The sequence below is a fragment of the Perissodus microlepis genome, chromosome 20 (genome assembly GCF_051167445.1).
Source record: "Perissodus microlepis isolate ML-2025 ecotype Zambia chromosome 20, ASM5116744v1, whole genome shotgun sequence".
Classification (NCBI taxonomy): domain Eukaryota; kingdom Metazoa; phylum Chordata; class Actinopteri; order Cichliformes; family Cichlidae; genus Perissodus; species Perissodus microlepis.
This window is the reverse complement of record NC_140480.1, coordinates 6,941,400-7,047,597: the sequence shown is the minus strand read 5'-3', so window position 1 is coordinate 7,047,597 and position 106,198 is coordinate 6,941,400. Positions and strand designations below refer to the sequence as shown.

Genomic DNA, 106,198 nt, shown 5'->3' with positions numbered 1-106,198 from the left:
TATATATATATATATATATTCTAAATCATCAAAAATACTGAGATATATTTCTCAAAATTCTCTTGAAATTATAGATGATGCTGACTGTCTTTAAAAAAATCTGTGTTATTTAAGCAGTGGCGATATGAACAAAATAGCCTTCATCCCCGGATAAAGATGATGATGGTGATGCCCGGTTCTGCTTGCGTCACTACCATGCGACGCGAACATCGAGGTGAAAGTGCAAGCTGCCATTTTTTGAAAGAAGTCTTTTTGATGAGTTAGGCGACCAAAGCCAAAGTGTGAGTTTCGCCGTTAGCGCTTCGTCGTTGGGTTTTTTTATGCTGGTGGGTTGACACGTATTAATCCGGCGTGTTACAGAAGCTCTGTGTATCCAGAGTCTGTTTGGAGAGCAGGCTAGCACAGGGCTGCACTGCTCTGCAGATGGCTGCTTAGCTCGGTTGGCTAACGTTAGCTGGTGCTGTAAACAAACACTGGAGTGAGTGAAGAAGCAGCTGCTGATAAAGGAGCTCATCTTCATCGCAGGCTTGCTTTAGCGGATTTGGTCGATAATTCAGGAAGCTGGGAGCTAAGGTAACGTTTGGGAGGAGCGGGAAACAGTTTGATGCTACCTGTCAGTAAGTTAGCAGCACAACTTAAGTTTTGATGACAGTGCGAGTCTCTCCAAAATAGCTCGGGGCTCAGTCGCGTTAAAGCTGGTCGGAGTCGGTCCGGTCACAAGGGAAGCGCCCACTTACTCACCGGCATGTCGTCCTTCTCTGAGTCCGCCCTGGAGAAGAAGCTGTCGGAGCTGAGCAGCTCGCAGCAGAGCGTCCAGACTCTGTCTCTGTGGATCATCCACCACCGCAAACACTCGGGCCTCATCGTCAAAGTGTGGCACAGAGAGCTGAAAAAAGGTGAGACCTGACTGAAAAAACCCCCACACATTTGTGTGTATGTTGCAGCCAAAGAGAGAGCCGGTAACTAACAAGTAAAGGACACTGTACACAGACTGTAAACTCATTTTACTCTGTGAGCCACGTACAGCACACTGCAAAGCCCCTTTCTGTCAGTGCAAAGAAGTTTAACTGTGCATTTAATCCATGACATTATCTTAGTTTCAGGAAATAAATGTGTAGGATGACTTCTGGTATCTTACAGCCCAGTCTGTCCTGTACTGTTTTTTTTTGTTTGTTTGTTTTGTTTTGTTAATAGGAAATAGCCTTTCTTAAAACTGTGGACCTATTGTAAAAAAAACAAACAAACCCAAAAACATAAACTGTTATACTGCATTGTAGGGGGGAAAAAACTATTTTTCTCTCAGTTAATTGTTTATCTGTTGCTTAATTACTTTGGTGCAGTATGAACAGTCAAGGGGGAGGTCTTTCTCAGTAGGAAAAGCTGTAATCCAAAATTTATGCACCTTTCTACATTTTCCAAAGCTGTTTAGTGGGCTGAATTGGAATCTGTGCTAGGCTGATTCTGGTCCTTGGGCCTTATGTTTGACACCCCTGCCCTAAGACCTTATAGATGGTCACCTTACATGGGTGTGAAAGAATAGAAATACTAGTAAATCCAGTTTTATTGCGACTAACAGTGTATTTTTCCTCATTCTTATGCAGTAAGTAAAGGAGATGGGCATGATGAAGGGAAAATATGCCAATTAAAACTCAAACTGCAACTCAAACTCAAAATAATTTGAATGTGAGAAACTGATAATCACTCTGTGAATTTTCCTTGTTAATTTTGTTAAAGCTAACGTTTTAAATGAGATATTTTTCATGTATCTTGCAGCTAAAAGCAGCAGGAAGCTGACATTCCTGTATCTGGCTAATGATGTCATCCAGAACAGCAAGAAGAAAGGCCCCGAGTTCACCAAAGACTTTGAGTCTGTGCTCGTCGATGCCTGCTCCCATGTTGCCAGGTATATTTTAATGGTGACCACCGTGTTCTCTAAGTCGGCTCCAAATTACACTCTCCTGAATGTAGTAAATGTGTGTGAGTCTGTGTGGGGAAGTAGATGCATGGGAAATAATTTGTTTGAATTTTGGGGTTTTTTTTGCTTATCTATTAAGCACAGCAGATCCTATCTGGACGTCTGCAGCCCCTGTTATCTTTTGTTTTTTAGAAAATATGTCATAAAAACTCTGGATGTGCTTTGATCTTTTTATAGCCTTCCTGTGCGTCTTTAAATTTAAAATTTTTATGTAACTCGTTACTCCCTTATTGTCTGCTGAAATCTGTTGCTCCCCTCGTCGCCCTGCAGTGATGCAGACGAGAACTGTAAAAAGCACATGGAAAGACTGCTGAACATCTGGAAGGAGAGGAACCTCTACAGAAGCGACTTCATCCAGCAGCTCAGACTCGCCATAGAAGACTCAAACAGCCCCAGGCCTTCAGGTTAGATGACTATTACATAATATGTTGTCACAGGTGTATGTAAATGTATACGATGCGTTTGACATCACAGCATTTCACTTTAAAACCATGGCCGGGATCACCAATGCTGAAAGAAGTCACATTTTGTGGACGTTTGTTAGAGAGCTGTCATGATTTATGAGGTGACTGTATCAGTGGGCTGCGTCTGAGTAAATACACTGATTACGACTGAATAATTCTCCAAACAGGAAGCCTTTCTTTTCACTCTTTCACTGTTAACAACATGTGTGTCGACACACCTGCATTTGCAGGTAAATGGCAGGTTCTTACTGAGTTTGTATCACAGAACAACAGAAAGAGCAGCATTCAAGTACCCAAAATGTTATCTAACAATGAATACATTTTCGTGTTTATCCTGTCGACATCAGTATGCCATCATAGGTGTTAAAGGAAACACATTAGTGACCTCATGATGTGTTTTTTTCTGTTCTGTTATCTCCAAACTTCACTCTGCAGAAGAAAAAAAGCCAGTGAAAAGAAGCTATCAAAAGATCCAGGAAGATGAGGACGATGATGACAACGACTATAGAAGCCACACTTCTCCTCGCAACGCAGATTCCTCGGCAACTCAGCTGGTGAAGATGCCAACATTTAATCCAGATAATGTTAAAATGCTGGTATTTTTGACTGGCCTCCTTACTGATCTCTTATTACTGTTTCCCCCACTTCCTTTTTTTCCTTGTCTCCTGTCTTTAAACACACTCTGGCACACGTGCAGACAGAGGAGCTGGTAAAAGCCCTGCAGGACTTAGAGAACGCTGCATCAGGTGACGCAGCTGTTCGTCAGAAGATTGCCTCGCTGCCGCAGGAAGTCCAGGATGTTTCCCTGCTGGAGAAGATCACAGGTAAGGCTTGGACAGCTCAGCTCGGTTTTGGACAAAATTGTTGGTAACCTTCTGTCAAAGAAAGAACAACTTACAGTGGTCACTAAAATAATAACTTGAAACTGAGAAAAGTAATAACACTAAAACAAAAAAACTTCAAGAAAATCAGACATTGCTTTTAAATTGTTGTTCAGCAGAAGCATTTTTTTAAACAACTAATGAAATTGGCCTGGCTATAAATGATGGTACCCCTAGAAAAGACTGATTCCACTAATGCCTACTGAGCTCAATTCGACTCGGCTTTTATGGTTTTTGATAGTAGGACCTGGTACCAAGCGAGCTGAATCGATCCAAAAATGTCATGCTAACAGACTGCATGCTGCCAATTGGCAAGTCAGTGGTGTCACTCGGTGAGTCATGAGAGTGACTCCTTCACAAAATTCAAAACAGACTTTCTTTAAACCCAGCAGTTTCAGCCAAATTGCTGTAATGATCCCATCCACATTAGATGGTAGTTGATTATAATGAAAAATGAGACAAAACGAGTAGAGTACAGTTGAGTTGAGCCGAGTAGGTACTGGTACTAGTGGAAAAGAGCCAAGGTAAACTAGATTGTTCCCTGTAATTAGCATCACAGGTGTCTTCTATGGTGTGTACCACACTGACCACAGAAAGCTAAGGAGAGAGCAGCCTCAGGAGATCTTTTTGTAGAGCTTGAGCTTAGATTGTTTTATCTCTGCTTTCAGTGTGATAGAATTATTCCTTCCAAAAAGACTCGCACTCAATCAATAAATGTTAGGACAGAACATATATACAGCAATCAAGCACTGCTTGCAGAGGAGCGTGTTTATCTGGAGTAACCTCAGTTTAAATTAAGGCTCTGAGATTAACAACACACTTTGGCTCAACTCTAGACAAAGAAGCCGCAGACAAGCTCTCAAAAACTGTGGATGAAGCCTGCTTGCTGCTGGCAGAATATAACGGGCGCCTGGCCGCAGAGCTGGAGGACCGGCGGCAGTTAGCACGTATGCTCACTGAATACATCAGCAGCCAGAAGGAGGCACTCATGGAGAGAGAGAAGAAACTGGAGGTAAGGCACTTGACAGACGCAACAGTCATTAGAAAAGGATGTTTGAATGCTTGTGTTTGTCTCATTAATAAAGGGAGCTGTAATACCTGTAATACACTTGTGTAGAGTTAAGTACAGATGTCTGAACTCATTATAGCAGTTACCATACAACATGCCATATTATTTCACAGATAACTGCAGGAAAAATACCTAAAGGTAACAACACCCCGATCTTTTTGAGGGTCATGTTCAGTGACTCAGATTAGCTGAGGAGATAAAAGCAGCTGCAGACATGTTTATCTCTGCCGTTTAGAACTTTAGAAGCAGTTTACAGCTAATGCTTCAGCCCTGAAAGCACTCATTGGCTAAAAACATGCCCACATAGCTGGGAGCATGTTTGACATGGCAAGAAATAAAAGAGGTCAGAAGGTCAGCACACTGTAAAAAGCAGATCTGGTTATCACAGTTGGCAGACGTTTATTCTTGGATGTTTAAATACAATTCTGACGTTTATTACTGACATTTTGGTGCATCCAGCTTTAGAGGTCATCTCCCTTCTTTACTGCCTGGCTCTTCTGTTTCCTGCCTCACATATTTTCATATTAAAAAAGATATAATTTGCTTATACCTGTGCGTGTCGTCATTTTTTCGGTAGGAGTATAAGCAGAAACTGGCGAGGGTGACTCAGGTGAGGAAGGAGCTCAAGTCGCACATCCAGAGTCTCCCTGACCTTTCGCTGCTGCCCAACGTAACTGGGGGTCTGGCCCCGCTCCCCTCAGCAGGCGACCTCTTCTCCACCGATTGAGAACCCTTTGCCTCGACGAAGTCTGCCGTATGCTCCTCCCCAGCCAATCTCAGCTCCACGTTGGATTTACAGAAATACTCCCAGCTGTGTCTCCAGCCAGAGGACACGTGTGGTCAATCCTCTTAACAGTCGCCAGCCCACCTGCTAACTCAAACCTGCAGGACGAGGACGAGGAAGGCTTTTGGTAAAATGAGAATGCTCTGCAGAGGAGAATAAAGACTCTGTCAGCCTGTTAATTTTGTTAGTTTTTTTCCCCCGTACCCTCTCGATCGTCAAGGATTCCACTTCACCAGCTTGGAACAAGTTTCCTGTTGCTTTTATTTTGTTTTAAATGCTGGAAGTTTCAGTGATTTAGGAGGAGGAGCTTAGACGTAAACTTGGTTGTCAGGACATGTCAGTCGAAGCATCTGGCTGTAAGTTATAGTTCGGATTCAGTGAGCAAAGGCTGTCTGTCCGCTCTCTTAATTCCTAAAGGCTGTGGCTACACTGTGAAGAGGATGTACCATTCATTAGGTTTACTTTTTGACTTTTATTTGCTTGGTTTTTATCGACAAATTAGAGAGATTGTTGATTTACGGTGTGTAAGTGTGTGTTTGTATAGTTAGAAAAAATATCAGGCCACTTCAGTATGTGTTGCTTTTTTGGTTGTTTCACTGGACGCCACACACAGCGCTTTCATTAAAGTAACACTTGGTAGAGTCTGAAAAACGGGATTTGTGGGATACAATCATTCAGGCAGGAATTTTAAAGACAAGGGACTTTTTATTTTCCTGTATGTAAGGATTTTCCTTATTTTGATACAAAGGCGCACAAGGTTCAAAGAACTGTTGTCATGCTTTCATTTGAAATATGATGAAGCTCATTATGTTCGTTAGTGGAAAAGAGGCACAGTTTGAGTTTTGCTAATGAAATCCTGCACGTTTGAAAAAAGATCATCTAAATGCTAAAACTAAAAATACTATTGCTGTATCTTTTGAAAAGGTAATTGATAAGAAGGCAAAAATAAAAATAAATGAAGACATCAGGATTGAGCCGTTATTAAAAGATGTGTCAAGATAAACGAGTCAGAAAACGACATTTGCTGATATACTGATCACAACATGTTTGGAAAAGTTAAATAAAGGGTAGCGTAGTTGCATTAATTAGATTATATGTTATTGTGAAATGAACTGACCATTCTCTACTTTAGCAACATTGATAGACACATTGGACTGATCAAAAATAATTATTAAATGTTCCACAGTTCTACCTGCCTGTATCGATTTAAGTATTTAACAGGTTCACGCCTGCATCCCCTTCATATTTGTTTTTGTTTTCTCTTTTCATGGGTGATCCATCCTGTAACAAATGTGTTTATTTAGATATTCAGGTCAGGAAAAGTTGTAATTACCAAAGTCATTATTTTGGTACGAGCCTTTTAGGAGCAGTTCTGCGAGAAGGCCATCTGTCATTTTGCTTAACTGATATTTAATTTTCAGTTGTCTGATACACAAAAAAAAAATACATTTATTGAAAAAGTTTATGATAAAAAGGTCAGAGACGTTTAACAAACTGCTCATTTCATTAGCATCTTCAGAAACACGTGGCGACTCCTGCTGCTACAGCTGAGGTGATTTTTTTTCCTTATATAAAAGAAAGATTGTAGAAGCTGTAGCTTATCTGCTGATTCCAAACGCTCAGCTGAGACGTGCTGTTCATGTAAAACCTTTGCAGTAAAAAGATTGGCCTCTCCTGGAAGCCTGGAACCACGAAATCTTTCAAAGAGCAGGTGAAAATTAGCAGTTTTCTGCAGCGTTTGTTCAACCAAAGGTGTGGATGCATTCGTCAGAGTCATTACTGGGGTCATAAAACAGATGTTTGGGCTTTAACATGATCCCTAATATCAAAGTAAACCTTTGGACTTTGGATGTCGAACATTATTTCATTATTTCATTAATTCATGTTCATCTGATAAAAACCAAAACCAGGAAAGATTTCAGTAACATTTTAACCCAGATATGCTTGACTGTAGATAACACTTAGATATTTTCTTACTGACTTGGTGTGTGGTATGTGTTTCTCTATAGAATCAGTCTGTACTACCAGGACTCTGCCACTAGGGGTAATGTTTTTTCTGTAATGAAAGTGATTCAGTGGATGCCAATAAACTGGAACCATTTGAACAAATTCTGTGTGTATTTTACATAATTTCAGTATAATGCAAATATACTTACTTAAATTAAAAATGGGTTTTAATTATAATACATAATAACATAATAATAATAATAATAATAATAATAATAAAGTCATATGTGCAAATCAGAGTTTTCCAGCCTTTCATTTAATGCAGTGAGGAAACTCGGGCCTTTTCACAGTTTAGAGACCATGGATTACATTTCTGTCATAATTTTAAGTTATTTAAGTAGTGGACCTTATCCTTCTAGGATCTTTTCATTGGGTTTGGTGTATCCTCTATCTAAGAAATTCCCTACTTTAAATATTATATTACAGATATGATGGTGGATGTCAGTAAAAAATCACAGGAAGATGAAAGGGGAACAGACCCTTTCTCATGCTCCTTAGAAGCTGTAAGGGTGGAGGAAGAGTCCTGACTTCAGAAAACTGCATGTGACTCGAAGTAGAGTTCAACAAATACTCAATTTAAGGGGCAAATTAAAATTTTTATTTATTTATTTATTTCCATTAATCATGAATACTTATGTATTACATATATAGATATAGCTGCGTTATAAAAACTTCACTTTTATGCACCGGTTTACGAATTGTTTACGTTTGTAAATCAGTGCATAAAAGTTTCAAGTGTTTACACCAGTTGAATCTGAAGTGTCAATTCTGACTTTCTGTGTATTGCTGCATGGTTGGAGAGACTGAAGTCTAACAAGAACAAGGAAGCTCTGAAAATGATACACAGATATTTCAAGATTTACAAGAGGAATGAAAAACTTGAAAACATTATATTTTCATGAATATTTCTATGTCTACACAATGTACGATGAAGTTTCACATTTTCTGTTCCTACCCTCTTATTTCAAATTCCATTGTTTACAAATCAATATTCCAAATTCGACATTAAACGATCCATACATTTTTAACTGTATACAAGTCTACACTCATATACAATACACACATGAAACAATTTAAGCTCATAAACCAAAACAACAACAAACTACATTTTTACCTAAGCTAAACACCCTATGATGTTTGTAATTTGCTTCATATGGAATTATGCCTATGTGACAAACACCTTAATGAATACTTTAAGTTTGGGTTACGCTTTGCTTAATCAATAAAAATCAGGACAAAGCTTTATTATAACACAATAGGACATCTCAGTCACTAAGAGGAACATTTCCTATATTCATACAATTTATTGTTTTTAAACAATTGTGTACATTTTTGTATAGATGTACCTTTCTTAACTTCATCTGTACAGGTGTTCCACACACTAATGGCTGTGGCTGTAATGCATGATATTTAACATGAATCCTTAGTACTGGCTTACTCTACACAAGGACTTCTCTCAGGTCATGAGTATTTGGTCTTATTTGGAACAAGTTCTGAATGTTGTGGGGCAAATATTTATTTGAATTGAATTATTGAATTATGAATTGAATTGTTTAAAGACTTTTAAAGTCATACAAGAACTCCATGTGCGTGGCCCAGGTGAGAAGATGGGAGGCCTGCCCTGAGATCCACACAGGCCACACCCAGCTGCTCACACGGACAGCTGTGTCATCCTCCTGCTGGATGACACCGAGGATGACACCCGGTGTCAGCAGGATAGAGGGCGAATTAGATACTGTATTTTTTGTTGATCGTCACCTTTTTTGTGAGTTTTGGATTGTTTTTGTGCACTTTGCATTAAGTTTGCTTCCTTTTCTTATTTAATTGAAATTAGTTTTTCTTTTTCTGTAAATCATTATTTTTTTGGAGAACACATCACACAGGTATGCAGCTCCAGCTTTTGTTCTTCAAGTGTCTATGCTGACTGATGAATAATTTTTGTGAGTAAGTTAACTGGGAATAAAAATACATTTGTTTTTCCTTAAATAATTTTAGTTGAAAGCTGCTTGTAAGATGCAACACAAAATAATAACCAGTAAATCCTGATTACACAGACATCTTTCACATATCAGCGATCACAATTCATTACACTGTAATTATGAAAAGACTCATTGCTGAAGTATACTTTTAATGTGGCTGAAGCAGACCTGAAAAACTTGCAGTGGCAGCGTCACAAAGCCAAGGCAGCCAAGCAGCCATGCACTGAGAAATTCAAAGATATCACCAGCAGAGACGAGTAAGTTGTTTTTTTTGTTTTTTTACAGTATCAGTCAAAGGTTTGGACACACTCAGTCAAAATGGAGTACTTCTTGGATGCCGGTTTAGCTCAGCTGGATGAGCAGGTGACAATATGCCGCATGGCTGAAAGTGGCGGGCCTGGGTACTAGTCCAACCTGTGGCCCTTTGCCGCATGCCTTTCCTGTCGATCTTCACTGTTTCTGTCAAATAAAGCTGTTAAAAGGATAACAAATATATTTTTAAGAAGGAGTATTTCTTTATTTTTCATTATTTCCCATATTTTATAATGAAACACTCAACAAAAGAACATCAACCGAATTGATGCCGTAAGCTTCCTGCACTGACTTCATGTTCATTGTGTAAACAGTCAAAGAGTTTCGTGTTGGTTTTTATTATGACTTGTCTCGGATAATGAGAAACTTCCCTGCCCTCGGGTGTGTGCATATATTTGACTGGGGCTGTACCTGTTTGCCTGCTCTAGAGACATTTTACAGAGGCTGGATGATATTTTGACCCCTTACATTAAAATTCTAAATATGATAGAAACAGATTTCACATATTGAGTTAAAAACCTCGAGACCTGGCTCTGGATACGGAGAAGAAGATGGATGGATGATGGATGATGGGTGGATGGATGGATGGATGGATGGATGGATGGGTGGATGGATGATGGATGGATGGATGATGGATGGATGATGGATGGATGGATGGATGGATGATGGATGGATGGATAGAGTTAAAAACCTGTCAGTTACAGAGACTTTTGTTTTTTCATTTTTTTTTTTTTTAATAATTTTTTTCTCAAATTTAAATGTTGGCATCTTTTGTGAATCCTTTGCAGCTTTTCTCCCTTCAGTCATAAACGGTTGATAGGGTATTGTTGTCACCCCACCAGGTGGGTGGTGGATGGCCACACGTTCGGCATGGACATCCAACTTTGTGATGACTCAAGAATGAGAAGATGTAGGATTTTCAAAAATCTAAGTACAATTTGCTGACCTTGATCTCAAGGTTTAAAATCAGAGATCAAGTTTTCTTCCAGTGAATCACGCAAGAAGGAAGCCACTAAGGATTTTTAAATTCATCTACTAAGAGGCTGAACTAGCACTAGCAGTGGTCATTACTTTGTCCATTATATTTTTCTTTTAAATGCACATTTGAGTCCACCTTTCTTAATAAAATTGTCCCTCATTGTTGATTTGGTTTTCAGATCCTTGAATAGGAGAGAAGTTAGTGGAATTGAGGACTATCAGGGCAACCACAACTGACAAATCTGATAAATTTGATAACAGGAAATTTCTAAAAACATACTGAAGACAAGTGTTTCAGGGTTAGTGTTGCACAGAGAATCCACTTCACTGTCAGTTTCACTGTGATTTTGCCAACTTCTAAAGTAATAGATATCTGTTGTGCTTGGTATTAGGTCCCCTTGATGTTGGAATCCTTTTAAAAACAAACGCTAAGATGTTTTTTAACTTAAGGCTTGCCAGTGCTTAAATAGCCTGATAACCAAGAATGGTGAGTTGAAGGGGGAGCTGTATGCACTACCGATGGAGAAGAAACAGTTTCTACATGTGAAATCTTTGCTGGAAAATATGAGTTCAGTTTTCCAGCAGAGTTATTAAAGGGTCCAACACTGCCTGCCTCCCTTCAATATACTCAGGGTGTCTCTCTGTTATCTGGATTCACTTACCCTAACATCTGCAACAAAAAAAAGTGATCACAAAGCTAGTTAACAACTTGTTGAGTAAATCCAGGGTTTCCCCTGCACGTTTCCATGTAAGGAGTGGCATTGGTAGCATCTGACCAATCACAAACATGAAAGAGTGTAGTGGCAGCAGAGCAGTTGATTTTTCAAAGGAAGATAAAACTATACTACCGGAAAAATATTAAGAGATTAAACTCACAATACAGGCGGAAAACAATAAAGCTGCTGCAGACAAAGTAGTGACATGAGCGTGTGTGTGAAAGGAAAAGGGCTCTACAGTAGTTTAGTAACAAAAGAGGTGTGTGAATTTCTGAATGTGTTTAAGGACTTTGGTCAGTGAGACTGGAAATATATGGATAGCCAGGAAAGCAAGGTGGCAAAAATGCTGTTTAAGTTAGCAGACTTAATATCACTGCTCTGTGTTTAAGGCACAGGGCAATTAGAAGGATTATTATCAGGTATTTCATTAAATCAATCTTTAAGAGACAGTTTTATCTGTTGAGCTGTGTAATGATCTGAAAACAAAATTGCTTGCAGGAGGTCAGAGGGATCTTCCAGGAATGGTGACACTATTTTCCAAAGAACTGAATGGTCAGTGGGCGGTGATTTTATACCTGCTGATCTCTAATTTCAGTATCAAATTTGGAACAACATTCAGTGCTTGGAGTGCTTCACACTATGGCTCCATCTAGTGTGAAGAATCAGGAAAAACAGAGGATGTTGCTGAACCAGAATGCTAACGATGTGGATCAGCACTTCAAAGAGAAGCTCGATCTGAAACAAAACAATCTCCCATTACTGCAATATTCAGGCTTTCCATACACAAAGGATACTGCACACATCAACGAGAGTATTGTCCACAGAAAAGGTAATGGTAATAAAGTTAATCTCATGACTTCAGCAGTTGGACATTTTCAGTGCTACTTGTCTGACTGTACAAAGTTGTATTATTCTGCTATCCCCGCAAATGGTGGAACTTCTGTACATAACTAGCTGCTATAGCAAAGCTACTTGGCTAAATTTATTGACTTTTCCTGTTTGATTTTATACCCTTTTCCACTTTGTTATATGTGTTTCACTATTAATGTTACATTATGGTATTTTTCAAATGTTATGGTTCTGAATCACATGTTAATATATATATATCCTACCACAGGAATTGAGTTCACTGATTTTCAGTCCAATTTTTGTGTTTGGCATACCTCAGCTTTTACTCACCGTTTCCCTTCCTTAAAATTGACTCCTCGAACTTTGAAACAAAGGACATTTATGATAAGGATTTTAGCTAAAATAGACAGGCCTTTGCTGGATTTTTTTAAGGCTACGCTCTACACCATCCCCTCTGCGAATAGCTACCTTATAGTAGTGGAGGGGTTTCTGTGTCCCAGGGATCCCAGGGGCTGTGTTGTTCGGGGTGCTTTGGTACCCCGGCAGGGTCTCCCATGGCCAATTTGTCCTGGGTGAGGAACCAGACAAAGGTTCAGAAGACCTCTATGAATACAATATCAAGGGAACCGTTCACCCTGCCCAGGATAGTGTTACCGGGGCTCTGCCCTGGAGCCAGGCCCAGGGAGGGTGGCCGAGGGCGAGTGTCTGGTGCCCGGGCCTTAGTCCTTGGGACCCGGCCGGGCACAGCCTGAAAAAGGGACATGGGCCTATCCTCCTGCAGGAGGTGCCATAGGGGTCAGGTGCAATGTGTACCGGGCGGCGGCATTCTCTACTTTGTACATTTGTCAATGAATGACACCATTGTGAGAGCGAGAGAAAAATGAACTAGCAATACAACAAAACTCATCAATAAACCAGCGCAGATAATGGTTTGAGCATGAGCTTTCTTTCATTAGTGGCAGTTTGCAGATTGATAAAGAAGTGAAACCATATTCTCAAAATCCAAACAATGAATTAGTTTAATGCAAACAATGTTAAGGCTTTACTGAATCTTTTAGCAAATTTTTATTAACCTTAAAAAACATAAAATAAATGAAAACATAAAACAAAACATTAAAAGACAGATAGGCGCGACCCTTTGGAAACATCCCATCAAATCAATAAAAATCTAAAACTGGTCCATTAGATTAGTTGGTTTTTATTTTGTTTGTTTTATGTCATAACATGAAAAGTCAAAAATTTATTGTAAATGAAGGATTATAACAGAATTGACAGAACATCTAAATCTAAACTTATCACTACTGTATCTTAAAGACTAAAAGCTTTTTTAAAAGTTAACAAAAAGAGATGGTGAGATATTCTGAACGTACTATTAGTACATTTCGAATAACTTATCATTACTACTCTATATCTTAAACTTAGCAGTAACTATGTAGGTAGGAAGGAAAAGAAATGTGTAAAGAAATGTGTGGCCGATGGATTTGCCACTTAAAGACTCTCTAATGGAGACTGCCCTTGAGTGAGTGAGAAATACTCCATCTGTGGTGTAAATGAAGACCTGTTCCACCACCCCGACACCATACCCAGTACATACAATATTAACATTAACAATTTTTGGTAGAAAACAATAAGGGAAGCGCACGGTGGAGCGGGACCCATCGGTGTCAGTCTGGACTCTGTAGTACCCGCTCCGGAATCTTTGGCGTTCCTGCTGCAGTAACGAAAAGGAACAAACAGGTTAAAAATGCTCCAGTCATTAGAGATCAGAGGACAAACATTTAAAGCTGAAGTGAATACAGTGAATACATGACAGTTTTTTTTTTCTTGAAATATCCACCACTGATGCTTACAGCATTGTGATTACTCACCTCTTCCTGGTCAGCCTCCTCTCTTCCAGGGTTGTAAAAAGAGGTAGAAGACTGCATCTTCGTTTATCTGAAAATGCCAGTTTTAGAAACAAGTGTGTTTTTTATCACTCACATCTTGTATTTGTAGAATTTAGAAAATGTTAAAACATGTACTTCTCTGTGAGCATACAATATACGTTCTATTCACCTCCTGATGAGCACCCACCTGTCGTCCATGCTGGAAGCCAGAGCTGGAGGGCTGAGGGCTGGATCTCCTCACTCGCCGACCAGGGGGTAGCTGTGAGATATCACTTGATGTTAAGCACCGAAAATGCTAACTATTATTCTTACGTTAGCAGTTTCTTTTATTTTTTTCAAAAATACTACAGATAACTTCAACAGAAGTCAGTTCTGTATGCACACTGGGGATGGTAATTAGTTTGTGAATATTGAAATAGTCATCAAAATGCAAAAAAATATATCTTTATGTGACCAACATGAGTTCAAATATACTGTGCTGCTACATGCTGTCAGGACCAGAAGGTGGCAGTAATGTGCATATAGAGACTGTATAAGGCACTAATGACTGCGGGTATGATGTGTGTGCAGCACAGTGAGATCAGACAACAAACATTTAAAGCTAAAGTGAATACAGTGAATACATAACAGTATTTTTTTCTTGAAATATTCACCACTGATGCTTACAGCATTGTGATTACTCACCTCTTCCTGATCAGCCTCCTCTCTCCCACGCTTGAAACCAGAGGTGGAGGGCTGAGGGTTGCACCACATCACTGGCTGGGCGGTGTTTACCTGTTAGAAGAACTTGTGGTTAGACTGGCTTCGCTTGTCTAAAAATGCCAGTTTTAGAAATAAGTCTTCTTTTATCACTCACATCTTGTATTTGTAGAATTTAGAAAATGTTAGAACGTACTTCTCTGTGAGCATACAATATACTTTCTATTCACCTCCTGATGAGCACCCACCTGTCGTCCACACAGGAAGCCAGAGCTGGAGGGCTGAGGGCTGGATCTCCTCACTGGCTGGGCAGTGTTTACCTGTTAGAGATGGAGTAATGTGTGTCAAAACTCTTGGCTTGTCTACAATGCCAGTTTGTATTTTTTCACCACTCAGTTCTTGTTTTTGTAGGATTTAGAAGATGTCAAAACATTTACATTGTCTATGAGCTTATGAATATGCTTTCTACTCACCTCTTGATTGGCATCCTTCGGTCGTCTATGCTGGAAGCCAGAGCTGGAGGGCTGAGGGCTGGATCTCCTCACTCGTCGACCAGGGGGTAGCTGTGAGATATCACTTGATGTTAAGCACCTAAGATACTGACTATTATTCTTACATTAGCAGTTTCTTTTATTTTTTCAAAAAGATAACTTCAACAGAAGTCAGTTCTGTATGCACAGTGGGGGTGGTAATTGGTTTGTGAATACTGAAATAGTTAGCAAACTGCAACAAAATGTACCTTTATGTAACCAACATGAGTTCAAATATAGTGTGCTGCTACATGCTGCTAGTGCCAGAAGGTGGCAGTAATGTGCATAGAAGGGGTCAGAAATAGAGACTGTATAAGCCACTAATGACTGCGGGTATGGTGTGTGTGCAGCACAGTGAGATCAGACAACAAACATTTAAAGCTGAAGTGAATACAGTGAATACATAACAGTATTTTTTTTTCTTGAAATATTCACCACTGATGCTTACAGGATTGTGATTACTCACCTCTTCCTGGTCAGCCTCCTCTCTCCCACGCTTGAAGGCAGAGGTGGAGGGCTGAGGGCTGGATCTCCTTGCTCTCCAGTCACGGTTCAAGTGTAAACCAGAGGTGGAGGGCTGGGGGCTTGACCCCCTCACTGGCTGGGCAGTGTTTACCTGTTAGAGATGGAGTAATGTGTGTCAAAACTCTTGGCTTGTCTACAATGCCAGTTTGTATTTTTTCACCACTCAGTTCTTGTTTTTGTAGGATTTAGAAGATGTCAAAACATTTACATTGTCTATGAGCTTATGAATATGCTTTCTACTCACCTCTTGATTGGCATCCTTTGGTCGTCTATGCTGGAAGCCAGAGGTGGAGGGCTGAGGGCTGGAGCTTCTCGCCAGCAGAGCACCAAATGTGGGCCAATATGTTTTTTCGGGAAGGTGTTGGAGGGATTCAGGGCTGCTGTCCTGTAGCCACTTTGTCTTCATCTTTGCCTGTCAGGGACATTCAACAACCAGGTAAACATAAAGGGCAAACATACTCAAATATATGAAGTCATGGTACAAGTTTTGTTGTGATCTGCTTTGTTTTATTCTTGCTATTATTTACAGTTAAACCATTTCAGTGTTGATGTACTAATACCCATCAAAACACTGGTGCTGAATAAATGACAGTGACTGACACTGAGGTCATAATTCTGATTGCCAAAGCTGCCAGACAGGATTCAAGGTGTAAAAAAAAAAAGATTTAGTTGTATTTATTTCACTGTAAGACATTTTCTTAAAGAACTAAAAGAAGTTTTGTGGATTAAAACAATAATGAAATGAAAAATATATTCTAGAAACCACTGTTCTGTTATTAAAATGTTAACTGTAGTGAAAAATATATTGTAGGTTTATGTTTTCTGTTTCAATACACATTTCAAGTAATTTTTATTATGATATGACACCACATTTAAAGGAAAAAGCAGAGCATTAGAAATATTTCATTTTTACATAGATATAAACAAAATGAAAACAGTTCATTTTATCTGAAGATTTAAGTTTTGTAATGTGTTTTTTTGTTATCATTATTAATATTATTTTTCTTTTGTTTTGCTTTTTTAAATTTGGTCAGTGGTTATTATTTTGTTTACCTTTAAAATTTTAAATGAGTCAAATTCAGTAACTGTGTGTGTAAAGGCTACAGCTGTGTGGAAGGAAGGAGATAGGTGCCAAATGCAGGACTTGCAGGACACAGAGGGATGAACTAAACGAGCTTGCGCTCTAGAGAGCTGAAATAGGGGTAACAAGAAAATAAAGCATAATAACTAGAAGCTAAAAAAAGTAAGGTCTCAGGAAACTGGAAAACAAGAAATTTGTGTCCCACAGTAAAGGCACAGAGAGACAAGACAGTGAACAGAGGGAAGGCACATTAACAAAACGTAAAGACTGGAAATAAGGAGATGCTAAAGAGCTTACAGAACTAGAAATACAGAAACAAAAACCAAGAGACTAGCAATGAAAAATCATAACAAATTTAAGTTCAATTCATAACAATAATAATACAAAACACAAAACACTGGGTCACCGACCGAGGGCCGTGACAGAGTGTCTGTTATATTTACCACAAACTGCTTTAAAGGTTCAAAATAAATACAATAACTAAAAGATGCTTTTTACTCTTGTTACAACAAAACAGTGATTCAAAAGGTTTCATTTCACAGGACTGCACAGAAAAAATGCAGGAATGTAAAAAAAATTGTAAAATCTTTAGATTTGCAAATATGAATTTCAAGTTTAAACACCTGATTCAAAAACAAATGACTTGAAGAACTTATTCATTCATTTATTCATGCACTTACTTTTCCCATGCTGTCAGTCGATGGTCAGTGGTTTTGCAATCCAACAAATTTCTGCTTGCTAGTAAATCCTTGCTTTGCAACCGCTGTGATATTCAATTTCTCTCCAAGCTCTGGATTGAAATGGTGAAGACCTTTCCTTGTTGTGTTTCATATATCTTATGTTACTTTAAACGGTAACGATAGCAACAATGGAATCACAACATAATTTTGTTACATAGAAACCTGCTGCCATGTGCCACTTTAAAATGTCTTTTTGTTTTAATTTTATAGTATAGAAATACTTTTTTATCATACAGCCTCCATTTAAAAAATTATTTTTAATTAAAAAAATATCACTTTTTACTGCACTTGGTGTTCTGCATCCCCAAAAGTTGATTCTGTTCATCTGGATGTAGCGTTTTCATTGGAAGAAACATTTCATCAGTCATCCAAGTGACTTCTTTAGTGTCTTGGTGTTGTGTAAATAAGCTTTCTTGTTACATAAAGATCTGACAGAGTCCTGTGCTTGTGCCCGTTCATTCACCCAATATTTCCCTACCCATTTGCCTCAATGAGCAGTTGTAAAGTGGTGTGATAAGTTGTGAAATTCATGTTTTGATTAATAACTGAGGTCTCATGTACTCCATTAGTCCTAATGTCAAAATGTAATAAATTATTGGGACCAAAAAAAAAAAAGATTACAGGTTTCAGAGCATCACACTGACATATATATGTCAGTGTGTGTATATAAATCTAGTAATTGACAAATGAGAAAGTGTAATAGTTTTGTTCAATAACTAACAATATAGGTATTACTACACTGATTTATTAAGAAGCTATAACAAAATATGCTAAAAAAATGTTGTAGGTATTTTTTTTTAGCTCTGTTTAATGTCCCCACAGTGCAGCACTCTGCTCTCTAGTCGTGAGCGCTCAGCTTCAAACACCAGCAAATGACTCTGCAGTGTCTCCACGGGACCAGACCGTATCAGTGATGGATCATTGTTCTGCATGCATATAAAGATATATGAAAACAAAAATTAGCCATCACAGAGCAGATACACATAGATACGACACATGCATCCTTTAAGTCCTGCATCACAGGTACAAGAAAAGCAAATACAGACAATCTCAAGTGGAAGTAGAACTCAGCAACAACAAATTTTATCTAAAATTAGATATTTAAAAAAATAAAAAAAGAGTAATGAGCACTCACTGCCACAGCAGAAATGAAGGCATGCATAAGGCAGTAGTCTGCTCCACCGTGTCCACTCATACCGAACTGCCTGGTAGTGTTATAGTCTGCTGTGTGCTTTCTGGATTTCTGGGTCAGGAAGTTGAACACATGGATCTCGTGGCCATTGCATGAGAGCTCGCCCTGAGAAGATCCAGTTCATTATGTAGGAAAGAGCTGAATTTTAGTAACAAACTTAACTCTATGTTTATCAAATCCAAATACTAAAGATTCAAGGAGATATCATTTCATCAGCCGCACATCAGTAGTATGAATGATAGCTCATCGAACTGGTTTTATCAAAAAAGTTTTTGTCTGAATATTGAAACTTTGGACACCCTCAAAAACAGGACAAAGCAAAATTGAAAGTATTGTAAAACAACTGAATCAGTTTTATCAAATAAGGAATTGCTAAAATATAATAGTTTTTAAATCAAATGGTCATAAAAAAAACATGAAAATACACAGATTTCTGTGAAAGTATGACGAGGCAGGAAATCCCTAATTATAATAACATATCATTGTTAAACCATATTTCAACATATTATGGAATGGGTGATTTTGGTCTGCGGTTCTGCTTTATGATGCAGAAGAGTGCCTTTGTCCTATGAAGTAAATAACATGCTTCTAACAGTTTGAACTGTTACAGGGTCTATAAGGATTAACAGTGCTGAGATATATAATGTTTCTTACCTTCTGTATCTGTAAGCATTCACACTTTTACTTTTATATAATTCATTTGCTAATTAATGTGTTTCTATGTGATTTTCTTCAGTCTCTCATTCTCATCTTTCCCAGAGACATTAATTACAGTCCTACCTTGCTGCCGTAAATGGTTGTTTTTCGCTTACAAATCTCCTCAGTGAATGCCACCATGGAAAAGGCTGCCGTCACACCCCCTTCAAACTCCATGTTGACAACCTGCTCAGGAGATCAGAAAAGTTAAAAGAGATAAAAGGAAAGAATCACAGATCAAATAAATAAATAAATAAACAAAGTGCAGTCTGGGAATTCGTATGTCAGTCAGCTGATTTAAGCTATGGGGACAATGTCCAATATTTTGGGCAAATGCACATAACTACAAAACAAAAACTCATCTCAGCAACAACTAATGGTTCTGTAATTACAGTCCTCCAAATTCAACCTGTCTTTTAGTCTCACACACACCATCTTCCTGCTTGCAACAAAGCCTGCTTAAATATGAGAGGTACAGTATAGAACTGCAAAACGGCGGAAACCAGAAAGCTTCTTGTGCTAAAAAATAAATAAATAAATAATACATTTCACTGTGTTTAAGTTATTTTAACTCATATGCAGATAACTGTTTGTTGAGATTAAAGAAAAAAGAAAGTACACATAATGAAAGTGGTGCAGGTAGAAGTAGAATATATTCTGTATATTCTAAATGCATCTTTGATGCCTGATAGGAACCTAATACTGCATAACTGAGTCAGAAAGGGTCAGTGCTGCAGATTTCACAGTGTTTTCTAACCTGGTTACTGCAGACGTCATTGTCACACTCATAGACACAGCGGCCATACGGTCCAGTCTTCAATGCCTCTGTTACTGACTCAATGTCTGGGAGTGAATTGGGGCATATGACTGATACTGGCCAGCCAGTGTGACCCTAGCACACAAACATACCAAACACAAAAATTATTTATAAGAAGTATATAAAAAAGTACATAAATGATGAAAGTAAATTGGTGAAATATTTACCTTCTTCACACTGTCCAAGTAGATTTTGCATGCTGAGTACGGGCAGTCTTTTTCTACTGAACAGTTAAGGCAGCGATCTGCAGCCCCTGCTGGCTGACACAAAACTAGTAACGTCACATTTTATATTCATGCTTAGTACAGAGATTTCTACCCATCATGGCTACTGATTATCTTGATTATACTGATTATCATTTGATCACTGAACAGACAACATACCTTGTTGTCTTTATTGAAGTGGCTGACGGATCCAAATGACGACACTTTCACACACCTGCCAAGAACAAACTGCCAGAGTAAATAATCAAACTACACAAAAAAAACATCCCCATTTACCTCTAGCCCAACAAAATTGGGGTAAACGTAGTTTTCTAGCTGTTTTAGGCCAAAATAAAAGAGAAAGAAACTCTTACTTTTGAACATTGAGCCTTGAGTTTAATCACTGACTACTGTCTAATGATATACCTGCGCCCTCCAGCCCAGTGATGTATGAGGTCAATGTCATGGCAAGATTTAGTGAGAAGAGCAAAAGAGCTCTCTGCTTCGTTTCTCCAGTTCCCTCTAACAAACGAGTGAGCAAAGTGATAAAACCCAACCTGGAAGAAAGAGATCGATTCTGTTTTTAACCATGCTGCAGAAATGTTAACATTGAATAACACTTAATAAAACCCTGAAAAAACCCAAAACATAACAAAAACATACAATGCTACAAAAATTTGTCCACAGGCCACAACTATGTGCAAATGTCTCCAAATTATGATTTTCTTAATGAATATGTTAATTATGAAATTATGTCTTATATTGCAATATAATATTAACAACAAAAGAAAAATCAACATGTGTCTGTTAAATTCAATTTAACAATGGTAATAATAATAATAATTATTATTATTTTTCTATCATATCTGCCTGCTCACCGGTTCCAGGTGCTGAATATGGATCACTTCACCTATGACTCCAGCGTCTATGAGCTCCTGTAAAAGACCATTTATTTTTATAAATAAAAAAACAGCAAAACCCTCATACAGATTTTGTAAATTTTCTTTACCACTTTCCCAAGTATGAGAAAATTGTAGTTTTGACTTAATCAAGTCAAAACAGCCTCAGCACTCTTGATTAAAATGCTGTTTTTGATGGGTTTTTTTTGCACTTTCACAAACACAAAAGAGTGCTCTGTTTGCTTATTTTTCCTCAATCCTGCTGATTCTGTAAATGTGTGGCTGTTTTGAATGAGAAAGAGTTCCTATAGATTTTAGGCAGATGAAGTTTAAGTGTTTGAACCCACAATAGATTCCACTACCTGCTGAAGAAAACTGTCACAGCTGGATAAAGTGCACTAGAAAATGCTCACCTTTATCTTGTGGATGACTGGATCGTACCGGAGAACGTGACCCACGGACAGCATCACGCCGCTCTGAATGCAAGCCTCCACGATCGCCGTGCAGTCTTCTGCAGTTGTCTGAAGTCATGTGGGGACATTAAAAGAGGGACGCTGTGCTTCAGTTTGATGTAAAATACTGAGGGTGTGTGGTTTTGTTAAAGCTTTTGCTCAGAATAGTGAATCGTGAAAGCAACTAAAACAAACAACTGTTGGGTCACTCTAGCTCAAATCAGCAGATTTTAAAGCTTTAAAGTTTGGACACGTAGAACAATTGCTGTAAAAATTTAGCTTCATGTATCAAATACTTTTCCAGATGTCCTTTCTTTGAAAAAATAATCTGTTGACCCACTTTCAGAAGTTTTTTTTTTTTTTTTTTTTGTACATTAAAGACCTGTTTGAAGATATTTAATATTTTAAACACTATTCAAGATAAGCCTGAAATTTTCACTGGTCTTTCTTGCCATCTGTAATTTTGAACAGATACATAAAAAATGTCTAAGTATTAGCCAGTTTATGGTGTCCTGTAAAGTCCCATATTTGAGCACACACTAATAATAAAGTTCACATTAAAGAAAATTAAAAGAAAACACAGACAACTTTTAACATTATATTTTAAACTGTCTTCTCTAAATACAAATTTCAAGATAGAAGAAAATATCTTTGCTTGATGTTGATACTGTTGTTCAAACACTGCCTCAGATTTTAGAATGCTAAAATAAATGGTCTGAGAGAGGTTCAATGGGCCATTTTTCTAAACAATACAAGTTAAAAAGTATTTTTTAAAAAGAAGCTAAAATCAAACTGTGTGTCCAAACTTCAGACAATAAAACTTTTGGTGCAAATCAGGGATTAATTATTACTGTAAAATCAGTTCATCAATAACATCCACAAACACTCACTGCCATTGGTTTCTCCAGAAGAACATGGTATCCCTTCTTTGCAAAGGCCACAGCAGGTTCCTAGGAAGCATAAATGTGATCACCATAATAATTAATTTAAGAACATCTCAAAGTAATTTAAACCAATAAATATTTGCTGCAGACAATGTTTACCTTATGGAGGCGATCTGGGGTGCAAATTAACACAGCGTCTGCAAACTTGTCTCTTTCAACTACAGCCTGCCAGTCTGGATAAAAGAGGACTCAGTAAGGACAAGGCAGATAATTATAAGGATTTGATACTTTTTCTCTCTTCCTCTCACCTTCAAATACGTTTTCCTCCACGATTTTGTGTTGTTTTTGAAGTTTGGTCCTTGCAAATTTCCGTGGATCAGCCACTGCAACAACCTGAGGAGGTCAAAGTGAATAAATCAAGGTACGCCCCGTTAAATATTACAACTTACTACGTGACATTGGTAGGAACAGCTTGCATCAATGACTTGAGCAAAGAAGGGTTATAATTAGGAGACTAATTTCAGATTTCAGGTATTTCCTTTCGACAGACGAAGACATGCTGACGTTTTGACAAATGTTTCCCTCAGAAACACAAGCCTCTCCTAACCTTCATTCGTTCGGGATGAATAGACGCATACTGAGAGTAGATTTCACCCCGACATCCTCCTCCTACCACGATGGCACGGACAGGAGCAGTCATTTTGCCAGCCTGTGAACTTTGATACAAATTAAAGCTTGTAGGTACACCGCCACAAAACCGAAGAAAATACAAAATCGTGAGATTACAGGTTGAGCAGTCCTCTACAGATGCACTATACTTCCCTTAATACGGCGATATGTAAACACGTTAAACCTACAGAGATAGGCACAAAATTGCCAATCATTTAAAAGTGGACTAAACTGAGTGATTATTGAACAGGGGACGAGAGGAAGTTTGTGAAAGTCGTTAATCGGCGTTTGTGGAGAATTTAACTTGCACGTTTATAAAGGCTGTCAGTACCTGTTTTGTCCCATACAACTGTCACAAACGTCCGTCTCCCGCGTTGGTCAGACGAATACAGGACTACAATTTGTCCAGAGCCCAGCATACAGTCCACTCCAGTGAAAGACTGACTACAAAAACGGAGACTCACTCCTTCGAACAAGAATATCAACCGAGAAAATGTCCGACACTCCCTTAACGCCCCCTGCAGTGTGCACGAGATCGCTCTGCTGTATTCAGTGCACCTCGTAAACTACCACTTCGCACCGCCAGTAGAGGTGAATCTCTGTTTAAAGGTATAGTGTGTAAAATCTCACCGCTAGATGTCAAAAGATTGCAGACTGCAATCAATTGAATGCTGATTTCTTACAGGAATTTTCTGACAATGCAACATGATTGCTTATTCAAGCCAGAGCCTGATCCTATGTCTTCATAATGGATTCATTTTAAGTTTATGAGAATGCATCAATTTATTGGAAGACATAATTACACACTAATCATTGTATATTTGTGAGTACAATATAATTTTGAACAAATCTGAATTAAATTCTTTAAATATCATGAAGAAAGTGTATTAATTTATAACCTTCAGTCTCCGCTACGGCAGGGGGCGTAGGAGGCGGTGTGCAGTCAGCAATAAAACACATAGAAGAAGAGGATGACTATAGGTCACGTGAAGCGATCTACTTTACAGTAGTGGCTCAGCGTTTTACTGCAAAGGTCTTAGGAACACTTCTGCTACGAGTTATAGTTTTTTTTTAGTTTTGGTAATTCATTTCGTTGAATTAAAGGGTAGAGTTATACTAAAACAGAATTTTGTAAAATATTTGTCTTACAGCTATAAATCGCGGATTTGTGGTGTTTTGCATATTTCGGTGCTAGTTAACCACGGTTAGCTCGTTAGCTAACGCCAACATGAACATGGACAACTTAAATCAGTCCGTAACAACAGGAGTGCCTTCTACCACATCGTCAACGGCAAGTAATTGCATTGCCAATGATAATACGACAACCAACGTGAGCAGCATCCCGTCGGTCACAAGTAATGGTAACGTAACGTGGCTTTGTTATTGTCTTTGTTATTATTCTGAGAGCATTTGATGATTTCATCTCGCTCTGGAAGTCGGAATTTTCCACGATGTACATTGACTATTGTCAACATTACCAAGCCTGACTGAGAGAAACGCGTACTATCCTGGCTGCCGTCTTACACTGAAGTGATTTAAACATATTTATTACAAACCCTACCAACTACCATGTTTCAGGTTAAGTCCGTATCACTAACTTAACCACTGTAGCAATTTTTAGATTGTTAGTACAGTACTTTGCAAAAGTCTCAAGCCATCCATGATTTCTTTATATTTTGCCAGGGAAGATTGGAAATGGGTACAGTGTATTGAAAAAATGTTAGTATATAAGGTAAAAACAGAGTTTGTGCAATTCTCACAAGCTTGAAAATAAAGTGAATATTTGATATGATCACCTTTTATTATTTAAAAGAGCTTGAATTCTCTCAGGCAAGCTTTCTTGTAGGTTCTTTAAGTCGTCACAGAAAGTTGATTCTATTTATCTGACTGTTGAGATATGTTTTATCACTCATTCAAGTGACGTCTTCAGTTTCAGCTGACTGTGGGGTCCCCAACCTTGTGAACATTACATTTGCATAAAGACTGAAACTAACACAACTGACTAACTGTTAGGTCAGTTTCCTGATTACTAATATAGAAATTGTCATGATCATTAATTAATGGCCATGGGTACCGTTCAGTGAGAGTTGGGGAATTGGTGCAGTCACAGCATTGTGAGATGGTGAAAGACCCTTAGGCCCCATCCTTAAGATAGATTTAATTTTTATGTAAAAATGGGAAACTACTTCTCCAAGTAGTCTTTAGCAATAGTTTTCCAGGCTTCTTGAAGGACATCTAAAGCTTCTTTGGATGTTGGCTGCCTTTTGCTATGTTGTCTGCCAAGGTGGTCCAACTATTCTTCAGTAAAGTTTAAGTTTGTTCTTTGGGATCCCGATCCATGAGTGATAGTGCTTAATTGTATATTTTTCTTTCCAGGTATTTTTTAATGCATTAGCAGTATGTTTGGCGTCATTGTCATGCTGAAAGATGAAACTGTGTCCAGATAGTATTTTGTGGTGGATATCAAAATCTGACCCTATTCATGTGTGTTTATAATTTAATCAAGTTTACCTAAATCCCCAACACCAGTGGCCAAATAACCAAGCGGCAAAAGGTGCAACTTATCCTTTAGGTGCAGATGCACAGCTACACTCTTTTGATGATACAAATGTTCACATTTTGGACTGACAAAACAGATGGTTTGAAAGAGGAGTAAAATAGGCCATCTTTGCCCAGTGTCAACAAACATCACTGAACACAGGCCGCCACCTTCAATGCTATCTTGAGATCCCTTTCCAGACACTTCAACCCTTGCCTCAGGTAACCTCAATATGTCATGATAGGGAGGGGCAAGGTCTCACTGTAATTTCACTTGAAACCTCTGGTTTAATGACTCATTCCCTTTTTTAACTCCTTGGCTCATGTCATGTCGCACATGATTAATAGTAGGTCAACGATTATCTCCAAAGGTGACATTCTGCACTAGGGTTTAAATATCTGGGACTCTCCACCTTCGTTATTTGAACTGAAGAAGCTTTTTGATAAGACGTGAAACGTCTTCACAAACTTAAAGAAGTTCAATTGTCCTCTTTTTGCCTAATTTTCCAGAGGGGTAAAGCCACCCTTTTTCCAAGCATTTAATAGACCCTTCTTGATGTCTCTTTTTATAGCTTCGTCCTCATCGGCTGTGGTGACACCGTCTGCAGACACATCTGTCTCCAATGGAGTGTATGTTCCTGGTGGCATCACCAATGGAGATGTGAAGCCTGTTGTTTCCACCACGCCACTGGCTGATTTCCTCATGCAGCTGGAAGAGTACACTCCCACGGTAAGTCAGTTAGCCCTGCTACATCATATCTTTACATGTTTTTGACAGTAATGTTTCTTAATCAGTGCTTGATTGGCATATACATAAGTAGTTATTCACCCCCCATCAGATTCCTGATGCAGTCACAGGTTACTACCTCAACCGGGCTGGCTTTGAGGCTTCTGATCCAAGGATGTGAGTACACTCAATTCTGGTCTAATGTCATGGACTTGTCAGTTTAGACATTAAATACAGCAAAAAGGCTCCACCTGTGCATGTGTCCTTTAAGTAGACTGGGAAATTGTATACTAGGAACAGCTTTGTGTCTGTCAGTGTGCACGCATGGAGGAGTACATAATCCTGATATGAGTGTGACTAATAAAACAAACAGCACAAATCATAAGGCTGCTCAGTTGGTACATTCAGAGGTTTGATTGATAGCCACCAATTTACTTAACAAACCTATGACTTAAAAGCCTTTATATAATATGAGTTCACCATTAAAAACCCGAGTTCAAGGCACTGAATGAGTCGGAAATTAATGTAATCTGGCATTGGGAACATGTTGAAGTCACAAATAGATGACTGTATTGTCAAATATTTCTATGCTCCTGCTTAATTTAAAGAATTTCCCAATGGTCTACAGCATTTCTTATCTTAATACTGTGTTAGTCAGGTAGCACTGTGCTTTCTGATATTAAAGGGAGTGTTGGCTGATTAGATTTGCTTAAAACAAACTGGCTTTAACCTTTTAACCAAAATGCAACATCTCTAACCTTGTAAGACTCTTTAATGTCAGCTTTGTGATCACTCCGAACAAGATCAGAGAAAATCTGAGGTTTATGTGTGTGGTGTTTTTCAAAGTAAGGATACAGATGGGCTGTAAACCATTAAGGGAAGAAGTCATTAATTATTTTCTTTTTTCCATGCATAGAATTCGTCTGATCTCCCTCGCATCTCAGAAGTTTATCTCAGACATTGCCAATGATGCGCTGCAGTACTGCAAAATGAAAGGCACTGCCTCAGGAAGCTCAAGAAGTAAGACAAAGGTAAGCTTGTCTAATTTTAACAGGCACTTTAAATATGATGTACAATATTTAGAGAGCGCTGTGTGAGTGTTGCTAGAAGAGGAAGGTTTCATCTGCTTTCAGTTATTTTTGCTCCTAATAATTTTCTTCCTCCTCCCGTGTATAGGATAAGAAGTACACATTGACTATGGAGGACCTGACTCCTGCCCTCGCAGAATATGGTGTGAATGTGAAGAAACCTTATTACTTTACATAAAACAATTTCTTTAGAGCTTTTTGCTATTGCTAGTACTTATCTGCCTGCTTGCACAGCAGAGTTTGTGACAACCTGTATTGCTATTTTTTTTTTTCTTCTCACCTTGAGTTAGAACAACTTTGAGAAATCTTTGCAGTCAATTTGCATTTGGTCATTTGTTTTGTGGCGCAGTCTTTGCAATTTGTTAATTTGTAAAAATGTTGTTTTATTGTGAAAATAAAACCTTTAACAGAAACATTTTCCCACAAAGGTGTCAAAATTAGTAAAGCTAATCTTTTCTGTATGACTTTTGTTCCTCCGCCTTACAGTTCAAATTTCTTCAAATGTGTTTTGCTGGATTCAGATCAGGGACATACTTTGTCATAACTTTCTCCTTTTTCTTCTTTAAAACAACTTTGGTAATTGTCGGTCTGTCTGGGATCATTTTCGTTTTGGAAACTTCCCCACTTCCAAAGCTTCTTCAGACTGGGAGCCTCGCTTAAGTATATAAGGTTTCATTTATAATGCTGGCTTAAAATGTCTGAACTACAGTCATGCAGCTACATCTCTATACATCCTGGCCGACACAGTTCCTCTTAGCCCTTGCTAGAGCCACATGAAACCTACTGCACCCATCAGACAAGGCTTTGTTTTTTGGTGAAGGTCAGATTATCAGTTTTCCTGGACTTTTGTGAACAGTGATTTTTTTTTTTTTTTTTTTTTTCCCTTTATGGATGCGGCCCATGACAGCTTTATGTGATGTTCTTCACAAATGTCAGATACCAGAGCAGGACTGACACTCTGGAATTCAAGTGATTTACACCCCCAACATTTTCATTTTGTATTGTATAATTAGTCTAAATTGGAAATTTCACGTGTGAAAGATTTTTGCTGCTGTATTTATAAGCATAGATTTGAGATTATAGATGGTATAGATTTTAATAAAAGAAAAAAACTAAGTTCCAGACCTTTATCCTTACCAGTTGATACACACTTAATGAATTTGATATGGAAAGGACTACTAAATAGTACTAAATGCAGTAATTTCGTTGACAGTTTTTTAGGTAGAAGTAAAGACAAATTCAGCCTTTTTTAAAAATTTTTTTTTAAACTGTTCATTTGTTACGCTGCTATCAGTAGGCATGTCGCCATGATCATTTATTTCCGTACAATCGCGCTTTTGGTGACGAAAGTCTTTTGTCCGCAGAAGGGATCTGTAGCACGTCTCTCGCGAGACGCCGTAGTTCCGACAGCGCAGATCGTGGTTCAAATTATTGCTGTGTAAATAGCCAAACGTTGCATTTTGTTGTCTCAGAAAGCGGGTAAATCACGACAATGTCGATTCAAGCCTCAAACCCCAACAACCCGGTTGTGTTCTTCGACATTACCATTGGAGGGCAGGTGAGTAGCATCATAAAGACACTTTGAAGCTAACCGGGCAACGTTACCGCGTCACATCAGTGGCAACAATAAAGTTCATAGTCTGGTTAAACCCTGTTAAACGACCTTGTTGTAAAACATACACACCTGATGTACATTATATACAATAAGGCTGGCAAAACCTTTATAATCCTTTTCATTAAATACGGGTGAGTTTGTTGAACTAATGTTGACGCGGACAGAGAAAGCACGTTGACTTTAAATCGAAGATATCCCGATGTTGTTCAAAAGAATAACCCTCGCAACTAAATGCATATCAGTATGGTACGATAAATTTGTTATGTGACTGTTATTCATCTATTGACACCGTGGAAAAAGCTGCATTTGGAAAAATGACTTTTTGAAAACTTTAGATATGTCTCTGACACGCACACTTATATAGACTTGGTGTGTATATAAACTTGGGGATTATCCTGTAACAATGCTTCTTGGCCTATTTATTTTCACTTAAATGGTACCACATTTGTGATTTGAGAAAGAGAATTTTGTATGTGGGTTGTGCCCATTAAAATCTTTTCCAATGCCAAATATCTTATTTGCGTTTCACTTTTATTTAGTGTCATTTATCAGATTGGATGATTAAAATCTGAAGAATCAATACATCCTGGCAATTTAACAATTTATTCATTGAACAAACAGCAGCCTCAGTAGCATGTGGAAGACCCATACACAGCCACACCAACCTGGCACCTCCACCTCATGGTGGTCACATACTGTTATGCTATGGTGACAGGTAAGGAAACGGTCTTCGTGTGGTCTTGTTGCCCTCAGATGCACACTTCGCCACCGTCTCTGTCATCCCCCATTATACGGATCTTGGCCTTCAACTTGGAGATGGTAGGGGGCTAGGGCTCACTCCAAGTATTGCTTGTTTTGCAGAACGCCATCTTGAAGTTGCCATATCTAGAGCAGTCAAACACAGCATGCTTGGAAAAGACAACATCTGATCACTGTTCTTGCTTATGGGTGCTTCTAATCATTTGCCCATGGCACCTGAGTGCCAGCACCTCCTTTACCTGAGAATCAAAACTAGAATCAATAGCAGAATAAGCTGTTTGGCATTGAAAAAGAAGACATACTCTACCTGCTGCTCAACCCACAAAAGCATTTTCCTTATAGATGTGGCACCATTTAAGGGCAAATAAACAGGATTTCTGACAGTTTAAGATTTAGTGCCAAAAAAATCATTACAACAAAGAAGTAATTGACCAATCACAAATATTGTTTGTGCAAAGTTTATATATGTATGCGAGTGTGTGTATTGAAATACAAGTATTTATAAATTAATATGTATTTTACTTCTTTCTGCATCAAGTGTTATTGGCATTGCCATTCAAGATTACATTATGTATTAATATATTTTTAGACAGATTTATTTAATATATTTTTAGAGTTTTAAAAAGAAGTAAATAGTCCTGAAAGTCAATATTATTTTTAGCTTTTTTCTGTGGTGCTTTATGAGCCTGCCCCTTAATAACTAATAGGTGGAAATTTGATCCCATGAGCTCCTTTAAAGACACCGCCCCCAGTTGCATAATGAAGCAGGAACAATGTAAAAAGAAATTAGAGAAAAGATAAAAAGACAAAAGCTATTTAAAACAGAGAGACCAAGAATTATTTTCTATGTTTATCTTTAATTTTTCATTTTGGTTAATGATGGTTCATTGTCTCAGACTCTCTCATTGATTAGTCATATTTTTTTTCTTTTTTTAATGAAAGTGACAGAAGTTCCCTTTAACATTAAAAATGAACACCTATTATCATAACTTGCCTTTGAAAGCATTAAAATAATATACAGACTCTAAGTACCATATTATGTTAACATGTTAAGTCCTCTTTTTTTAATTCATTTTCCTGAATTTTCTAGTTGAAGATTGTTCCATATTTAGGTTTGCTTAAGACTTTGAGAAAAAAAATATGTTAGCCTAAGAAAGGAGAATGTCAGTAGTGCTAGTAGTGACTGTTTTTACATAGAATGGTGGTGGTATGAAGTTTGAACTACGTGTACCAGCATATTGTAGTTTTCAGGACACATCTGTCATCTAAAATAATTACAACAAAAGAAAAAAGTCTTCATGAGACCCCTTTACTCATAATAAACAGCCTTATTATTATGATATGGTTAAGTAAAGAAAAGATGTATTTTAGTTACAGCCAATTACAAAATGCCAATGTGAGGTCAGTGTTGGTGCTGCAGTGCGTTCAGTTGTGTTATCTCAGCTTCGTCAGCAGATGGCGTCAGTGTCGGATTAAAAGCTTAGTTTTAAGTCAAGTTTATTCTCCAACTTGGAAATAACATATGATGGAAAAAAAGATTACATCCATTGTAGCTTCTGATCATATTTAATGATGTTCATGAATATCCAGAAGAAACTTTGTACCTTTTTGATTTGTACAAAACAGTCAAGCAGTAGGAGTGGTAAGAGGAAAAAGAAGGTATTGTAAAATAAAATTTTATGATGCTACCTGATTCTAACAGAAGAAGGAATAAATTTGAATCAATCATTCAGTCATAGCATCAGGTGTGTAACTTAGAGTAGAGTAGACATTTACTGCAGCATTGACACAGGTGAAACTTTCTTAGTGGCTCATCACATCACGTTTCTTGTAGTGTAGACCAGGGGTGAATTGCCATTCATACTACACCAATTTACTAATAGATAAAGAAGAAAAAAAATTACAATTACAACAACTATTACGAAGGGGCCATGGTTACATAAAATAAAAAAGAAACAAAAAAATCCAAATACAAAAACCAAAAAAACACCAATAAACCAAGAAGCACTCAGCGTGGAAACCGTCACCAAGGCAGCTCACACTCTGAGCAGTATTTACTTTTATTAGAATAGTATTGTATTTTGTGTATTATATTATTATTTATTTTTTTATTCTTTTTTTTTTTTAATTCTTAAAGTACTTGCTTCAAAACATAGTATAGTAAATATAATATAAACTTCTGGTAACCTATATCGCTTATGCTGGCAGTGCAAACAGTGGCTGTAAGATATTTTAAAACGGCCTTTAGCACTTTGACCTTCAGATGAATCTATTTACCTTAAAGATGATGTCAGAGGTCAAATGTGAGTTAGTTTTAACCTTTTTTGTTGTTTGTATATGTTTGCAATACACATCACGACTTTAACAGTCATAGTTTCTAAGTTATAAGTCTGTTTGGCAATTTTTGACCAATAAAACATTAAGCTGACCTTGAATAGCTTGGTGGATATAAGTCAGATTTGAATAGATTGTTAATAGGACCTCGTTCTAGACCCCTACAAAGTTTGTTATTCAAAGCTTTTTTCAGCCAGTGTGTTTAAAGACAGAATGATGCTTACACATACAAACATTATCAAAAACCTAGACGGGGGTAAAAATGACATTTTCTTTGAATTAACATAAACTCTGTTTATAATTACAGGACAGTCTGACCAATGAGCTGCCAAAACCTTTTCTGTAATGTTATACATTTCTTACACTTTAAGTCCAGCTGTGTTGACAGATTTCTTTTATTTACTACAGCAATATTTCTTTATCATATAGAAAAACTTGTCCCATGCATAGGAATTCGATGCACTTAGCATCAAAGTCTGCTGTATGTGGCCCACATTGTACAATGAGTTTGACTTTCCATCTAGGCTTGTGATGTCTGTTACTTTCAGGTTTTTTCTTACACATTGTAAGTATTTCTCTTCTCTTTTGATGGGTTGAGCTCAGGAACCATCAGCTCGGGTTGCATTTCTGTGCTTATATGCCAGTAAATGTGCCATGAGCACAGATTTTCTGGTAAATTGGTGTGTGGCCCTAGAGTCTTGCTCTTTACCCAGAATAGCACACCCAGCAGTAAACTGTTGGTGCATTCCAGCCACAACAGGTTAACAGAGATGTATGCAGGTACTCCAAGGCCAAAAACCAAACAGGCCAGAGACACAGCAAGAAAAGGCATCCAGAATGTGGCAAAGCCCAGTATTAGACTGATCCAGAGAGGCGGTCGATGGTGGATTGTATGTGTCAGGTAACGCTTTTCATCACCTTTTGTCTCTGGGCAGAGGGTTGAAGTGAGTAGCAAGTTGTTCCCCACCTTCTCTTGTTCTTCCTCTGCTTCACAGAACTTGTCAGCATCTCGTACCCACTGGGGAATATGTGAGCAAAATGGTAGCAGTGCTAAAAGGATTGCAGTGAAAATCCCAGCAATGAAGTTGATCACCAGTTTTGACTCCTCCACTTCACACACCAGAGCTTTCTTCAACCTTTTGCCGCAACTCATATCCATCAGTTTAGCATCAGCATGGCTAAAAGAGTACATAAAAGCTAGCAGCCACATGAGAAGTGTCAGGAGTATATTTACGAGGGTTTTTAAGAAGGCTCTGCCGTTGCTAAGAGCTTTGTCTCTTAAAAGGTAGTCCATTAAACTCAGGCATATCATGGGCAGTGGTAATGCTGCATATGTTGCTGAGGCATTAGTCAAAATGAGGCAGGGTGTAAATGAGTGGACAGGACCCAGTAACCACACAGCTGCCATTAAAATGGTCATCACCCAGTCAGCCAGTATGATGGACAGGCTGCACACACTCATAAAGATGGTGTACCGTTTTTGACACCATAAATAAAAGATCACTGTTTCCAGGCCTGCTTTGGAAAGTAAAAGTGAAACATACTTTCCAGTGTTGTCTGTGTGACTGGCAGACATGCCCTCCCATTCATGTATAATGGCCATCATTCTGAAAGTGTGGCTTGTGTCAAACAAAGATGGCAACTCTGGCAGCATTTGACTTGGACTGCAGTGTTCAGATGTTCCAGGAAATTCTGTGAAAGACAGCAGAAATTGTATAGACATGATGAAAGCTTATACGGGAGAAAAAACCACAAAAGAGCTTTTAGCTGTGAGTGCAAGGTGAGAAACCACCTATTTTCTGACTCTTCTAGGGCTTTTGTTCTAGGGCTACAGCTATTGATTATTGTAGTTATTGAGTATTCTATCAATTAATCAAGTCATCTGATAAGAAGTACTTTTGCCTTTATTAATGAACAATAGTAAATATTCACAAGAGAAAAAAACACTACTTTGATTTGATTTAACAGAAACGGGGAGAAAATATAATAAAAGATAAATATAAAAATAAAATAACATGATAGTTAACAAAAAAGGAAAAACATTTTTTTTTTCATGCCATTGTATTTTTACTTATTTATCACAACCTAAACCACACACTTGGTATTTGGCAGGGGGGGGCTGTGATGTCTGCCTTTTACTAACCAGCAAAGTTACTGTCTTAAGCCCATGTTGCCCCTAGATAGCACAACAGCAGAAATGATGACAATGCTGTCATAGTTTAACGCAAAGAGTTGCGGTCGTTAGCGAGACGGTGAGCTCACGTGGAATGAAAGAAAACATTTTTCTGCCTTGCAAAACAGCAGCGCTTGTTCCTGTAATCACCATTACACCTTTACTAGGAAAAAGCTGGTGGGACTCTTTTCTGAAACCACCCGATAAACAAGTTTCAACATGAATAAAAGCGAACTTCGCCACTCCCATTTGCTGCTTTCTTCAGTTAAAATCTACAGTAGAGCTACAGAACATAAAATAAAATACGGAGATGAACTGTAAAGTTAGTTTAATATAATCTTTAAACCAAAAAGCTTGCTGAAGGCTTTTGGCAGCTGTTCTACTTTATATGGCAGCAATACCTGCAACAACCAGTGTGAGTCTAAAGGGCGTGGAGTTGGACCATATTTATTTCACGGTTTTAGTAGGATTATTTTTCTGGATTATACTAATATAAATATGTAACACACTGAGCCACTGACCCAGTGCTGCTAGGTTGGACACTGAAATATTATTGTTAATTATTAACATCTATAGCATCAAAACTTCAGTTTTGTACAGGAGGAAGAGTTGCATTGAAGCACAGGGCACGCCTCAGTTCTGAGAATGTCGATAAACTTGTTTATCTTCATTGCAGTCATGCATATTCATTAGATCGCTGAAACATAGGTTAATGTGCACACATGCACAAAAACCCAGACACACACCAAGTTTACCAAGTTTGAAAAGATGAATAAAAATACTTGAGAAAAAAATCCTGATTTAGGTTGTCATAATTCATGCATGACAGGGTTAAATAACGATAATTACAATGAAACATGCCATGCATCTATAGTAATATTAAACAACCTGTGGGTGGCAAGGTATGGAGTGACACATCAGTGTCCAATGTAGTGGTTTATGTGCAAGTATACCATCAACACTGACACAAACACAATAAAACAGCCTTTGAGTAGCTGTCCACTGTAGTGACCACTATGCATGAAAGGGTTAATTGAAGGAATAATAGATAGAATAATCAGTAGCTGCAATCTTTCCTGCTACAGATGATCTCCTGGTGTAGATGTTAATAATTAATTGTAAAACATATTAAAAAATATTGCCTTCAGGATATTTTATAATTGAGTTACTGAGTAAATTGTTGCAGATCTATTTTATTGAATACCTTTGCTCCTGCCCCTATTCAGATTATCGTTGTATTTCTAAACTTTGATCATTATATGAAGAGGGTATTTTAGAGGTCTGCTTTAAGACTCCACCAAAGGAAATACATATACATTGTATGAATCTTAAGTTCATTCAACTATAAAGATATGCAAGTTATAAAATGTCTTTTCTTGTTTACATTTAATTTCATTTTAGAAAACGTTCTCCTGATAATTACAGTATGCACCGCACTTGTAAAGTCTGAACAGTTAAGGGGTCACAGTGGACTGGCAAAATGCATTCATGTAGTACTATAGATATGTATCATTATCAAATTTGGTGTAGTCGTAGCCTAAAAGCTGTGTTACCCTGCTTACAGGTCGCTAAGACTGAGATGATTACAAACCATACACCCTGAAAATAAATTGGGGTGTATCCGTTTGATGCACTGGTAAATTATTAATATTAAAATATTAGATTAAAAGAGGAAATGAGATACCAAGCAGTGTTAAAAATGAACAAATGCAAAAATTCTCAGTTTCTCTCACAGTGCTTGATGTGCATCCCAGAAAAAATTGTAAGGGCCTCATTGATTAACATGACCAGTCTGCTTATCTTGTATGTACCTACACACCTAAGAAAGTGGGAAATTGCTAATGAAAATAAGCATCAGTTGTTATTTTGGTATGGTAAACTCCTTTTATTGTAATTTTAAGACATGCTAAAGTGTTGTATTCAAACTGACCAATCAGTTTGCCACCGCAGAATCACTTCTGCACAATACAGCACACACATAAACTTTATGTTCCTTTAGATTTAAATCATGTTCTGCCATTGAACAATCCTGTGTTTGTCATGAGAACGAAATAATAAATGGCTCTGAATTTACCTTTCTATGCTGTGTTGTATTAGTCCCGTAAGCTTCAGCAGAGGTGGATAACTCTTGTTCAGTAATGTAAGTCCTGCTTCTGACCTGACTGTTATGAGCAGGTAGGCAACTCTTCATGATCCTGCTTCCCCATTGTTGATGCACACACCTGATGAGGCACACCTTCTATTTTTTTTTTCCAAGAACTCGGCTTGTTTTCCCTCCCACATGTATCATGGAAGTGACGACTTCCTGGTGCATCAATTTGCATGTCCTGCAGCCACGACAACCAGTGAATGCTCACAATGTGTGTTTGAAACTGCTCCGTTTAAATTATTTTGTTTGCCTACACCTCATGTATATCAAGTTACACTCGTTTCTTGGGAATCAAGATCCAGTGAATGGCCGGTTCACAGAAATGTCAACTCATCTGTCTTTGACCACAATAGACTGGTGATTATTCCTGTTGCAAAGTTGATATGTGGACTATGTCAACACTGTAGCCTTGGGTTTGGCTTGATTAGTTTGCTGTGTGGTTTTGTTCTCAGTTTTTGTATTGTTGTTATTATTTTTCTTTTACTCCTCCTGATCAGTTAATATAGGTGTGGTGAATTTGCTCGCTGTGGATTGGAAAATTTCAACATTGTTTGTTAGTTAAAGCCTTGGCCTTATGTCTAAGTCGGTGCACTTGAGACCCTGTTTTTCCAAGTAGCATAAATCCCTTGAAATGGAAATAATCTTGGAAAGTTGATACCCTAGTAATAGGATGACAACAAAAGTAGTCCACTGTTAAGAAAGAAAGTTAAAAGCTGTCTTACCTATTGTTGGGTACAAAACGTCAGGGGAAACCAGACTCCAACAAGGGAAAACCCTTACCAGATAAAATGTGCTGTGCTTGTTTGTTCTTTATCAACACAATTTCTGATTTCATTTCTTTGTCTGGAAACCTTAAGCATACTGTTTTATCTCTTTTATCTGGCAAGCACAGGACATCCAGAGGCCACTGTGGTTTGTCCACATGGAGTGGAGGACGAGTTGTGCAGTGATGTCATGAGGACAAACCGCTCCTTGTACTCCAAATGTTAGACTGTTCTCTCACACAGACTTGCACACATTGTTGTAACAGTGGGCCACTTACATGAATTCAACAGTATCAGAGAGCTGGGCGGAGAGATGGCCACACTCATTTACATGTATATATGTAAATACAAGGCTAAGATGATTTATAGTCCAGTGACATTTTGCATCAAGATTGTAGCATCTCATTATTTCTATTGTCACACCTGCATGACATCAAAACTGAGACACAGCAGAGCTTGTGTTGTTTAAACAACAGTAGCTATGTTCAACTTCGCCGAATATGTAAAGTGTTCAGCGAAGTCGACACAAATTAAAAGCCAGAAGTAGAAGGTAGAAAGTGTAACTGCAGCTCCCTCTGAAAGGGTGTTAGTGAGTGTAACTGGCTAGTCCAGGTTACATTATCATTTAGACAAGAATAACCTGTTTCTGTGTTCTGGTGCCAAATCTCCGCGAGGTATATTCTTTTGTGTGGTTACCCTTTGGTTGGTTAACCTGTAGTTTTCTTTACTGCAGTGTTGATTTTGACATGAAATTTAGATGTAGTTTTGTATATTCTTTTGACTAAAACATTATTTAGTTTAAGTCATTAAATTAAACATCTAAATTCTTTGTTTTTGTCTGGTTTTTGTTGCCTAAATGTCATAAGATTTTAGTAGACTAATTATAAACTCAAATTCAGTTGACTAAAATATACAGTATAAAAGTTGAAATTTGTCCATGTGTCTGCTCTTCTCTTCCTCCCAAGCACTGACATTTTGTTGTGTTTTCATGACAATTGGGACCACCCCATCAAACTTATTGTCTTGTTTTTGTTTTTAAAAAAAAAGTTTGCGAGAACTTTGATAATTCTGTTGGTCAATTATTGTTAACTTTTCTTTACTGTTTGACAGGATGTTGGACGGATGAAGTTTGAGCTCTTTGCTGATGTGGTTCCAAAGACAGCTGAGAACTTCCGGTAGAGAACAAGTCACACAATCACAGACTGCTCACAGCCTTATATGATATAATCTTCTTTGTTGTTGTTTGATATACAGTATGTGTTAACAGAAATCAAACTTTAACAGTTTCATAATCTCTTACAGGCAGTTCTGTACTGGAGAGTTCAGGTAAGGCAATGTGTGGTGGATGCATATTTGCAAATACCACATCACCAATCTGTACAGTTATTGACATAACATTTGCATGCTCTTCTTGAAAGCACTTGTTAGCAGGGCTGCAGTTATTGATTATTTTAGTGATCAAGTACTCCATCAATTATCGAGTAATCACATAAGAAATACTTTTGTCTTAATAATGAGCATAATATTCTTAAGAGAAAAGCAAAGGTTTTGCGAACTGAACCACTCATTCGTTTGCCTTGATGCATGCTCAATCATCCGTTTAAGTAAATCCCAAAAAGCTGATTCTGTTCATCTAGACGTAACTTTTTCAGTGGGAGAACTGTTTCGTCACTCATTCAAGTGACTTCTTCAGTCTAAGCTGACTGCAGGTTTCCCCAACCATATAAACAGTACCTTTGCACAATGACTGAAACTAGCCCACTGAATGAACAATGGGCTGTGAGGTCAGTTTCTTGATCATTAATATGCAAATTGAGAAACGCTTCTCCCACTGACATTGCTACGTCAAGATGAACAGAATTAACTTTTTGGGGTGCTCATTGGTTTGCATTTTACAAATTCCACTGTATTTTCGGGCTGAAATGTGTGCCTGCATGGTAAGTGTACTAGAGAAGGAGTAAGTATCTGGTGACTGAAGGAAGAAAAAAGCGTATATCAACATTATCAGAACTGAGGTGTGTCCTGTGCTTTGATGCAGTGTTTCCTGCTGCAGAAAACTTTGGGTTACTTGCATAACCCCAGTTCCCAGAATAGCATGGGTGAGATGTCTCACAATGAGATGAGCATTTATCTCATTCCACTAATCTTGATTGGCTGGTGATTGTAACTAGGGGTGGGCGATATAAACGATATACGATAGAAACGATATAAATTTGGCCAATGATAGAGATTTTGACTGTACCGCTCTACCGCGATAGCGCATGTTGATGATGTCATCAAGCTGCGCCTGTTTTGGTCGAAAGCATCGCAGCGGCTACAACCATTGTCGTCTGCAAATTATGCTGGGCGACAGTCATAGCAAAGAGATGAAGCACTTTTTAAATATGGGGAAAGCCAAAAACTGCGCTTCCTCCACTTCCGTAACATTGATTCCTTAATGTTGAATTCTCTCGCAGCTGCTCTATTCCCATGTTGTTGCGGTATATTAATAACTAACCTTGTATTGTGGATGAAAAATCTCAGTTGTTCTCCTGACTGAAGTTTATAGCATCCTGCTATGCGATTGCATTTGTCCCTAACCACCAGAATCCTTCACGTTAACTTTTATCGAGTGGAAAAAACGTTTGGCGTTCATCCTCCAGCTTCACTGTGCTAATGTTATGCTAACATAGCTGTGTCGCTAGCAATCACGTAGCACAACATTATATACCAGGTAGTTCAACTTCAGTAACCCTGCAAACGCCACTGCTGTTTAGTTTTCTGTCTTCATTTATGTTGGAAGTGGTAGCAGAGCTGTACGTTTTAATTAGTTTCAGAAATTTCTGTCAGAACATGGTATGAAATGTTTAGGTGGAAACTAGCGAGATAACTTCCTGTTAACTTCTAACTCCGTTAAATTTAATAAATTCTGTTTTCATGGATGCCTGGATGTTAAACTTAATTGTTACACCTGATAAAGCAGCAACGCTGATGATTTTATTAAAGATGAAAGAATTTAGACCGTTTTTAACTCTGTGTTCGTTTGACTTTGGGACCTGAACCGATGGCGTTTTGGACCCAGATTACTACGCGAAGCTCCTCACTACGGCAGCCGTAATGCTCTGACAATCCATTAAGCAGTGCGGCTTACCAAAGTTGTACTAAAACATTTTTTAACAGATTTCTGCACGCCCAAATCGGTTCGAGGTCAGTAAGCACAACCAGAATTCCTACATAAGGCACTCTCTCGATTTTTGAGAAAATTAAAGGATTTTAAGTGTGCCTTATAGTGTTGAAAATACGTTATACAGAAGAAAATAATATATCGCGATATATATAGTTACCGCACGTGCTTCAAATTATACGTGATATGGATTTTAGGCCATATCACCCAGCCCTAATTGTAACACCCACGTTGGGCAGAACCACCTATCCTTTAGTAACTTATGCTTACGTAGCTGTTATTCAGGATAAGCACCTCTTCTTGCCTTTCCTTAGCAAGAAGGGCTTGTCTATTGAGACATCTTACTCATGTTACTTTGAGAACTGGGGTTACACAAGTAGCCTAAAGTTCTCATTCCTAGCATTTGTTTTGATGTCCCATTATGGAAAACGGAGATTCCAGATTCCACATAGGCCAGATTGGGCTTCGGTTACACCCTGGTCTGCCCTAGAGCAAACTGAGTGCACGAGGCCAGAAGACAGGCAGTAACTTGGAGTACTCTTTGATAAAATGGCAGGTGAATATCAGGCCACACTCTTCTTTTTCCTGAGCTGCTGACTTACCTGCTACGCGGGTTGTCCCGGTGGAACTGCTGTCTGAGTTGTGGCTTACCAGCCCTTGTTTTGGGATCTTGAACTGAGTGGGAAGCTGGGTGACTGCCTGAGCAAAGGTCTGTCATGGGGTCGGAGGTGGTGTCGGCTCAGTTTTCTGGGAAGATGGAGATTGAGACCTCATCCTCCTGCTTCCCCGACTCACATCTATGCCTTATGGAACCCAGAACAGTCCTGAAATGTGGCTTGGATTGTGCAGCGTTGTATGCAAAGACAAATGTCTGTGATCACAGTGATCTCTTCCCACACATTAGAGTCAGTCCTAGTCGCATTGGCCTCACATAGACCTCTGCTTGGTAAGCAGCTAATATGGAGGTAATTTTCAGTGCTCTTACCGCTAAAGCCGCCACTTTGTAGGCCCTTTCATTCACAATGAAAATGTGGAACTCCTGGAGGAGCCCGTAGCCAGCCGTGGATGGAGGTGGGCTGCGACTTATCATAGGAAGTGAAAGTAAGCCATGCTTCTCTGTGCCCTCAAAATCCAGGGAAGAAGCCCCATGTTACATGAGTAACTGCTTTGCCGCCCTGGTGGCCTGGGGCAATTTCTTCCCTTCATAATGTGATCTGGTGGTCTGAGACCTGGTGTGTGTGTCCGTAATTGAAAATTTGTTGCCACAAACGAAGAGTAGAGCCCCAGTTTCTCTGCTTCCTCTGGTGTGAGGGGAAAAAAAGTGTATATCTTTGATTGCTGGGATGTTTACAACAAAGGCAATCAGTTAGCTGGTGTGCTAAACTGTACAAAAAAAACCCCCGCCTTACTGAAAAGTAAGTGGTATGATGCTCGATCAGTGATGAAGTCTCGGGTTCAGGATAGACAACCATAAGGTAGCTAGCGGCCGGTGAGGAAAAGTTAGGAAATCACTCCTGTCTATGGACAGTTAAGATAGCTAGCCTAATGAGGGGTTGAGATATGTTAGCTTTGTACTTTGGGTTGCTGTTCTGTTGAAACAGGTTATCATTAAGGATGACTCTGTACAATGCTGCATTCGTCTTTCCTTCAACCTGATTAGTCTCCCGGTTTGCCATAACAGTTTTGGAGTGTTATGACAAAGGCTGCGAATACTTTTGTTTTGTTTGTTTTTTTTAAATGAATTTCCAAGAATAATATTTGAAATAGGGCTGTATCATAAGAAAATGTGGAACAAGAGAAAGTGCTGTGAATACTTTCCAGATGTACTATATTTCATGCTGGCCCATTTACTGTAAAAATCTGAATCACAAACATAGACAAATCTACTTTGTTTCAAGGAGACAGTTGACACAGTTTGTACATTAAAGTATTTTACTGCTTACTTCATTTTCTTTTCTCACTGACTCCTGTCTTTTTAGGAAAGATGGCGTTCCTATTGGCTACAAAGGTTGCACATTCCACAGGTACTCACATGGCAGCTTGACTTCTGTAGCTTACATTAAACTCTGGTGTTTGACTTATGAAGTGTGTACACTACAGCAGCAAAGCTGAGATGATATTCTGCGCTATAGTTACAGAAGAAATGTACCGTGTTAACGAAGGGTCTACGATGACAAGACTAGCACATCTGTTACGTGATTCACAGTGTCATTTAGAAAACTTTTGCAATGCTACACTGCCTCTTCACATTTTGCAATGACATGCAACTTAAGTAATTTTACTGTGGCGATTGTGTACACTGACTAACAGAAAATGGAAAAGAGCATACATTTGTAATCTGCTGTCTATTACAGTTAGACTGTAATACTTTTCATATATTTGTTAACTTTTGTGAGGTTTTCTTTAGCAGAATTGATATTTTCTTTTTCCATTGGTCATTGGCAGGGTGATCAAAGACTTCATGATACAGGGAGGAGACTTTGTAAATGTAAGTACATGGAACACTGGATTGACAACACAAATATCCATAGTTTAATGGTTGTCTTTTGACTGTGTCTGGAAGATTTGCACAAACGCTTTGTGAATTTGAGAATTTGTTGTTTAAATCTTGCCATGGTAACTATTGACTTGAACTGAGAAGATTTATACCACATTGGTGTTTCCCCCTCTGGTGGTTATGCAGCGTATTACAACACATTTAAAGTTTCCTAATCTATTGCTTTCTTTATGAGCCCCTACTTACTACTGTATGTACTATTAATCTTTTGTGCAGGGTGATGGAACAGGTATCTGCAGCATCTATAGAGGTCCATTTGCAGATGAAAACTTCAGAATAAAGCATTCTGCTGCCGGTCTTCTTTCAATGGTACGTGTTTTGATAAATCTACTTACATTTTATCTTGCAGTATAGTGATTGAAAATGTTACCAGTTGATTGGGTTAAACTCCTACTGGATGGCTTAATCTCCACGGATACACTTCAGGTAAATCACCCTAACCAAAATGTGTCTGTTTTAATATCGTATCATATTACAGGCAAACAGTGGTCCAGGAACAAATGGATGTCAGTTTTTCATTACCTGCACTAAATGTGACTGGCTAGATGGGAAACATGTTGTGTTTGGTGAGTAAATCAACAGTATTGCATTTTTTTACTGTATTGTCTGTGTCAGAGTTGAATTGTCTTACTTGTAATTATTACAGGAAAACTGGTTGATGGCTTGCTGGTCATGAGAAAAATTGAGGTAAGAACTTATCTTCCCTATAAATCTACCATATTTGTTTAAACGGACAGATTTGTATTTGTGGTTCTTTTGGTAGGAGTAAATTGACAGAGACATTGTACACTAAGCTAAAAAATTTCAAAGGGGGAGAATAGCCATGAAAAAAAATTAAGCTAAAATGTAGCATTACCATTTAAATTTAAGAAATTCTCACAAGGCCCCATCTCTTCTTCCGCTCTCTTTCTGCCCGTTCCTGTCTGCTTTTTGTTGTGCTATCTAATAGAGCCAGAATGCTCAAATAATAATAGTAAAATGAATAAATTCTTACATAAAATTAATTTTGAAATGCCTTTTTTGGGAAATAAACGAACACAACCCAATAAAATGTTGACTTTTGTAAACACTCATCACTTTACATCTGTGATGTTTAAGGCTTCAAGACCTTTTTTAAAGCAGGTATCCAGCCTAATACTAACATCTACAGTTTAATCTTTTATAACGTAATGTTTATGTAACAAATAATTAAACCTGTAACTCGTACAAGTCCATATAAATCACCGTAGTTGGATGTAGTGCTTAGATTACAGCTTTAGAGTGGCATTTTTGTTCTAAACGTGTGTCACTTTCTTCCTACAGAATGTCCCAACAGGGCCCAACAACAAGCCTAAACTGCCCATCGTCATTGCACAGTGTGGAGAGATGTGAGCCGACACGTGCTAAACACCATGCCAACATTACACAGCCTCTGTATACTTTTAATGTCTTAATTGTGACTTGTTACTCTTCAGAAGACATTAACACACTGATTCCTACAATGACCAGTAGTGGACATTGATGTATTTATTTGGTTTCAGACTGCATTTGTTTTAAATTCATTGCTTCATTGCTGTTGTTCTGTCAAGTCCAAATTAAGACTGTTTGTGTACCTTTTTTCTTTTTTTTAATTGAACAAAGAATTGGATGGTGGTCATACTTTGTATTATTTCCAATCAATAAATTTCTGTACATTTTTATAAATGCTGCAGATTTTTTTTTATATCAAATTATTCAAAAGGATTTCATTAAGTGTCAAAGGGTGTCAAATGTTGCAATACTGACCATTGGATATAGTCTAGAAAGTAGTGAAAGCCAACTATAAATAGTCCCTCTAATAATAATTCAATAATTCACATCTGTAATAATCAGATTTACCTGATGATTAAACTTTATCAACTTAATGTGTGTTTGAGAAACTGTAGCCGTGTCCAAACTTTGAAAGAACATTGTGTACCCAGAGTAATCTGAGCTGCTTTGGTAAGTGTTACTAGCTCTGTTTCCTTATAGTGCCTTTGATTAAAAATTGATCTTAACCTCAAAGTTATGGAGGAAATGAGAGGACCACTTTACAGTGAAACACATCTTCCATGGCAAGCACTCCAGTGCCAAGCACTCGTCTGCTGAACTTATGGCTACCTCTTCTATCTCAGCCATCTATACAGATCTAAGCCTCCACAGACCCCCTCCCCCATCCATGCTCTCCCTCCTCGGCCTTGGACATCGTTCCCTTGGCATAAAAGAAGCTTTTCAGATGGAGACGCTGTTCTTATGGAGGCAGGAAGGAGGCTTTTTTCCCCCATTTTTTTTGAAAGGGGGATCTCTGTTGGGAAGCTTTCTGGGGTCATTGCTAAAGCCCATCTTTGTGTATGGGACAACGGTGCTCAGACATTAACAGCAAGCTCTTCACACATCGGCCAGTGCTCGTAAACAGTGCCAGTGGAGCATTAACATGACAATGGAAAGGGGGGAGGCTGTGGTGGGGTTGTCCTACACTCAGTCTGGGCCCGGCTGCTCTGGAAGTGGGGTTTCTAAATTCACACAGGATGATGACTGGCTTTAACCAGTTAAAATAGAAAATTACCTGACTTACTTTGTCAGTATTTCTGCTAAAATTTGGTTTAAGGTTAATAATTAAATGATTTACAGAAACAGCTTATTTAAACTGTGATGTAATTTTTGACAGTCATAAGATAATTATGGTGTGACTAAGGTAATTAAGATTTCCAGAAATGTTATGATTATTATTTTTTTAAATGCTTAGGTGTAATAAGTAACATGGATTACTTCATCAGTTACCCCTCTTTATATATATATATATATATATATATGCACCTTTTTATTTTTAATTTAACTAGCGTGCACAATGAAACTGAAAATAGTTTAAACATTCAGACATCGTTTTTCTTCTTAATGGACCCGTGATTCTAGATCTCTTAAGCAGAATATTCAGCTGTTGACTTTCCTTTGCCCCGTGTGCGATTAACACACGATAATCCTACTATTTTGGCCAAGTCTTTTGAAATATTTCCATGCAGTTTTATGTATTGCATAATGATAACTACAATTATATTTTAAACTATATGTATATTAGCTCCAGGTCCGTCAGCAGAACATGATTTTACCAAGTAGACACTGTTCCAAAACTGTCACGGTTATGTGGTCTGATTCGTCTGGCTCTGACATCATGAAGGGGTGGTGAGAATGGACAGGTACGGTTTCCTTTACCCAATCATTTTACCCAACGCGTTTCTGAAGCGAAATTGACAGTTGCTCAGGCTAATTGGAAAGCGAGTGTTTCCTGTTACACTTTCCAACCAATTAGAATGGCAGTTGGGCGGACCTCCGAGTAGGAACGTTCTCCGGCACCTCATCTCATTCTGCCCAGTTCGATCGGCAACGGGAGCGGAAAGAGGAAAGCAGAGAGCCCGAAGGCAGTAGCCCCCACCACCGCCGGCCCAGGTTACCATCTAGCACCGGGAACTATAGCAAAGAGCCGCCGCCGGCTGAAGCCATTACCAACAAGTAACAATGAGCAGCGAGGCCGAGACACAGCAACAACCGCCGCAGCCTGCTGCCGATGCGGAGAGCCCATCCAGCCCGGCAGCCGCAGCTTCCGCGGGGGATAAGAAGGTCATCGGTAAGACTGCTGGAGCTAGTTAAGCTAACTAGATAGCTAACGTGTTTTATGGCACAGGGGCAATGCGCAAAAGTGGTGGCTGGTAAGGTTGTCAACTCGATCCACAGCTCAGTATACTGTAAACTAAAAAACGTTCGTTAGACACGGCCGTTGAGCCGCACAACGTTAGCACATGTTAAATTACACTGTTACATTAGCATTAGAGAAATTTTTATTTTGGCCAACGGGACCCAGTATATTTTTTGGTCCCTTTGGCTAAAATTATTTAATTATTTCATGGGCTGTGTTCTATTCAGTGTATTGGCTTTTACTAACGAGAAGCATTCTTAAAAAAGTTAAATTAATTTTCTTTTGGTTCCTAAAAAACGCTAAACGTTTACGTGCTGGCGATACAGAATTAAAGTATCGGTTGGAAGCTAGACAGCGCAAGCTTTTTATAGTTTTTATAGACCGCTGCTTATTCATTCTTTAATAGCTAACACTTTGGCCTTCATATTAAAATAATTTTAGAAGACATGTGAGTATTTTTTTTTTAAATTAGGTATTTTAGACTTTTAATCCCTTATGTTCATCGGCCTCCTCGCGTCTAACGTACGCCATAGAATGCTCTGGTACCGGTCGGCCGTCACGTAAACGAAGAGGTTTCTGCCCGTTATCAGATTCTGTGTGTATATGCCAACGTCGGTGCTCCTTTTAAGCAGGCAGAAATGGGAAATGATGTATTAAAGTGAACTTTAATGCCATATTTGTGGAACACCGAGATATCAAATGGCTTAACCGGTTACAAATTATATCGAAATCAAGCTAGCGTTAGCGACTTGCCATCCTTTGTTCGCACGAGTCTTGCTCCCCGGTGAAATATTAAAAAAAATCATCTAAAACAGTCGAAACTATATTCAAACTTTTCACTGTTACAATTAGCAGCGATTTATATTTGGATTTGATCAGAAAAGCACCATAGCACAACTGTCAATGGTCGACTATTTTCGGTGGAATTGATGAGGTCTCATTGGGGCCTAGTGATCGACCGACGGTTGCTCGCTTGCTTGCGAAGCTATATTAGCCTAGCCAGCTAGCTTGAGCTATTTACATGGCTAAAGAGGCCATCCAAAATGTCCGCCGTGTATTCCGCTGATTTCTTTCGCCATTTCCTTGGTTGTTAATTGAAACCAGTATAACCGTGGCATTTTTTATTTTTATTTTTTTTTTAACGTCCTAAGCATTTGGTCACAATAGAAGCTGTCCGATGTGTTATGTTCATTTCCGCCTGCTGGCAGTAATCCAAGCACATGGTTCAGACCATCTCAGCTACATAGCTATGCTAACAAGCCAGCTGGGCTCGCTAACATATCCGGGCGCGACTCTACCACGTGTGAACGCTCAGTAGTGCGTCTAAAATGGGGCAGTAGGTCTGCTGTAGTTAAAAGTCAATGTGTTTAGCTACAGCGGCCTGCTATGATGATATTGAAATCTTTGATTTGGGTGGCATTACAGTAGACGGGGACATTAAAAATAGGGGCAGTCTTGAAATTTACCCGAGAAGTAATCTAGTCGGTACTCGTTCGTGGTGCTCGTTCATGGTGCTTACCTCACACCAAATGCAGCTGGCACAAGACACTCCTAAGCGCCAGGATCTATAATAAGAATGACAGTTGGGAGTTATATTTAACTTCCACATTAAATGTGTCACTTTCTCATGGTCTGTTCTTATTTTACACTTTGTCATTGTTAGAAGTCTTATTAAATACCAAGATGCATCTAAAATGATCAGTAATATATCATTGTTTTCTTTACAGCAACAAAAGTCTTGGGTACAGTCAAATGGTTCAACGTCAGGAATGGATATGGGTTTATCAACAGGTAAGTTGACTCCACCCATCCCTTCTTTCCATAGACCCTGATAACAACAGTGTGTATGTGTGTGTGTGAAACAACATTCCCAATCCTATTATGGCTATGATTTGCTTACAAAGCTGCCCAGATGAATTATCTACACGTCTCCAAACTCTGGTTGCATGCATCTGTTAATCCTTACACTCATTCGCTTTGTTGTAGTCTGCAGAGGCATCACTGCTTTTTGTGGCTCAGTAGGATACTTCTAATGGTGTTCTGCTTTTTTTTTTTTTTTTTTTTTTTTTTTTTTTTAATTCATAGGAATGATACAAAAGAGGACGTTTTTGTACACCAGGTAAGCTTTGCAATGTTTTTTTTTCTTTTCACAATTTAAAACAAAATCAGATGATTATGATGATTAGAAACATTTCAAATGTGAACCATTATGATTTCAGACAGCCATCAAAAAGAACAACCCGAGAAAATATCTTCGCAGTGTTGGAGATGGAGAAACTGTGGAGTTTGATGTAGTCGAGGGAGAGAAGGTAAGCTGTTCTTTGGTTAGTAATTTGGTTTTGTACTCTGGCAGCTTCTAAAGAAAACATCCCATGAATGTTCTCTAGTTTAAAAAAATGTAAAAAAACATCTTACTGCGGACACAGGGAGCAGAGGCTGCAAATGTCACCGGCCCAGGAGGTGTTGCAGTCCAGGGAAGCAAGTATGCTGCTGACAGGAACCGCTATAGGCGGTACCCCCGAAGGAGGGGCCCTCCCCGTGGAGGAGACTATCCAGAGAACTACCAGAGTGATGGAGAGGGTGAGCAAGGCAGCGGAGGACGTGACAAAAGCAGAGAGGGTGGAGAGAATGCCCCTGAAGGAGACTCGCAGCAACAGCAGCGCAGACCCACGTACCCTGGCAGACGGCGCTACCCACCATACTTTGTACGTAGACGATACGGCCGCCGGCCCCCGTACACCAACGCACCACGCGGAGAGATGACTGAGGTATGCTGTCACAGGCTACTATCCTGAAACAGACACCCAGTTGTCCCTAAAGTCGGGACCGTAATATGATTGTCATACTCGGCTCTTAACCCTCTCCTAACCCTCACGTGGTTGTGACCAATAAATCTTGGTGTATCGGGGGCCTTGCCAGTATTTTACAAACTGACTCTAATAGGGCCCCATGATTGTTACGGTGAACTACCTGGTAATGCTCATTCATCATTTCAATATTAACTCTTTAAGCTTGCTAGTTTCATTAGAGTGGTGCATGTCACTACTGAACTATGGTTCAGAAGGCGTTTGACCAGTTTGATCCATTTGCTTTCAGGGAGGTGAGGGTGACGAGAGCCAGGGAGGTCAAGACCAGGGCAACAAACCAGCGAGGCAGAACTACTACAGAGGCTTCCGACCAAGGTTCAGACCAAGGTTTGCATGTTGGCTTCACTGATGTAGGGCTGCAACAATAGGCGAATAAACATTTGGGCTGTTTCCATCCTGGTCTTGTGTCCAGCAACTAAGATTTCTCTATTTGATTCTTTTACTAGTAGTAATCTCCACATGTTTGGATAGAGAAGCTCTCCTTTTGTTGCAGCCTATCCACAAATTGCAGCTTTTCAGCAGCAATTTGTTAGTCACTTGAATCCTGCATCTTGTTTTAGTAGATGTATTTTTCTGCATGGTATTTCTGCCTTGTAGTTGGTGCCCTTATTGTTTGCTTATAGCTTCTTCCTTTTTGTTTGTTAACTTTAGGGGTCCACCCCGTCCCAGACCGGTGCGGGACGTTGAGGAGGACAAGGAGAATCAGGGCGGTGAAGGTGGTCAGAATCAGCAGCCCCGCCAGCGCCGCTACCGCCGCAACTTCAATTACCGCCGCAGACGCCAACAGACTGGTGGCAAACCTGGCCAGGAAAACAAGGAGGCCAAGACAGGAGGTGACACATCGGCAGAGAAAACGTCCGCTCCCGAGGCCCAGCAGGGTGGGGCTGAGTAGGAAATAACCTGCCCACCGGCACCTACCATCTTTTACCATCGTCCGGGTGAGTCTGCTTTGACCATATTCATAATGTCGGATTTCACATGTGTTCATTAGATTCAGCATCTGGGACTGAAAGAAAATAACTAGGCAGCATTACAGCAGTGTAAAGCTGAATAGCTTGTCCTATACACTTTTTGGCTCTGTAGTGGACAGTCTGAAAGCCTGAGGTAATCTAGTGGATTTGATTAAGCAAACAGTCTGGCACCACTGAGCTCTATCACTTTTGTCTGAACAGCATCTCTGAATAGTGTCTCTGGTGATGCACATTTTTAGGCATTTCATTATACACCATGCAAAATGTCGAAATCCAAAAGGCTGGGAATGTTTAATAAAAACTTACAGTGGACTAATTGCTAATTTTCTTCTTTTACAGTTTTTTTGTCAACAAGAAGAAACATCAAATAAGATCTGAGCAATAAAGATTTGACTTGACGATCGTCACAAGCTTGCACCATGCATTTGACCAGATTACCACCGATGGCCTGCAGAATCTATGCAGACTTGTTTTTTTTCCATTATTTTTATGTGACAGCTACAAAAAGTTTTGGGGAAACAGCAAATGTTTTTCTAAATCTGTCCTAAGTTTTTACACCAAATGGTTTTTAAAGATAAAATGGAATTTGATATCTGGTCAGTTTGACATTTTTAAATAACTTTTTATGTATTCAAACATTTTAACAAAATGCAAGCTCAAATAAAAGTCCAGAACCCAGGAAAAATGTTTGGAGTGGTGGCTGTTTTTTTTATTTCAAGTATACAGGATATGGAAAAAGACACAATCTAATCTTTCATTTACAGAGGACACAGTTTAAGGTTTTGTTTTTATTCCCCATTTCATATAAAGATGAGGGACTTAAGCAATGGTGTGGTTATCATCAACTATATTTACAGTGGTAAATGTTTAATCAGAACTTTGGTCACTTTTTCACAGCACAGTAATAAAACCCTTTAAAACATTTTAGACATTGACAGTGTAGTACCAGTATTTATCCACAAATGTGTTCTACATCTAAAGATCATTTTACTGCAGCAAGTAAATTAAAATGCAGCTTAAAAACCAGCTAAACAGAAAATGGCTGGAGTGAGCTGTACAAGGGGACTAAAATGTACACTTGGCCAGTAAGTCTTTATGCTGCACATTCGTACAGGTGGACAAAAATCCTTACTGTTCAATTGTTCCTGAAAGAGATCGACACAGTTTCAAATGTGTTTTGATAGCCTGATGGTAGAGAGAAATGGAAGGCACAAGGTAGAAATAGGAACCTGAATCATCGCATCTGAGACCAGAGAATAGCATTAATGATTGGTTGTGGTTTTCTCTGTGCCCAGTCAATGTTTTTCAGTCTGTTGGTAATGGACTGCTGGACCACATCTACTATAATTGATAGTTTGTTTTGTACGATTCATCAGCAGTGCAATGTCTCAGACGTTGGTCTCTTTGCGCAAACGCTTCATACGCTGTACGTTGCTCTCCATGGCGTCAGGGTTGGTGATCTCTGTGGCACAGCTATCAGGAAACCAGCCCCTCACTCCATCTCGCATTCTCTCCCCATAGCACCATCCTAGGAGAAGATTGCTGTTAAGGTCAACTTTAAAGCACCTTACATTTTATTTTGCGCTTTTAACCAAAAGAACAGCGACACTCTTGTGTTTGATGGTGTGAAATTTGCATTGTATTACAGATTGGAAAGAAGTTAAGGTCTCACCCTCTTGTTTTTGTAGGACAATGACAAGCTCGGCCTCTTTCAGGCCCAGTTCATCTGGCTCCTTTGGCATGTAGGATTTGGTGGCCTCATACTGTGGCAGACCTGAAAAGCACAAGGCAGTGAAGTTCATAAAACTGTATGTTGAACATCTTACTGTCCTACAAAGGAGTAGGAAGCTAACTTATATCCAACAGGGTGTAAAATTACACCAAAGTACATACCATAACTTCTTTAGAGTGGCACACCCTTTGATAACAAAACCAAATGTCAACAGCTATGCTTGCTATTAAACTACACAAGCTGTAACCCCACCTCTAATAGTTTTGCTGTCGGTATGGTAAACGGACTGGTTCTTCTGGAACTTTTCATTTTTAAAATACCATTTTAATGTCTGTATCTATTCTGATCTTATAGCAACAAAGACATTGGTCACGCCAGGCCAGGTAATCTTTGAATGATTCAGCTACATCTGTGTCGACAGAAAAACCAAAATACTTTTACTATTTAATGCTTTTGAGTCTAAATGGTAGGAAGTTTGAATTATTGGGAGCTTTTCTTACAAGTTCTTTATGGATCAAAGGAAATCTAACAAGCTCAACCGAAGAAGAAAGAAACACTGCAGCTGTGTAAACAAATAAGACGGCAAAACTGAATGCAAATCATCTGTTTTCTGTGCTGCACTGTGCTGAGGGAGTTCATAACAAATGAATAACGTCTCAGGAAAACAAACACTGTGATTAAACTTATTATTCTTTATAATAATACAAGCTTACCATCAGTATTATTGGAGCCAGCTGTCTCCTTGTGTTCTGTAAGAGCAACTATCCATCGTTCCCGGTCCACCCTTGGTGATAGAAAATAAAAAATAAAGCACAATTTAAAAAAAAAAAAAAAGAAAAAGACTACAAACCAGTGTTTTCTACAGTGAAATTCATAACATGGGAGGATCTTAGGCTGCCATTAAGATTCATGGCAGTAGAGAGCGCCACACACAAACTATTAGATGTGGTCTTCGAGGTGGTAAATGTAAATGTGATTTTGAATAAAGAACTACTATCGGTATTGAAAGAAAGCAATATTTTAGAATCACATTGTGATATAAAGCATTAGAAGTTGTTAGACCTCTGGGTAAGTAAACTCTTCTTTGAGAGATATATAGCTGAGCTTAAGAGGAGTCTGAAAGTCACAGTACCTGGACTCAGCCAGTAGGGAGATTTGCTCTGCTCTCCCTTCACTGTTCTTGCTCATCAGTAGTCTAAAAGAAAGGTAGCTGGAGTTGTTCTTGGGAGACGTAGGTGCCCTTTTCTCTCCATCCTCACCCATCTCCACCTCAATATTCTCTAAAGTAGCGTAATCCAACACCACAAAACTCTCCTCACTGGACAGACAATTGTGAGAAAACAAACAAACAAAAAAAACAAAAAAGAAAGTCCATCACATGGCAGTTTTAAGCTTATTGTGTTGTCTTGCCAAACTTGCTGTGAAACCTAGTTTATGCATGTGTCAATGTACCTAGATCCCAAGCAGCTAAAACTCAATCACTTGATTGATAATGGTCTCTCCTAGATACTATCACTTGACTTAAAAATGTGTCTAAATGACTCCAGTGTTGTTCCTCTGAGCGGACATTGTTTGCTTTCTCCCTAACTCAAAACAGAAAGCTGTAGTCAGTCGAGCTGACACGCTGAATGCAGGATCGAAGAATCTCAAGTATGCAAGCACCACATCCATACTCTCTCCTTGCTCTGTCCCTTTCCCTCCTCTCTTCTGTTTCTCATATTCTGTCAGCAGCTGGATCTACTTAGTATCCACTACAGTCACAAGGAAATAGCAAGCAAGTGAATTAAACTGTTTGTGGGTTTAAGTGTTCTCTTCTCTTGCCCGCTTTAGCAGATGTCCAGGCAGGTTCTACTGTACTCTACCATTAATCTTTTAGGTATCCACTACTTATGGTCCACCAGGAATCATCTTAAGATACATCAATTGAATATTTGTCATCAAAATCAATGAAAAAACTCAATCATTACACTGGGAAAGCCTTAAACTAACTCTGACAGTCATCTTCATACTCAGCTTCAAAATTTCCCACTGTATCCAGATAATAGTATTTTAGGGGAATACGATTGTTGGCACTATTCCCACTCACCTCTTCTTCTTGGTGACAATCAGTACATCGCTGAAGACAAACAGGTAGTAGCTTCTGGTGCTGAAAGCCTTCCATATGCTGAACTCTTCAAGTGAGAGGCGCAGCTCACCGCGCTTCTTCAGCCACCGCGATGATGACACCAGTGGGAATGCCTGTCAGCATCAACAGATTTATCATTCCAGGTTAGCAAAGTGGACTCAGAGGTTTTATATGAATTTTTAAATGACATTGTTATTTATTACTACAATCATTTATGATATTTTACTAATCAATGTAACCATATGTATGTATCAGTGTATTCTTTCTTGACTGTGTGGAAGCACACCTTGATTTTACCAAAATCCATTTGTTTCTCGATGGTATACATCTGCTCAGTTCGCTCCATCCGTCTAGCTCCATCATTGCAGCTAGTGACCAGCTGTTGGCATAATAATTTTAACAATAGCAGCATAAATGTCCCAGTCTGCTCTCAGATGATAACTGTGAAGCTGCAGAGTGCTTTACATGCATCCTAGCTGAGGTGTGCTCAGTACCTTATTGATGTAGTGCAATGCCCAGATAGCAGCAAAGTACTGCGCTGTTCCTTGTGTAGTTTTCTGGCTGATTGTCTGAGGAGCAAACAAATACCAGTTACTCTCTTGTGTATTAGTTAACACTTAGTACATAAGAGCCCGACTGATATACTGGCAGGGCTGATATACTAGTATCAGCATTTATAATTCAATAATAATATAGTCAATAATTTAAATTAAAAAAATGTTAAAGAAAATGGATGGATAGACACAAAGACTTTGTAGAAACACCCTTCAAAAACGTTTGTCCACCAGAGGGCACTCTGCGACTATCTTGCAACACTACAAAAACAATCAGCTGATCTGAGCAGAGAAGGGCAGAGCATAAACAAGTAATCCACAACTTGTTGAAATAGTAAACCAGGATTATTTTTAAACTGCATTGTCAGGCTTCTGTTTATGTTTCATGTGTCTGAAAGAAAAAAATATCGGCTGATGTATTGGATTTCTACCAAATCCTGTGTCGGTCGGGCTCTAATGAATGTATGATTCTGATTCACTAAAAGAGAAAATACACACAGAACCTGCTGACCATGAACCCATATTTTTTTAAATGTCCCTTTTAAGTTGCTTTGTATGTTCCACTCTAAAACAAAAAAAAAGAAAAAGAACTTTTACTCATATAGTAAAGCAAAGCTTAAACTGACATCCAGCAGTAGTGGCAGTCTGGTTACTCGCTGCATGGGAAGGATGAGAAAGGAGAGCATGGGGAGACCTCTGCATTCACTGTTCATTTCGATTTTCTTCAGGGTCTCCTTGAACGCACTGTTACTTGACCTAAGAGATGCAGAAAGACACATGTTCAGCTCATTTAGCCATGTTACTGGAGAAACTCAGTAGCTTGCTTGTTCTTCTACTCACAATAACTTCTGCAGGGTCCTCTGCTGAAAGGTCTCGTTGGAGCAGTAGCTAATGTACGGCTCAAAGTGTTTAGCAGCGTGGGTCTGAACAATGTCGCTAATGTCGATCACTGGGTTGTCAGAGTGACGTTGTTCAAGGTCCTCAAAAAACCTGAGGGAGAGTTCAGTAACAATTTAAAAGATATGTTATTTCTCCCACCTCTGTAGGACATATACAGAGGGTGTTCAGGCTGACTGTGACCACTGAACAGTTTACATTTCTGATGTGTAATACAAATCAATCAATGCACAGATGAAATTACTCTTCTGATTTTACAGTACTGTGCCAAAATCTTGAGTCAACCCCCACTTTCATATTTCTCTGACTCCAATGAGCCAAACTTCTTTGAATTTTTTTTAAGTGGCCTTGAGAAGTAGTTAAATAGTTAATGCACCCCCCCCTCAACACTGACCAATGATTTATTCAAGCACAAAAAAACCACCGAATTCAAGGGTAGTACCAGTGTTTTATCCATACATAACAGACTACTTAGCAAAGAACCCATTTTAAACTGATTGGGCACTTTGTTACTAGGAGCCCGTTGCAAAAACACAAACTAAAACCCAGTTGTTACCATTTCTTTAGTTGAAGCAATGAAAAATACTGTGATGACACTGTTTGACAGAGATAAAAAAAAATTCCCCAACAGTGCAATTAGGGAAAAATTAGATTAGCTGTGATTGTCAAGCTATTAGCCTGATGGAATTATGAACACAAAAGAATGCCATCAGATTTTGATCCACCATGCAATACTATTTGGAAAGCATCTGATCAGCAACAACTTCATTTTTCAGCATGACAATGATCTCAAACACACTGCCAGTGGAGTAAAAGCACATCTAGACAGACAAACCCACAATGAAACACGGTCTTGGATTGGACAGATGGAGTGTGGGGTCATTTTGACAGAGAACGGAGCAAAAGGCAGCCAACATACAATTAATAGCTTTAAACATCCTTCACGAAGCCTGGCGAAATATTCCTGAACACTACTTAAAGAAATGAGAAGAAGAGAGTTCAGGTTATGTTGAAAAACTAAGGTGGCCATACTCAAGCTTTCCTTTCTAGCACATTAGAGTACAAACGGTTTTTGCAGTGTATAATGTATTTCCATGTATGCACATGTTTCAGGAAAGAACTGCACAAACGTCTAACTTTTCTAACAAAATAAGAAAGAAGTGGCTCAAGACTTTTGCACAGACCTGTATATTAGTAAAAAAAAAAAAAAAAAAATCTATGACTTTGACACAACAATCTAAAATCAAAAATGACCTTTAAGTTACATCAAAGTATTTGGGATATAGCTTCTATCACATCACAGAAATAGTTTGTGGCAATGTTAAGCAACTTTAGTAACAGGAAGAAACATCTTTTGACCTTTGCCTCACCGGTTTCGAACAGATAAATAACAAACATCAACATGAAAAATGACTTTTAGCCCCGCTCTTGAAAAGTGCATTTTAAACAAACAAAAAGGGATGAAAATGAAACCTGAAAACCGCCCAGCCAACAAACCAACTACAGGACACACACACACACACACACACACACACACACACACACACACACACACACACACACACACACACACACACACACACAGGTACTGTAACTGAGACAGCAGCTTCCAATACACGTTCAGTAGTTTCACAGATACTGTTTTACTTGGAAACAGAGGAAGAGGCTCAAAGATGAAAGGGCATTTCTCTTTGTTAATAAAGTTGCTTGCATTACACACAGGCTGGTTTCAAACACATTATCATTATAAAGCCTGGGAATACCACTCTGAGCAGATAGGCAGCAGAACCAGTTTGACTAGCAAGTTTTAACATGTTTATGGGGCCTACAGGACACTACAGAAATGCTAATGGAAAATGCTCTACCCGAATCAACCTTTTTCCTTACAAGTAATATGTTTCAGATGAATTCGACATCACTGCTTTCCCCAGAAAAAAATAAAATAAAAATGAAGGTCTTTTTGAAATTAGCAAAATACAGTAATGATGACTATGAGATCCTTAAGAGTCATGCGCTGACCTTTGACTAACGTCACGGATGACGGCAATATTGGAGAAGAGGTGGTGGTGCTCTGTGGCCGTCATTGTCTTCTTCAGTGTTTCGCTTTCCTTGAAGTTGCGTACCAGGATACCCAGGCTGTGCAGGTATGAATGCTCTGAGGTGATGATCTCAAAAATGGCCTATCAAGTGAAGACAACAAGTTACACAACCAAGTAAATCGGAATGAGCCATTCACTCTGCAACATGTACTTTCTGCTGTCAAGTTCTTTCACTTTAATTCACCGTGTTCCTTATTTCATGTGTGTGATGTAGTGAGTTCCTACATATCCCAGAATTCCTTTAAAGAGATAGGTTTTTGCTCCTTCCTTTCAGAGAGATAGCATCTTCTTACGGCATTCTGCTTTGTTAATTTTATCACTACATTACAGCCAGCCAGAAAAACCAGTGTGCAGCATGTGACAACATTATAAAACATGAGCTTTTGTTGCTGTGCATTCTGGTTTATCAAGGCTGCTGTGGTTTAAAAAAAAAAAGGCGGTTCAAAGGGAGCAATGCCTAAATGCAGTTTTACTATTGCAGATATTCATCTTAAAATTCACAGAACACTGAAGTGTAATGAATACAAAACCAGCAGACACTTCACCACTGCTTGATTAGAAGCAGTGTGTTTTCAGCTGTATAACAGAATGAACACTATGTTTTACATTATCTTAGTTTACCACTAGTGTTGTGGTTAGAACCTTGGAGGAACGAAGAGGTGGGAACGACACACCTTCCAGGAATGACCAAAGGGCATGAGCTGAGCTAAATCTAACAAGTTCTGACTTGAAGCTTGAAATGTCAATAAGTAACAGTAACACTGCGTGCTGGACTGAGTAAAGATCTCTGTTGCAAGAATCACAAATCTTCATTACTCTACAGTCTATCCACAAGGAGTGCAGCATTTTTTATTAACCTCAGCAATCCTGAACTTCAATAAAATGCTTTCATAGTTCCTAAAACATGATTTGAACGACTGCAGGAAACTGGTTCACCATTTAAAGTAGACCTATGAGTTGACCAAAAGTACAAAGGAGCATGATAAGTACCTGTGTAGGAGACTGCCAGAGAATGATTACATTCACAGGGTGTGGCTTTATTCAGGGACTGTAGTGCATACAGGGTGGACCTTTGCTATTGACACAACAGCTGACATCTCAGACGGCTGGTGAGGGAAAAATCCACCCTGGGATAGTGTTACATTGCACAGATAGTATCAGTTTGTGATGTTTGTTGGCTTTTCAGAAGTTTCTGGAATGAAATATAACTGGATTTGTTGTTACATTAACTTAACCTGAACCCACCTTAGCGGGTTCCTAACCTGCTTAGAGCCTTTAGACAAATTCTCTGAGAACAGGTTTCCATTCAGGAAATTAATTCAGGATGAACTTTTTTCCCCTAAACAAAAACTCTGTGTAAACTATTGGGCTAAATCAGAGTTTTCTTACAAAACCTTCAGTAATCATGTTGTGCTTGAATCCATTTAATCACCTTTTTTTTAAAAAAACAAAACAATTTCCTGTATGTCCCCAATTCTACTAAACTATAAAATATGATAATAATTATTGCATTAATAAACTGCGAGCCATTATAAAAAAAAACTATTAATAGTCACTGCATGTGTGGGGGTTTCTTATTCTGGTATCAGTTTTTATTGAAACCACAGGCTGTGGCTGCTTTTCTCTTTATCTGAGTGAACAGAAGCAGCATATCATAGTATCATAGGTTTTTTTTTCATTCTGTCATCAAGAATATTCCTAAATCATTTTATATAGTGAAAAAAGTTGACATTCTTAATGTAAACATTTTGGCTGAAATGCTTTGAACTTGTCAAATGTTTTATGGTTGCATTTATGGTTTATCCACGGAGTTTTAGTGGTGTGCGGTTTTCTGTAGCATGCTGAAGCACACCACAATCCCTCTCAGAAAAGGGGTCAGTAGTACTTGGAAGATGAGGGAACCGGTATATCCAGTGCTGCAGTGTCGTGGAGAGTAATGACTCACATGAAAATAACCAAATTGGTTTGTATTGTAATCATCGTGGACTTGTTTTCTTCATGGCCAGGCTTTGTGATCACCTGATCTGTACTGCTGTGACACAGAGGTTTACTGGTCTCTCTGGATTCATCCAACTGCACCATCCACCATCAGCTCATATTGTGGCTGTCTTTCACCCATACCTCTACTACAAAGACTGAGTTTGTGAAGTGATCCTAAGGAGCAGCATCATCTTAAATTTAAATTAATGATGATTGACCAAATTAGTTCATTAATCTTTACCACAAACTACTCAGTTCCACAGCCTGCAGTGCACATTTTATTCATTGCTAAAGAGATTTCATTACATGAACCAGATACCTTCAACAAGACAATATGCACCTACCCAGTGCGTGCCATATTAAACGAATAAACCTACTCATACAATTTTTACATTTCTTCTGGTCCTTAACCATGACCATAATCTGTCACCTTCCTCTGTGTCCTCTCTTGTTGACAACTTAATCTGAGATTTGTTACACAGTAAAGTTAACCTTACCAGGCCAACCTGATATAGTAAGCAGCTATGTAAGCACGCACACACTTACCTCCTGTCGCTTTCGCTCCTGAGGTGTGACAGAGTCCAGAATACCGGTGTCCTTCACCTTTAAAAGTGATATTAAAAAAATCAATAGTTTGAAACTAATATTCCTTTGAATAATTTTTTTGAGACCGTTATATAAAACATATTCAGTACAGTAAGAGTAAGCGTTTATATCATATGACTTTAATTCAAATTGATTTGAAAAAAAAAAAAAAAACAATGGAAAAAAAACCCCCAGAAGGCAGACAGTGCTCTCTGCTGAAGGAAGTGAGGACTGAAAATGATTTCTATACCAGCACGCTGCTTTATTGATAACTGAAGATTATTATAGACTGCTCTTAGCCTATACTTGATTCCCTCATTGCATTTGGACATGTACCAGCTGGCTCCAGGTGAGCTGGGTTGGTCGGTAGCTCTTTATCACAATGCCCTGATCATTTGCAGCAGGCTCTGCCACCACAGACTCATCAAGGGACTCATCTTGGTTGGTGGACTGCAGCCCCCGCTCACGGATTTCCTGGTAGAGGCGCGGTGTAGCTGAGGACAACATCAACATCAAATTGAACTCAGAAAATTTTATAGTCATAGAGTCCTAAATGCACAGTTCTAAAAGTATCTACTATCATGATCAGCTTACGTGTGGATTTTGCTGTTTTTCACTCACAAATGCCACAAAAATGCCAAAGCTGGATTGTGACACCATATTAAGATAGATTATTTGAGAATGAAAACGAGGGAGGTGAGAATGCATCAGTTAGGTGGACAGCCGGTAGACAGAGAGTGTGTTAAATGTGCAGGTTAAAGATCAAAGAGCAGGTTAAACATCGAATGATCCTCGAGGACTTAAAAAGAAGCAAACAAGCAAACAGAAGTGTTGTTTAGGCAGTTCTCAATCAGCTGCTTCAGTATCAGTTTTATAAACTGAGTTTTCTTCTCAATTCCACACAACTAGATCTGAGAGATGACTTTAAAAATCACATCTCAAAAAGGAGACGTCGCAGTGCCTGACGGTTCGGGACAACCTTCAAGGCCCAGCAAGTATTTAACATGCCGGGAGTGTTCAGGGAGAACGATTTCCGTTTCGGTCCCCTCCTTTCCAAGCTATGGCATGGAAATTATAGCTTTCTCTGCATGAGGTTTTCATGACTGAGCATACGATTAATTTGCAATCTAGTTTCAAAATGTCAAATGTAATTGGTATTTTCTGAGTATTTGTAGCCCTTTAACCCAATTAAGAGACGCAGACAACGCGGCGCACGGGTGGACATACCATCTTTGAATGATCCACGTTGTCTCTGGTTCCTCTTTCTCCCCAGGGTTCCCTAGAGACAAAACAGCAGTGCAGCCTGAAGTTACTGCGGAATAAATGTGTGTCACTGATGCTGATATTTTTTCCTTTCTTTCCTCATTCTGCCTTTAACAAACTTCCTGAACACTAGTCTAGTCGATTGTGGAAAAACGCCATCATCTTTATTACTAAAGTTGAATGTTGCTGACACTATTGGGTATTCCCCCTGTCACCTATTAAAAGGACGAGACTGTATCAGCTCTGCTCATTTAAGAACTTTGGTAGCTACACCAGACTGAAACAGCTTGACAGACCCAGTCGAAGTGTATGTGTTTAAAGGTCACAACTACACAAAGAAAATGATGCTGCACATGCTCCAAGTAATTGGATAAGTTAAAGTATGATTAATTAGAAGGACTAGCTTGGATGCCTGTTTTTCTAAGCAATTCATAAGCTAATATCAAACTGTGACATGCATACAAGTTCTCATCTAATTTACAATATATTTGTGGCAGATGGGCAGAGTAGAGCACTATCCTTAGACCCCCTGGCCTCAACTTATGTACCTTACGTCCATGGGTGCGAATTGGGGCAGGACTGGGTGCTCTGCCCTCTCTAACAGGTTTCAGTTCGGTTGCAGTTGCTTGTTCTGTCGCCAAGGTTTCAAAATTCAAGCTAATTATTGCCGCTCTGTATGACTGGTTCCTGCGGTTCCTCCTAATACCAAAACCTTCTCCATCACTGTCGTAATCGTCCCAGGACACATCCGAGCGACGGCTTTGGTTCGCACTGCTGGAGTTCTCCAGTCCTACTGGGAATGTCACCACGGTGGTGTGGTGTCGGTTTTTAGGCCGGCTGGACACTGCTAACTTCTTGGGGATCATTTGCTCCTTGCCAACCTTCAGCGCAGCAGGACTTGTTGTGCTCAGAACCACCTGCTGAGGCACCGCAAGCCTGTCCACTTTATCATCATCCACATCCTCCGCTTGCTCCTTGGGTGTGGATGCTTCAGGCTCGGGTGTTGCAGAGCCTGGTGAAGGGCACTCATCACCCGACTCGTATATATGGAGTTCTGTGGCGAATTGATTCTCCACGATCTGAGGGACCTGGCAGTCCTCTGACTGGCTCTGAGACATGGCGTCCTCCTGTCCTAATGTTGGCTGGTCTGGGCTCTTCAGCAACTACAACAATGGACAAAGTACAGAATTGAAAGGAGTTATAATGTATAAAGCAGGACCTTAAATAGAAACAAGGCAACAGTCTGGCCCTAAATAATCTCCAGTGACCCACCTTGTGATCCAGTTCCGCTCTCACACAAACACTCAGAGTTTTGATACCCTTCAAACTCACATGAAGGGACTTAACCCATGAGTCACCACTTACTCCTACGCTGGACTGTAAATCTTTACGCCGCAGTAACCACAAGAAAAGAAACTTTTTAATAAGCTGGCTACTCCTGTCCTGTTCTGTGAACAGTCCAGCGCAGACCCATAAGTCCGTTATAATACATGCGTACTTCTTATAAACACATCTCTATTATAAATAAGCCTGGCGAAAGTCTTTAAGTGGCATTCCTACCAGCCAGTGAGAAATCAGCTTTGCATGTGGGTTTCAAATATAAAATCCCGCTGCTGTAAATCCACTTTAAGTGTTTTGGGTTTTTTCCGTGCATTTCGCCTTACTCGCAAATTGATTTCCAATAACTTCGCTGCCTGTAAAACGGATTAGGGTGGGAGAGGGAAAAAATGTCTGCCTCGCATTCCCACAGTTCAAAACAGCGAGATGACACGCAATGCAAGCAACACCGAGACTGGGAGAGGTCCAACAAACTGCCCTACCTGAGTGAGCAGAGCTTCTGACAGCAGCCTCGTTTACTCGCTGACAGCACGGGTCAGTCCGCCGGTGCTTCCGGAGCTGCTGTCCGACGCGCAGAAAGAGTGCAGCTTTTATTGAGCAGCAGCTGTACTCCTCCGCCGCTTTCTGTCACATTCTCCGTCTTTACTCGCCCACTTCCTCCTGTGTTTGCAGGCGCCCATTAAAGCGAACCCTTTACGTCACTACAGGTGAGCGTCAATCAATCATTAATAAGTGACCGTTTCGATGAAAGCAGGACACAGCTCGCGAGACAGCTTCTCACGGATAAGCAGCCTTATATTTAGCCATTCATATTTAACACCTGCCCCTGTGATGCTGGATTATCCTATTTACCAGTCTCGTCTCGGTCATACAAACCTTGACTTTGAAAAAAAAAAAAAAAAAAAAAAAAAAAAAAAAATATATATATATATATATATATATATACATTATTATAGAGCATCAAGTAGAATTTTGACATTTGAGTAGCTGAAATCCGTTTGCGCATACATAAAGACAAAGTGTTCCCTTTTGCATAAACTTGTAATGACAAAAATATTTTTTTCTGGTTTTTGTTTACCTGATTGGTAACACATAGCTACATAGCTCGTTGTTCCCCTCTAGTGACCAATAAGAGGCATGACACTGTGTTCATCAAGCATAAATCCAGATTTTCACAAGCTTAACCACAAATGAGTCATTAATAAGTAATACATTTGGGTTTTTTTTAATGATTATTATTAGATTTCAGTCATTTTTGTGCGGTAATCTGTTTTTTGTACAAATAATTTTAAAATCATCAAAAAAACAACTCTTGTTTAAGCCGTGTTTGAACTTGCAATTTCCATTTCATTTTCCTTGTAGATTAAAAATATCACCAGCAAATATCTCCACAAGTCACTAAAGCTGAGCCAGCCTCAGACTCATGTTGCTCAGAAAGTAGAGCATAATCTGAAGGCCAGTGGTTTGATCCCTAGCTCCTTCACCCTTTATGTCAAAGTATCCTTGAGCAAGATACTGAATCCTAAATTTCCAGGATTGCACCCACTGGAGTGTTAGGGTAGGTTAAAAGAAGTTCTTGCATGAATTACTTCAACCCTGGTGGGTGAATGAGTCTGGAAGTAAAGAAACACTAAACACTCAAATTGAGTAAAGTGCTGTGCTGTAAAATAGTGCTGTGAGGAAAAAAACCCCCAACACAAACACATTTAATATGATTCAAATGATTATTGATGATTTCATTTACTGAAGAAAAAAATCTATTTAAACCTACCTGGTCCTATGTGAAAAAGTAAGTGTCCCCTTTGTTAAATCATCATGTATAATCATGATGAATCAAACTGAGTTGAATTTTACTAGACACACTGAGGCCTGATTACTGCCAGATGTGTTTAATTAAAAAAATCACTTAAATAGAACCTTACAGATAAAGTGAAGTTTTGGTTTTGGTACTCTACAGTGAAAGCCATTATGAGAAACCTGAAACAGTGCACACTGAAGACTCATCCAGGAGGTCACCAAAGAACCCACAGGAACATCTAAAGAACTGCAGGGCTCAATGTCTCAGTTAGTTAGAGTTAGAGTTCACGATTCAACAATAAAAAAAGAGACTGGGCAAAAATGGCATCCATGAGAGAGTTCTGCGCTCTACCTGAAAATCCTGAAGGAGAATGCCTGGCTGTCAGTTCACGCCCCGTAGCTCAAGCATATGCAAAGGGACAACAATCTGAAACACACCAGCAAGTCCACCTCTGAATGGCTCAAAAACCGCAAAATGAAGTGGCCCATTCGAAGTCAGAACTTAAATTGGATTGAATGCTCAACAAGTCTCCAATGTGGCTTAAACAAAACAATCCAAAAGCTTCACCAACAGTTATCACAAATGCTTGATTGCAGTTCTTGCAGCCAGCAGTGGGACAACCAGTTTTTAGGTTTAGAGGACAATTCATTTTTTGTGTAGAGCCAGTGTGTTCCCGTCCACATAAGATTTTAAGCTTCTTCAAAAAAAGTATACATGACAAGTTTGTATGGGAATTAATTAGTGTTGCACAAGTATTATATTTTTTGGAAAGTAACACAAAAAACAAAGCACACATTTTCTCTTTTTTTGGTAATTTAAGATTTAATTTCTTCAACTTTAACAGTCTGAAAATATGATTACACATTAACCAATATTCTATTCAAGCAAGGCTGAGACATGTATTATAATGCAATGTGGAAACAATGAGGTGACAAAATGCTGAGGGTCACTATGTACACAGTTTATATATAAAGAAAATCAAATGGCAATGACATTTACACCATCCTCAATTTCAATATCATATGGCATCCGATGAAAGTGAATTAGAATATATCCAAGTGATCAAACAGTCCCATGATATTCATGTGACATCGTGTGCATACTTGTAAAAATGTCCATCCAACAAAAATGAAACATCATGTTTTTAACCACCGGACAAACACAGCATGATTTAATTTCATTTAAGAGCTTTACTCTCACTTAAATGCCCCTGTGCAAATGCGTGAACTGGTAAAACTTGCAGTATGTATGTCTCCTCAGTTCTGCCGAAAGTATTCAACACAGCTTTTCCAAATTTCTGTTTGTTGGCCAAAACTGTGCCCAACAGATGTGCGAATCATTAAGAATACTTGAAAAAGAAAAATCAGCTTTTTTGTAGTCACTGGGGTCGACTACTGAAACTGTCGTTTCACAAAATTTGTATCGTGACTATGTGTGTAAGCAGATCTGCTCATCAAAGATTTAGAGTCCAGGTTAGTGGGACAAAGACCGGAACATGACACAGGACAAAATGTTGTCTTTTCTCTAACTTTTGAAATATTTAGTGTGAAGATGACGACTGCTGTATGTTGCCGATGTGCATTTCTTTTAAAGGCTATGCTCACATAGAGGATGCCTAGACAAGACTTTCTGTGTCTTTTCTTTTCTTCCTTTACTTTGAGAATATCCAGGAACCCCTGGGTCAAGTATGCTTAACAAAACAACACAACTTGATACGCTTTATGCAACACATGTACACAACATGTAACATTCGTGCTCAGAACAGCTTAAAGTTTAAAGTTTAGGTCACACACTGAAAAATCTAATTTGGATCCTTTTATCCTTTTCCAGTGAAAATCAATCTATATCATTTTGCATTTTCTTTTTGAAAAATAGGATATTTTATCATCATTTGAAATCTGCTGAGAAAGCACGACAAGCTTAACTACGAGACGCTGATACGTTTGAGCAGAGTTTTTGCTTTAAAAAATTGAAAAGAATTGCAACCGTGGCAGTCAAATGAAGCCTAGAAAGCGCTTCTATGAGACTGATACAAAAATGTCATGACTAAGCCATGATGGAGATGTAACACTATCTACATATAGAATGCATTAGCTGCTTCATGAGTATTTTTTCCCCATTCATTACATAAAGGTGAGTGAGTCTGGCATATAGGCTTAAAAGTAGTCTCTTTCTATTATAAGTCTGTTAAATGTTCTAACTTTTGTCTAGTCTAGTGATTTGCAGGAAAGCAGATAGATGCTAAGTTCAGGACATACATTTATCGGGTCACAAGAATCAGTGCATCTCAGAACTGTTGTTAATGTTAAAAAAATGAAGAAAAAAAACAAGATTTTGTGTCAATAAAACAGGTGCAGGGTCATCCCAAGCTGAGCCTCAGAGCCCGTGTGGACAGCAGCAGCCACAGCATGGCCCTGTGTGTCTGGAGGCCAAAGAGTAACACACAGTTTAAAGGAAGACCAGCTTTTCCCCTGTGGACCTGTGCAGTGTGGGATGCAGGATCAGGGAGGGGGAGGCATTGGTATAAGTTGGGGTGGGGAGCGCTGCAGGGCAGAGGATGGGGAGATGATCCTGTTTACTATTTGGGTATATCCCCTTTCTTCAAAATGAGCTGCCGCTGCCAGGGCGCCAGTTTGGTCTCGTCATAGCCTAGGTTTCGTATTCGCTCCAACTCCGTCTTCTCCTCGATCTCCTTCACCTTTTTGGCCTGCTCCTCTTCTTTTCTACGTGCACCCATAAAGGATAATTCACAGTAGTTAGAGTTGAACAGTAAATCTTCAGTTTATAGTTGTTACTTCTAACATATGCAAATGACCACATCTCAAGACATGAAGCACTCAGAAGCACAAACCTCCACCAAGGCATCTCACTTTTTGGGCAGTATTTACTGTTAAAAGAATAGTACTGTATTTTCTGTATATTAAATTTATTTTCTTTGCTCTTTTTAAACGTAATTAAAGAAGTTTTTAATCCATTGATCTCAGACTCACAGCACCTAACAAATTTCTCATTCAACACATTTTGTGTTACGTGTTGTATAAAGCAGAATGAATAAAATTTTCTTACCTTTTCTGTTCCCTGTCACATCAGGAGATGGTGAGCACAAGAAGACAAGGTTTAAATATCTTAAACAGCAACAGCAGTTAATCCACAAGTTAAAGCAATTAAATGAGAATTTTAACACGTGCAAGTAACAAAATAGGAAGTACACTTTATACTCTAAACATCAAGTTCAAATTGTTCAACAATAAATGTCACAAAGAAGGCTAAAGATCGCACAAATCTTGAGGTAAAGCTGAATTAGTCAATATATTTTTGCTTCCACTGGAGGAAAAAAATGAATGAAACCTTTCATGTAAGGTTCTCGACTCTTTTACTTCTTCCTGGCTCTGATTTATGGATTTAAAAACAGATACAAAACTAGCCTTTTACTTTTAGTGCATATGACGCACCTGGAGTTTTGATTAGGTCCAACATTTTCCCAATGCAAACACAAAAAATACATTTAGTAAGCTGGGTATTTTTGAATATTTTTGAAATAGAGAAGTACAACATAGTTGTGCAGAAGAACTTCTTGAAATGCAAATAAACAGTAAATTAATAAAGAAGGCCTGCAGTGGCAAGAATTTAAAGTGCTTTCCTGTGAAAAAAAAACTCTCTAGTAACAAAACCCCCCAACTGGTTGGATGTTTTGGTGGCATCACAGCCACTAAGTGTTTTCTGCCAACTTATTCCAGCCCAGAGCGCCTTTATGTCATCCATTTGGGTTAAGCACTACTAACCTGCCACCAAAAATGAGATGTGCTGAGTAACACTGGCTACTCACCTCTCTTCATCCATTTTCTTCTTCATCATGTCTCTCCTCCAGGCTGGCATTGACGCCAGGCGTGCCGACTCCTCCTCAGCCTGTAAGGGGACAGAGGGGTCCGGGGAGAGACAGAGATAGGGGCCCACAGCAGTCAGCAATGAATTTGTACTTTTAAAGTATCTTCTGTTGTGAGGAGACTTGTGTCAAGTTTAAGAGAAATCGCGAGTGCAAAATATGTACTACATGTATTTGGTAAATGTGAGCAAGTTCTTCAGTCAGTTAAGTAGCTAACTCTGCTACAGACTTCACTTGCATCATCTTGTGTGCAACCTTCTTCTTTAAAAAAGTAGTAATCTCAGTCTTCACCTTTAGGTTAGCACACAGTCATGAACAGATGTGCCCCATGAGATCATTTTTAAAATATCTGGTTATAATACACCTGGATATAATAATAGATGTGTTAACATTTGAAATATTTGAAAATTACTATTGAGTCTATTATATTAAATTAAAGGTGATATTGAGATGATTTATGTCTGTAGCACTGCATAAATCATCACTAAAGCAGGCAAGCACCTGCATAAAGAACAACTGTAATGAAATGTTAGTCCAGTCTGTTTGTTTGTGCAGATTCTCAAATGTCAGTTTTAAACAAATGGCCTTTATGTAAGACTTAAGAACCTAAACAATGGTAACCCAATATAATTGAAACTAATGTATGAACTCACCAAAACAAACAGATCTCACAAAATGTCTGCTTCTGCTGTTTGTTTAAAATGAAACAAAGCCTTTGAAAAGGACAGTGTTTTACAGGATATTCTCTGTGTACACATATGGTAACTGGATCCTTTTTTTCCCTTTCAGGCTGTAACTGGAGGTGGAGCGGGAGAGAAAGAGGGCAGCCATCTTGGATTTCTCATCTTCGCCCAACTAGACACATTACCCTTCTGCATTCATTTTACTGAAGGATTTCACTTGCCCTAGCCAGTGTGAATCCAGGTAAGATTATCTATGGAATTAATATTTAATGAGTCCCCTGGGAATTTTGCCTCAAAAAAAAAAAAAAAAAAGAAAAAGAAAAAGAAAAAAACATGGAGAAAACAAACAAAAATAAACAAATTTACACCGCCCCCCACCAAAACCCTTCACCAAAAAGTAGCTGATAGTAGCTATTAAAGGTTTAAAACTAAGTGTGATCAAGTCAACTGGCAGTTAAGTAAGAGTGACAGTTAAGCCAACCAATTAAAAAAGAAAAAGCTGCAAAATACGAATTAAGCAGCTCTCTTGATGGGCTTAATAAAGTTTTTTGGTTTTGTGGGCCATATTTGTAGTGTCAGTGGACATCCACAAGGGTCAGAACACACAACCCTTTGCTGTGCCTGCATACTGTTTGGGATTATAACAATTGTAGGCTATTAGATCTATAAATTTGGAAGTGTGAAAATGACATTGTATTATTAAGATGAAGTTATTGCCTAGACTTTGCTGTGCTAGCAGCTATTTCAATAATCAATAATAGTTTTAGGTAATTTTATCTAGCATTATTTTTTGTCTAATGAAAGAAAAATAAACAAATAAACTGTAGTTCAGTCAAGACTAATTCTGTTGAAACTGTAATTACTACAGCAACTTGACCTCCAGTTCCATATATGCAAGAGCGCATTGTGCAAGCTCAGCAGATTACATCATAGTCTATTATAGTTTTGCCCATCTGTTAAGGCAGTGTTGTTACTAACATCACTCTTTACTGTATTGTGTACGTGCTCCAACTCTGCCTGAAATATTGTGCAAAGGGGAAAAAGTTTGATAGAAAGTGGCTTTAGGTTTACCAGCTGACTGCCTTCTCGTGCGACCTGCGAGTTGATAAAGATTCACTGTAACCTCCTTATGGCTCCTGTAAGCCACAGATAGAAGGACAGCAGGGGGTGTTAAGAGGGTTATTCCAAGGTAATCTTGATGCAATAGAACAGACACTATGAGAATAGTGTGCAGTGTGCGGTTTATTGCATCGACAAGCATTGCACTTGAGGATTACACATTGAAGAGTGTGTGTTTGACAGTTGCTCTTTCATTGGTAAATCAGTGTCGTTATGTAAGTTCTCAAAAGGATGGAAACAATATCTTAGGTAATCTATTGTTTTGGCCTTTTTGCCACACAGGTGCATCAGTGCAAAAACTCCAAACGGTTAATTATACTACCAACTAATACTTATAACTAATACTAATACTTATAACACCAACCTAGAAACCAATAAATAGAAGAACATGAAATCAATTATGGAAACTCTGAGCCAATATTTGAAATATACTTATATAATAACATAAGCAAACAATGGAATAAACACCATAAAGCAGTTGTAACATTTTAATGTGATGTTTTATTTAAGTTAAAGCTTTGACTGGTGAATACTTTTAAATATGCTCAGAGAAAAAAATTGTAACTTTTGAACCATTTTCACCATATTTCATCAATTCTGTAATGTTTATTAAAAGGCACACCTTATAAGTAAATAATCCACTTGAATTTAAACAAAGACATTTGTGAACCACTAAGTAGTTCTAAACTTCAAACCCACTAAAGACTGAGCTACTTTCTCTTTCAGTTCAAGCAAAAAAGGAACCATTTAGACAGTAAGGCCATTTTCCCCTTCACTAATTATCAAGAATGAAGGTAGAACAGAGGCCAGATGCTGCTCACTCGCCGTTTTTGTGTGAGTTCACTGAGGCCAGTGTTTAACTGTCCTATAGCCAACTGGCTAAAAATGTGACAAAGAGGAGAAAAAGGGACACGTTTGATCATGTGCATAGAAAGAAAGATAAATGGAAATGTAACTTTTATGTAGCAAAAACTGTGTGCAATTCCATGTCATTTTTTAAAGTCAGTGGAATATATGAATGTTATCTATAGACCTGAGTCTGTCACTTAAAAGTGAGCCACATCTTCTTATGCACGTTACATATACCAGCGCCAATTAATCACCTACTGTATGAAAATGAGATGCGATAAAACCCTCACATAAACGCAGTCTGAAATATTCAGTGTAAAACAACTATGCCGAGTTTTACTAATCATCCCCATTACAAAGATGACCCAAAGAAACAAACAGCATTGATTTTTATGGCAAATCTTTTCCTTTTAAACTTTTTTTCCTTGTGTTTTGTGGCAATCAATCATACTTTGTCTGAAAAGCTCTTGGTTTCACACAATATGTGCATCTTTTGTAATACAATGCATACTTTCCTCCACTTAAACATACAGAAGCGGTAATGTTAGCACAGCAGCATGGATGCTCTTTGCTGTAGTTAAGTCCATTATGTGACATGACCTAAACATTAACAAAGCAGATTAGGTTCTCTTGTCAGCATGTTGCACTGTGCGTGCTAGTTTTCCAGAATTGATCTTAGCAGTGAACCTTCAGCACAACCTTAGCCTACATAGCTGTTAGATATCAAAAAGTTCAGCTTCCTTTTCTTTCCAAAAAGCAAAGCTTCGGTCAATGTATTTGATGATTTCCTCATTGCTGAACTCTTTAAGCTCATAGATGACTTTAATTGAATCTTCATTGGGTTCTTCTTTGGGTGGAGGTTTATCAACGTGGGGTTCTTCTTTGACTTTAACAGTAACAGGTTGGGCATCTTTCACTGGACATGGTGTTGTTGTGTCTGGAAGTGTCTCAACTTTAGCTGTTGCTTCAACATGTTGCACGCTTGCCAAGTCCTGCATGTGGTCCTGCTCTGAACCTTTCCCATTAGAAATTGCAGGCTTATTTAAACTGACATTCCCCTGAACACTGTCCTCCACTGAGTCCTTGGGGGGTCCCTGCTCCACACACTGACCATCGTGAGCCACAGCAGGTGACGAACCTTCAGAAACCCCCGAATGTGAGACTGGTAAGGAGGGTTGTTGTGATGGTGCAGGTGGTGCAGAGTGTGCATTCGAAAGTGGGAGTTCAGGAGGTGGTGGGTGGGATGGTGGGGGAGGGAGTGTTTCCTGCATTGGCATTATGGACATGTCAGGAGACATGGAATGTAGCGATGCTGTCAGCATGCCTCCTCCCTCACCCGAGTCTCCAAAGTACTTGACTTTTATGTCCTCAAAACCATCCGCCCAATCTCGCTTCTCGCACTCAATTTCCTCCATGACCTCCTTGTGAAACTGCCTTATGACCTCCCATTTGTGGCTGCCAAGACGGTCAAACATCTCATAGCATAAAAGGTGTCGGAATTTCCGCTCACTTCGAGACATGTTCATTTCCAATAGCTGGAAATAGCCAAGCATGAAAAGGTCAAGAGTTAGGCTTTCATAGCTCACAGTTGACCCGTTGATGTGCGGCAGGAAATGCTGTGGCCAATAGATCATCTGAGCACGACTCAGCCGGCGGATCTGGCGTGTGGGCACTTGACTCATGATTGCCCTCCAGTGGCCAATCAGATTCCCTACTACCTGCTTTGATTTCATAAATAGGAGGAGTTTATCGTCTTCACTGTGCATCTCTCCACCAATCTGTGCACTAAATTGGCTGTAGTCCTCCCAGTCCACGTCTAAATGATTTCGCCTCCTGCCAGTATATCTAGTCTGATAAGACTCAGAGACTGTATACTTCCGCCAATGTTCAAGGAACAGGAAGACAATTCTCTCTTTCCTCATTTCAATACATTCCTGGACATAGCTTAGATCTGTCTGCACCTCCAAGCTTCTTGTTAGTTGATCATTATTTAAAACAGGGTCTGCAGAAAGAACCTGGCTGAACTGTTCAATATTAGTTGGCGCCATTGCCTCAGAAGACATATATGTCTTAGGAGCATGAGATGCGGTGATAGCTGGTTCTTCAACAAGTGGTAAGACTGATTCCTCCACTGAAGTTAAACCACCATTGGTATTGGATTCCAGTATGGAAGCAGAGGAACAAGGGACCTCATCCTCACAGACTGTCTCTGGATGATAACTAGACTCACTTACCACAGGGAGTGACCTCTTGCGTTTGTAAACCCTATTTGCTTGGTTATCTGCAGACTGCGGCTGATTCTGAACTTCATAATTAGCCTTTAGGTTCTTCACTGAAACGCCGCACTGCTTTATTTCCTTTTCTACATCCTCTCTTGTTGAAAAGGATTGAGAGCGTCCCATAATTCCAGCTGATCCCACTGACTGACCTGTGCTCACATTTCTTGTGTCTTCTTGGGAATATCCAGGACATATAAGATCCAAGATGTCTATCTCTTTGCCTCCCAGAGTGGCAAGAAGGATAGCCATACTCTTTAGGAGGGTAGAAATCTTGCTGCACCAGGCTGGAAGATCTTCAGCTTTGCCATGCACCTGCTTTGGATTGACTGAGAAGTGCCCCTGATTGAGAGCAGCAGAAACTGGTAGAAGCTGGTGAAGCTCCTGCTCCAATTCACTCAGTTCCTTCTCGACTTCTGATACCTTATGCATAACCTGTAGGTTCTCAATTTGCTTCTCAATTCGGTTCAGGTCAGCCTCAGTCATCAGTTCACCAAATGGGCCCAAAATGGCATTGTGGGCGTGGGAGTAGTGCCATTCCAGAGGCTGGTACTGCCCAGTTGATGCAAACTAAATCAGAGGTCAAAGGAGACCAATAGGACAAGGAAAAAAAAGGAGGAAGGAGGGAGGGATTCCTTCAGCTTGAATTTCCTGGTACGAACACACGCTTCAGTGCAAATCCATCCTAACACACAGGATTTACATGGATTTAGTGGTGCAATGGCACTGCCTGATTACAAGCACAAAGCTTTCCAATGGAATTTTGAGTCAAAGAACAGTGACTACTTTGTTGAGTTATATGCGAAATTATATGTTAGCTAGACCAATACTGGCATGCAAGAGTTACAACATGTTAGTATTTGTATTTTAGGCACTTAACACTGCAGATGTTTCACAACATTTGCGTAATGCCTCTTAAAAGGCTCTATTCTGTTTTTATGAGCCAGTGTTTACTTTTGTCTGATATTTTTTTTATGCATCTACACAACATTTCTACTACAAGGACGCTGACACTGCAAACCATTGGCGTTACTCTTTATGAGATCATGATCTGCTCGCACCCTGCCAGCTTCTCCCCCCCCAAAAAAGATGTTGGGGAAATTAAAAAAAAAAAGACTGCTACAATGATTAGATAGAGATGATTTAAATAAAAAAAATCCTCAATGGACACAAGTTTTCAGTATTGTTAATATGCTATTTGTGTTACTGTTGGTATAAATAATGGTTGACTTGTAGTGTGAATGGACCCGGCATCACACCACTGAATCAGCATGTAAGAACTTGGAACAGCAAAACTCCACCATCAAACACCAGCCCACACTGTGAACCCATTAGTCAAGTGTGCCAAATTCTGTGATGGTTGTTGTAGCCAAGTATTCAATTCAGTGCACTCCAAAAAGGTCTGTTATTGGCAAGAAGTACAAATACGAACAAGAAACATGTGAAGAAATGCAAAAGAAGTGGATAAATAATTGAAAAATGTGAGAACAAGGAGATGATCATTTTGTGGACGTGAACACGTTTTCATGTGTTATTAGCTTATGTGTTACCAGTTTAATGTTTTTATGAAAAAAATGGAACTAAACAATTAAAACACTGCACGTGAGCAGTGTGTTTAAGCTTGTTGTTTAGTGGTGCAACATTACAATTCCTTAGATAGCAGTAAATTATTAATCAGTCAAATTTAATCAAGCATGTTACATACTACTAGGGTCCTTCTTGTATTACACAGGATTAGCAAGTGTTCAGATTGTTCCAGTACAAACTGCGAATTAGCATCTTGTCTAAATAGTCATAATATAGTGCTATAACTGTGCATCAGTGTATGCTGGCTGTAGTCCTTGAGAAAAATATGACCCCACTGAATGCTTAGCTTTAAACTAGCGACTTCTAAGAAAAGCCAACACAAAGAGCAAAAATGATCTCATGCAAAAATTGAACTAAATTAAACATGCCTTCGCACAATGCCAGTGTTCAAAGCATAGACAGTATAAAACATGGATGTAGTTTCTGGCTAGGAAGAAGGAAGTGCTTTAAACCTGCTAAAAAGTCTATTTTTGCAAATCTTGTTCATACCATGTTTCAAAATGGCAGATTATCTGTGAAAAGGTCTTGTGGTTGCCAGTGAGTATGTGGTTTCACAGTCAAAACTCCTCATCACATCCTTTTTTTTCCCAAAATCAAGACGGTGATGGAGAAAACGCTCATCTTGAGGTTTCAAAACAAGACTGCAGAAGCAGTGGGTGATGTAACAGTAGCTACGTCCATCTTTTATACTGTCTGTTGTTCAAAATCACAAACTTCCACGCTCAAATCCAAGCAACAGCTATCCCCTTTGCTTTGCTCATGATCTGAATCTGAAGTCATTTCTAGTCACTTTTACTGTACACTGTTAAATTTATAGGCCCACAAATGGGATAGCTAATGACACTCAGCCATTATGCCTACCTTGCGTTTGTGCTCTTCTTCCTCTTGCATCTTGACCTGAAGCTTGCGCACCATCACCTGCCTTTTCCATTCAGGGATGGCTTTCCCTTGTTCATCGTGAGTAGGCACTAGAGCCTCAACATCTGTGAGGCTCGTCTTCCGCCCTGAATCCGCTTTTGCTGTGCCTCCACCACTGTTCCCATTGATCACAGAGTTGGAGGATAGCTGCTCGTTGCTCCCAGATGTTGACACGGTCCTGCCAGATCCAGAGCCAGCGGGGCTGGGGCTGGGACTGGGGCTGGGGCTGGGACTGGGGCTGGGGCTCGGATTGGTGGGTTGTGAGGTCACTGGTGCGCTGGTTGGCGGAGGGGATGGCGGTTTGGCTGGTGGGCTAGATGATCGACTCTCTGGAGATGTAGAGTTTTCCTGAAGAGAAATAAAGGCACAGATGGAAAAAAACAAACAAACAGGAGTCACATAAATTTTAACACATGTGGCTAAAAGAGAGTGAGATTTTGACTTTCATAAATCAGGCCAGAATGTGGTTAGATTTGCATATAGTTCATTTAAAATAGAGAGCGTGACATCAAATCCACAGTTGATGGTAAAAACTGTGAGTTAACTTTCAGAACGACCCCTTCTGCATGAGTCACTGTCTGTAGCTAAGGAAGCTAAGTGACCTACATTGTTTCCTGTGGGCCCGCTGTTGGAAAACACAGTGGTGTAGCCTTTACTGTGAGGTGTGGGCTTGAGGCTCTTCCCTGCCTTGATCTCTGCCAGCAGCTCCGAGTTGTCGCCGGTGGGGGACATCATGTTGAAAGATTTTGCGCCTGCGGACAAAAGGACGGAGCAGGCAAGTGAAACCAGGTAGAAAGATTGAGCAGAGAGAGATGGATACAGACAGACTGAGTGAGATAGACTGATGAGGAGAAGAAGGGCTTGAGTGGCATTTCACTGTTAAATATTTCATCCAATCAGCAAGGTAACAATGCTGACCTGGAGCATGTTGGACAATGATGGGAGGTCATAATGGTATTCTAAACCTCACTCATGGATAAGCTAGATAAGTTTCTTTTTAGATTTGATTACTCTGGTTGGCATCTGCCTTTATTCCTGCTGGGGTCGAATGTTTGCTGGAGACGTAAATATCGTTGGGCAACTGTTAAATCGGCCAACAGCTGGAGTGAGCCAGGATTAAATGAGGATGAGCAATTAAATATACTTTCATTACAGTGAACTCAAAGAACAGAGACACACAGTCTCTTTCATTGTCATCTGACCATTATCGTTACAGCTCAGCTGCTGTTAAACACCCTAAAAAGATATACTTTCAGTTCCCGTTTACAATAATCTACTGAATGAATCCTTCAACGAATTTAACTACACTTCAACTTCAAACTCTGTTTCAATGCAATTGAAAATTAACTTCATTTTCACTTTTAAAGGAAAAATAAAATTGGTCCTATGCCAATCAGGCAATGTCAAAATATGCCGCTAATTTATGCAATTATACATATAGATCAGCTTTTCAAAATGATTATACTAACCATAAAGAAAACCATAAAGTACTGCATGCAAGCACCACTGCAGCTGTCGTTTGAGTTCTTAAGCAAGAAAACATTTAAAGTGTAAATGGAAAAAGCTCAAAGATGATGCTGTAGTGCACAACTAACAGTTACGCATATCTTTTTACCAGGATTTAAATGTAGAATATTTTGAAGCAAACGCACAAAAGGACACCTCACCTGTTTTTGCGAATGTTTTTTTCTAGGAAAATAAATATCCTCAATCCTTCATTGTTTACTCATCCTCTATGTGCGGAATGGAAAAAAACAAAACAAAAAAAGAGTCCTACTGAAAAAGTGCTCCCTGTTGAGACAACCGCAATGCTCCGGCCGGACACAAAGACTCGCTAGCGTGCCACCCCTCCTCACTCTCCCTGCTCTCTCTGTCTCTCTCGTGGGGAGGAGAGAACAGCTTTCCATTAAAGACCTATCATCACAGTTGGGGGAAATCTAAAGGAATCACCCGTAACTGGAAGTGACAGCCAGCCATTGGCAAGCCAGCTAGGAATTAACACACACAAACGCACACACACACACGCACACTGTGTTTCAATCCCCGGCTTCTCAGTGCCCACAGCCAGACCAAGATTCAGTTCGATCGACCTGATAAACTGTTTCGAGACACATACAGCTGCCCCTCATATTTTCTGCATCACATAGAGAGAGAAAGAGAGATAGAGAGAAAGAGAGAGAGAGAGCGAGTGAGAGAGCGAAAGAGAGAGAGATTTGCCTGTGTGTGACACCACTAAGCCTTTTACAATGTGTGCTTGATTGAAACTGTGGCCTGTGTAAAGCTTCAGGATAAAAAAAGAAAGAGCTGAAACACCTTTGACAGCTATTTAAATTCATTTTAAAAAGCTCAGTACATCGCACGAGAGGTACAAATCTAAAATATCCTGGGCTAAAATGTAACTAGATCAGTTGCACATAAGCATGATTAAATGCTTTTTCAAACTTAAAAACAGCTAAACAACATTAAACAGCTGTATCTTTCAAAAAAAAGACACATTCTAAGTTGGTGTGCTTGCAACTTTTTGAAAAGAGACTAAAATGCGTGTTTTTGAGTCTTTGCTAGTATGATTGTATTTAGCCTGGGATGTGGGTGGAGAGAGGGTGGAGGTTTGATGAAGAGACTCACACAGTGGGCAAACAGTGTGACATGTTCCTATGGTGTGTTGCTGTTAAGGTCAGCTATGACCTATGATATAAAAAGCAGGATCCTTTACACCCTTACAAACAGAAAACCACAGGGACACAAACCTCTTCATTCAGCCGCCTGGTTTGTTGCTCCGAGATTAATAGAAGGCTTTTAATTTTATGGCCTGTTTATCACTACTGGTTAATTCTGTTGAACAAATCATTAGATGAAAATGTGCGCAGTGCAATATAAATGGTAAGCGGTTGTTCTCGATAGAATAGCAACAGGACAATAAAGGACTCGTAACCATCACCATTGTTGCAGCAGCATTTGGAATTAGCCACTTGTTCTGCTGCTGTGGCGACAACGAGTGTTTGAGCTGTAAATTCATCTTAAGCTCTCAAACGAGTTGGTGTTTAATTTTATGACCACTAAACAACTTGTTTAACAGTGTCACGCGACTCATGCCATTAGCGAGCACACACCACTCTTTAGCTTTAAGTCTTTTATTGCTCTCCTACCATTGGTCGGCAGAAGGAGCATGAACAGATAGGACAGTTGGATAATTGCTGAACAAAGCGTACAGATAACATAAAGAGACTGTAAAAAGGTACAATTGTCACTTATGCTATAGCCAGGTTATACTTTAATGGTGCGTTTACTTACAGCTTTGTTTAAGGTAACAAAATGCCTCGCCTGCTGTACTTGTTACAAAACGTTTCTTAATTAGATTGTAATGTTGAATTTTCTGTTATTCTGTGTTTTATGTTGCCGTTTCACTGATTATGAAATCTTAGTAAAAATCTTTTTTTTTTTTTTTGTTTTACCTGGAATACAGTCACTCTGCACTAATACTAGTCCTCACTGTATTGACAGGAAAACCATGCGGCATTGGGTAAAAATACATAAAAAAAAATGTAGGTAATCATTCAAACATTGCCTTTGTTAACAGCAATCACGGTCACATTGTACTTAAAAGTACATTTCCTTCAGTTCAGTTTTCAAAGGGTGATAGAACAGCTGCTTTGATAAATTGGATACATATGGTTTGAAACAATATCTCATATAAAGTTATTTACATAAAATGCTATGGACAGGTTAAAATGCTCTAGAATTTAGACAAATGTTATAAAATGTCATGTAAGTGGGAAAGACAACTGTGAACTCTGAACGCATCTAAACAGGATGAAGTGATTTAGCTTAAATGCAATTGATTCGCAGTCTCTACTTACTCTTCATCTGTCTAAGTGCTCCTCCCTCTGCCTGTGAGGCAGAGTTATCTCCGCCTTGACAGAGCACATGGTGGCAGGCAAGAAGAGGGAAAAAACAAAAGAAACAAAACAGAGAGAAGTGCATGGAGACACAGGAGAGATAAAGAACATGTAAACAGAAACGTATAAAGCAGAAAAGCAATGCTGAATTGAAAGTGACCGTTTTTAACCAAGCGACATCAATGTATTTAGAATTACAAGAGAAAAAAAGTATTTTGTATGTCGTCACTCTTCATGTAATATCTTTATCAGGTAAAACTGATATCTGCCTATTATTAACAAGATTCTTTAAACAAAGATTTTTGGTATTTTTGCTCAGTTTCAAGTTTGCTTTTGTAGTATACTGACCAATAGTATAAGCAGGAAGTTATGTATGTAGACATGTATGCAAAGAATGGCAGATGTCAGCTCCAAGAACTGGATTTGTCATAATCAAATTTAGGAACTTCACTTTCACTGAATTTCCTTGTATATTAATGAGTTTCTAGAAAAAGGAAATGCATTAATCAACGTTAGAACAAGATAGATATTTTGTTTTTCCGATCACAAATCTTAAAACACTTATGTATTTTAAAATTCCAAATTTTTAGCACTTAAAAAACAGCCTTATACATAAGTTAAAATTTCCCTGCAACTCGAGCGGCATGTGCACCGTCAGACTGCATCATCCAGTGCGTCCAGGGCACTTAAGGAAATGGCTGAACACTAAACCAGTTCTCAGGGTAATGCTAGCGCTACATCATTAATTTATAATCTCTTATTTAGAATGCTAGGGTCAGACTCAACTCATCTTTACCCAGGGTGATTACTTGGTACCCATTAATACACCAGTCTCTGCTTTCTAGGACTAATATAGCAGGAAACAAAGATGGGGAAAAAAGTATTGAGATTAGGGAAAAAAGCAGGTTTGGTTGACTTACTTCCTGACGACGAAGATGGGCGTCGTTGATTGGTGGGCGTGGCGTTGGCATTATTCTGAGGGGTTTGTGTCTCCGGAGGCAGAGGAGGAGGTGGCGGGGGTGTTGGCATTGGATTGCTTGGGGGAAGAGGTGGTGGTGGAGGAGGTGGTGGTTGAGGGACAGATTCCTCTGTAGTCCCATTTTCAGAGCTTTGGGCGGGATTTTCATTTGGCTCCTCCAATAACACAGAACCCTGAACCAACAAAAGGGAGAGTAAAAAAAAATGTCACTCATTCTGCATTCTGAGGTTTTGTCTTAAAAACGATATTGTTGTTAACTGGAAACACTGCTTTATCCTGAAAGAATTAAAATAACACTTATTTTTGCTCCACAAATTAAATAATTTTTTTTTGCATACTCTTGAGAGTTTCTTTGTGCCTTACAAAAAAAGTTTTTTTTTTTCAGTGTTGGAAATTTAAAAAAAAATTCACTGGTGAAAAAAAGATGCCACGACATTTATCTAAAATAATATCTGAGAAAGCTTGAGATTCCTGCGCTGAGGCTTGACAGGCGCAAATGTATAGTGGCACGATACCTCAGCTTCCTCCTGTCTTTCATTAACTCATAACAACACAATGCCTTTTGCTAATAACAGCTAATATGACATAATCTCAAGGGGGAAAGGTCTGAGGGGAAAACAGCCATCTGTCACTGCCCCGCCCCGCCCAGTGCATACGTCTGACACACTCTGAAAGTGTGCCGTACCTCCTGTGGAGACAAATTAATAGACCATGACATTTAACTTGACTCCACCGCTCCATTATTCCTCAGACGCGTGCTTGTCATTGTTGCCGCCTTTACTTTTCAAACCCCCCAGAGAGCTGGAAGGGGGTTGGCCATGTCCAGATGGGTCTTGGCAGCACGTGCCGCTTCTGCTGATTAGCCAGCCCATCTGCTAGGGTTGTGCTGAGACCAGGAGGGGCCCCGCCGAGGCCTTAATTGGCTCAATGAGGATTATAACCCATGTCATCCAAAACACCCCCACCCCTGATACCCATGAGATTATAAGAACAGCTCTCTAGGGATGTTGGTGAGAGTCTGCCAGATTCTATTCATTCAGCTGCCTGTGAAGGTATGTGGCAACAAGCACACAGTTTATATTTAATACTGGGATTGACATGCAAACGCGAACAGAAATTTTCCTTGATCAACTTTTCAGGGCACCTACAATGGCACATAATTTTGGACTAACCTTTTGTCCTTTCTGGGGAAATTCTGTTGTGTAAGCGCATTATGTCAACGGTGACCGAGTAGGCTAATAAATAGTGCCTAAGTCAATAAAAAAGCATTATCAAAATGTTTGCATTGCAGTCTGATGTACATGTGGGGGATTTTATTACAGCCTAACACATACAAGCTGGCCACTTATCTAACAAATACGTTCAGCTTCAGTGGGATTCTCCTTTTTGTGTCGCTTTCGTTGGTGATTTCTTGCTAAGTGCTTTGTTGTCAGCGATCATACTGAGTTTGATCTACTGTAGCCTCTTGGACAGTTTACACAATGGGGTGGAGACTCAAGAGGCAATGGAAATAAGGGGATAATTTGGATCAGGTGGCAAACAAAAGCTCAAGAGGACGCAACATTATATAACATGCTGAGTGGCAATGCTTAGGCAAATAGTGCAGCCAGTTTTGTAACCGAATGCCATCGTCAGCAAGCTAAACCTCAGACTGGAATGACCTTATAAGGAGTTAAGAAAGGAAAAAGGAGAAAAGGAGCCTTCATGGAAGAACCAGGGCACACTATGTCAACCCACTACTAACCTTACATCCATCAGACATCAGCTCATGTACTGACTTTCAATGTCACCAAAAATAGTGAGATAACTGAATTATAACAAAGTAATATTTATTTTATATTTTTGTATAATGCACACAATATTAAGCTGCCTTGTGTTAAAAAAGGTATGTCACATGAAGAAATAAAAGCAAACATACCAGGGCAAAAAAGCATTTTTCACACTCATTTCCAGAAACATATAGACAAGTACATACATTAAAATAAGAACCTATAATACAACAAACATATATAGAGGCAGACATATTATTATCATTTTTAACCATGTATAGTTTGCATAAACGGCAGAGCTCGGGCTCACCTCCTCGTTGGGTGCCATGATTTTGCTCCCACAAGGCTCGGCCGTGTCGCTCCCCAGGGTTTTGTAGTAGTCCCCAGTGCTGGGCTGCTTGTTGAAACTCCTTGACTTCCTGTTTGAATCCACACGGCGCAATTTGTCGTGGCTCTCTCCAAGAGTCAACTGATTAAGAGATTCAAACAAGAGAGAGAAAGGAGAAATATAATTTATGTTGTTTAACCCACCGACTTTCACAGGAGTACATTAACGTTCACTCACGTGAGTTGTTTTGTTTTTTTTTAGTTTGAAGTGCATGTAAAACCAGTCAATGAATGATTGCTATCGACAGACTGATTATTGGATTTGGATGCAAAAATGTATAATCATTTATGTTGTGCTGAATTGCATTGAATTATTTTATTGTGACTTATAATCATTGTCAATGCTTTGGGAGTGAACCTTTCATTCTGCGATGCTGTGTACAACATATTTACCATCTTTTATTCCCAGATTCGCCTTCTCTTGTGACCAAAGTGGCTTTATTCACTCACAACACTTCACAACAAGGCTTTAGTTTGGTTCAATAGTCATTGATATTTCATGCTAAATTTGTGGAGCTATAGGACATAATGGTTCACATGCAATGCAACTTTTACACCAGCGTAAGGGAGACCGTTCTCTAAGAGCAAGGTCAGAGGTCACTAACTTGAACCTTTAGTTATGGACTCTCACTTTCCACTCCGACATCTATCCAACAATTGGAGCTGTAAAGCCAGGATATCAAAGCTGGTGTTAAAAGAAACTGTGTGGGTTAAAGCGTGCATATACATGAGAGTTACCAGGTTACCGGACAGTAGCGATGGATGCGATCACATTGCATTATGACTAACATGCTTTTCCAGTCTTTCTGTGGACAGATTTTACTAATGCAAAAAGCCTCAAATTTGCATTTACTCAACTCAAATCAAATTCAGTGAAAACTTTTTAAAATTGAAATAATTGATTTTCAAAAGTGTGCACTACAAAATGTGTGTAAAAGACAACACAGCACATTTTTAATGTTTAATGTCAAAAATGAACCTTAAAAGCTTTCAGCTACAAGCGTGCGAGAGTCGTTGACGGAAAAAAATACAATTACTTTGCCTTTCAAATCCAGGGCTAGGCAACAGACTTGCGGTCATTTACATTGTAATGCGTGCATAGGTCATGGCTTCGCACAAAATCCAGACAAGAACACAGTGTTTAACATAACCAATAATTGACAGCTGACCCCTGACCTCTCCTCCTCTGTGGTGTCATGTTCTGAGTTTTTATAAGCCTATTTAACTTTGTTGACTCATGTCTGCTGTCACAGAAATGGTCCCTGAGCACTCATCAAGTAGGAGAGTAATGTGAGCTGGGGAGTGCTACAGATGGTTTGTCATCCTCCAGGGAGGTGGGTCAACAATAGCAATTGTACAAAGCATTATAGCTGCCCTCCGCTCCCATCAGCCACAGAGAAGCATACACACAGACAACCTTTCTTCCCATTATATAGATCTATCTCTCAGCATAAAGTCATATGTTTTATACACACGCATGCACGCACACACCCACAGACAGATAGACAGATAGATAGATAGATAGATAGATAGATAGATAGATAGATAGATAGATAGATAGATAGATAGATAGATAGATAGATAGATAGATAGATAGATAGATAGATAGATAGATAGATAGATAGATAGATGGTCAGTATGCCTGACTACTGAAGGTTGTTTAACCTGTTTGTTGTTGAAGAGGTTTAGCACATTTGCATGTAGCCTTGCAAAAGGCACGGTCGTATTAAAATATTTTGACATCCTTTAAAAGTTAAAAGCAAACTACTGAAAAACCTTTTAAAAAGTAAAGTAAATCCAAGTCTAAAATTCAAGCATGACTTTTTATGCAACACACTCATCGTTCATACAGCGGCTTAAACCGCTCCAACCTGAACCTGGAGATAATATGTGAAACAATTTGTAGCATCTTTTTTCTTCATTTTTTTCCACTACATGACAGCACTTTTTCCTGTTAACACCTTACCTCAGCGCTGAGAGTCCTCTCTTATAGCTCTCCTCCAGTACAGACAGAGTCTCATCCACAAAAACCCAGCAGAGCAAAGAAGGTAGCTGTCACCAGATCCAGAGCTTCACCTCCTCTCTCCTCAGTGCTATGCCTGTCACTTTACCTGCCCTCTCAATTTACCTACAGGTCTCATCAATAACCTATTGGGCTGGCCACAATGCTGGCAGTGATGTCACCACTAACCCGTAGACCAACCACTCCTCAACTCTACCCGTTTCCTCTTATGCAAAACACCAACACCCATGTGTTTCCCTGACCGTGGTCAGTCACAGGCAAATCTCCCAGGCTTTAGGATTATGAGAATTTTTTAGCTTTCAGGGCCCAGAATTAGCAGCAAAGATGTCATGTAAGTGAGAGTTCAAAGTCCAAATTTTTCCAGAAAGACTGCAGATGCACCCCCCCTCCTAAAATATCTTTTAGTAAGCTTTTAAAATAATTTTTTTGCATATGAAGTTCCTTTACTAGATTATGTAATGGCACCGTTCACTGTTTCAAGGTAATTTGTTTTCTTTCCGACGTATGTTGCACACAATGATCTTATGTGTGCTTTCATTGTTAAATGTTAATGATGGCCGCCCAGGGCCGGTCACCTGGGTACAAAGAAGGGAGGGATGGGTGGGGGTACTAATTAAAAGCGCCACATGCTCCTAGATACAAATACACACAGAACTCACCATGGAGATGATCTATGGCGAAAGGACACTTTCACTAACTGTGGACTTGATGACAGCGAACAACAACCATACACACGGCCCTGTCTGAACAATTGATTTTTTTGTTTAGTCAGCTGGTTCTGCTGCCTCCTGACCTTCATATATATATATATATATATGCTTGGTTTGAGTGTTTTGTGGAAGTCAAGTAAACTTGTAACTGGAGAGAGACTCATATATTAAATAAATTCACATGTACTGCAGTGTTCCCAGAACAGCTCTTTACGTTTCAATTATAATTACACCTACACAACCATTTTTAATACTAAATCAACAAAAGCATTACAGACACTAATGCTTATGCCAGTCCTAATGGCTGCTTCTTGTCAACTACATTTTTGAGTGATCTTGGGCCAGATTAATTACTGGCATTAAGATCAAACCCATCAACCATTGTTTGTGCGTCAAGCCAGAGCCCTGCTACGGTAATGAGCATATTCTTTGCCCTCGTTAGCAATGCTAACACAATAACATCATTGTGGGTATAAGACAAGGCACATTGTTACATAAGAGTTATAGCTCACTGATTAGGCACAAGGGAAAATAACAGCTAGTGGCTAGTTTATCCCCGCCCCCCCAAATCCCGCTCCTTCTGTTTCTCTAGTCTTGGTCACATCATGTCACTTTTGGTGTTTTCCCAAAATTAATGACATCTGAAGTTTAACTAAAAGTGAGTATGTTGAAGCTGATGTTGTGTGAAGTCACATTAAAGAAATCTTCTGCTGGTCTTGCGATATAAATAAGCCAGGCTGTGAAACCCTATCCCTGCTGAGATAAATGCACAAACACTTGCTTTCATTTTTCTGTCAGATTTTCCTCCATAGAGAGAAAATATTTGCACAACCTCATGGCACTTCTGACAAACAACTTTTCCTCAGCTGAACCGGGAGCTTACCAGCGTCTCTTTTTTTTGGGATTTGTTGTCCACACGGCGCAAGTTGCTTTTGACTTTAAGGAACTCGGCTGCCAATGGCTCTTGTGGAGGCTGTGGAGCTGGGTAGCTGGGGGGTGGAGGGGGTGTCGGAGGAGACTCTGGGGGAGGCGGTGGGGGAAAGGGCGGCGGTGGTGGCGGAAGCTTGGAGACTCCATCATCAGGCTCCTCATTCTTCTTGTGCGTATCGGAGCTGATGTCTGGGTTTAGCATATCCATGTATGCCTGCATGTCTGAAATGGCTGTCTCTGGTGCACCTGTGAAAACAACAGCCTGTTACAGGAAGGAAAATGTGTGCATTTGTAAAACATTCCCTCCAGTCTACATCTGATTACACAACTGAGAGATGAATGAGAAACATGAATGTCACAGTAATGACGTCTGCACACAGGCCACTAGGGTGCAGCACTAGTATGGCACCTTTGACATCAAGCGACAGCAAGCAAACTGCTCCATGCTGTTTCCTGCGCTTTGCTGACTGTATTATTGCTGAAATGCCATAATAGTAGAGTCAGGATATAGACTGAAGATAGCAAGCCTTTCATGCAACATTCTTATTATGATGTGATTAAAAGTATATGTAGCTGTTGATCTGATCGGCATTTGTCATTCTGAAATGCTTGAAAAAGATACATATTATATCCTTAATGTGTAAAGAGCAGCAGACCTGTGTGTGCAACTGCGCTCAGCTGAGCAGGTGGGCCTCGTGATGTTGTCAAGCTGCTCCTCTTCTCCCCAGTGCTGGACTGACTGGAGTTGGCTGAGTCGTAGTTGGACAAGGAGCTGGATGGTGAACCGATGTCAAAGTGTGCTGCCTGGGCGGAAGGAGGCATGGTGGTGTTTGGGGAGGACAGGCCAGAGTCAGGCTGCTTGTACTCAAGGTCCGTCGAGGGATCCCGGGACAAAACACGGTGCTCCACACTCTGCGAGGGGACGAGTTTTATGAACATTCAATTTTCACGATTGTTCAATTTATTCTACTTGGTTGTCTGATATATGGATATCATTTCCACATTACTAAAACAAAGCAAAAAGCATTTGTACATCAATTAATTATTTATTAATCATTAATAAAACACATCTGGTTCATTAATTTTTAGATTTAGAAAGATACAGGGTCATTATGGCAGGCTCATAAATTTGTCTCTTATTAAAATCTACATGTGCATTCATCAGCTGTTAAATCTCACTGCCACTCAGTCCCTGGTGACTTAACGAGGAGAAGAACAGCATTACAGGCACACTAATGAAACACCTCACAGCTAGTGAGAATGGCTCTGGGGATCTTTTTGCTTTTCCCACAATGCAGGACTCAATTGGCTGAATGCGCCCCATGAGAAAGAGCACAAGAAGAGAGAAATATGTCATCGATGCCAAACGAGCTCTGTGAGAAAGAATTATTCCCCTGGCCACTCAGGAACTTCAGAGGGTTAAGGCCATGGAGAGCACTGTGTGTCAGGTAGCTTGACTAATTATCTGAGTCTGAAGTCTGTCATGGGAGGCAGGTTCATAGAAAGCTAAACATTATTGAAATATCTCCTTATTCTATCTATCTATCTATCTATCTATCTATCTATCTATCTATCTATCTATCTATCTATCTATCTATCTATCTATCTATCTATCTATCTATCTATCTATCTATCTATCTATCTATCTATCTATTTATCTATCTATCTATCTATCTATCTATCTGTGGGTGTGTGCGTGCGTGCGTGTGTATAAAACATATGACTTTATGCTGACTTCTATCCATCCATCCATCCATCCAACATTTACACTTTTTTTAGACATGTACTCTTACCATGTTCTCCACAGTGTGCAGATACTTGGCACACTGGGAGTGGCCATTGTATTCGGCCAAGTCTGCTGCAGTGAAGCCATCCTGGTCCCTTATGCCCAGGTCAACTCCATTAACAACAAGGATCTGACAGCACTGAAAAGCAGACAGAGAAAGTTCCAGAGTGGATTGATGTCAGTGTTTGTGAAACAGGCTGCTTAAACTCATCTTCAATTAGCAACGATAAAAACTGTTTACACTCCACTCAGTTCAGTGTGACAGACTCTCAACATGTAAAATGTTTGACATATTGAGTGGATAAATGCAAGGCTTAGAGTACATGTTAACACAAATTGCGTTTTGTTTCACACTGCATCAGACCAGAAAAACACCATATTATATCACCACACTCCCTCACTGATCAACTAATTAATGTAAATGTCCTAGCTAAAAGCAAAATACTTAATGTAGCAGTATCATGCTTTTCTTTGATCTTCTCTTAGTTATCATTCATTTTTCTCTCTCTCATGAAAAAGTTTCTGTTTCAAAGTCTACAGAAACTTGGAAATAGTTTAAAGCATGAATTTAACAAGCTTTCTACCAAGCACCAGTGGAAGCTGGACTAAGCTTGTTGTTCTCAGACTGAGCAACCTTTGTTCTGCCCTATTGACTTGTGTTTCAGTGAGCTTCTTAAAAGTCCACACTGATCAACTCTTTTGTAAAAAAAGAAAAAAAACATAATCATGAAAAACATAGTTTTCTCTATATACTTCAACAATTCTTGAAAGAGCGCTTCTTTACACATATTCTGCTACTGTGCTGATCCAATAAGACCTAACACACACCTCAAGTTCACCATTCTCTGCAGCATCATGGAGGGGGGTCCCTCCCCAGTTGTCAGTGACGATCTCCCCACCATGCAGCAGAAGCCAGCTAAGGACCTTTGCGTGACCACGACTGGCTGCAAAATGCATCGTCGTGGCTCCGTCACCATCTCTGTCTGTCAGGCTGATCTCCGTGAAACTCATCTGCAGGAAACGAGATGGAAGTTAATGCTTAGCAGTCATCAGAAAGATTTCAGCTGCTTTTGGTCCAATTTTTGTGACTCCAGTAGTAAACGGTGGCTTTGGCACATTTTTCAAGTAAATGATGAAGGAAAATTTTGGTTAAAAGTTCAGTTATGATGTGACTTCTGGTGATATCACAAGCTATTTTAGATATCACAAGCATATTATACTAATACTACTAATATTAAGTAATTTGCTTAATCATAAATATCAGTATTGTACCTTCACTTGTTCCGTTTAAAAAAAAAAAACCACATTTGGCGGGGAAAAACTATTCCATTATTAAGACATGATCTACAGTGTTCTGATAGTCCAACGCACCAGCCAGACAATGACAGTGTTGTGGCCCATCTGGGAAGCAGCATGCAGAGGTGTCATCCCATCATTGGCTCGAATGCTCGGATCCGCTCCACAGTCTTTGACCAGGTATTGGACAACCTCCAGATGGCCTTCCTGGCAGGCCAGGTAGAGTGGTGTGGCACCATTTTTTGTTTGGGAGTTGACAAGGCTGTAGGAAAGTGAATCAGTAAGGAAAATGAAAGACTTCTGCATAATAAGAAAAATAAAAACCAAATTGGTGATAATACAGACCTGTAAAACCCTGTTTCAATGTTATGCTTTAATGTATCATGAAAGAAAAATAATCTGGTCCATACCAGGTTCTAAATTGGTTTAAAACAACCGCTGCAGAGCAACAACATGTGATATTTGACGTTATTTGTGTAACAAAAAAAGTCCAAACTCCAGAAGCAGTGTGAGAAAAGGCAAGTACATCACATGATTCAGTAGCTTTTAGCAAAAATGACATGAAGTGATGGTTTTCTGACATTGTTGTAAAGGAACTTTACCCCACTGTTATTTACAGTATTGCTTTAGTTCATTGAGATTTGTGGGTATTTGATTGTACGCAGCTCTCTTAAGGTCCCACCACCGTATTTCAGTCAGGTGTTAATGACTGACCAATACATTCTGTTGTAGATTTGCTGATTTTTCATTTTAAATTGTATTTCAATTGTCACAAAGGCAAAAAATGAAACAAAAAAAAATCTCTTTGTGGCAATTCTGACAAAAGATGGCAGTCTTTATACTGAAGAGAAGAAACCTGGCTGTGTCTGCTCCTTACAAGATGATGGGTGTGCACGTTATTTGCCAGCCAAAACATCAGTTTCGTCATGTGTGCACTGAGCACTCTATGAAAATAACCTGAAACAACACAAGCCTTATCTTTTTAAATCTTCATATGTAAGCAATGGTATTAATCTAAAAAACTGAAAGTGTAAGCTGTAGTTAACAATTAGCTGGGACAGGAAAAGATACACTTGTCAGCATCAACATGCAGCTATTTTGAGAACAGACAGCAGTGATGCACAGCCAGATCCTGCTCACCTTTATTACCCTTGGCTCCGCCTTCAATGCAAAACCTCATCTGATGCTTGTATCCCTTCTTGTCCCAGATCTTTATAGTCACAATGGGAGGTCAGAGAGTGAACAAACATATCTCCACTAAATCCTATAAGGTAGTGCTTTATTTGGACTCTGACAAATGAGCAAGGAGTCTCTTAAGAGGATTATCACTCCACTGGCTTTACCTGGCTTGCTTTGTGCTCGTCCAACAGTGCAAGTAGAAAAGACAAACTGAGTAGCCAGAGAGCAACAGAAGTTGAGTAAACTGAGAGGCAGAGCTTAAGTGGATGGTTGGTTCCTGCAGAGTCAAACACAAACCTGTCGTGCTTTCCCTTAAAAGGATTTGCCTCACTTAACGCCACATGTAAATGACAATCAGTCAGGTCCTATTCTGAGACAGGAAGAGTATATGCTAAGGAATAACTTAACCTTTGAAGATCAAAAAAGGAGGGCCTATTGGGTGACTGAGAAAAAAGCTCCAAGCAGAAAAAGTACATACTAAATATTTCAAAATAAGAAGGGGAAGTAATCTGCATTCCTGTCATCAGGAAATGGGCAGTCAAATTATTTATTCATGAGTGTAACAAAAGTGGGAACAATTTTATCTGCACACAGCCATCCGTGTAGAAGAAAATGTCTATTTATCATTAATCATAGCTGAAAATCTTGATGGTTACCAGGCTAACAAAGCACAGTCTCCCTTTGTCACAGCTCTTCAAAGTGAATAGGTTTGAATTCTCTCTACCAAAGAAGTGGAGAACTGGTGTAGATTTCAAAGAGCTAAGAAAGTGCTTAGCCTTGTGTGACAACACAGCTAGCAAGTGGCACAAGGGACGCTACCTCGTCAGCCACTCATGTACACGGTAACAAAGACCAAGGTTGCCTTCATTACTAGTAAAGTAATTGATGTCACACTAATGGCCTTCTTGCTTGATAAAAGCTTGTTACCCGCTCAGTGGTTTTTCCCATCTGAATAATGAAAAATATCATATGATTTATTTAGCTTCCCAACCTGTGAGTTCTTTGTATGAAATTGTATGTTTTTACATATTTCACAATGGAAATCTGATGGCACAATACTTAGCTCTAATCTGCACCTTTTCTATATACAGTAATTGACAGCACAGCCACAAAGGTATAACTGAAACAGCGATATAAACCAGCGGGAACATACAGGGATGTCTGATGTGGTTCTACATATAAGCAACACTTCTGGCTTATATCTCTAACTGACACTGTGCATGATGAAAACTGAATAAAATATACTTTGTTTGGCTTCGTAACCAAACATTATTCATGTTGAAATCTGTGAAAGTATTTATTGATTCACTTTAAGAAACACACTGCACAGATGTTATCTTGATGGCAGGTGTGCTACCTACTTGATAAAGAAAGAAGCCTGACAAAGAAAGCTGTGGCTCAGTTGCCCACTAATCTGAAGGTTTGATCCCCAACTGCAGTCTGTGAGATGACGTGACACTGGGTACTTGATTTGTTTTTATCATCTGTGAATGAGAAAGTGAGTGTGGGCTGTAATTTAAGCGCTTTGAGCGGTCACTAAGCTAGAAAAGCACTACAAAAATGCAGCCTATTTACATTACTGCCCCTCAGTTTAAACCTGTTTTTATTAAAGAGAGCAGAAAGTGGGTCTACTCAACATGTACCAAGACGTTATTAAGAAGATTAAAAAAAAAAGTGCAGCTAAGCCACAGGCTGACTAAAAAAAACTCCACTGGCCTGTTTACCCTTTACTTTCCGTGTATCTGATCACGAATTCAAACAACATTACAGGGAGTGCAGAATTATTAGGCAAGTTGTATTTTTGAGGAATAATTTTATTATTGAACAACAACCATGTTCTCAACGAACCCAAAAAAACTCATTAATATCAAAGCTGAATGTTTTTGGAAGTAGTTTTTAGTTTGTTTTTAGTTTTAGCTATTTTAGGGGGATATCTGTGTGTGCAGGTGACTATTACTGTGCATAATTATTAGGCAACTTAACAAAAAACAAATATATACCCATTTCAATTATTTATTTTTACCAGTGAAACCAATATCTCCACATTCACAAATATACATTTCTGACATTCAAAAACAAAAACAAATCAGCGACCAATATAGCCACCTTTCTTTGCAAGGACACTCAAAAGCCTGCCATCCATGGATTCTGTCAGTGTTTTGATCTGTTCACCATCAACATTGCGTGCAGCAGCAACCACAGCCTCCCAGACACTGTTCAGAGAGGTGTACTGTTTTCCCTCCTTGTAAATCTCACATTTGATGATGGACCACAGGTTCTCAATGGGGTTCAGATCAGGTGAACAAGGAGGCCATGTCATTAGTTTTTCTTCTTTTATACCCTTTCTTGCCAGCCACGCTGTGGAGTACTTGGACGCGTGTGATGGAGCATTGTCCTGCATGAAAATCATGTTTTTCTTGAAGGATGCAGACTTCTTCCTGTACCACTGCTTGAAGAAGGTGTCTTCCAGAAACTGGCAGTAGGACTGGGAGTTGAGCTTGACTCCATCCTCAACCCGAAAAGGCCCCACAAGCTCATCTTTGATGATACCAGCCCAAACCAGTACTCCACCTCCACCTTGCTGGCGTCTGAGTCGGACTGGAGCTCTCTGCCCTTTACCAATCCAGCCACGGGCCCATCCATCTGGCCCATCAAGACTCACTCTCATGTCATCAGTCCATAAAACCTTAGAAAAACCAGTCTTGAGATATTTCTTGGCCCAGTCTTGACGTTTCAGCTTGTGTGTCTTGTTCAGTGGTGGTCGTCTTTCAGCCTTTCTTACCTTGGCCATGTCTCTGAGTATTGCACACCTTGTGCTTTTGGGCACTCCAGTGATGTTGCAGCTCTGAAATATGGCCAAACTGGTGGCAAGTGGCATCTTGGCAGCTGCACGCTTGACTTTTCTCAGTTCATGGGCAGTTATTTTGCGCCTTGGTTTTTCCACACGCTTCTTGCGACCCTGTTGACTATTTTGAATGAAACGCTTGATTGTTCGATGATCACGCTTCAGAAGCTTTGCAATTTTGAGACTGCTGCATCCCTCTGCAAGATATCTCACTATTTTTGACTTTTCTGAGCCTGTCAAGTCCTTCTTTTGACCCATTTTGCCAAAGGAAAGGAAGTTGCCTAATAATTATGCACACCTGATATAGGGTGTTGATGTCATTAGACCACACCCCTTCTTATTACAGAGATGCACATCACCTAATATGCTTAATTGGTAGTAGGCTTTCGAGCCTATACAGCTTGGAGTAAGACAACATGCATGAAGAGGATGATGTGGACAAAATACTCATTTGCCTAATAATTCTGCACTCCCTGTATATATAAACAAGTCAGAGACAGAATAAACACCAGTTTTGAGCTGCTACACCTGTTGGACTATAACAAATATGTTTTTCAGAGAAAAATGAGAGAGCGTACACATCTTTAGAAAACACACTTAATGTTCAATAATCTTATTAAGTACTATGGTCTAAATAAATGTTTAAACTAGCTATAATGTTCTGTCTTTTCTTATGTTTTTCAGCAGGGAGGTTTTCCCGTGCTCTTGATGCTCAGATCATCAGATACATGAGCGACACCCGACCCAACACAAGGTTATTTCTTGGAGGGAGAGGACATGCTTTGTTAATAGAAATGGGTTTACATTCTGGATTTCGCTAACCATTTCAGTCATAACCACTCCTGTTTCAGCAACTGCTACGCAACAAATCTGTGAAAAGCAAGAAATGAACAAGCTGATTTGATGAAAGTAATCAAATATTTGATGCTTGTTCCTTCTGCATGTTTCCAGAGGAGGTTAAGGCGGCCACTTTTCTGGATTATCTTAATGCAGAAGTGCAACCTTTTCGACTGCATGAAGAAACTGTGGCACGGCCAAAGATCTTAAGCTGCACTAATAGATTGCATAACCTGTCTGTAGCCTCTCACGCTCACTCCCTCCTTCACCATCTTACATTCATTCACTCTTTTGTGTACTGAGGCTATCAGCAGAGACACAGCCCAGGAGGGTTTTCGTTTTGGTTTACTGGGACGTGGGTGGGGGTGAACTACCAATTTAGATGTGTATTTGAAACCCAACAGACACCCTGGAAGTAAAGACACTAATGTGTCCCGGTCTGATTGCACACCCAAACAATGATGTTTGTTACCATTCAAAGGGGTGTGTTCTTGCTTTCATGAGTTCATGCGTATCAAGCTGATTTTTTTTTTTTAAAGATTTAAGCTAAATGTTTTATTTATAAGGATGAATAACCAAAAACACACTATTTATCAAACCATATCCACATCGCGTCGGCTGCTGATAATTTGTCTATCTTTTGGGGGATACTACAGACAACTGATGAACAGTATTTTGTAGTTTGTAACTGGCGTTAGGCCCTTAAACTACCAAATGACCTCCATAAATACTGATGACGATTTTAAAAAAGAAATTCCAAATTTGGATTCATAAGACGTGTTGTCACTAATTTGCAGTCTAGTTCTTGTGTAATATGCCATACCTCAGCCTTTTCTCCCTGTTTGCCTTTCTTAAGAACAGCTTATTGGCAGCCACAGAGACCATTTCTGATGAGGGTTTAGTGGACAGTAGATGGATTAACTGAAGGTCCCCGTGTCAGTTCCTTAAACTACTTCCTGTTCATTAGGGATATGATTTTTAGTTTCTGTTCATCAGTTGTATGTAGTTTTTAAGGCCTGGCACTTCTTCTTATGTCTTTCACTTGTCTGGTTTCCTCAATTTTTTTCAGGACTTGTTACATTTTCGGTTAAAAGCTCTTTGAGAATTGCCTTTCTGGTGCAGAAATACTAATTTATCCCTGTCAAACTGTGTTATGTTTGTTATTTTTCATAGATTCAACTAGAAATAGGAACAAATAATGTGACAGGAAACTACTAACAAAGTGCCTAAAGATACAATTAAAAACTGCTCCTTTGCTAAGTTGTTTGTTATGTGTAGACACAAAAATAGTTCATCTCTTGAGTTATGTACAGCTTTGATACTTGAATGATTCATATTTCAGTGTTAAGTGTCTTACAAAACAAAAAAGCAGCCAATCTCCAAAGAAAAATTAAAGGATGCTCAGAAAGCCTCAAAGACTATTGCTTGCAACTCCTTGGAAGCACAGTACCAAGAAATGAGGTGTAGCTCAAGACTACTAAATATAGGGGGAAATACTCTATGAGGTCTTGTATAAAAATATTCACTCTTTTGATGTTGTATAAGGAGTTCTTTCCTAAACCTTAAACCCATTGGTTTATACTGATGAACAATGCTGTGAGAGTAAAAAGTCCTGGTGATTTTTTGCCTCTTAAAACTCATTAATACAAATTTGCAGCTTGTAATAAACCCTGAAACAACAATTTTATCTCTCGGCTGCAAAATTGCAATCTAAACAATGCCCGAGGCTACTGCTTAGAGAGCAGCTTGTCTTTTCAGATGGATTTGTTTTCCTCATTATCTTATCACCAGTTGGAGCTACTGTGTGTCACCATGGTGATGGTGGTAAATAGCAACAGTGGGAGGGGTGGTGAAGAAGAGTGAATGAAGCCCAGCTATCGGGGAGCTAACATGTCCATGAGACTCATTAAAATTTCAGATGGTATGCGTCCATCTGGGGTGCAAACACACAATATTGAAGGGTCAATGCACAAGGCTCATGCTTGTCATTTTAAGTCAGTCTAGTTCTAGAAAAGAGTTTGGGTTTAAGACTGAGCCATTATTTCATTTCTGTTTCTTTACAGGGAGTGCAGAATTATTAGGCAAGTTGTATTTTTGAGGAATAATTTTATTATTGAACAACAACCATGTTCTCAACGAACCCAAAAAAACTCATTAATATCAAAGCTGAATGTTTTTGGAAGTAGTTTTTAGTTTGTTTTTAGTTTTAGCTATTTTAGGGGGATATCTGTGTGTGCAGGTGACTATTACTGTGCATAATTATTAGGCAACTTAACAAAAAACAAATATATACCCATTTCAATTATTTATTTTTACCAGTGAAACCAATATCTCCACATTCACAAATATACATTTCTGACATTCAAAAACAAAAACAAATCAGCGACCAATATAGCCACCTTTCTTTGCAAGGACACTCAAAAGCCTGCCATCCATGGATTCTGTCAGTGTTTTGATCTGTTCACCATCAACATTGCGTGCAGCAGCAACCACAGCCTCCCAGACACTGTTCAGAGAGGTGTACTGTTTTCCCTCCTTGTAAATCTCACATTTGATGATGGACCACAGGTTCTCAATGGGGTTCAGATCAGGTGAACAAGGTGGCCATGTCATTAGTTTTTCTTCTTTTATACCCTTTCTTGCCAGCCACGCTGTGGAGTACTTGGACGCGTGTGATGGAGCATTGTCCTGCATGAAAATCATGTTTTTCTTGAAGGATGCAGACTTCTTCCTGTACCACTGCTTGAAGAAGGTGTCTTCCAGAAACTGGCAGTAGGACTGGGAGTTGAGCTTGACTCCATCCTCAACCCGAAAAGGCCCCACAAGCTCATCTTTGATGATACCAGCCCAAACCAGTACTCCACCTCCACCTTGCTGGCGTCTGAGTCGGACTGGAGCTCTCTGCCCTTTACCAATCCAGCCACGGGCCCATCCATCTGGCCCATCAAGACTCACTCTCATTTCATCAGTCCATAAAACCTTAGAAAAATCAGTCTTGAGATATTTCTTGGCCCAGTCTTGACGTTTCAGCTTGTGTGTCTTGTTCAGTGGTGGTCGTCTTTCAGCCTTTCTTACCTTGGCCATGTCTCTGAGTATTGCACACCTTGTGCTTTTGGGCACTCCAGTGATGTTGCAGCTCTGAAATATGGCCAAACTGGTGGCAAGTGGCATCTTGGCAGCTGCACGCTTGACTTTTGTCAGTTCATGGGCAGTTATTTTGCGCCTTGGTTTTTCCACACGCTTCTTGCGACCCTGTTGACTATTTTGAATGAAACACTTGATTGTTCAATGATCACGCTTCAGAAGCTTTGCAATTTTGAGACTGCTGCATCCCTCTGCAAGATATCTCACTATTTTTGACTTTTCTGAGCCCGTCAAGTCCTTCTTTTGACCCATTTTGCCAAAGGAAAGGACGTTGCCTAATAATTATGCACACCTGATATAGGGTGTTGATGTCATTAGACCACACCCCTTCTCATTACAGCGATGCACATCACCTAATATGCTTAATTGGTAGTAGGCTTTCGAGCCTATACAGCTTGGAGTAAGACAACATGCATGAAGAGGATGATGTGGACAAAATACTCATTTGCCTAATAATTCTGCACTCCCTGTATGGTAGCAGTATGTAATTCTTACTGATAGTTGTTCAGATACAAGCACAAAGAATATCCTTTCACTGAGCAGTTAATGTTTTCTGTTTTATAACTTTTATAGTATGTCAAGTAATAATAGAGCTAGTGATGGCTACAGCAATAAACAAACCAAACGACAGCCACGTGATTGAGCACCTAATCCATGCATGTGGCTCTGGGACGTGTTAACTAACAGCCGTACGTGTTAGCTAAATGCATCTGACATGAGTGCTAAGGCAAACTTTGATTGTAAAATGACGACTGGTTTCTTTAAAAGTAGAAGAGGTAGAAACTATATATATATATATATATATATATATATATATATATATATATATATCAACATGTATAAAAGATTTATCTGGTTTTGCTGCTGCAAAGAACTCAACCAATGACTCCCTCATCATGGCAGTAATACAGTGGTTATGAGTATGAGCAAATATTATCTCTGGCACAGATGGGTCTGACACTGCATTGATTAGGGTAATATTCATTAGGAGGCAATCACTCATGCACATATGCACACATATCTTACAATTACTGGTCAATTAACTGTTCTATAGGCTGGTGTTGTATTTAAAACCTGTAATGGTGCTGTCCATGTCTTACCTCAGTAGGACTTGTCTTGTTAAATAAAACAACATTTAAAAAATTAATATAAGTTAATGCTAGTTACATATTCACAAATTTGCTGTTTTTCTTAGACTTCAGGTATTAGGAAATCCAATATTTAGGACTTTTGCACTGGTGTTGTTAATTGATTAATCAAGTAAATAACCTGATGATTAATTCATTATCAAAACACGTTTTTTTCTTACAGTTTACCAGTTTTTTAAAATATGTACAATACAATATATACTTAAAATGCAGCTATACAGACCAATATCAGCATTATTACTTAATCAGCATTAATGGTGCAGTAGTGTGCAGTATTTTGGGAAAGTTAAACCACCAAGAGGTTTTTTTTCCTTTGATTTCAAAACAATATATGAGCATTTACATTGTAATAGGTAGCATTTAGTATCAGGTATCAAATTAAATCTTTAAGTTCAACTTACTTCACCCTAGTGCCAAGTTGTACTCTACAGACTACGAGTGAAAGTTGGTGTTTTCGGCTATTTCTGTAGCAGACTTAAACATTTTAAACCTCGGAAAAGAAATAAGAGTTGATGCGCTAACCTTAGTAAATCACAGTACGTCATTTATCAGCGTCAGACTTTCTAAGTGGTCTTACTGAGTCTGAAACCTGAATCTGTGGAATTGATCTACTGTTACATATTTCAGAAACAACAGCCCTATGCATTAATTTTCTGTTTTATATTCTTAAACATTTGATTGGATATGCAGTTAAGAAAGTGGACTGCAATTTGTATACATATCGCAGTTCATATGCCCCTCCCCAATTTAAATACAATATTATAGAATTTTTGTTGAGTAATTTAATTTTTAGGTGGTGGCACCCGACTTGCTTTTAGAGATTATGTTCTAAATAAAGAGCATCTGTAGTTCCTGCTCAAAACATCAACTGAAATCCTACAAGTTACCAAAATATATGACTATCAATCAACAGCAGGATAAAGACAAAATTGTGGAGACAATATCATGTTGCTCTTACTTTGGGCTGTGCCCCAATAACAGTCGGAGAGAGGGCAAGTCTCCCTTGGCAGCAGCATAGTGAACAGGCAGGGCACCTGTATTGGTGGGGGTCCCAGGGTCTACCTCACCATTCTTCAGCAGCCAATCGGTGATCTCATGGTGACTGAAGCGGGATGCGAGATGAAGAACAGTGGCACCAGAACTGTCCCTGGCCTGTAAAGCAAACAAATAAGGAACATGTTGAACTAGGGAGTCCTGTAATCCCTCCTTTTAAAATAACTGTGACCAACTGTCAGCCTGACTTTGCATTATAAAATTATGATTTGATAACTAATTTAATTTGAACTGGTTACTTGTTTTTCCAGAAAACAATAACCTCCAGCAAATAGTTGATACCCATACTTTTTTCTAGCCACTTTTACTGGCTACAAAGTATATTGTACTGTTAATAATAATAATGGATTGCATTTATATAGCACTTTTCGAGACCTTCAAAGCGCTTTACAATTCCACTATTCATTCACTCTCACACACTGGTGGAGGCAAGCTACAGTTGTAGCCACAGCTGCCCTGGGGCAGACTGACAGAAGCGAGGCTGCCATATCGCGCCATCGGCCCCTCTGGCCATCACCAGTAGGCGGTTGGTGAAGTGTCTTGCCCAAGAACACAACGACCGAGACTGTCCGAGCCGGGGCTCGAACCGGCAACCTTCCGATCACAAGACGAACTGCCAGTTCTTGAGCCACGATCACCCTGTTCACTGTTACGGGAAGGGGAATCAATTTTTATTTTCTGAAATAAGTAAAAAACCTTCATAACTTACCACAGTAGCAAGAATATCAAGCACAGAATTGCTCTCAGTGCTATAAAACAATTAGCTTTAACAAGAGGCAGACCAATAGCTAACACAGAAAACCTAAAAGACCAAACTTGTGTGGTCCTTGAACAGACATGTCATCTGTTAACATCTTACTAACACAGATGCTTAGGTCTGAGGTAGTGCACTGCTACAGACTAATGGTGTTAGCATCAAGTAGACTCATGATCACAGTTTCATAACAAGAAAAAACGAAAACAACGGTGAAAGCAGCATTAAGCACTCAAGTGTACTGAGAGTTTTGACTACATACCAGCCATGTTACCACTTCATCTGTGGGCACTCTTTGTCACTTGAAGATGGAGTGCTTATGACCGTTCTTCACGTGGATAACTTAATACTGCAGGGTTGTAGGACTGTGTTGTACTCATAATAACATAATATGAATTTGTCACTTTGTCAGTTTCACTTTTACCTCTGCTCAAGAAGGTGAAGATAAATGAGACCCATGTGGGTGAATCAAAGAAAAGCTCCTCCTCCTCCTCATTATCATATTGGTTACATAGGTAAACTCTAAATCTGAATTTCCTTTTAAGGGCACAAATGATGCACATCTGTGTATCTTTCTGGAATATGCTGGAATATGCAGTATACTACAAATAAATATTTACAAGAATAACTTTTATGTGTTTATACATTTAAGTGTTGTAAATTGGGGCCACGCTAAACTGTAAAACTGTATCTTGATATCTGTATTTCATGAGAAATTATACATAAGCCAAAGTTCAGCTTCAATTTGAAAAGACTTATATCAACATAGAATAACCTTTACAAGGTGTCCACATTTTGGGATTTAAATAGTAAAAGGCAAATCGATTTAAGAATCATCTGAGATTCAAATAAAGCAAAAATATGCCCTAAGATCATTCTCGAGTGGATTTTGCATGTCCTCACAAGTTTTCTGCTCCTGTTTTCATATTTTTTTTTAATAATAGAGGTCTAATTTTTATTTTTGCAAGGCATCTTTGATACCTCTTTGATAGAGTTGTGCTTTTTGAGTCTCATCGTTTTGTGGGTCCAGTGGTTTCTTTAGTGACACTGTCAACACTTTACTCTTAATATCAGCAGACAACTCCTGAGTCTAAATGTCAACTCACTAGTCACCACCAGTTCTTATGTGCATGAGCACTAAAAAGACACACAGCTGCCCAAGAACTGTGTTAAGAGGGATAGAAAACTCCTCAAACAGGCCTTTGAGTATTGATGTAAACCTCCACAAATTAAAGCTGAGAGATTTAATGTATTACCTAATAAAACGAGAAACCCACTGAATACTTATGGTATGGATTATGTTATTGTGTTGGAGCGTTTACTATGACTCATTCCCAGGTGAAAAAACGCCATGTGCACAAATAGGAACAATAAAAGGTCAAAAAGGTTAATAAGATTTATTTCATCATGTGAAACTTTAACCACAATCCTTACAGCACCAAACACCACCCCCCATTATAATATCAAACTACACTGTCATTATGTGTTTCTTTTTGTGCCTTTTGTGAGTCACTGTTTTTACTGTACAGGAGATATTGGATTTGCAAATCCAGTTTTGCATACTTTATTACCATAGAAACATGACATAACACTGAAAACCAGGTTTTTAGCCTTAAATTAAATTTTTTTTTAAAAAAAAGTATAATTTTCTGTGTACTTACTTTACTTCTGGTATTTAATGTAATTTCTTTCATACCTGCAACTGTTTGAATTTGTTGCATTTCACTGTCTTACCAAAACAATATGAAAACAACTTTCAGGGCCTTGTAAAAGAGGAAGGTCCCTTTTTGAAAAAGACCAGTGGGTATTTAAACCTTCTGCTTTTATAGTCAAAACCATAAAGATTACAAGAGAATTAACAACATCATCAGGACATTTAGAGCACACCAAATGGACTTGGGAGCAAAATACCTGACAGTGACACAAAACAACCCGCAAACCCCACAGAAAGTTATGTTAAAATAAAAGCTTAAAGACTTATTCCTAAGGAGAAGGATTTTTAATGTGTATGTTAGGAAAAACGTGTAGGTTTAAGGCACTAAAATAGATATAATGTGCTTTAAGGAGGAGAGCTGATTCAAATGGGGGTTGGAGTAGGCTCCACAGATGAGAAATGACAGCCAAGTCGGATGAAGCAGAGTTAGGCTACTGTCTGCTACACTTTTAGACCGATCCAGCTACAACTGTAGTAACTCACCTCTGGCCGACATCCACCTTGGGTCAGTAGCCACTGTAGGCATGCCAGGTTGCCTGTTGCTGCTGCGTCGTGCGCCGCGCTTGCCCCGTTATTTGCCACAGAATCGCCCGGCAGCCCTGCCTCCTCCACCAAAAACCGCAGGCAGGCTAACTTCCCCGCCCGGGCTGCGTGGTGGACAGGCGAAGCTCCCAGCGCATCCTTGACGTCGCTGGTCAGCGCATTTGCCGCTAATTGCACTTTTAAAGTCTGCACGTCCCCCTGCCTTGCGGCCAGCAGGGTCTTGTCACCCTCCACCACCATGACTGCTGCAGATTGCGCGACTCCTTCCTTCCTTTGGTTGCCTCCGTTGACCCGATCACCGTGCAGATAGTGCGGATAGGGTCAGAGTTGTATTTATAAATGAGTGGATCATGTCAGTAGCCGGGTTAATTTTGGGGTGGGGTGTTAGTGGGAGAGACGCTTGGTTATCGCTCCATGGGTCTTCCCAAAGCGCTGTTCAAATGAAAGATCCCTTTATCGTTCATAAGTTTTTGTTTTCCAGGTAGTGCAATATTTACATGCTGAAATAAAACTTCATACCCGACTGACAAACTAACCTCTTTCTTAGGCTTTGTCTGGCCCGACGTTGTAGCTCAGTAGGTTATCCGCTGTCTGTCTCCAATAGCATCCACCTGTTGCACAAGTTGTGTTCTGGGTTACCAGCCGGTCTAAACTATCTTTTCCCCCCAAATTAGTTTATTAACCTTTTTTTTGCTGCTGAATAACTATCGCGTATCATGCGCCCCAGGGAATATTCCGCTGTGTTTTTCTTCCTATAGCAGATGGCGACATGGGACTCAGCGCCTGTTAAATAATCCATCAGGGGGAGGATCACTGAGCCTGCTACAGGTTGCTGCTTTCTGGAAATCGGCTCAGAAATTAAAGGAGCAGTACGTACATGCTACTTACAACTCTGGATATACATTAATTATGCTGCTGGGGTGAAGGTGCTCGTCGCTGCCAGTCAAGATAGACTCACAAGGAAACATTAATTCAGCAATGGACTTTTTGAACACACCCCAGATCCTGTTTGCAAACAGCATTAATATTACATGTGGCAGTGAAATCAGCATCACAGGATCCGAGCACTTTTGCACACTACAGAGGTCCATCTAGTGGCCTTTCACGGGAGTGTAACCCCCCCCCCCCAAAAAAAAACAAAAAAACAAAAAACAAAACAAAACAAAACAAAAAATAATAATATAATTAATAATAATTTTGTTGTTTTTCTGTTGGGTGAGCAGATAACCGCGCTGCAGAAATTCGCAAGTAAGCTGCCACTAGACCTGCTTTTTCCTTTTTTCAAATGTTACCCTTGAACACATACGACTTTTTTTCTCCACCAAGCCAATATGTCCCAATAAAAGTCGACTGAGATGAAAAAAAAATAACTATATTGTTATTATAGACCGCATGTTAATACGTCAATTGGAAATAGTTATACATCTTAAATGATGCCAGATTAAAAGATGAACAAGTTATTTCTGAGGAATAAAAACTTGATGTTGAAACCGGATAAATCATGAGAAGTAGTCCTGCCCAATGATCGTTTATGCATTTTAGTGCATTTACGCCAGTGGTGTGTGTTTCATTGTTTGGGTGCCAGACATGAAATAAAATAGCTTAAATTAACATTCCCTTAATCAACCACAACAAAATGCTGCTTGCAAGCTATCCAACAGCAAGATAAGGCACAGATGCAGGACTCTTTAAAAAAAAGTTTCATCTTTTACATTTGGAGAAAGTAAATAGTCATAGTGCAAGATTGCAAAAGCAGTTTTATGATTTTTTTTTTTTTTTTGCATTACATATAAGAAAGCAAATTGGTCTTCCAGCGATACTGAAGTCCAACCTACGTGCACTTTATGGAGAAAACCCACTGAGCCTTTGAATTCATGTGTGTTCAGTGTCTAATCAAGCACCTTGCCGCACTCTGACTTTGCAAATATTTGTGAAACAATGGGGCTTTCTGGAGCACGATTAGTGACAGGATGCCATTGAAATGTCTTGATGTTTCCCCCTATGATGTTCCACGATCAACTAATTGTAAGTGGTTTTACTGAAAATTTGACCGAACTTCAGCAACTAAGACAAAGTTTCAGACCAAATAAAGTTATGGAGCAGGGTCGCCGAGTACTGAGGCGCATATTGAGTAAAAGTCTCCAAAGCTCTACTGACTCAATAACTGCAGGGCTGCGAACCTGCTCCGGCATTACAGTAAGCACAAAAACTGTACAGGGAGCTCAACGGCATGGGCTGAGCAGCTCCTGTAGGTGTAATGTATAGATGTTCAGTACTCTTGTCCATATAGTGCAAAAGCTACCTACTTTAAACGTTTAGCAGCTATACCTGCGGAAGGTATAGAAGCACATGTTGGTGAGCATTATCTTCTATGTGGCCTTACTGACAGTTTTAACAAAAGTTTCAAAGGTCAAGTTTCAATGCAAATGATGCAGATAGGCTGTCTGTATTTCCATGAACATATTGCAACGAACTGTAATACATTTCACCACCAAACGGTGGCAGGAAAGCCTCGTATTCTGCAGCTTATCTCCACCTGGAACAGGTGTTGATACCTCAAGTTATTTGAAAAATGACAAATTTAAATAAGCTTGCACACCGGAAGACTCAGATAACATGTCTTAAAAACGACAAATTTGAAAGTCTTCATTTTTATCTAAAAAAAATAAGCAAAACTCAGCAATATGCTCCCCTAACTGCTTTGTAAACATACAGTCTTGGTATACACTGCCAGAGCAGGATTTAAACAAGACTATGCTATAGTTACAGCCTAAGACTATGGTATTTAAATGATTAGATGTGGGGCAAATTTTGAAAAATAATGAAGCTTCACACCAGG

At 39.3% G+C, this 106,198-nt stretch overlaps 10 protein-coding genes across 20 annotated transcripts; 4 read left to right on the top strand and 6 right to left on the bottom strand.

Annotated features, from left to right (window-relative positions):
- The first annotated feature begins 194 nt into the window (after positions 1–194).
- On the top strand, positions 195–7,282 carry rprd1b (regulation of nuclear pre-mRNA domain containing 1B). Its single transcript, XM_084917866.1, has 7 exons — positions 195–896; positions 1,774–1,903; positions 2,246–2,379; positions 2,875–2,993; positions 3,137–3,263; positions 4,157–4,332; positions 4,967–7,282. The coding sequence occupies exons 1-7, from the start codon at positions 746–748 to the stop codon at positions 5,114–5,116; spliced, it is 987 nt and encodes a 328-aa protein (XP_084773992.1). The 5' UTR covers positions 195–745; the 3' UTR covers positions 5,117–7,282.
- A 5,733-nt stretch (positions 7,283–13,015) lies between these two features.
- Positions 13,016–16,060, bottom strand: LOC146363979 (uncharacterized). The gene is made up of 8 exons (XM_084917456.1): positions 15,899–16,060; positions 15,596–15,745; positions 15,073–15,162; positions 14,848–14,919; positions 14,585–14,674; positions 14,088–14,159; positions 13,883–13,949; positions 13,016–13,725 (listed from the first exon to the last, which is right to left on the bottom strand). The coding sequence occupies exons 1-7, from the start codon at positions 16,058–16,060 to the stop codon at positions 13,893–13,895; spliced, it is 693 nt and encodes a 230-aa protein (XP_084773582.1). The 3' UTR covers positions 13,016–13,725; positions 13,883–13,892.
- Positions 16,061–16,314: 254 nt separating this feature from the next.
- On the bottom strand, positions 16,315–23,856 carry LOC146363978 (uncharacterized). Its single transcript, XM_084917455.1, has 14 exons — positions 23,619–23,856; positions 23,226–23,334; positions 22,927–23,011; positions 22,778–22,851; positions 22,625–22,684; positions 21,696–21,803; positions 21,262–21,318; positions 20,810–20,940; positions 20,564–20,618; positions 20,348–20,440; positions 20,121–20,255; positions 19,448–19,549; positions 18,611–18,772; positions 16,315–18,401 (listed from the first exon to the last, which is right to left on the bottom strand). Exons 1-14 carry the CDS (start codon positions 23,630–23,632, stop codon positions 18,273–18,275), a joined length of 1,314 nt encoding a protein of 437 aa, XP_084773581.1. The 5' UTR covers positions 23,633–23,856; the 3' UTR covers positions 16,315–18,272.
- Positions 23,857–24,248: 392 nt separating this feature from the next.
- Positions 24,249–28,053, top strand: taf10 (TAF10 RNA polymerase II, TATA box binding protein (TBP)-associated factor). Of its 4 annotated transcripts, none has more exons than XM_084916950.1 (5): positions 24,249–24,642; positions 26,434–26,555; positions 26,665–26,729; positions 27,469–27,583; positions 27,729–28,053. In XM_084916950.1, exons 1-5 carry the CDS (start codon positions 24,516–24,518, stop codon positions 27,816–27,818), a joined length of 519 nt encoding a protein of 172 aa, XP_084773076.1. In that variant the 5' UTR covers positions 24,249–24,515; the 3' UTR covers positions 27,819–28,053. The 4 variants fall into 4 exon arrangements, with proteins under 4 accessions (XP_084773076.1, XP_084773074.1, XP_084773075.1 ...); XM_084916948.1 differs by having other exon boundaries at positions 26,398–26,555; XM_084916949.1 differs by having other exon boundaries at positions 24,249–24,648.
- Positions 28,054–28,988: 935 nt separating this feature from the next.
- ppih (peptidylprolyl isomerase H (cyclophilin H)) lies at positions 28,989–44,837 on the top strand. The gene is made up of 9 exons (XM_084916951.1): positions 28,989–29,198; positions 38,545–38,609; positions 38,737–38,760; positions 42,577–42,621; positions 43,043–43,085; positions 43,371–43,463; positions 43,633–43,720; positions 43,801–43,841; positions 44,457–44,837. The coding sequence occupies exons 1-9, from the start codon at positions 29,133–29,135 to the stop codon at positions 44,523–44,525; spliced, it is 534 nt and encodes a 177-aa protein (XP_084773077.1). The 5' UTR covers positions 28,989–29,132; the 3' UTR covers positions 44,526–44,837.
- On the bottom strand, positions 30,676–37,634 carry LOC146363976 (uncharacterized). 2 transcript variants are annotated; one of them, XM_084916946.1, is made up of 2 exons: positions 37,393–37,634; positions 30,676–34,040 (listed from the first exon to the last, which is right to left on the bottom strand). In XM_084916946.1, exon 2 carries the CDS (start codon positions 34,000–34,002, stop codon positions 32,905–32,907), a length of 1,098 nt encoding a protein of 365 aa, XP_084773072.1. In that variant the 5' UTR covers positions 34,003–34,040; positions 37,393–37,634; the 3' UTR covers positions 30,676–32,904. The 2 variants fall into 2 exon arrangements, with proteins under 2 accessions (XP_084773072.1, XP_084773071.1); XM_084916945.1 differs by lacking the exon at positions 37,393–37,634 and adding an exon at positions 36,596–37,086.
- Positions 44,838–46,513: 1,676 nt separating the features above from the next.
- Positions 46,514–51,367, top strand: ybx1 (Y box binding protein 1). Of its 4 annotated transcripts, none has more exons than XM_084917138.1 (8): positions 46,514–46,773; positions 48,570–48,633; positions 48,928–48,961; positions 49,062–49,151; positions 49,269–49,610; positions 49,939–50,024; positions 50,361–50,647; positions 51,020–51,367. In XM_084917138.1, the coding sequence occupies exons 1-7, from the start codon at positions 46,665–46,667 to the stop codon at positions 50,599–50,601; spliced, it is 966 nt and encodes a 321-aa protein (XP_084773264.1). In that variant the 5' UTR covers positions 46,514–46,664; the 3' UTR covers positions 50,602–50,647; positions 51,020–51,367. The 4 variants fall into 4 exon arrangements, with proteins under 4 accessions (XP_084773264.1, XP_084773266.1, XP_084773263.1 ...); XM_084917140.1 differs by having other exon boundaries at positions 46,515–46,773; positions 49,269–49,547; XM_084917137.1 differs by having other exon boundaries at positions 46,515–46,773; positions 49,939–50,036.
- arhgef16 (Rho guanine nucleotide exchange factor (GEF) 16) lies at positions 51,148–64,063 on the bottom strand. 3 transcript variants are annotated; one of them, XM_084917134.1, is made up of 15 exons: positions 63,736–64,062; positions 62,464–63,078; positions 61,880–61,931; positions 60,989–61,146; positions 60,614–60,670; positions 58,008–58,168; positions 55,932–56,081; positions 55,718–55,847; positions 55,032–55,106; positions 54,824–54,916; positions 54,499–54,650; positions 53,545–53,730; positions 53,126–53,196; positions 52,353–52,454; positions 51,148–52,208 (listed from the first exon to the last, which is right to left on the bottom strand). In XM_084917134.1, the coding sequence occupies exons 2-15, from the start codon at positions 63,031–63,033 to the stop codon at positions 52,069–52,071; spliced, it is 2,097 nt and encodes a 698-aa protein (XP_084773260.1). In that variant the 5' UTR covers positions 63,034–63,078; positions 63,736–64,062; the 3' UTR covers positions 51,148–52,068. The 3 variants fall into 3 exon arrangements, with proteins under 3 accessions (XP_084773260.1, XP_084773261.1, XP_084773262.1); XM_084917135.1 differs by lacking the exon at positions 63,736–64,062 and adding an exon at positions 63,188–63,288; XM_084917136.1 differs by lacking the exon at positions 51,148–52,208 and having other exon boundaries at positions 52,229–52,454; positions 63,736–64,063.
- Positions 64,064–65,865: 1,802 nt separating this feature from the next.
- espn (espin) lies at positions 65,866–104,350 on the bottom strand. Of its 2 annotated transcripts, XM_084917297.1 has the most exons (15): positions 103,300–104,350; positions 100,254–100,447; positions 90,218–90,404; positions 89,675–89,857; positions 88,854–88,985; positions 87,717–87,972; positions 87,014–87,306; positions 83,321–83,479; positions 81,183–81,414; positions 80,224–80,277; positions 76,973–77,118; positions 76,310–76,714; positions 68,879–68,957; positions 68,118–68,139; positions 65,866–67,774 (listed from the first exon to the last, which is right to left on the bottom strand). In XM_084917297.1, exons 1-15 carry the CDS (start codon positions 103,597–103,599, stop codon positions 67,630–67,632), a joined length of 2,787 nt encoding a protein of 928 aa, XP_084773423.1. In that variant the 5' UTR covers positions 103,600–104,350; the 3' UTR covers positions 65,866–67,629. The 2 variants fall into 2 exon arrangements, with proteins under 2 accessions (XP_084773423.1, XP_084773424.1); XM_084917298.1 differs by lacking the exon at positions 80,224–80,277.
- On the bottom strand, positions 71,268–76,294 carry LOC146363972 (espin-like protein). Its single transcript, XM_084917300.1, has one exon. It carries the CDS (start codon positions 74,345–74,347, stop codon positions 72,302–72,304), a length of 2,046 nt encoding a protein of 681 aa, XP_084773426.1. The 5' UTR covers positions 74,348–76,294; the 3' UTR covers positions 71,268–72,301.
- Positions 104,351–106,198: the final 1,848 nt, after the last annotated feature.

Coding starts and splice junctions, on each gene's coding strand:
- LOC146363976 (XM_084916946.1), bottom strand. CDS start 34,002: ATGCTGCCAGAGTTGCCATCTTTGTTTGACACAAGCCACACTTTCAGA.
- LOC146363978 (XM_084917455.1), bottom strand. Junction 21,319..21,695: donor CAGTCATCCACAAGATAAAG/GTGAGCATTTTC, acceptor GGTCTTTTACAG/GAGCTCATAGACGCTGGAGT. Junction 18,402..18,610: donor CCTTCATTTCTGCTGTGGCA/GTGAGTGCTCAT, acceptor ATATGCATGCAG/AACAATGATCCATCACTGAT.
- espn (XM_084917297.1), bottom strand. CDS start 103,599: ATGGTGGTGGAGGGTGACAAGACCCTGCTGGCCGCAAGGCAGGGGGAC. Junction 83,480..87,013: donor CCCAAAAAAAAGAGACGCTG/GTAAGCTCCCGG, acceptor TCTCTTAATCAG/TTGACTCTTGGAGAGAGCCA. Junction 68,958..76,309: donor AAGAAGAGCACAAACGCAAG/GTAGGCATAATG, acceptor GTCCCCTTACAG/GCTGAGGAGGAGTCGGCACG.
- taf10 (XM_084916947.1), top strand. CDS start 24,516: ATGAACATGGACAACTTAAATCAGTCCGTAACAACAGGAGTGCCTTCT. Junction 24,649..26,397: donor CCCGTCGGTCACAAGTAATG/GTAACGTAACGT, acceptor CTCTTTTTATAG/CTTCGTCCTCATCGGCTGTG. Junction 26,730..27,468: donor GAGGCTTCTGATCCAAGGAT/GTGAGTACACTC, acceptor TTCCATGCATAG/AATTCGTCTGATCTCCCTCG.
- LOC146363979 (XM_084917456.1), bottom strand. CDS start 16,060: ATGAAGACAAAGTGGCTACAGGACAGCAGCCCTGAATCCCTCCAACAC. Junction 14,920..15,072: donor CGAAGGATGCCAATCAAGAG/GTGAGTAGAAAG, acceptor CATCTCTAACAG/GTAAACACTGCCCAGCCAGT. Junction 14,160..14,584: donor AGGAGGCTGATCAGGAAGAG/GTGAGTAATCAC, acceptor GATATCTCACAG/CTACCCCCTGGTCGGCGAGT.
- LOC146363972 (XM_084917300.1), bottom strand. CDS start 74,347: ATGACTGAGGCTGACCTGAACCGAATTGAGAAGCAAATTGAGAACCTA.
- rprd1b (XM_084917866.1), top strand. CDS start 746: ATGTCGTCCTTCTCTGAGTCCGCCCTGGAGAAGAAGCTGTCGGAGCTG. Junction 1,904..2,245: donor GCCTGCTCCCATGTTGCCAG/GTATATTTTAAT, acceptor GTCGCCCTGCAG/TGATGCAGACGAGAACTGTA. Junction 2,994..3,136: donor ATTCCTCGGCAACTCAGCTG/GTGAAGATGCCA, acceptor GCACACGTGCAG/ACAGAGGAGCTGGTAAAAGC.
- arhgef16 (XM_084917134.1), bottom strand. CDS start 63,033: ATGTCTCAGAGCCAGTCAGAGGACTGCCAGGTCCCTCAGATCGTGGAG. Junction 58,169..60,613: donor AGGAGCGAAAGCGACAGGAG/GTAAGTGTGTGC, acceptor TTCACTTGATAG/GCCATTTTTGAGATCATCAC. Junction 53,197..53,544: donor TCCCTACTGGCTGAGTCCAG/GTACTGTGACTT, acceptor TCTATCACCAAG/GGTGGACCGGGAACGATGGA.
- ybx1 (XM_084917137.1), top strand. CDS start 46,665: ATGAGCAGCGAGGCCGAGACACAGCAACAACCGCCGCAGCCTGCTGCC. Junction 49,611..49,938: donor CACGCGGAGAGATGACTGAG/GTATGCTGTCAC, acceptor ATTTGCTTTCAG/GGAGGTGAGGGTGACGAGAG. Junction 50,037..50,360: donor CGACCAAGGTTCAGACCAAG/GTTTGCATGTTG, acceptor TGTTAACTTTAG/GGGTCCACCCCGTCCCAGAC.
- ppih (XM_084916951.1), top strand. CDS start 29,133: ATGTCGATTCAAGCCTCAAACCCCAACAACCCGGTTGTGTTCTTCGAC. Junction 43,086..43,370: donor AGGGAGGAGACTTTGTAAAT/GTAAGTACATGG, acceptor TCTTTTGTGCAG/GGTGATGGAACAGGTATCTG. Junction 43,842..44,456: donor TGGTCATGAGAAAAATTGAG/GTAAGAACTTAT, acceptor TTCTTCCTACAG/AATGTCCCAACAGGGCCCAA.